Here is a 144179-nt window from a genome sequence, read left to right as displayed (position 1 = left end):
GATATTGTTAAGAAAGAAGAAACTAGAAGAAGAAGTTGAGAACTTAAAGCAATCCCTGACAATGGCTGGAACCGAGAGCTCGAAATCAGAAGAAGTCGAGCTTCCTTAGAGCTTTTTTACCTTTTATTCCATGTATTCTTTTCTTTTCTTGTAGTTTTTTTTTGGCCTTCAAAGGCTTTGTAATGCATACTTTACTGATGAAATAAAAAGAAATTTTCTCATTACCTTGTCTATTCTTGCTTTGAGTTGTTATTTACCGAGCTTCTTTTGTCTTTTGTCTTATTCGATATCGATATTGTTTGAAGGTTTCTGATCATCGTCATGTTGATTCGCCCTTTTTATTCATGATCGAAGGTCTTTTCGAGGCCATTCGAATTTGATGCTTCCTCCCGATGCTCGAGCTTGGGGTCCGAACTTCTCATTACTTTGAGAAAGTCTATTTTCTCCTGTCAGTGTTGGGTTCCCCCTTAGAGACTGAGAATTTTTGATAAGAGTTTTCTTCCTCATTGAGATGAGGTTCCTTATGTCTTAGATGTAGTTCATTTTTTTCTTATCTCTGGTGTAGCTCGTCGCTTTTCCTTTTTCTCTCCTCATTTTTTTTATGTTTGGATGAGGGTTTTTCCTCTGCTCCTAATGGGGTTGTAGGAGTGTAGAGGAGCCATTGAGGAGGCTTTTCCCCTCATCCGATCTTGAACGATCAAGTCTTCATTTGTGTCAGGATGAGGTTCTCCTCCTATTTCCGACACAGTCAATTTCAACTCATGTTAGGATGAGATTTTTTTTCTATTCCTAACAGGGCTGTGGGGGCACATACGGGCCGTTGCGAGGGCCTCTCCCCCCATCCGGTCTCTTACTAACCGGGCCTTCGACTTTGCTCATGTTAGGATGAGATTCTCCTCCTATTCCTAACATGGCTGTGGGGGCACATAAGGGCCGTTGCGAGGGCCTCTCCCCCTATCCGGTCTCTTAATAATCGGGCCTTCGACTTTGCTCATGTTAGGATGAGGTTCTCCTCTTGTTTTTAACATGACTGTGGGGGCACATAAAGGCCGTCCCGAGGGCCTCTCCCCCATCTGGTCTCTTAATAACCGGGCCTTCGACTTTGCTCATGTTAGGATGAGATTTTCCTCCTGTTCCTAACATGACTGTGGGGCCACATAAGGGCCGTTGCAAGGGCCTCTCCCCCCATCTAGTCTCTTAATAATCGGGCCTTCGTTTGTGTCGGGATGAGGTTCTCCTCTTGTTCCTGACACGCTTAGTTTCGATTGTCTGAAGGAGCTACTCCCTGTTGTTATAAGCTCATACCAAAAGAAAAGATATGCAAATATAAAACTTTTATTTAAGGTAAAGTTATCGGTAATACATTCATAAATTTTCTGAATTCCATGGTCACGGAAGGTCCGCTCCTCCGAGCTCTTTTAGATAGTATGTTTCGGGCCGAACTACCTCCCTAACTTCATATGGGCCTTCCCAGTTTGGGACAAGTTTTTCTTGGTTCTGAGGTTGTGAAACAACAGCTCGTCGAAGTACTAAGTCCCCCGCTCTGAAGGCTTTGCTCTTGACCTGAGAGTTGTAGTAGCGGGCTACTTTCTGCTTGTAGGTTGCCATCCGAACTTGAGCTATCTCCTGCTTTTTTTCTAATAAGTCAAGATTGGCCTTGAGATCCTATGAGTTACGCTGCTCGTCAAATGCCACGACTCACACCGACGAAAGCTTGAGTTCGAGCGGGATCATGACTTCTATTTCGAAGGCTAAGGCAAAGGGGGTCTCCTCTGTGGGTAGTCTTTGGGTAGTTCGGTATGCCCATAACACATGATAAAGCTCGTCTGCCCAAGTTTCCTTTGCTTTTTCAAGTCTCGCCTTGATTTCTTGCAACAGAGTCCTGTTAGTCACCTCGACTTTGCCGTTTGCCTGCGGATGGGCTACTAACGTGAAGTTATGGGAGATGTTTAAGTCCTCACAAAATTCAGCAAACCTTGCTCCAGCAAATTATCGCCCATTATCAGTAATGAGAGTTCTGGATAAGCCGAACCTACAGACGATTGACTTTCAGATGAAGTCCTGCACTTTAGCTTCTATGATTTTCACTAAGGGTTCGGCTTCGACCCACTTGATGAAGTAGTCAATTACCATCAGGAGGAACTTTCGCTATCTAGATGCCATGGAAAAAGGTCCTAGGATATCCATCCCCCATTGTGCAAACGGCCATGGGGCACATAAGGGTGTAAGTTCGGAGGCGGGCTGTCTTTGGATATTCGCATATCTCTGATACCGATCACACTTTCTGACATATTCGATGGAGTCGTGGTACATTGTAGGCCAGTAATAACCTTATCGGAGCAGTTTGTGAGATAAAGATCTGACCCCCAGGTGACTTCTGCAGACTCCTTCATGTACCTCCCACAAGGCAAAGTCGGCTTCAGAAGGCCGAAGATATTTCAGAAGGGGCAAAGAGTACGACCTTTTGTACAGCTTACCTTCATAAAGGATATATCGGGAGGCCTGATTTCTAAGCTTCTGAGCTTCTTTTGCATCATGAAGAAGAATCCCATCTTTGAGGTATGCAACCAGTGGGTCAATCCAGCTGGGTTCATGGCTAATCTCCATTACAAGCTGCGGTTCTTCCGTACTTGGATACTTCAGAACTTCGAAGAAGACTTCCTTGGGTAGTTCAGTCAGAGCCAGTGTAGCCAACTTGGAGAGAAGATCGGCCCTGATATTTTCTGCTCTTGGAATCTGCTTGATGCCAAAGCTGCCAAAGGCAGGGATGATCTCTTTTATCTTTTCGAGGTACTTGGCCATACTGACCTCCCGAGCTTCATAGTTTTCGCTAACTTATCCCACCACCAATTGGGGGTCACTGTAGACTTGGAGCCGATCTACTTCTAATTCTTTGGCGATCTTCAATCCTGCAATCAGAGCTTTATATTCCACTCCATTATTTATCGCAGAGAATTCGAAGCGTAGCGCGTACTCCACGATAATTTCTTTCGGATTGAGCAAGATCAGGCCCGTGCCCGCGCCTGACATGTTGGAGAAACCGTCCATGTAGAGGGCCCAAAAGCCATTAGGGAGACCTAATCTTTCCTCGGGGGAGTTTGGCTGGAGCCCCGGATTGCCAGCTTCACCTTGTTCAAGTTCAGCTTCTTCCGAGATGGTGCATTCCACTATGAAGTTTGCTAATATTTGGGTTTTTATAGTTGGTCGAGGTCGATAGTTGATGTCAAATTCTGTGAGCTCGACCGTCCATTTTGCTATCCTCCCGGAAGCATTCGCCCGATGTAGAACTACCTTAATTGGTTGGTCGGTGAGTAGTATTATGGTGTGCCCTTGAAAGTAAGATCGGAGCCTTCGGGCTACAATCAACAGGGCATAAGTTAGTTTCTCTAATTTAGTGTACCTGATTTCGGTGTCTCTCAATACTCGACTTATGTAATAGATCGACCGTTGAAATTTTGCTTCTTCCTTAACCAGTACTGCCACGAGAGCCATAGGGGAGACCGCCAGGTACAGGAACAACTCATCTCCAGGTTCGGGCTTTACCAATAGTGGAGGTGAGCTGAGGTATTTCTTCAATTCTTCGAATATTTGCTGGCATTCAATGGTCCAACAGAAGTTCTTCGGCTGCTTGAGAGTCTGAAAGAAAGGTAGGCACCGTTCGATCGATCTTGAGACGAAGCGATTCAGAGCTGCTACTCTCCCAATAAGATGCTGAACTTCCTTTATTGACTTCGAGGTGATCATTTCCTGGATGGCACGAATCTTTTCTGGATTTGCTTTGATCCTGCACCCTGATATCATAAAGCCCAAGAATTTTTCTGAGGTTACTCTAAAAGTGCACTTGGCTGGGTTCAGCTTCATCTTGTATTTTTGGAGGGCGTTGAAGGTCTCCTCAAGGTCGGCGACGTGGTTCATTGAAGATTTACTTTTTACAAGCATATCGTCTACGTAGACCTCCATGTTGCGATCAATCTGCTCTTTGAAGATCTTATTCATCAGCCATTGATAGGTCACCCCTGCATTTTTTAGACCAAAAGGCATGACCCTGTAACAATAAAGACCACGATTAGTGATAAAAGCAGTTTTTTCTTCATCCTCTGGTGCCATCTTGATTTGATTGTAGTCAAAAAATAAATCCATGAAAGTGAGAAGCTCGTGGCCCGAGGTTGCATCCACTAATTGGTCAATTCTGGATAGAGGATAACTATCCTTCGGGCAGGCTTTGTTCAGCTTTTTGAAGTCTATACACATCCTTCACTTGCCGTTCGCCTTCTTGATGAGAACAACATTGGAGACCAGTTCGGATAGTTGACTTCTCTGATGAACCCAGCTTTCAGAAGTTTATCAACTTCCTCAGCTATTGCTTTCTGCCTTTTCAGTGCATGATCTCAGATTTTTTCCTTCATCGGTCGAGTTTGGGATCAACAACTAGACGGTATTCTATGACTTTCGTATCAATCTCCAGCATGTCTATCGGAACCCAAGCGAAAACATCCGCATTCTTTTGTAGAAAATTGATGAGCCATGTCTGTACTTTTTCTCCCAGGTTGGAGCCGATCTTCACCACATGCTCCTCATTCCCATCGTTCAAAGGAATTGGGACAAGATCTTCAATTGGCTCATCCCGTTCTTCAGCAAGGTCATCGTGGGTGTCTAATTCATCAATCGGACAGGAGTCAGACTGACCATTTCTTTGTAAGGCTAAGCTATAGTAGTGTCTTGCCAGGACTTGATCTCCTCTGACCTCTCTGACCCCTTGGCTTGTAGAAAATTTTAATTTCAAATGGTAGGTCGATACCACAGCTCAGAGGGCGTTGAGGTCAGGTCGGCCGAGTATTGCGTTGTAGGCAGACGGTGCCCTTACTACCAGAAAATCCACTTGTGCTCTAGATTGTTTTGGATACCGACCTGCAACTACGGTCTAAGTTATTACTCCTTCCACTGGCACAGCATCGTCAGTGAACCCTACCAACGGGGAGCTTATCGGCCTTAATCGACCATCCGGAATGGATATTTTTGAGAATGCATCGTAAAATAAAATATCAGTCGAGCTTCCACTATCAAGAAGAATGCAGCGTACATCATAGTCAGTAATATTTAAAAAAACTACAACCGCATCATTATGGGAAAATTGAATTTCTCGGGCATCTTCTTCAGTAAAGGTTATAGATTCTTCAGTCCTCTACCGCTTGGACGGTCCAGCCGATCCACTGGCTGCTCCCCGTCGGGGTCCTCCAGAGATGGTATTGATGATCCCGATTGGAGGTCAATCTTCAGGTTGTTCTTCCCTCTTTGACGGCTTTGGTTGTGGTAGGGCCCTCGGCTAATCTTTTCTACCTTCAGACCGGCATCGGATGAATCTATCGAGCCGACCTCATCTGATGAGCTCCTCGATTTCATCTCGGAGCTGAATACACTCCTTCGTGTCGTGGCCGTGGTCACGATGATAGAGGCAGAACTTGTTAGGATTGCACTTCTCGGAGTGTGTGCGCATCCTTTTCGGCCTTGGCAGCTGCTCCCTGACCTCTATCAGCACTTGAGTTTTTAGAGCATTGAGAGGGGCGTAGCTGTGGAATCTTCCTAGGAGAGAGCTCTGTCAAACTCTATGGTCTGAGCTTCTCTGCCTACGAGCTCAGGGAGGAGTTCGGACACGCTTATGTCTGGGGAGAGTTCGAGAATGTGGTCGAGCTTCACTCAACCCTTTTTTAGTTGCGGGCTTGTTGGAGTCATCCGTTTGCCGCTCCTTCACGGCCTCCTCATCCTTCAGCTTGAAGACTTCCTCTGCTCGGGCATATCCTTCGGCCCAAGCCAGCAAATCAATGAAGTCCCTAGGATACTTCTTTTTCAAGAAGAATAAAAGATCATTCTTTTGGAGACCGCTCTTCAGGACGGCCATTGCAACTGATTGGTCCAAGTTTCGGACCTCCAATGCGGCGGCGTTAAAATGGTTGACATAAGTTCGGATGGATTCTCCCTCTTTTTGCTTGATGTTGATGAGGGACTCTGAACCTCTCCGGGGATGTCAGCTGCTGACGAAATGAGCCACAAACTGATGGCTCATTTGATCAAAGGAGAAGATAGTGTCCGATTTCAGTGTCGAATATCAATTTCTTGCTGCTCCCTTCAAGATAGATGGGAAAGCTCGACACAGGATGGCATCTGACGTGCCATAGAGTAGGATCATTATCCGAAAGGCCTCCAGGTGGTCAATCGAATCCGAAGTCCCATCGTAGCTCTCAAATTGAGGGAGCTTAAAGTTTAACGGGATCAGTTCCTACGTAATCATTTGAGAAAAGGGAGGATAGTACAGATATCCTCACCGTAAGCAGGTGGAGCATGGCGGAGCTCTTCGATTTGTCGGTTCATCTCTTGGAACCTTTGATTCAGGAGATCCTCTCGATCATGAGTCTCGAGGGTCATCTGGCAGAACGGAGGTAGGAACCCTCCGGGGGTGGAATCATGATCAGACAGAGGGCTCTCTGCCCTCTACTTCCCCTTTTCAGAGAATACAGGGCAACTAGCCCAAGTGGGCTGCCCGATCATCGGATTTTGGAACTCTAGCGATGCTCTTTCCAGTCGCACAGATGCCTGCGGCTGCTGCTTCTGCTGCTGCATGGCCTGCACCACTTCGGTGAGGCCCTTGACTTGCTGAACCAGTAGGTCGAACTGCTCCATGCCGATTGCCGTTGCTGGAGGAGGAGCCTGAGAAACTGGAGATGAGGCCAGAGCTTACGGATCTCATTGAGATCTAGCCATGGAGGCCGTAGATCGCTTGGTGGATGCCTTTCAGGGAGGCATCAGGTTGGGATCTGATCAGAGAAGAAGAAGAAGATGTCAAAGAAGATGACCGGAGACAGTCCCATTGAGTACTCCTTTAAGAACAAGGGTCTTGTGAAGACACTGGTCCTTCCTCTAGCGCCAATTCTGTTGGTGCAGAATTCTGTTGATGTCGGAGAAGCTGGAGTCGAGAGGATCATGGCCACCATCGAGACCTGCAAAGAAAGTCTAAACCAGAGTTGGGGGTGCTCCGGCAAGATCCTCTGACGCTCAAGTCAGTACTCTGCCTCAACAGAAATGGAGCACTCGAATGAGATTTTAGCAGAGTTTTGAGAAAGTATTTTGAGCTTAGAGGAGAACGTATCTGGGGGGTCTCTTTTATAGACGGGAGAGCGTAACCAATTGACAGCGACATCCGTAACTGCCTGGTAGTGGGCCGTTTGGGGCCATGTGGAGTTTGTTACGGAGAGTGGAGTGGTGTCCGTTGTCGCGACTTGCCATAGAGTGGTGGGGCCACGTGGAGTTTGTTACAGAGAGTGGAGTGGTGTCCATTGTCGTGACTTGTCGGAGAGTTCGGGCCGGATGGCTGAAGCTCGGTTGAAATGTCTGGTAGAGCAGAATAGCTCTCTGTCTCAGCAATCTAAGAGAAGCTTGGATGTTTTTGAGGTTGCTGACGGGTTAACTGTTGTTGGGTGCCTTAGGCGTTGATGCTGTAGATGGAAGTCATCTGCTGTAGAGTCTCGGACGAAAACTTTCTATTAGAGGAATCTAACTGGAGTCTGATTGCTAGAGAAGTCCGTCTGAAATTTGTTTGATGTAGAAGCTTGTCTGAAGACTGTCTGTTGGAGAGGTTTGGTTGCTTGAGAAATCTGACAGAAGGTTGGTCGATAGAAGAGTTTGGAAGGTGTGGTGGAAGCTCATCCACTAGAGGAGTCTGGAGGACACTGCGGAAGGTCGACCATTGGAGGGGTCCGGAGAGAATTTATCCATTGGAGGGGTCTGGTTGGCACTGTTGGAGTCCGATTGGTGCTGTTGAAGGTTGATGGCTGGAGAGGTATGGAAGATACTGGAGACAGTTGGTCATTGTAGAAATCTGACTGCTGGAGCCCATCCATTGTAGAAGTTCATCTAAAATCCATCCGCTGTAGAAGTTTGGACAGAGTCCGATTCTTGCAGAAGTTCGGAAGGAGGCCGCTTACTATAGAAGCTCGGATGGAGACCAATTACCGTGGAAGCCCGGATGAAGACCGCTTATTGTAGAAGCTCGGCTGAAGTCTGGTTGCCATGGAAGCCTGGATGGAGACCGCTTATTGTGGAAGCTCGGATGGAGACCGCCTGCAATAGAAGTTCGAACAGAATTCACTTACTGTAGAAGCTCGGATGGAACTCGAAAGGCGATCGATCACTGTAGAAACTTAGATGGAGTCTGGTTACTGTAGAAGTCCGACTGCAGGAGAAGCCCGGATATTTGATAAAGTCTGGAAGAAGCTTGGAGTAAAGTCGATCATGACAGGAGGAAGTCTGGAAGAGATTCAGAGAATAGTCGATCACTGTAGAAAATGGGCTGATAGTGAAGCCCAGAGAGCATTTGGAGTAGTCCGACAAACGAATGAAGGAGCTCATTATTGGAGAAGTTCGGATGGCACGATAGGAGTTCGTCCGTTGGAGGAATCTGGAGGACACTATGCAAGGTCGACTGCTGGAGGAGTTCGGACGGTACTGTGGAAGTTCGGACGGTCAGGGGAGTTTAGGAACGTCGCACAAGGTCGGAAGCCGGAAGAGTCCTGAGAGGGTTGGTCTCTCACAAACTTCGGCTGAGGTTATTTTATACCCAACAGAGTTCATTAGAAGATATAACCTTGTGATAAAAAATATCAAATAATTTTTATTATTTATCAATTTATATATATTTATAATTAGCAAATCATCAAATGATTGGCTTTAAGACATAATTCTCAACAACTCCCACTTGGACTAAAGTCAATCAGTATAGTATCATATACCCATCTTCGATTTATCATCTCAGAACTGCTAGATACCGAAGCTTTAGTAAATGAGTTGGTCACGTTGTCCTTTCCGTCCATCTTCTAAAGATTGATGTCACCTTAACAGATTTTCTGAATAAGGTGGTAGCAATTCAGAATGCTTGGTAAGCTAATGGAACTTCGACTCCTTGGCATAAGCTATGGCTCCAGTGCTGTACAATATAGCAAGACCATCATCAAAGGGTGTCACTCCTAGCTTGCTAGTGAACCTGTAAATTGCATAGCTTTCTTGCAAGCATCGAATGCTGCAATGCATTCTGCCTCACAATTTAAATTTGGCTATTTTTTTCTGCTTGGAACATTTCTAGCAGATTGCTCCATTGTTTAAGGTAAGGATGTATTCCGACACATTCTTGCTATTATTATGTCTCACTAAAAATTGAGTCATATTCCATAAGTTTTAAGTCAGATTCTCTATAATCGAGTCATTGATCTTTAGTATTTCTTAAATACTTAAGGATGATCTTTCAGTGATTCTCATCCGGATCTTGTAAGTATCCACTCATTATCCTAGTGAGTATACCATATCCAATCTCATATATGGTATAATGATAGAACAAATTCTATTCATAAACACTCTATGTATGTTGGACTGAAAAAATTCAAGCAGCCTCTTAGATCTATCTCTATAGTCTTCATCACTAGGATGAGAGATACTTTTCTCAAAATTCTTTATGGAGAATAATAATAATAGTGAAACCTTTATTCTCTGTAATGTAAGAAATATTATTTTTAATTAAAAAAAATTTATTCATATACAAGATAAGAAATACACTCATAGAACTATTAACCCATTTGTATTTGCAGGATTTTTCTTCATTCTCAACAAAGCCATGCATTTTAATCACTTATCAAAATGCATATTTCAACTCCAAAATATTTAGCATTGCCATAAGAGAAAATATCTCGTTATGGTCAATACCATAATATTGACAATATCCTTAGGCAATCAGACGAGCTTTATAGATCTCCACCTTCTCATCTGCGCTACTCTGATTCTATTGGAGATCCACTTACACTTTATGGGCATTACCCCTTCAAGTGGATCAACGAGTGTCCATACACTGTTGACCTTCATGGACTCCATTTCAAAACTATGGCTTCAAGTCATTATTCGGAGTCAAACCTCTACATGGCATCTATGTAGGTGATAAAATCCTTGTTGTTCTCATCGAGTTCAACAGGATCACATCCCAGAATTAGATACTGAAGTATCTATCTGATGGACATGGTACTCTACCAGATCTCCTTAATGGTGCCTCTACAATGGGTTTCGAGTTTGATATAATCAAATTCAATTTTATGGGTTCACTAGATTGTGTCGGTTCTTCTACCTATCGAACTTCATAAGTTTCATATTAAAGGCATCAGTACCTTCACCAAGGTACTCTTTTTCTAAAAAGAATGCCGAACAACTCTTGTTCTTTAGCATGGTAGAAGTTATATCTTCTAGATTCTTTGGTTACCCTACAAAATAATATATATAAAACTGAGATCCAAACTAATCAGTCTACAAATGCTCGACATAAAGCAAATACTCTCAAACCTTAATGTAAGAAAGTATCAGCTTATGCCTAGTCCATATCTCATATAGAGTTTTTGTAACTGATTAATTCAGAATCTAGTTTAGAATATAACAAGCAGTCTTAAAAGCATAATCTTAAAACAAAACTGACAGACTTTTAAACTCCATCATGGATCGGACTATGTCCAACAAAATTGATTCCAACGGGAGAGAATCTTATTCTCTTCTAGATATGTCAAAACTTACTTGAAATGCATTCTCCTCTTCGATCTGATCAAAAAATTTTAACACTCTTCCAAGTTTGTTTCTCTACCTTATTATGGACTTATTTGAACATTTCAAATAATCTAAATTTATGGCAAACCTTGTTCGTAGATCCAATACATCAGTATGTATTAGATTTAGAATATCATTGGCTCGTTCACTTTTTTCAATAAAAAGTGACTTGATCATCTTACTAAAGAGATAGAATTGACAGGTTGACAATGTTTCACAATCATTGGCTTCGAGAATTATCTCCTGTTGATCCTATTCTTGTTTAATGATCAAGCCTAAATTGCCAAAGGTAGGCTTTCATGACATTATCTACTTCAAGGAGTTTGTTTGATTGTGTATAATACACTAACAGGTTATGACTATTCACAAATGTCATTTCTTAGTTGTCCATATAATTTTGACATCATTCATAATGAAATCAAAAAAATCATTAGATAATAGTGACAATCACTAAAATGATATTGTTAAAATTGAAAATAAGCTCGAGAATTCTTAAAATCAGGATTGGAATATAACTTCTAACTCTAATATTCAGAAATCTCTTACAGTTTTTAAATTTTCTACTAACCTGAAGTCATTGCAATAATTCGCATGGACTTTCGATATCCAATATCTAGATAGTAGTATCACAGATAGAGAAATCACAAGGTGTTATCATATAAATACCTTGTTCAATAATCCTTTGCTGATTTCTCTTCCTTAGCCTGTTCGGATCAAGAGACTCTACCAGACTAGGTTAATCTTAGACTCTTTTGTCAGTTCGGACCCATTAGCCCAAGCATGACACTCTTGCACTTTCTTTTTCTGTTTCTTTCTCAAAAAATTATTACTATACTGAAGACACATCTTTAGAGGTGCAAGAGAACTCCTTTAATATTTGAAAAAAATTTTCTCACTGAGCATCATCAAATTTACAACTAAATTCGTATTGTTTGCTGCTCTCAAAAAACATCACATGGCGATACTATCATGTGGTCACTTCTGATAAGTGTCTTCGATCACATCACATGTGTTGGATGTAGAAACTTCAAATGCTGGATCCATAATTATATTTAAGATCTATTCATGCTCTAGAATTATTTACAACTTTTGATACCAATTATCGAAGTTGGGTCCTATAAATTAATCACTGTCAAATAGTTAATGGAGCAACAGACATGTAGCTATAACTGAAAGGAAAACACAAGACCTCTATGTTTATGAATTGATTAAGCCTAAAGACTTGGATTTTAGTCTAAAGATTCACGCACTATTTTAGTCAAATCGGTAGCCTCTACCTCCAATCTGAGGAATTACCTTAATTTTTTAGCAGGTACTAGAATCCACATAGACTGCATACAAGCCTGAGGATGGCTCGATCAACCCATATGCATCTATGGATAGGTTCTCAATCAATTATTTTTTTAAATAATTTTTAGTAATTAATTTTATCCCAGACTTTTTTTCAGTAGGCGATGGACCTTCACTGAAAGTTTCAATTAGGTCAAACCATTAACATGAACTTACTCAGTATTTCTAACTAATGAATGATCAAGTCTGAGGATGGCTCGATCAACCCAACCATCATCAGATAGTACAATAGAGTAATCATATGATGAATGATAATTCTATCATTCAGAAAAAATATCAGACGGATAGCACCTACAATATTCATCAAAAATAATAGATCCATTATCATTCACCTTAATGGGAGGCTATGATTTAGTTATCTCCATAACTAGCTCATTTTAAGAACCTCATAATTTAGAAAATTTTAATCAATTTTAATCAAAGACATGGATTTGACCATCTACAACTATTGTATTGGTTCTAGAAAAACTCTAATTTTAATCTAATTCAATATTTGATTAGATTTAATCAATTTATCTAGTTAGTCCATTAACTCTTTGATTCTAACCTTAGGTCTAACCCAATTAAGAGGACCTGATCTAAGCTAACTCATGCCAAATTGTTTTATGCGAATATTATTAGATCTTAAATCACAATTCTAGATCTAACCGATTCTATACTTAATTCTCAATTAAGTTTCGCATCAACATGGTTAAGGTTTTGAAAATAATTTTCACATGTAAATCATAAAATTTTTTAGATCAAATCTAAATTTTTTATGATTTTAAATCAAAATAATTTTGATTAAATAAGATTAGATGTAACTAACTTCTTCGGAACTTGCATCACACACAACAACACCTAGGATTTCAAGATCTAGGATTTTGCAAGAAAGTAAGTTTTTTCCTTTTGCTTTCTTCTTTATGGGATCTAATCACATGACACCCTTACACATCATAAAAGCACCACATCGAATGAGAAGAGAGGGCCTTTAAACCCTTCTTGCTCCTATGATCGAATGGCTTGGTAATCAATCCAATCCAAGTACTTACAAATCGGATCATCTAATCTAATCACATATTATATATGTATGAATTTAGATCTAATCTAAATTATATCAGATCTGATTACAATCTTAGATCATATCTAAATTAGATCATAAATATCACATGTATGATATAAAATCAGATTTTATCAACGATCGCACAAACTAGGACAATCTTTTCACTGTAAGGAGTAAACCCTACAGCAGGACAACCTTATGTCAGTTTGTGCAATCAACCATTAATTAAATTTAGATCAAAATATTATATATCAAATCTAAATAAAATTAAAATTTATATTTAATATGTGCATAAATCATGTCATAATGAACCTAGGCTCTGATACCACTGTTGGGATGCGTAGGTGATTTTATGCATGTACTTCGAAATTTTTTTAAAAAAATTATCGTGAAAGATAACTAGATTAATCAAATTAATCTAATATGTATATGATATAATTATCAAGTCAACCTACTCTAAGATCTATGACATGTAATGTTGCATATAAAATCTAAAATAATCTGAAGATAAAATCAGCATGCATGCATATGAGTAGTAGATCACATCTACTTCTAATCTGAGTTCAGAACTCCATACCTGATCATGGGTTGATGATCTCTACTACTGAGAGATATGATGGAGAGGATTCTTATTTATTGCTTGTAGCCACACACGCATCCGGCCTCTATGAGAAATCTACTCGAAGCCCCGATCTGATCGGTCTTCTCGAAAGTGCTAGCTCGTGCGAAGATCTTCTTCTTGACTGATTTGGATCTTTTTTTTAAATTTCTAAATTTTTTTTAGAGATTGAAGATGAACTTCTAAAGGATATGAAGAGGTGAAAGAAAGATAAAGAAGAAAATAATTTTTTTTTAATTTATTCTCTCTTCCTAAACCCTTAGAACCAAAAATCTGAAATTTAGATTTTTGCGCACACCCCAAGAGAGAGGACCCTCCTCTCTATTTTTCACATCATGAACTATTTCTAAACTTCTACCACGTGAAGAGCTCTCTTCTAATATCTTACACACATAAAAGAAACTACAAAAATTTCTTTTATAGGTATATAAGGAGATGGGGTGAAGAGTCCTAATGATCCTGGACTCTTATAGAATTCTACCTCCTTTCATAATTCCATGTCCCAAAATATGCCAAAAAAAATATGGAATACCCCTTTCCATATTTTTTTATAGTAAATAAATTCTCCAACTGATCTCCTATAAAAGAAATCCTCAAAATGTTACACATATAAGGAGAAAAAAAATTATTGGCGTGGAGAGGTTGATCTGGATGAGAATAGATTCTCCTAATAAAAAATATTTTGAAATTTAATTTTAGAACCTTTCTTTTATCAAAACTAAATTAGATTTAGATGTGAAATAGATAAGAAAAAGGACTATTTGGTGTGAAAAAATACCACACAAAATGATTTTGTGTGTGGAGATATATGGTGTGCAAACTGGGTTGGCGCAAGGAGAAGAGTTTTATTCCAATAAGGACTCTAAGTTTTTTTATTTGAATCCAAATCAAATCACATCTAGTTTAGCCCAAAAAAAAAATATGAAATTCACTCTAATTAGGCTCAAAAAATTTTAATCAAATCTTAATCAAATTAAAAATTGATCGAATCAAAGTTCTGATCAAATCAGAGATAATTCGCCCTTAGTGATTAGGTCATTTCATAACCTAATCGGGTCAAACCTAATTGAATCTAATTCAATTAGATTTTATTTAATTATCTTTACTTAATCAAATTAAGCTAATCAGTAATTTAATTGCTAATTAATCTTTCATTAATTTACTAACATTTGGTGAATTAATTTATTACAACTTTTGCATAAGGTTAATCATCAATCGAATTGATGATTATGTCTTTGAACGATTCTCAATCGTTGATCAGCTACATGATTAGTCAGAAACTTTTTTTGAGTATGACCCTATAGATTCGAACCTAAGTCAGTAGCACAAGAATACCTTCCTGAACCATTCGATGTAACCATCTAGTAATGATGACCCAACATCCAGATAGGTCGAATGATGGCGAAGCAACATTCAAGAACCTATTGACGTATCGTTACCGTATAATTCATCTCTTTGATCCTAATACTCGAAGATGACCTAAGATTTAACTATCAATCCTAAATAAGTCATTCACATTATATTTTAATCTTTTTTAAATCCATCATATAGATTATCCAGGTCCAGATTTTTCTAAATTGAAATACACTAATGCATATCTCCTACTAATTCGGAGGGATCAATTTCATCTTAACTCATGCACCGACTTGATAAGTACTTGACTGCATCCAAAAACTTTCTATTACTGAATTAAAAATTTAGTTAGTCTGATATCAAAGTACAGTGAGTTGCTTGTAAGTCACCGTGGTGATCTCAGGTCGGAGAGAAACTTATACCCATACCCTTCGCAAGCTACCCTTGATAGTAGAGTGCTCCACAGTTGGTTATGTTCAGTGATGATGTACCTCTATATCTCACCTACATACCATATCAGTATCTTCATACCATTTGATTATGAGGATAACCAACGCATATGGCATACAATGATTGGTTGCGAACTAGTTTAAGGACTACACGATAAATCTTCCTTTATCGATTAAAATAGTCCTAAGGACTTCATCACAATATAGAAGTTCATTAAAAGATGTAATCTTGTGATAAAAAATATCAAATAATCTTTATTATTTATCAATTTATATACATTTATAATCAGCACAATCATCAAATGATTGATTTTAGGACACAATTCTCAACAACTATGGCCTTCTTCTTGGTTCTTTTAAATGATTTCTTCAAAGTTGGATAGTGAACCTTGAAGTATCCCGATTTCTTGCATCATAGCACAAGGGTGGTTCCTTCTCTATCTCTTTCTCCCTACTTGACTCTCCCTTGGTCAGATTCCTTCTCTTGAATCTTTGCTTTCTTCTTTCCATAATTTTTTTGAACTTTCTAATTATAAGGGCCATGTCTTTGCCATCATTATTAACTTTGGAGGACTACTTTCATCTTCTTCAATTGTAATGGATTTTAGAGCAATGGTCTTCTTCTTTCGACTTTCATCTTCATTATGCCCCCCCACTGCCAACTCGTGTGTCATCAATGACCCAATTAGCTCCTCGAGAGGCAATTTATTTAAATCTTTGGCCCCCTAAATTATAGTCACTTTGGCTTCTCAAGACCTAGGCAAAGATCTGAGAATCTTTCTCACCAATTCACTGTTAGTATAAACCTTACTGTTGCTCCATGAATTGATTTTGATGCTTACAAAATATTTGAGGGGGTTACTAATGATTTTGGCTTGGAAAAAGATTTATTGTATTTCAAGAGCAAAATCATAATTTTATCAAGTTCTAATTTGAAAGTCTCAAGAGCAAGAACAGAAGATTTATAATTTATTAGAAGTAATTTCATATTTTTTGGATGTATATTTTGAGAAAAAAATCAAGTTTAAAGAAAAGGATCGACCCCTAAGGTCAATCCCTATCAAAAGGGGCTGAACGGCACGTTATTTTTGGCTGGCACACCCAAAGGGGACAATCCTAGGGGTCAACCTCTGTTGTCCGTACAAGTCAAAGATACAGAATAGTGACTTTCTGTTCTGCTCCACGGAGGTCGACTCATAGGGTCGACCCCTGTGCAAGGGTCGACCCTATGAGTCGACCTCTGCGATGGAAAATCTTCATAACGGCTAGTTTTTTAGCTCATTTTTATCTTATTTAATGCTAATTTAATATACTCCAATGACTCTAATCTTGTCCAGATTACTCTCCACCATCTATTGAAGATAAAAAGGCACTTAAAGGAGGAAAAAAGATAGAGATTTCAAGCATTCATTTCAACCCTAAGCAAAAAGCCCTCTTCAAGTTAAAGAAGCTTTTATTTCAAGCTCACCAACCCTTCAAGAGCTCATTCAAGTCTTCAACAACCTTGAAAAAAATCAGAAAAGCTTCTTTCTTATTGTGTAAAGTGTATTTAGAGTTTTATTTGCTCATTAAAAGAGCTAAACTAGTATGTCTATGTGATTAACTCTTATACTCTATTTTTGTCTTAATTTTTAGTTTTGGAAGGGTTCCAAAACTTGAAAAGATTTATCCAAACCTTGAATCAGATTGTATTGGATTGGCTTGTACCTAAAAAATATGTATTCTAGCTTGGGATAGCTAGAGTCAGAGATACCGACATTGTATTCTTGTTGAATATATTCTAGTAGATTTAAATTTTTAAGTAGGAGTTTGGAGAGTAGATGTAGGTGCAAGATTGACATCGAACCACTATAAATCTTGATTGTTTGTGGTGTGCTTACTTGCTCTCTATCTAAATTTTTTATTTTCTTGCATTCTTGCATCTCATTTCTATACTTTGCTTAAATCACTTACTACATAAAACTTGCTTATTATTACTTAATCCTTGTGGTTCTACATTAACTTTAAAATTTTAAAAACCCAATTCACCCCCCCTCTTGGGTTGCATAGCTGGGCAATAAGTGGTATCAGAGTTCGGTGCTCTAGCCCTACTTTGATTTAACCATCAAAGAGCTAAAGATCTATGGCAACTCAAGTTGGTGCTTCACTAGTCGAGGGACAGTCCACAAACCAACCTCCACTTTTCAATGGGTCAAACTACACCTATTGGAAAGCTTGGATAAAAATTTTTATTCAAGTACTTGACTATGATATGTGGAGTATCATAGTTAATGGACCACACACACCCACTAAGATAATTGATGGTGTAGAATCAACCAAACCTGAAAGAGAATGGGATGAGGTTGATAAAAAAAATTGCTCAACTCAATGCTAAAGCCATGAATATTTTATATTGTGCTTTAGATGCTAATGAATTTAATCACATTTCAACATGCATGTCCGCTAAAAAAATATGAGATAGGTTAGAAGTAATACATGAAGGCACTAATCAAGTTAAAAATTAAAAATTAATATGCTTATGCATAAATATGAACTCTTTAAAATGAAGCATGATGAATCAATAACTGAAATATTTATACATTTTATGAATATTATTAATGGTCTAAAAAGTCTTGGTAAGTCTTATTCTGACAGTGATCTTGTGAGCAAGATTCTTAGATCTTTACTAAAGACTTGGGAGGCCAAAGTGACTGCAATTCAAGAAGCCAAAGATCTGAATATCTTACCCTTGGAGGAGCTTCTAGGATCGCTAATGACATACAAGCTAAGTATGAAACAACATCAAGAAGAAGATGTCAAGAAGAAGAGGACAATCATCCTCAAATCCATTGCTCAACTCGATGAGGAATCCGATGAAATAGAAAGTGAAGAGCAAAATAAAGAAATAGCCCTCATTAGTAGAAAATTTAAAAGATTTTTGAAGAAAAGAAAATAAGGGATAAGGAAGAGGCCACCTACAAAAGGAGAGCAGAGCAAGGAGAAGGATAAGGAGCAGCCTCTTTTTTGTTATGAATATAAGAAGTCGGGGCACTTTAGGTCTGAATGTCCACAACTTAAGAAGGACCCCAAGAAGCATAAGAAAAAGGCTATGGTGGCTACATGGAGTGACAGTGATGAGTCAAGCTCCGAAGAAAAAGATTCACATGAACAAACCAACTTGTGCCTTATGGCACATAAAAATGAGGTAAACGCTGAAACTCCTGATGACTTTACTTTTGAAGAATTTCAAGAAGTATTTTATGATCTAGTTGATGATCTAAAGAAGTTAGGGGTAAAGAATAAAGAATTGAAATCAAAGAATCAATCTTTACTAAAAAAAATGAGATTATTTCAAATGAAAAGATGGTCTTAACACAAAAAAATCTAAACTTAAAAAATAAAATTGTTAAGTTAAAATCTATGGTAGAAAAGTTCACTCTTAATTCAACTAAACTTTAAATGATACTTGATAATCAAAAGGCCATTTATGATAAAGCAGGTCTTGGCTACAATCCTTTAAAGAAACAAAAATTTCTGAAAAACATCTATGTGAACTCATCAAGCAACAAGCTTTCAAATATTACTTGCTTTAAATATGGTAAAGTAGGACATAAATTCTATACATATTTCTCTAGCAAATTTAAAAATTTTAATGTGAGAAAAATATGGATTCCAAAAGAAATCATTGTGACTAACCAAAAAGGACCCAAGAAAACTTGAGTACCTAAAGTCAAAACTTGATTTTTGTATGTAAGTGTGTCTTGTATCTCAAGGAACAAATCAAAAATAGTATTTTGATAGCGGGTGCTCAAGACACATGACTGGTGATGAATCCCAATTTATCACACTTGATGTAAAAGATGGAGGGATGGTCACCTTTGGAGATAATAGCAAAGAAAAGATCATCGGTATAGGTAACATTGGTATCACTTCCTCCAAGTATATTGAAAATATTTTATTAGTAGATGGTTTGAAACATAATCTATTCAACATTAGTCAATTTTATGATAAAAGGTACAAAATTATTTTTGAATCTTCATATGCATAGTAACTAGTCTCAATGATGAAGGCATTAAATTTGTTAAGCATAGACATGGTAATATTTATATGATAAATTTGAATAATCTTTTCAAGATAAACATGCAATGCCTAGTAGTTTTGAATGCCAAAATTAATGAGATTAGTTGACTTTGATATCGTAGGCTTGCACATATTAGCATGCATTCACTCTCAAAACTTATTAAAAAGGAATTGGTTACCGATTTACCTAAATTGAATTTTGAAAAGGATAAAATTTGTGATGCATGCCAACTAGGTAAACAAACAAAAGTCTCATTCAAATCTAAAAGCATTATTTCAACTTCTAGGCCATTAGAATTATTACACATAGATTTATTTGGACCCACTAGAACTACTAGTTTAGGTGGAAAACGATATGGCTTTGTAATTATAGATGATTTCTCTCATTTTATATAGATTTTCTTTTTGGCGCATAAGGATGAAACTTTTCATGTATTTTCAAAATTTTATCGAAGAGTTACTAATGAAAAAAATTTTTCAATTCAAAATATTCGAAGTGATCATGGAATCAAATTTGAAAATTAAGATTTTAAAAAATTTTGTGATGAAAAAGGCATTGACCACTACTTTTCAGCATCTAGGATACCCTAACAAAATGGTGTAGTAGAAAGAAAAAATAGAACCTTTGAAGAAATGGCCTGTACCATACTGTGTGAAAGCAACCTTCCAAGATACTTTTGGACGAAAGTAATTAATACGGCATGTTACATCTTAAATCATACTTTAATTAGATCAATTCTAAAGAAAACACCCTATGAGCTTTGGAAAGAAAGAAAATAAAATATTAATTTTTTTCATATTTTTGGTTATCGATGTTTTGTTTTAAACAATGGTAAAGAGAGATTAAAAAAATTTGATGCAAAATTCGATGAAGCTATTTTTCTTGGTTACTCCTCTTCTAGCAAAGCTTTTAGAGTTTTCAACAAAAGAACTTTAGTAGTAGAGGAGTCAATACATGTTATTTTTGATGAGACTAATGATCTTCCTTCAAGAAAGAGTAAAGGTATTGATGATGCCGATCCTCTTATAGAAGGGATGAAGGAGCTTACCCTAAAAGACTCAATAATTCAAAATGAAGAAGAACATGAAAACAAATAAGAGGATGAAGATGAAGAACAACAAGAACAACCTCAATGTACAAATGATCTACCCAAAGAATAAAGATATGATCATAGTCACTCTAAAGAACTAATCATTGGTGATCCTACACATAGAGTAAGAACTCATTCTTCACTTAGAGATGCATACAATCATTTTATATTTGTTTCTCATTTTGAACCTAAAATCATAGATGAAGCTGAAAAAGATTATAATTGGATAAATATTATACAAGAGGAACTTAATCAATTCGAAAGAAATAATGTATGGACTTTAGTATCAAGACTTAAAAAATATCCAATAATTGGCATAAAATGGGTATATAGGAATAAATTAGATGAACATGAAAATATAATTAGGAATAAAGCAAGATTGGTTGCAAAGGGTTATAATCAGAAGAAAAAATTGATTTTCATGAAACTTTTGCACCTGTTGCTAGATTAGAAGCAATTAGGCTTTTACTTGCATATGCATGCTTTATGAATTTTATGTTATTCTAAATGGATGTCAAAAGTATTTTTCTAAATGGTTATATTGCTGAAGAAGTATATGTAGAATAATCTCCCAATTTTGAAAATCATACTTTTTCTTATTATGTTTTTAAATTAATCAAAGCATTATATAGTTTAAAACAAGCACCTAGGGCTTGGTATGAAATGTTAAGTAAATTTTTGCTTAATAATAATTTTTCAAGAGAAAATGTAGATACAACCCTTTTCATTAAAAGAAATTATGATGATATCTTAGTTATACAAATATACGTTGATGACATTATTTTTGGGTCTACTAATGAAACTCTTTGTCAAGATTTTGCTAAGCTCATGCAGGGAGAGTTCGAGATGAGCATGATGGGAGAACTTACATTTTTCCTCGGGCTCCAAATCAAACAAACAAAGGAAAGGATCTCCATCACCCAAAGCAAGTACACAAGAGAACTACTCAAAAGATTTGGAATGGAGGACTCCAAAGCAATTGGTACCCCCATGAGCCCATCATGTAAGCTTGACAAGGATGAAGAAGATAAAAATATAGACTCAAAACTTTATAGAGACATGATTGGTTCTTTATTATATTTAACTGCTAGTAGACCAGATATTATGTTTAGTGTTTGTCTATGTGTTCACTTTCAATCAAATCCAAAAGAATCATATTTAAATACAGTTAAAAAAATTCTTAAATATTTAAAAAGTATATAAATTCTAAGATTATGATATTCTAAAGACTCATCAATTGACTTAATAGGATATTCAGATGTCGATTTTGCTGGATATAGATTAGATAGAAAAAGTACTAATAAAATTTGCCAATTTCTAGGAGTTAACTTAATCTCTTGATTTAGTAAGAAGCAAAATTCAATGGTACTGTCTACGATCGAGACTGAATACATTACAGTCGGAAGTTACTATGCTCAAATCTTATGGATTAAGCAATAACTTGAGGACTTTAGTATCAAACTCAATGAAACTCTCATAAGATGTGATAATACTAGTGCTATTAATCTAACTAAAAATCTAATTCAACATTCTAGATCAAAACATCTTGAAATTAAACATCATTTCATAAGAGAACATATCCAAAATAATAATATAATTTTTGACTATGTTTGTACTAAAAAATAATTGGCTGACATCTTTATCAAGGCCTTAAGTAAAGATAGATTTTATGAAATTAGGAGAGAACTAGGAATCCTTGATCCATCAGCTTAAGTATCCTCCTGATTCCAAGCTCTTTTTGTCAAAAATTTATTGAACTATTTTTTAAGCATAATTCTCATCTCTTTTTTCTTAAAAGTTCAAAACTATCCTTCATATGATCAATCTCTTAAATAGACATCCTTCCCTCAAGTTTCAAATTTTTTTGAAATTTTTTCATTATTTTTTGAAATTTTCTAGCTATGAGTCGATCCCTAGGGTCGATCCTAGGATAAACTTGTAATTTTCATTAAAATTCATCGGATGCTCTATTTTATTGAAAAATCTCCATTTGTAAATGAGCCAACCCTTTGCCTTTCATCTTCCTTTTTTCATTGAACAAAAATCTTCTCCCTCTCCACTCTCTCAACCGCAAAATATCTCATAAAATCCCTCTTTCCACCATGTTTCCCCCTTCAAATCACCCTTTTAGAAACAAAATCTCTTTTTTTTTTCTTCCTCGTTTGGGCGAATCAAGCTTACCTTAGCTTCAAACCCTCGTCTCCAAATCCATGATCTATCCCCCTAAAATCCTTATTTTTTCTCTAAAATTCTTTCCACACTACCTCTCATTAGGTCTTCTAAGTTGTTTACAAGTCTCTCCTATCTAAAATGGCTCCCAAATTGAAGCTATCATAGAAAAAAAAAGTCTGTTCGTGGGTTAGACGAGGATATGTACAGAAAAAGAATGGCAGTCGAGCCCTCTCCTGCTCCAACCCCAGTTCTAAATCCTGCTCCAGCTTCTACACAGTCTCCACTTAGTCCAAGCAAGGTACCTCTCTCCAATTGAAAAGTAGAACCCAGGAAGAACATTAATTTTAAGTTTTTTGAAAAAGAAGGGTTCTCAATTGGATCAAAAATTAAAAATCAAGGATGAAAGTTTTACTATCTTTTGAAGGAAAATACTTATGTTAATTTGGTCAGAGAATTTTATTTGAATTTAAGTTACTATAATAGAATAGTAAAGTCTTCAGTGAAAGGTGTTAACATTGTTCTTAATTCATTACATTTGGGACAAATCCTGCACTTGCCTTGTGAAGGTTATACTTATATGGAGCTCTCAATTAAAGAAGAGGGACTAAGTATTATTTTAAGGAGAATATTTACTAAAAATTTAAATAAATTAGAAGCAAGGATTTTTTTAGTAGAAATGAGACTTTTGCATCACATGGTGACCAAACTTTTTATCCCTAGGAGTGGCAGACATGACCTCTTATCTAGTAGGAATATATGCATCATATACCATGTGATTATCAAGACCCCCTTGAACCTTTCTGCTCTGATGTTTGAGGCCATGAGGGAGACCCTAAATAGATCTAAGGCTCACCTGCCTTATGGTATGGCACTCACCCTGGTCTTTAGGAGATTCGGAGTTAGTTTTAAGGGAGAGGCAGTCACCAGATTATCACATTCTGACACCATCAACCATCACACACTGCACCGCATGGGTTTTTTAAAGACTGATGGTGGTTGGTCGAAGGGTGTTGAGAAGAGAGTAGAGGAGGAGGGACCGTCTTCACCTCCTCGTGATCACAGGTCATCTCCTGATATTCAGTTCATGTCTGTTCATGAGGCTGATCCCTCAGAGTCAGTGAGAAGAAATATTTCTGTACCACAGTCAGGTAGCAGAGTAGATCTTTCAGAGATCAGACTTGCAGACGATTAGATTGAGTTAATATCCTAGTGTGTTGCTTTCATTTTATCTCAGCAGTTTGCCATCATAGGTTTTACTCAGAGGATGACATCTCAGGCTATTTAAGATCAGACTTTGATCTCTCATATCTCTACTGTCTTTTAGATGCTTACAGCTCAGTCCACACGAATTAAAAAGCTTGAGGGATATATTCTAAGATTGATGGGTAGAGTTTTCGATTTGTAGAGACAAGTATTAGCCTTAACCCATCTCCAGCCGTAAGAGGACATCACAAAGGTCTCCAACCTATCTGCAGAGGTGGCTAGGCTTCGAGGTATTTTGGAGAGTGGCTTTGATTTTTAAGGAGAAAGATCAGGGGCTCCAGTGAGGCTGTCGCTACTCAGATTGGTACCTTGATGCAGTTCATGTCGAGAGCCTTGGAATAATTGGACACAATCAGACTTGTTCTCCTAGCAGAGTCCATTTGTCCCCAGGCTTCGGAGCCTTCTCATCCTTCTACTCGTGCCGATACTTCTACCCGTGGCTGAGGCAGACGTGGTCGAGGACGTGCCCGTGGCTTTGATCCTGCATCTTTTCATCATATCTCTGACTCTTCTGATTCTGATACCTCTAGCTATGATATTTATTAGATCTAGCATTGTTAGTCTTTTATGTCTAAGATCTAACTTATGGCCTTTATATTTGTTGGCTGATTGACTCATGGAGAGTTGTATTTTGACTTGACTCTTATGTATTATGGCACTTATGTATCTGATAACTCTTCAGTCATATTTTGGATATATATATATGCTTTTAACTTCTATGAATGTCATTTGGATTGATTTTTATGAATGACATCAATTGAAATATCTTAATTATGTGATGTAAAAAATACCTCATATATGTGCTATGAAATATTATGAATGGTAATATCTTCTATATGAGCAAATTGAAATATCCTTTATGATTGCTATAGTGAGGGAGAGTTTTTTTCATTTTTCTTTAAAAAAGAGGAGTAGTGATCTTAATTGATGTTGTCAAAAAAGAAGAGTAGAGAAATAAAATCGAGCAATAAGTAAATTTATCAAAAGAAAATAATCTTATAAGCTATTTTCAAACTAATCTTCAAACTACTCATGATGTATTTTATTCAAATAATTAGCTATAATATTTAAGTGATGCATCTTCATAAATTTAAAATTCTTAATCAATATTTTATATATGTTATATTTTGCTTTTGCTCAAGTATTTTGTCATCATCAAAAAAGGGGAGATTGTTGCTCTATGAATTGATTTTGATGCTTACAAAATATTTGAGAGGATTACTAATGATTTTGGCTTGAAAAAAAAAATTATTGTATTTTAGGGGCAAAATCATAATTTTATCAAGTTCTGATTTGAAAGTCTTAAGAGTAAGAACAGAAGATTTGTAATCTATTGGAGATAATTTTATATTTTTTGGATGTATATTTTAAGAGAAAATCAAGTTTAAAGAAAAGGGTCGACCTCTAGGGTCGATCCCTGTCAAAAAGGGCTGAACGGCATGCTATTTTTGGCTGGCACACTCAAAGGAGATGACCCTAGGGGTCAACCTCTATTGTCTGTATAAGCCAAAGATACATAATAGTAACTTTCTGTTCTGTGCCACAGAGGTCGACTCGTAGGGTCGACCCCTATGCAAGGGTCGACCCTATGAGTCGACCCCTGCAACGAAAAATCTCTGTAATGGTTAATTTTTCAACTCATTTTGACCTCATTTAATACTCATTTAATGCACTCCAATGGCTCTAATCTTGCCCAGGTTATTCTCCACCATCCATTGAAGATAAAAAGGCACTTAAAGGAGGAAAAAAGAAAGAGATTTCAAGCATTCATTTCAGCCCTGAGCAAAAAGCCCTCTTCAAGTTAAAGAAGCTTTCATTTCAAGCTCACTAACCCCTCAAGAGCTCATTCAAGTCTTCAACAACCTTGAGAAAAATCAGAAAAGCTTCTTCCTTGTTGTGTAAAGTGTATTTGAAGTTTTATTTGCTCATTAGAAGAGCTAAACTTATATTTTCATGTGATTAACTCTTATACTCTATTTTTGTCTTGATTTTTAGTTTTAGAAGGGTTCCAAAACTTGAAAATATTGATCCAAACCTTGAATCAGATTGTATTAGGTTGGCTTGTATCCGAAAAATAAGTATTCTAACTTGGGATAGCTAGAGTCGGAGGTACCGACGTTGTATTCTTGTTGAATACATTTTAGTAGATTTAAATTCTCAAGTAAGAGTTTGGGGAGTGGATATAGGTACAAGATTGGCACCGAACTACTATAAATCTTGATTGTTTGTGGTGTGCTTACTTGCTCTCTATCTAAATTTTTTTATTTTCTTGCATTCTTGCATCTCATTTCTACAGTTTGCTTAAATCACTTACTATATATAACTTGCTTATTATTACTTAATCCTTGTGGTTCTAAATTAACTTTAAAATTTCAAAAATCTAATTCACCCCTCCCTCTTGGGTTGCATAGCTAGGCAACACTTATCTAGGCTTTTAAGCCCATTAATGATATCAGTAAATCATGTAAACATACTGGTGATTGCTTCAATGGGATCCATTTTAAACAATTCATACTGATGCACAAACATGTTGATTTTTGATTCTTTTACTTAATTTGTTCCTTCATGCATTACCTCAAGTCTATCTCAAATTTTCTTTGCTGAATTGTATATGAAAATTTATTTAAACTCATTGGCATCAAAGGCACAATAAAGTATATTCATTGCCTTGACATTTAATTAAGCAAGCTTCTTGTCCTGCTCATCCCAATCCTTTTCAGATTTGAATTTTTTAGTGCCATCTACAATGACTATAGGTATGTAAGATCTATTAATTATGACACTCCACATGTCATAATCAAGGGCTTGTATGAATATGTGCATGCGTGCCTTCCAATAGGTGTAATTAGACCCATTGAAGAATGATGACCTATTAATAGATTGCCCTTCGATAAGTGAACTGCCCACTTGAGTTGTCATGATCTTTTTCTCTTGATTGTGAGATCAACAATTAGTAGAAAACTAAGGCTCTGATACCAATTATTGCCCAATAGGATAACTCAAGAGTGGGGGGGGAGGGTGAATTGGGTTGTTAAAATATTTTCAAATTAAAGATAATGTATGCTGTGCAGAAAGAAAAGTAAACAAAAAATACAGTGATTAAATGAGCTAAAACTAAATACAGAAAGAGAAAGAGATCACAACCACACAAATACAACAAGTTTATAGTAGTTCGGTGTATCTCAAGCACCTACATCCACTCTCCAAGCTATCCTTTAAAAATTTTCACTATAATCAATCAGATTACAGCATGTTTATTTTCATCCTACTCATAAACAAACTCAATTGATTTTAGCTTAGATCAACCAATCAAAATCTTTACAAGCTTGATCCCAAGGCTCCCCAAACTAACCCTAGTTTGGTACAAATTTATCCCTTCAAATTTTAGCCCCAGCTGAAACTGTTACAGTAGATTAGAAATGAAAAATAGAACAATAAAAGAAACACTTAAGGAAGGTCAGATTATTGTTATTGAAGCTCAATGGTTGGGGACTTGAATGCCAGCAGTCAATGCTCTTTATCACTCTTCTTTAATGCTCTAAAAAATCAAAAGGAATGTAGTTGAAAGTTGGTGGATACTCTTGATTAGCTTTGAATGCTGATTTCTTTCTTTTAGCTATGAATAGTTCTTCTTCTTTCTTTCCTTGGCTTTCCTTTATCTCTTGATAATTCCCTCCAACTTTTGAGTGATTTGGACTTAAAACTAGCTATTGGTGACCATTGGAGGTGGAAAATAGCCGTTGGAAGTTTTTTCTAACCAAAAAATCATGTCTAAAAAACTATCCATTGAGGCTGTCAGACATTATTGAGTTGGCTCGAATTAATCTTGAGTTGGCTCGAATAGCACTTTTTAAAATTTCAACATTCTGTTTTACTGAGAGAGCTAGCTCAGATCATTCTTCGAGATGGCTTGATAGCTCCCTCCAAAAATTGATATTTTATTTTTCTGAGAAAGCCGACTCAAATTTGTCCTCGAGCTGGCTCAACTTATATTTCTAAAAAATCATCTTTCTACTGACCTGAGAGAGCTGGCTTGGCTCTAGTTTTGAGCTAGCTCAGCTCGTAGAACTAAGAAAATGATCTTTCTGTCACCCTGAGAGAGTCGGCTTGGATCCACCTCGAGCTAGCTCGACTATATGCCAAGCCAAAACTGTGAAGATGTACCATGCCAGAGCTGGCTTAATTTCTGACAGAGTCGGCTCGATTTTCTCAAAGTGATTTTTTTATGCTAAGGCTCTCCAAACTCGATTTCTCTTGACTTAAATGATCTTTAATTAAATTTAGAGTCTCCAAACAGCCTTTTTCTTTTGCAAAAATATTCTTTGTCATACCTAAAAGAATATTAGTTTTGAAATATGCTCTAATATTTTGTGATCATCAAAATCATTTTCGAAGGCAACAAGGGGTACTCCCACCTATCGATGTGAAGGTCGAAGTGATTTGTTCAAACAACCAACTCACTGGGATGATACCATCAAAGTAGATCTATCTGAATATTCAAATAGTCTACAAATGAAGATATTTCTTGATTGGTTGGATCAAATCGAGCACATCTTTGAGTATAAGGAGGTGCTCGATAATAAAAAGGTGAAGCTTGTCATCCTAAAATTGATGAGATGGGCTTCTACTAGGTGGCAACAGTTGAAGAAGATCAAGAAGCACAGAGGCAAGCCGAAGATCCAGGACTGACCAAAGATGAAGTGTGACATGATCCACTGTGCCAAATGTCGAAAGAGATAGTGACCAATGCTGGATTGTATACCCCTTTGCCAATTCCTAATCATTCATAGGAGGAGGTTAGTATGGACTTTGTGTTGGGACTACCTATGATCCAAAAGCTGTGTGATTTAGTGTTGGTGGTTGTGGATCGATTTTTGAAGATAGCATGCTTCATAACCTATCACAAAATCCTAGATGCCTCTAATGTTGCTCAGCTATTTTCAAGAAGATTGTACATCTCTATGAGTGCTTAAGACCATTACATCCGATCGAGACACGAAGTTCATGAGCTACTATCTCTAGCCGAGGACTCTTTCACCTCATCTCCTTTTAGAAAGATCAAGTGCAATCTCATCGACTTGGGATTTGGCAGCAACAGTTATCAATAATAATGTCATTATAAACTGGTTGGTAGATCCAATTAACAAACCTTTCTCTTTAAGCAAGAAAGCAATATAGAATCATCACCACAATCACTTCTAACTGCACTTTAGAATTGAACATGGTACAGCAAACTACCTAACTGATTTAGTGAAAAATTTTAATAAACCATTCCTGCCTACAAAATGTGTCCATCTCAGCATCATGATACATAGGCACACAATTACCTAAAAAGGATTTACTAGAGATGGAAAACAATTGTTGACAGCATGTTGAACCTTTACCTTCATTATACTAACTAGAAATGAAATCTAAGTTCCTTCAAAATGAAAACTTCATCATCTTCTCTAACTATAAATATTTACATGATCTGGTTTTCTTCAAAAATAATTTAGGATGAGTCATTCATATTCTTTAAGCATATTCATGAGATTGTAGGGATCTATATCATGATTACAAACATCTTATATAGGGTAGATAATAGCTTGGACTAATTTCAAAATCTGGACTTTCAAGATAGTTGAGCGATCTCCAATAGAAGACTTTGAAATTAAAAGTTAAGATTTGTGTCTTAAAGCTAATTGTCTAAATGTAGATGATTGTGCTCTTTGTATTTGAGTTGTATATGAATTATAAATTAATAAAAATTATTTGATAGTTTATCATAAACTGTGCATCTTCTTTTTTAGAACTTTTATATTATGATGAAGTCTTTTGAACTAATCAATCAATAAAGGAGGATTTATCAAATAATTTTTAAACTTGTTCATGACCACATGAAACATTATTAATTGGATAATAATGTTTATCAAATATAGATTATTGTGTGCCATATGGGTTAGTTGTCCTCATAACCAAAGAATATGGAGACACTGATATGGCATACAGATAAAATATAGAAGTACATTTATACCGAACATGATCTAACTGTGGAGCACTCTACTGTCAAGAGTAGCTCACGTAGGATATGGATATAAGAGTTCCTTCAATCTAAAATCATCACGGTAACTTTCAAGCAACTCACTATGCTTTGGTGTCGGACTACCTGTATTTCTAATACGATGATGGAAGATTTTTGGATACAATTAGTGCTTGCGAAGTCTGTATGTGAGTCAAGATGAGATTTATCGCTCTAGGATTTAGGAGATAATACTTCACTATGTTTCAATTAAGCAAAATCCTAATCAGGATAATCCATATAATGAGTCACATAATTTATAAGGTTGAAATACAATACGGATATACTGATTAAGAGTTGACAGTTTAACTCTAAAGTCATCTTGAGCATGAAGATCAAAGGAATGAATTATACGGTAACCATATGCCAAAGATTCTTGAATGTTGCTTTGCAATAATTCGATCTATCTGGATGTTAGATATCATTGCTAGATGGTCACTTCGATTAGTATAAAAATTAATTTCTATACTATCGGCTTAGTGTTCAAACCTATAGGGTCACACACAATAAAGTTTCTATCTGATCAGATGGCTGATTAATGATTATGAATCATTGAACGGTATAATCATCAATAGGATTGATGATTAACCTTATACAAAAATTATAATAAAATAATTTATGAAAAGTTAGTGAATTATAGGAGGACTAATTAGTAATTAGATTGATGATTAACTCAATTTGATGAAGTAATGAGATTCGGATCAAGTCTAATTGAATTATATTCGATTAGATTTGACCTGATTAGATTATAAGATGACATAATCATTAAGGAACATTAATTTCTAATTTGATCAGTACTTGAGTTCAATTAATTTTTAATTGAATTAAGATTTAATTGAAAATATTAGGTGCCTAATTGAATTAGGTTCACTCATCCAAATTGACTCTAACCAAATGAAATTTGGATTGGACCAAATTGAAAAAACCTAGAGTCCAATCGGATTGGACTTTCTCCCCTTGCACCCTACCTTGTCACACAAATTTTAGATTTTGCATGAAGTTTTCCACACCAAAAGAAGTTTGTTGCTCCTTTTCTCAATGCCCAGAGGATTGGATAATGATAAGAAAGTTTAGAGTTTGAATTCAAGTTGAATTTTGAATTCAAGTTTCAAATTTGTTTTGATTTTGAATTTAAGTTCTAATTAATCCTTATCCTTATCCTATCCACTTCCTTGGATGCCCACCTTAAGAAGGGTTCTTGTTGTGTCCCAACTCTAATTTTCCTAAGAGAAACATCTCATTTCTATCATGAAAATTAGTATGGGGCGTGTGGCCTCTTGTGGGTTTCCCATCTTGGCATGAGAAGGGTCTAGGTTTTCCATTTCTAAGGTGTGAGATTTTAGGAAGAGTGAAAAGAGGGAAGAAGATTTCTCCACTTTCTTCTTCCACCTCTTCTTCCTCCTAAACATCCTTCTTCACCTCTTGAAAGAGTCTGAGTGATCTGAAGAAGGAGCTCGATCAGCCGTCAGAAGGAAACTCTGCAAGGGAGCTAGCATCCTGGGGAGTTCGTTGAACCTCTGATTGGATCAAAAGTCTTGTGTGGATACCCATGGAGGTCAGACATCTGTACGGCTAGAAGCAACTGACAAGTCCATGATCATCAGCTATGGTGAATATCGACCCACACTCATGTATTGAGTTTTGAACTCAAATAAATTGTAAATATAATTTACTACATAGATTTGATCTATGATCTTTTAGATTTCAGATTTTGTATGCATATTTGTTAAGTCATCAATCCTTGCATGATAGTTTTTAGATCTGATCTAATGCATGCTAGGTTAATATGATTGATCTAAAGTCTTCCGCTGCATTAAAATTTCAAAAAGTTTTGAAATACATATATGAAACTGCCCAGGATTTCCTTCAAAACCATTTTTCTAATCTATAAGGTTCATCATAATCTTAAATATAATAAGATGTAGCTGAAATAATGAATCATAAAATATCTCATTTCATTTATAAATGAATAATGTCATTACATGAGTTAGAAGTTTATAAAGAAAAGTTTCATCGCATCACTCATGCGATTGGCTTATAGGGTACTATTTTTTAAATCTTCCACTTACACTAAAGTCAATAACCTTTGTATCTCAATTCTATACAATCGAGATGGTGATCAAACAACTATTATAGTAAGGCCTTAGTGAATGGGTTTGCTATATTATTCTCAGTATCAACTCATTCTAAAATAACATCTTCTCTCTCGATAATTTCTTGAACGAAGTGGAAGCGTCTGAGAATATGCTTAGATCTTTGATGAGACCTTAGTTCCTTTGCTTGAATAATGGCTCCAGTATTATCACAATAAAGTAGCATTGGCCATTGTATCTTAAGAACCACATCTAATTTTGTGATGAATTTTTTCATCCAGATAGCTTCCTTGGCAACTTCACTAGCCGCGATGTATTTTACCTGAGTGGTTGAGTCAGCTACAGTCTGCTGTTTGAAACTTTTTTAACTCACTACTTTACTATTCAAGGTAAACATATACCCGATATAGATTTGCTATCATCTAAATCAGATTGAAAACTAGAGTTTGTATATCCTTCAAGTTCCAACTCTGATCCTCCAAATATAAAAAAAAATATCTTTAGTCCTTCTTAGATACTTAAGAATATTTTTCATAATTTTTCAATAATACTTTCCTAGATCAGTCTGAAAGTTGCTAGCTATGCCTAAAGCATAAGCTATATCAGGCCTGGTACATAGCATGGTGTATATGATTGATCCCACAATTGAAAAATAAGGAATTTTGCATATTCTCTTTCTTTCCTCAGGTATCTTGGGACATATTTTCTTAGAGAGATGTATGCCATGACTCACAGGCAAATAACCTCTTTTACTTGCCTCCATATTAAATCTCTTCAACATAAAGTCTATATACCGAGACTGGGATAAGTCTAGCATCCTCTTAGTTCTATCTCTATAGATCTTTATACTCAGTATATACGATACTTCCCCCAAGTCTTTCATGAAATACTTATTTGATAGCCAAGTCTTTGACCGATTGTAACATTGGGATATCATTCTCGATAAATAGTATGTCATCAACATATAGAATTAAGAAGATAATAGCACTCCCACTTATTTTCTTATACACATATGGTTCATCCTCATTTTTGATGAAGTCAAACTCTTTGACTATCACATTAAAATAGATGTTCTAATTCCTCGAAGCTTGCTTTAATCTATAGATTTATTTTTTTTGTTTGTGTACTTGATTTGTCCTTCCACTAGAGATAAATCCTTCTGACTAGGTCATATAGATCTTTTCCTCAAGATTATCATTGAGAAAAGTGATCTAGACATCCATCTACCATATCTCATAGTCATAATATGTAGCTATAGCAACTAGAATCCGAATGGACTTGAGCATAGCCACTAGTGAGAAGATTTCATCATAGTCAATTTTTTTATCTTTGTCTAAAATCCTTCACCATAAACCTAGCCTTACAGGTTTCAACTTGGCCATCTGCTCCGATCTTCTTCTTGAAGATCCACTTGCACCCTATTGGGGTCACACCCCCAGGCACATATACTAAAGTCCACATTTGATTGGTATACATAGAGTCTATCTTGAATTTCATGGCATCTAGCCATCTGTTAGAGTCTCTACTCATGATAGCTTCCGAATAAGTCAGTGGTGTTGGGTTACGGTGGCACTGCGGAAGGTTGGATTTCAAAAATTTTCTTCATGAAACCCAAATTCATCGAAACCCTAGACCCAAGATCCCCTTATTGACATCAATCAAAGATGAATATAAAAGGTAGATTAAGGAAGCATACCAATTTAAATTTGATTTGGTGATGATCAACTTTCACAGGACATATAAGTATATATCCTCCAACGATGATCCACAAAGGATTCGACCAAGGAAGTACTCCCCTTGAAACTTTGCTTGCTAAAATTCTTCTTCAAGAATTTTCTTAGACTTTTCTAGGATCGAACTCTCCTAGACTTTCTTCTCCCTTTTTTTCTCTTTCACTCTAACTAGTTAGTCTTTTCTAATTTTCTTCCTAAGCCCCTGTCTTAAAATGATAGACTTTGTCTTAAAGAAAGACTTTGTCTTGACAAGAGAAGGAAAAGAACTCTCAGATTTTTTGATGTCTTGGACTCTCGATGGGAGTCTTATTTATAGTGAGAGAATAGGCACCACTCCAAACACCATGACCCAAGCCCACGCACCCATCTGAATTTTCTCTATAGGAAAAAAATGGTTCCTTCAAGCAGAAGGACTCCAAGGGGTGTGCTTCACATCTCTTCAAGAAAACATATGGTGTTTCGACATCCAAAAGTCATTTATATGACTTTCCAATCAGATAAGCTATCATTCAAAACTCTTGAGGCCTTGGATCTAATCGAGAAGCACATCAGATAGATGAAAGAGGAGATGAGGAGGCACTAACCAACTTCTTTCAAGCAGAAGGAGTCTTGGCGCCACAAATCTGATTTCTCTTCATGTCTCTTCGCAAAACATCATAGAAAAACCATCTCCATGCCAATCATATGGATAATTTGACTTGATCCAAATATGTGGGCAGGCAAGGGAGAGAGAGAGAGGGTTAGAGACCCCAAGTAGAAGGAATCTAACTCTTTTTCTATGCCAAACAAAATCTGTGCCTATTATTTTTGCACCAACAAATGGGAGGAGTCCTAGTCACCTTGGACTCCTTCATGTGGGCATCTAGATAAGGCTAAGAGGCACCATCTCATGGCTGCCCCTCTTGGCTCAACCTAATCCAAGTTCACCTATAAATTGGTTAGTCAATTAGCAAGATTTTGAGCCAAATCTGATTTAGTTAGGAATTGGGTTAGCTAACATGTGCTAGCATACTAATTAGCAACCCAATTAGGATCCATTGACCCTAATAAAAATAAATAAATTCTTTGATCAATCCCTTATGTGTGTGATCCATTGGGTTCCACATCTAGCTAGTAGTAGGTCTAAGTCCAGGTGCATGTTGACCTAGTTTGATTAGAACCTTTCTAATCGATTTAGATTAAATACATGTTAACCCAAGTTAACCAATTAAAACTCCTTCTAATTAATTTATGAATTAAACTTTTTAATTCATGAGAATATACAAGATAAGATTGACATCTAGTAACATATCATGCTTACCTAAAAGATGAAAAATTTGATAAAAATACTAAATATACCCTTCAGACGTAAGTTATCGTGCAATTCAATCTTTCGATCATCCTGCATCTCGAATATTTTTATCAGTATGGAATTATATCAAACTCAATTACATATTCATATTGATTATCCATCAATCAATGATGACTCTCATAATAAAATATTAATTTTTTTTTAATTTTTATCTTACTTTGATCAAAGACTTTCTCAGTCATCTAGAGATGATAACATATAGGATGACATCTCCTCTTACTAAGAGTGATTGATTTCTTGTTGACCAACTTACAATCTCCATACACAATCTATCATATCAAAAATATTCCATTCATAACTCAATCATGAATGAGTATGAATCAAAATATAGATTCATATGCCCAAGATATCATGGTGGTCTCAAGTCTAAGGATCACTTGTACAACTCCCACTTGAGGACCATCTTTTGATATGTAGTAAGACTCCATAAGATATTTTTCATGTGGATCAATTCAATGAACTCATTTTCTAATGAACACCCATATCCTTGTATTAGTGTCTTAGGGCTAAGCCATCGCTAATGCTACTAGTGATATTTAATTTTATTTTTTTTAAAAAAATTCATAATAATATTTTGTTATTAGTGATGGCTAAAGCCATCACTAATGCCATCGGTAATAGTTAATTTTATTTTTTTAAAAATTATAATAATATTTTTTAAAATCTATTGTAATTAATCACAATCAATTATGATTTCTAACATCTGTTATAATTAAAATCTAAAGATAATATGATAATTATAAATAAAAAATTAATTATATTATATTAAAAATATAAATTATATAATTTTATAAGCAGTATCAAAAAAAATACTATACATCAAAATAAAAGAAAATCAGCCTAGATCCTCCTCGTCATCCTCCTCCTCATCCTCTTGCTCCTCTCTAGTAGCTGGTGGATGAGAACCGAATGTCTGAGCATCTTGAAATAAAAAAAATAAAATATTATTAATAAGTTTTAATACAGAAGCGTATCTTTCGATATGGAGGTATATCTTTCGATACACTCTTTCGATTCTTGAACAGATTATTCCTATATATTTCATTCGATGATATAAAACTATAGTACCCCCAACCCCATCAATTAAATGGTTAGATTAAATTTTTAGCCTCTAGATCTCCTTTCCAACTTAAGCCTAAATATGTGAAGCTTCTAAATATGAAAACTTAAAACAAGTAAAAAAGTTTAGTAATAGAATTACTTGATGTGATGGCTGGGACAATCAGTCCCGCTAGTTGCGTAGCTATGGATCTCAGAGAATCTCTATGATCGTATCACAGACCATATCTTGGAAACTCTGAGATTGTTGGCTGAAAAGCCTTTGCATGACCTCCTACACGTGTGCATCACTCTAAGTCTGGGACGTCGAGGCCTGTGAGGATGTCGAAGAGTATCGAGCCATTGGAGGGTTGAAGCTATGGCCGAATCTTTTTCCTGGGTGTAGACAAAAAGTAGTCTAAGGTCCACTGATATTCTGATGAAAAAGAGTACTAATCTCATGACATGCTGCTAGTGTAATTATCCTAAAATTACAATTAATCATGGCATAATTGAAATAAGTATATACTATTAGTAACAAAATTATCAAACATATAGTCTTAAGTAAAAATAATAGTAGATTCATATCAAATAAAAAATTTATAAAATTTTACTAATCAAGTAAAATAAATTTCAAATAATTATCTTTTATCAAAATTTTTTGACTTTGTATCATGTCTAGGTTTAACTCCTTTACCTTTTCTCTGACCTCTTTTCTTTTCAATTGTAGAACCTATTATCAAGATAAATAACATAAACTAGACAATTAGGCACTATTCATAAGTAAAAGTTAGCATACAAAATAAAATTTTAAGATAAATATTATCATGGCTGCTTGCAACAACTGAAAGCTCAGATTGTGGTGGCTTTAAAATTTAAATCCAGAAGACCTGTAGTGTCTTAGATTCTCATACCAAGCCATATAAGCAATGATGCAACTTTGGATTGTAATCAGGAAGGTTGCATTGAAGCTATATAAATACTATGATTTTGTATTCTTCTTCCCTAAGAACATTAGCATCAGACAGTATGACCTTCAAAATTCAACATATCAAAAACTAGCATAAATAAGAATAGCTTTTTCACCAAATTTAGAAAGATGATATTTGAGAATGAATAGGGATACCTTAACTTTGTACCACATTCATAAAAGAAGACCAACACATTATCATGTATTGCTAGATGAGAATTATATTTCTACTGATATATTATAGATGCTAACTAATAATCTTACATAACATTTGATCTCTCTGATGAAGGATCAACATCAGTTGGCTGGTCTAGGGATAGGTCTGCTGCAGATCAAGGACAATGTTAAAGAAGTTATATATAGGTGGCAATGCAGGATTTAATTATACAATTATGGGTGGCAATGCAAGATTTAAAATAACATATTTTATTGGCCAATAATCCAATGGTCTGTAACTAAATTAATTGAAACTAAAAAACTATTGTAATTGATACGACTCAAGCTTAAACCGGCATGGAAGGATATATTTTAATATACTACTCCGATTCTCGAATAGATTGTTTCTATACATTTCGTTCGATGATACAGAGCTTTAGATACCTCCGCCCCATCTATTGGATGATTAGATTGAATTTTGAATCTTTTGTACCTATCCCTTCTGTCTCAAGTCTAAAACTTAAAAACAATACTTAAATCAGAGAATAAAAAAGTAAACAAGGAAAAGAGAAAAAGAAGAAGGCTCAGATTTGCCATTGAAAAATAAGGCATTGCAAGTTTCTCTGCACCTTTAACTATGTGGTGGCCGCAAACGGCTGACTGTGATGTAACGGACCATCCAAGCTTGCCCTACAACTACAATAACAAGAATAGAAATGCTCACCTCTATCGATCTCTCTCTAAACTCTTTAGGTGCATCTCACACAGACAGTCATCATAGCTTTCCTGAGCCCCCGACCATCTTCTTGAGCCTCCCATCCCTACTTGAGCCCAGCCCGAAAACTAAGAGTAGAAATTTTTTAAAAAAATAAAATAAAAATCTAAAAATAGTACTTAAATCAAAGAATAATAAAGTAAACAAGGGAAAGAGGAAAAGAAGAAGGCTCAGATTTGTCATTGAAAAATAAGGCATTGCAAGTTCCTTTGCATCTTTAACCATGAGGTGGCTACAAGTGGTTATCTACGATGTAGCAGACCATCCAAGCTTACCCTGCAACTACAATAACAAGAACAAAAATGCATCATGTTTATCGATCTCTCTCTAGACTCTTTAGGTGCATCTCGTACAGGCAATCATCATAGCCTCCCCGAGCCCCCGACCGCCTCTCCAAGCCCTCCATCCCCACTTGAGCCCAGCTCGAAAACTAGGAGTAAAAATTTTTTTAAAAAATAAAATTAAAATCTAAAAATAATACTTAAATCAGAGAATAATAAAGTAAACAAGGGAAAGAGGAAAAGAAGAAGGCTCAGATGTGCCATTGAAAAATAAGGCATTGCAGAAATCACCCCGTCGACTACTCGACGATCCATCCAACTATGTCCAGGAGCTAGATGTCATGGATGCCAGCTGGGACCTAAGACCCAAGCGTACAGGGCATGCCCTGGTCCCGTGTTTGCAATGCTGCTTGACACATCCCTCAATCTGAGCGCTCTGCATGTCGAGATCCAAATCCCATACTTCTAATTAATTAACTAATTAATTAATTAATTAATTTTTTAACTAATTAATTAAATTAATATTTAATTAATTAATTTTTAACATATAATTAAATTTAATTAACATAATTTAAATAAAAAAATAACTTTTAGTGACGACATTAGCCATCGCTAATGCCGTCGCTAATACTCATAACAGAAGGTGGGCTGGCTGGTAGGGATTGAGAGATGAGAGGATGTCTAAGGATGGGACGTCGGCTCGAGGGTAGGATGCCGACTCAGGGATGCGGCCATAGAGATTAGGGTGCGGGTTGAGGCTGTGGGGTCAAGCCAGTGGGGCGGGGCTATGGGTTAGGGTTGGCAGGGTAGGGGCCGCGGGGTCGGGCCGACGACGTTGGGGTCAGCAGGGTCGGGGCGACTGTGGGCATGGAGGGACACGGGCTTGGGTCTGTGGGGTTAGGGAGGCCACGGGCATGGAGGGATGTGGGCTTGGGGCTGCGGTGTCAGGCTGACGACATTGGGGCCGACAGTCTCGGGTCTGCGGGCTCGGGTTGGTGGGGTCACGATGACCACAAACATGAAGGGATGGAGGGTCAGGCCAGCGATGTCGAGGATGGTGGGGCTGGGGTGGCCACGGGCATGGAGGGATGCGGGCTTGACACCGCGGGATGTCAGACGGACGGGGCGGGGATGGACGGGGCATTTGGGCATTGGCGAAAGGATGAGTCACCGATAAAAGGACAGGGCATTTGGGTGCCGACGAGAGGAGAGGATGAGGGAAGAGGAGGGAAGGGGGGTTTGGGCACTGACGAGAGGGGGTTGAGGAAGATTTGGGCACCGACGAGAGGAGAGAAGAGGAGAGAGATGAGAAGCGCACAAGAAATTTTTTTTTTTCCACCATTCTTGGATAAATGTGGCAGAGTATTAGCAATGGCAAGTCACCGTTGCTAATGCTGTCGATAAATTTATTAAAGATGGTAAAATCCATCACTAAAAATGGATAGCCATCGCTAATACTTTTATCAAAAAAAAATATTTTTTTCATAATTTTTAAAATATTTTTTTCAAAATTATCAGTGATGATAAATACGTCTGTCGCTAATAACCATCGATAATTAATTAATTTAATTATAATTATAAAATTTTTTAAAATTTTAAATTTATTAAAATTTTTAAATTTTAATTAATTTAATTATAATTATGATCATCTCTAATAGTGATCTTCCATCGCTAATGATGATTATTAGAGATAGCAGAAATACCATTGCTAAAATCATTGCTAATAACTTAAGCATTTTAAAAAACTATTGATATTTTAAAAAATTATTAATTTTAAAATTTAAAGTTTATATTTATTATTTATTATCTAAATAATTATCATTAGAGTATTGTCACAAATGATCGCCTCAATCTGGTAGCCCTAGGTATGTCGATCATTAAAATTTAATTTCAACGATCATGAACGATCGTAAATGATCTGATAGATAGAGATTATCGATGGATCTAAAAATTTACAACAATGATCTCGATGATATTTATAGCATGTTATCAAAATTTTACTTCAATCTGACATCATTATCATGGTCAATTTAGTATATGATGATTTGGATCGTTAAATAAAAAATGAGTGATCAAAAGGCCAAATGACATCCGATTATAAGATAATTTTTTAGATAAATGATCTTTACTACTACTTTGATTATTTATTTGATGATAATCATAAAATTTAAATCACACATATATGAATGATCCAAAACTATATGTCTCTTGATACTTATTTTCAAAATCCTTAAGTAATTATACTTATGCTTTTGTAAGATCTGCTTGATATGGATGGTTTATTTATGCATGATTTAAATTTTATGATCATCACTATATAAATAATTAAAATAGTAATAAAAATTATTTATCTAAAAAATTATTTTAGTCGAACGTCATTTGGCTTTTTGATCATTCATTTTCTATTGAACGGTTGAAATTATTTCATACTAAATTGACCATGATAATGATGTTCGATTGAAGTAAAATTTTAATAGTATGCTACAAATATTATCAAGATCATCATTATAAGTTTTTAGATCTATTAACGATCTCTATCTTTTAGATCATCATGCGATCGTTCGTAGCCATCGAAATCAAATTTTATCGATCAACTAGCTAGGGCTATCGAATTGAGGTAGTCTTTTGTAATGATATTTTAATAATAATTATTTAGATAATGAATGGTGAAGATAATTATTCATCATTGCTAATAAGTTTAATAAATAATTTTTTTTTTATTTTTTACAATGATAATTTTTGTATCTAACAATGTCATCGCTAATGATTATTAGTGACAGCCCATTTTATCGCTAATACTCTTTTCACCGTTGCTAATAAGTTTAATAAATAATTTTTTTTTTATGATGGCTAATTTCATTGCTAATAGTGCCATCGCTAATGATTAGTAGCGACGACAAGTGCCATCTCTAATATATTTTTTACCATCGTTAATAAGTTTAATAAATATTTTTTTTTGTGATGGCTTATTTTTTATCACTATTTATTGTCGATAAAAATTTTTATTAGAGATGGCAAAAATACCATCACTAATATCCATTAGTTAAAAAGATATTAGCAATAGAATTATTGCCATCGGTAATGCCATTGCTAATGCAATTTATTAGCGATGGCTAAAACACCATCACTAATACCTTAATTTCTTATAGTGATATCTTTGACTCAATGATCCCTGACAAAGAATATTTTAGATTAGGATTTAGAATTTTAGGTCTTACTGGCATGATCTCATAATGACCCTAAAATTATTGTCCTAATTTATGAGGTTCATCATAATCTTAAAGATAAATAAGATGCAATAAGTGATGAAACAAAATGCCTCATTTTATTCATAAATACATAATATCATTACATGAGTTGGAAGATAATACAGAAAAATTTCTATCACATCAACTATACGATTGGCTTATAAGGTACTAATCTTTCAATCTCCCACTTATACTAAAGTCAATCACCTTTATATTTAACACCCATACAATAGAGATAGTGATCAAATTGTGACTGAGGTAAGGTCTTAGTGAATAGGTCTACTATATTGTTCTTTATATCTACTCGTTCAATAACCACATCATGTCTCTCGATAATATTTTGAACAAGGTAGAAGCACCTTAGGTTGTGCTTGGATTTATAATGAGACCTTGGTTCCTTTAATTGAGCAACAGTTTTAATGTTATCACAATAAAGTGGTATTGGATTCTCAATTTCAGGGACAACATCCAATTCGATAATGAACTTCTTCATCCAAACAGCTTCCTTAGTGGCTTCACTAATAGTATTCTACGTTAGTGACTGAGTCAGCTACAGTCTGCTGTTTGAAACTCTTTTAACTCACCATGCCTTCATTCAGAGCAAATACATATCCTAATATGGATTTGCTATCATCTGAATCAGATTGAAAGCTAGAATCTATATAGCCTTCTAGTTTCAAATTCGATCTATCATATATTAAAAAAATATTTTTAATCCTTCTCAAGTACTTAAGAATATTTTTCATAACTTTCTAATAATCTTCTCCTAGATCAACCTGAAATCTGCTAGCTATGCCTAAAGTATAAGCTACATTAGGTCTAGTACATAGCATAGCATATATAATAGATCTCACAGCCGAAGCATAAGCGATATAACTCATTCTTTCTCTCTCTTCAGGTGTCTTAGGAGATATTTTCTTAGAGTTGTATGCCTTGACTCATTGGCAAGTAACTTCTTTTACTTTCCTCCATGTTGAATCTCTTTAACACAAGATCTATGTACGTAGACTGAGATAAATCAAACATCCTCTTAGATCTATTTCTATAGATTTTTATACCAAGTATATAGGATGCTTCACCCAAATCTTTTATGAAAAATTTTTTAGATAGCCAAGTTTTGACCAATTGTAACATAGAGAAATCATTCCTAATGTGAAGTATATCATCCACGTACAAGACTAAGAAGATAATGGCACTCCCATTAGTCTTCTTATACATACATGATTTATCTATATTTTTGATAAAGCCAAACTCTTTAACTGTTTCATCAAAATGAAAGTTTCAACTCTTCAAGGCTTGCTTTAAGGATCTCTTAGGCTGGCATACCATATTTGCTCTCCCACTTGAGATAAATTCTTTTGGCTGAGATATATGAACCTCTTCCTCAAGGTAACTATTAAAAAAAATAATTTTAACATCCATCTGTCAGATTTCATAATCATAATATGCAGTTATTGTAAGTAAAATACAAATAGACTTAAGCATTGCTACTGGTAAAAAACTTTTATCATAGTCAATTCTTTATTTTTATCTGAAATCTTTCGCCACTCGCCTAGCCTTGTATGCTTCAATTTGGCCATCTGCTCCAATCTTCTTCTTGAAGATCCACTTGCATTCTATTGGGGTTACACCCTCAAGTGCATCAACTAAAGTCCATACTTGGTTAGAGTACATGGAGTCCATCTTAAATTTTATGATTTCAAGCCATTTGTCAGAGTTTCTACTGTTGATAACTTCCAAATAGGTCAAAGAATCATCATCCTCAATGATATGGGTTTCATTGTCATTTTCAATGACAAACCCATATCTTAAAGGTAGACTTCTCACTCCTGACCTTCAAAGAAAAGGAGTGTGTTGTGGATGTACCTCATCAATGGATACTAATGGTTGAGGATCAATGTGTGAACTATTCATAAGTTGATGAGAATTGATTTGTCAGTCTTGAACTTTATCAAGTTCAATTATCCGCCCACTGCTCCTATCTTAGAATTGATTTGTCGGTCTTGAACTTTTACAAGTTTAATTATCCACCCACTGCCCCTATCTTAGATAATTTTTTTTTCAAGAAAATAGCATGCCCACTAACAAACACCTTTTGTTCAGTAGGATGGTAGTAGTATCCAAAACTCTCTTGAGGATAACCTATAAATCTGTACTTATCTGACCTAGCACTTAGCTTATGTCCAAAAATATTTTTGACATAAGCAGAATAACTCCAGATCTTAAAATACTTAAGATTAGACTTCTTTTCTCTCCATATCTCATATGGAGTGCTAGTAACAGACTTGGAAGGTATCCTGTTTAAAATGTAAGCAGTAGTTTCTAGGACATATTTCCAAAATGAGATAGGAAGGTCCATAAAGTACATCATGGATCGCACCATATCCAATAAAGTATGATTTTTCTTTTCTACTATACCATTCAATTGTAGTGTATAAGGAGGGTTTCATTTAGAGAGATTTTTTTTTTTGGATGATCTAAAAATTTACTAGATAAGTATTCTCCTCCTCGATCAAATCAAAGAATTTTAATACTCTTTTCAGTTTATTTTTCGACCATACATTGATACTCTTTAAATTTATCAAAGATTTTGGATTTATGTTTCATAAGATACACATATCCAAACCTTGATAAATCATCAGTAAAGGTGATAAAATAAGAGTATCCTCCTCTAGCCAAAGTTGTCATTGATCCACATACATCTGAATGTACAAGATCTAACAACTCACTTGCCCTTTCTCCATGTCCAGTGAATGGAGACTTGGTTATTTTTTCCATAAGACATGATTCACAAGTTCCTAATGATTTAAAATCATAAAGATCAAAGAACTCTTCTTTGTATAACTTATTTATCTTTGACTCACTAATATGACTAAGTCGGCAGTGCCAAAGATATATGACCTTCACATCTTCTCTCTTTTTTTTATTATTTGCATCAATAAAAAAGATATTATCATTGAGCGAAAGAATAAAGAGATCATTATCCACATATGCCTTTCTAAAGAACTCATTAGAATGAAAAATAAAGCAACTATTACTCTTTGCCTTTATTTCATATCCATATTGCAATAACAAAGGTATAGAAATAATATTTCTAATGATATTTGATATATAATAACAGTCTTTTAATTCTAATATTTTATCCAAATAACAACAAATAAGTGCCAACAGCTTTTGCCTGAATAGACTCTCTACTCACACCATCAAGCTCGAACTCACCCTTCCTCAAGCTCCTAATTCTCTATAGTCCATGCAATGCTTTGCATACATGAGATCCACAAGCAGTATCCAATACACAAGAATCAGAAGTTAAAGTGCTCAATGATAAATTAGTTTATATCATATACGAACCTTTTGATGTAACACTTGCATCATGCTTCACATTTGCAAGAAAACTCTTGCAATTCATTTTCCAATGTCCCTGCTTGATGCAGTAAAAACAAGTACCATCTGCGAAGAGCTTCTTTGACTTCTTCCTCTTCTTAATGCTACTCTTAAGGTTTATTTTAATCTTAGAACCCTTCTTCCTTATTATATTCTTCTTCTTACTAACTAGAAGAAGAGGAGCCTTTTTCGACATGAAATGACTCTGAACAGTCTTTAACATATTAAGCAGCTTCGACAAAGAAGTATTCAGTTTGTTCATATAATAATTTATGACAAACTGGGAGAAAGAGTTAAAGAGTGATTGCAGGATCAAGTCCTGATTAAGCTCACCATCCATGATAAAACTCAATTGACCTAATCGAGTGATTAAGTCAATAATCTTTAAAACATGAACTTGCACGGATGTGCCTTCACTCATTCTGGTATGAAATAACTACTTCGATATCTCATATCGAGTAGTCTTACTTTGCTCTCCATATAACTCTTTGAGATTGAGTAATATGGATAGAGGTTCTATGTCTTTATGTTGTCTTCATAATTCATTACTCATCGAGGCCAATATAGTACACTTGATAGTCAAGCTGTCATTCTTTCACATTCTAAATGTGGTTCTTTCTTCCTCCATTGCATTCTCTCCGATTGACTCTGGATCAGAAGTGTCAAGGATATAGGAGATTTTTTTTTTTGTGTGAGGATTGTCCTCACATTCCTCAACCAATCTATATAATTGAGATTGATCAATTTATTTGAAATCTAAAATCTCATGCAATGATAATGAGGATGCCATTTAATGCAGTATTAATCTACATATATAAAGAACAACATATAAGCAAACCACTCATGATGACACTCACAATTAGATGAAGATTTATGTCTAATTGTATCTTTCACTATTTTATCGGATACCATAATCCTCTCCTATGGTAAACGAAAAATCCTAATCTGATTTCTTAGTGGGGTTGAGATCTCAATTCCTCACCAAAAGCCTTGTGGTTGCACAACAAATCTTTGAAGAGTTCATAGGTATGAAACTTTTTCCAATTGCATCTCATAAAACTTTCAACAAAATTCTATCTCTAAAACATCTATAGCCTTATGGTTGCATAAGAAACTATAATATTTTAGTTAAGTCTGACCCTTCATTTCCATACAGTCATATTTGAATAATGCTGCCCTTGAGATTGCACAATAAAGCAACACATCCAGACATACCGTAAGCATCTCTATGCACTAAGACAGTATTACATCAATTCTCATAGGAAGCCTTGTGGTTGCACAAATAAACCTATTATAGTTCATGACAAAATATTGGCTTAGCATGAAGGAAAGCTTCAATAGTAATCTCAATACTAAGCATTCCAAATTCAAAACCAATCAACCAAATTGGGTAAATAAGTAGGTGGGAGGCTCTCCATGCTTTCACAATGGTCCTAATTAAGTAACCATCATTGAAACTTTCCAAGACACCAATTGATCAGTCAATCTCAAACTTGGTCGACTATTGCTTTCTGCTATAACAACTTAATATAATTTTTAGAGGGATTTATGATCTCATGCATATCCTAATTTCAGTGTTCATAACACTAAGCAAATATGATTCATCATAAAATAAATAGGATCATTTCCTATTTTAATATCATGCTATTTATACAAAAGAAGCATATTAACATATGATTGCATTCATCATAAATCATAACATCATGATCATATACATATCATCATATGTAACTAACACCTAATCTAATTCATGATCATAATATGATCTTTGATTGAGTCAATTAAAGGTTGCTCTGATACTACTGTTGGGTTATAGTGGCATAGTAAAAAATTGAATTTCAAAAATTTTCTTAATGAAACCCAAATTCACTGAAACCCTAGGCCCAAGATCTCCTTATTGACATCAATCAAAGCTGAATATAAAAGATAGATTAAGGAAGCATACCTATTTAATTCTGATTTGGTGATGATCAACTTCTACAAGACATAGAAGTATATATCCTCCAACGGCGATCCACACAGGATTCGACCAAGAAAGTACTCCCCTTGAAACCTTACCTGCTGAAATTCTTCTTCAAGAATTTTCTTAGCCTTTTCTAGGATTGAACTCTCCTAGACTTTCTTCTCCCTTCTTTCTCTTTCACTCTCACTAATTAGTCTTTCCTAATTTTCTTCCAAAGCTCTTGTCTTAAAATGGTAGACTTTGTCTTAAAGAAAGACTTCATCTTGACAAGAGAAGGAAGAGAACTCTTTGACTTTTCGATGCCTTGGACTCTTGGATGGGAGTCCTATTCATAGTGAGAGAATAGGTGCCACTCCAAACACCATGTCCCAAGCCCATCTGCCCATCTAAGTTTTCTCTATTGGGAAAAAATAGTTCCTTCAGACAGAAGGACTCCAAGAGGTGTGTTTCACATCTCTTCTAAAAAACATATGGCGTTTTGGCATCCAAAAGTCATTTATACAACTTCCCAATCAGATAAGCTATCATCCAAAAATCCTAAGGCCTTGGATCTGATCCAGAAGCACATCAGATGGATGAAAGAAGGGATGAGGTGGTGCCAACCAACTTCTTTCAAGTAGAAGGAGTCTTGGCACCAACAAATTTGATTTCTCTTTGCATCTCTTTGCAAAACATCGTAGAAGAACTATCTCTATGCCAATCCTATAGATAATTTGACCTAATCCAAATATGTGTGCATGCAAGGGAGAGAGAGGGGGTTAGAGACCCCAAATAGAAAGAGTCTAACTCATTTTCTACACCAAATAAAATCTGCACCTATTATTTTTGCACCAACAAATGGGAGGGTTCCTAAGCGCCTTGGACTCCTTCATGTGGGCATCCATATAAGGCTAAGAGGCACCATCTCATGGCTGCCCCTCCTAGCTCAACCTAATCCAAGTCCAACTATATGCTGGTTAGCCAATTAGCAAGGTTTCAAACAAAATCTGATTTACTTAGGAGTTAGGTTAGCTAACATGTGCTAGCATGCTAACTAGCAGCCTAATTAGGATCCATTGATCCTAATAAAAATAAATAAATTTTTTGATCAATCCCTTATGTGTATGATCCATTGGATTCCACATCTAGCCAGTAGTAGGTCCAAGTGCATGTTGATATGGTTTGATTAGAATCTTTCCAATCGATTTAGGTCAAATACATGTCAACCCAAGTTAACCAATTAGAATTCCTTCTAATTAATTCATGAATTAAACTTTTTAATTCATGAGAACCTACAAGAGAAGATTGACATCTAGCAACATGTCATACCTATTCGAAAGAATTTAATAAAAATATCAAATATATCTTTCAGTGGTAAGTTACTGTGCAATTTAATCCTTCGATCATCTCGCATCTTGAATATGTTATGAGTAAAAAATTATGTCAAACTCAATTACATATTTATATCGATTATCCATTAATCAATGATGACTCTAATGATGAAATATTATAAACTCTTTTTAATTTTCATCTTATTTTGATCAAAAACTTTCTGAGTCATCTAAAGATGATAACACATAGGATGACATCTTCTTTTACTAGGAGTGATTGATTTCTTGTTGACCGACTCACAACCTCCATACACAATCCATCATATCTAGATTATCTTGTATATGACTCAATCATGAATGAGTATAAATCAAAACATAGATTCATGTGCATAAAGTACCATGATGGTCTCAGATCTAAAGACCACTTGCACAACTCCCACTTGAGAACTATCTTTTGTCATATAGTAAGACTCCATAAGATATTCTTCAAGTGGATCAATTCAGTGAACTCATTCTCTAATGAGCATTCACTTTTTTGTATTAGTATCTCCACACAAATGACTGTAAGATCAGCCATCCACTCCATCGAGCATACATAAGATGTGCCAGTCTAATTGGAATCATTGATCTCCGACTCAATGATCCAAGGATTAAAAATATTTTAGATTAGAATTGTAGGATTATAGGTCTTACTGGCATGATCTTATTATGGCTCTAAAATTATTATCCTAATCTATGAAGTTCATCATAATCTTGAAGATAAATATGATGCAGCAAATGATAAAATAAAATATCTTATTTTATTTATAAATATATAATGTCATTACATGAGTTAGAAGATAATACAGAAAAGTCTCTATCGCATCAACTATGCGATTAGCTTGCAGGGTACTAAGCTTTCAAGTGGATCATCATCCTCAATGATGCTGATCTTTTTATCATTTTCAATGATAAAATTATATCTTAGAGATGCCTGTCACACTCTATCCGACCTTCAGAGAGGAGGCATGTACTATGAATGTACCTCATCCTTAGATATTTTTGGTTGAGGATCATTTTGTGAATCATCTATTGATATCTCTTGAATGATTTGTAGGTCCTGAACTTCTCCAAATTCAACATTTCTCCCACTACCTCCTTTGTAGATAAATTTTTTTTTCAAGAAAATGGCACACCTACTGACAAATACCTTTTGTTTAGTAGGATGGTAGAAGTAATATCCTTTGATTTTCTTAGGATATCCTACAAACTTGCACTTGTCTGATCTAGCACCTAGCTTATGTCTAAAACTATTTCTGACATAAATAGAAGAACCCCAGATCTTAAGATATTCAAGATTAGGCTTTCTTCCTTTTCATATCTCATATGAAGTACTAGTAACAGACTTCGAAGGCATCCTATTTAATACATATGCAGTAATTTTTAGGGCATGTTGAAAGATTGGTGAAGCACATCATGGATCGCATCATATCCATTAGAGTGCGATTCCTCCTTTCTGCCATACTATTTAACTGTGATGTATAAGAAGAGGTCCATTCAGAAAGAATATCTTTCTCCTTGAGATGATCAAGAAATTTACTAGATAAGTATTCTCCTCCTCGATTGGATCGAAGAATCTTGATATTTTTTTAGTTTGTTTCTCAACCATTGTCTGATACTCCTTGAATTTATCAAAGACTTCGAATTTGTGTTTTATCAAGTACATATATCTAAACCTCGATAGATCATCCGTAAAGGTGATGAAATAGGTGTATTCTCTTCTGACTTGAGTTATCATCGACCCAAATATATCTAAATATACTAGGACTAACATCTCTCTTGCCCTCTCTCCATATCTAGAGAATAAAGTTTTGATCATTTTACCTATGACACAGGATTCACAAGTTCCATATAATTCATTATCATAGGAGTCAAAAAACTTTTCTTTGTATAACTTATTTATTCTTGATTCACTAATATGACCAAGATGACAATGCCAGAGATATATGATATTCATATATGTTTTATTTCTTTTCATATTTCTACCAATATGAAAGATATTTTTATTGAGTGCAAGAATCAGAAGACCATTAACAATATAACCATTGCCATAGAACACATTAGAATGAAAAATGGAGCAACTATTGCCTATTATATTTATTTCATATTCTTGTTTCAGTAACAGAGGTACAGAAATAATATTTTTAGTGATCTTAGGCATATAATAGTATTCTTCCAATTTCAAAATCTTGCCTGATGGTAAGTTCAGTAGGGAGGTTCCTACAGCCTCAGCATGAATAAACTCTCCACTTGTATCGAAAAGCTTGAAGTCATCTTTCTTCAGTCCTCTAATTCTCTGCAATCTTTGTAATAAATTATAGATATATGAACCATAGGCGGTATCCAATATCCAAGAATCACTGGCTGAAGCACTTAATGAAAAGGTATAATATATCATATATATATCTTTCTATGCAACACTTGCACTCTGCTTCAAGCTTACGAGATAACTCTTGCAATTCTTCTTCCAATATCCGATCTTGCCATAATGATAATAGGTGATATCTGTGGAGACATACTTTGCCTCCTTCCTCTTAAAGATGCTACCTTTAGAGTTCAACTTGCAAGTTTTCTTTGAACCCTTCCTACCAGTCTTTTTCTTATCCACTAGAAGAAGCAAACCCTTCTCTCCTTTAATATGGCTTTCTGCTACTTTCAATATATTTAGTAGCTTTGACAGGGTTGCATCCAATTTGTTCATATGATAGTTAAGCACTAACTGAGAGGAGTCTGGGAGAGATTGAAGGATTAGATCCTAACTGAGGTCCCCATCCATTGTAAAGCCTAATTGACCCAACCTGATGATTAAGTCCATTATCTTCAGTACACGAGCTTGCACAAATATGCTCTCAGTCATCCTAACATGGAATAACTACTTAAAAAACTCGTATCTAGCAGTCCAACTTTGTTCTCTATATAACTTCTTAAGATTAAGGAGTATGGAGTAAGGATCTATTTCTTCATGTTGCCTCTACAACTTGTTTCTCATCGAGACCAATATAATATATTTGACAGTCATGCTGTCAGTTTGTCATATCTTATATGTGGCCTTCTCCTCCTCAGAAGTATCTTCACTATCAGACCATGATTTGGAGTATCCAGAATATAGAAGATCTTCTCCTGAGTGAATACTATTTGCAAGTTCCTCAAGCAGTCCATATAGTTCAGACTAGTCAATCTATTTGTATCAAGGATGCCATATAATAAAAGTGAAGATGTCATGATATAGAATTTAATCTACATGAATTGAGAATAATTATATAAACAGATCACTCATGATGACATGCATAACTAGATAAGATTTTTTATCTAGTTATATCTCCCACTATTTTATCAGATATCATAGTCCTTACCTATGGCAAACAAAAAAACCTAATCTAATTTTTTAATGACATTGAGATTCTAATTTTTCAAAGAAGCTTTATGGATAGCACAATAAATTCCTTTGAGTTCAAAGATAGAAAACTCATTTCCAATTGCAACCCATGTAACTCTCAATAAAATTTTACCTCTAAAATACTTATAGCCTTGTGGATAGCATAACAAGCTATAATATTTTAGTTAAATTAGATCCTTTATTTTCATACAGTCATATCTAAATTATGTTGCCCTTATGGATAGCACAATATAGCAATATATCTAAATATGTCGTAAGCATCTCTTATGCACCAAGACAACCCCACATCAACCCCCATAATAAGCTTTGTGGATAATGCAACAAACTTACTGCAGTTTTTAACATGGTATTGGCTTAGCATGAAGAAAGGCTTGTGTAATGATCTTAACACCAAACATCTCAAATTCAGACTAATTAACCCAATTGGTCATGTGTAAGATTGGTGGGAGGCTCTCCATGCTTTTGCAATGATTCTAATTAAGTAACCACTACTTTAGAAAACACTTTCCTTAGATATCAATTGATCAATCAATTCCAAATTTGGTTCATTTTTTGTTTCCATAACTATTAACTTAATATAATTTTTTGAAGGAATTTATGGTCTCAAGCACATCCAATCTTAAACTTTCACAATGATGCATAATCATATAGTAATCAAGATAACATAATTTGAAGTAATGCATCTAAATAGATCTTTAAGATTGACTAGAGTTTGGATATTCAATCAGATTCATCTCTAGCCTGTATTGAACCAAACCGAAAACCCACAATATCTTAAATCAAGACAAGATGCTATCCTTTGATTGTATTCATCAAAGAATGCTCGGATATCACTATAGGATTCTGGTGGCACAGCGGAAGATCCAAGTGTTTCAAAATTTTCTATTAAGAACACCTAGCATGCCGAAATCCTAATGTCTAGAATCCCTTGATAATAGCAATCAAAGTATAAAATAAATAAATAGGATAAAAAGAATAGCTGTATATGCTAATACTTTTTATAGGCACACAAGTGTATGCCCTCCAACAATGATCCACACAGGAAGTGCATCAAGGACAATGCTCCTTCTGGAACCTTGCTTTAAGAGTTCTAGCCCTTAGAACTCGAATAGCCTTCAACTGATCAAACCCTCCTTCAGAACCGAGTCTAAACCTCTCAAAACCTCCATTAAGCTTTGATTTCCTTTTTTAAGACCTCTTAAACCCTTTGTCCTAATAGGAGTAGGCTTAAAAGAACAAAACCTTTATCCTAAGGAACTAGAGTTGTAAGAGAGGAAGAGAGCAAGTGGATTAGACTCTTGTCTGAATCGAATGCCTTAACCCATCTGCCACCTCCCTTAAATAGGATGAGAGGGGGTGCCAGATAAGAAGCCACACCTCATACCAAGAACCTTATCATAATAGCATATTAGAAATTTGAGAGTCTTCAAGTAGAAGAACTCATCAGACTATGATACGTCGTTCCATTCTCCCCCATGCATGCACTAAGAAAAGGGTTGCAATTGGCATCCCTTCTAAATTCAGATAAACCCAAAACTTGCCATGTGGCAAGAAGATTTAAATCTGAGTTCAAATAATCTAATAAGAGGATAAGAGGCACCTCCTTCTATCCAAAGAATAAGGATTCATCATGTGCCTCTTCGCATGATCTGCATATCACCCGCATGCGCCAAGAAGTCTAGGGCACCCCACGCCCATTCAAAAGTCATATCATACTTAAAAAAATGGTGCTAAAGGAGATGGAGGGTTGATTAATATGCCATATGGATCAAAGACCCAAAGTAGAAGGACTTTGGTCTTTCTACACGTCAAAAATCAAATAGAGTGAATGCCCCTCCTCAAATCGGCACCAAGAGTCCCATGCCCTTGGGACTTAATCCAAAATGGTGTGGATTAGGCTTAGGCACCCCAATTTGGGCAGTCTTTAGGTGGGTTGACCTAATCTAAGTTCTCACCAAATTAGATTAGTCAAATAGCAAGGTAACTAATCAAATCTGATCGCTCAAGGAGCTAGGTGTGCCACACATGTTAGCATGCTTACTGGCAATCCAATCGGATCCAAAATTTCAATCAACTATATCAAATAGATTCTTGATCAATTTTTTTATATGTGTAACCCATTGGATCCCACATCTAGCCAGTAGTAGGTCTGAGTGCAAGTTAATCTAATTTGATTAGAACTTTTCTAATCGATTAAGGTCAAACCATACCGATCCGAGTTCAGCAATCAAAACTCTTTCTAATTGATGATTAAATTAAATTTTTTAATTCAATCAAAACTATAAGTCAAGATTGATATCTAGCAATATATCATGACTATCTAGAAGATATAAAATTTGATAAAAATATCAAATATATCCTTTAATAGCAAGTTACCATGTAATTCAATCCTTTGATCATCCCGCATCCTGAATATGTTTATGAGTATGAAATCATGTCAAACTCAAATACATATTCATATTAATTCTCTATTAATTAGTGATGACTCAAATGATAAAGTATTAAAAATTCTATCTAATCTTCATCCAACTTTGGCCATAGACTTCCTAAGTTATCCAGAGATGAGAATGCATAGGGTGACATCTCCTCTTACTAAGAGTGATCGATTCTTTATTGATCAACTCATAATCTCCATATATATTCTATCATATCTAGAACATCCCATACATGACTCAGTCATATCTGGATATGAACCAAAATATAGATTCATATGCATAAGATTTCATGATGGTCTCAAGTTTAAGGATCACTTGCACAACTTTTACTTAGAAAACCATCTTTTGACATATAAATAAGACTCCATAAGACGTTCTCTGTTGGTCAGTCAATCTAGTGAACTCATTCCCTAATGAGCATCCGCATCTTTGCATTATTATCTCATATAAGTAGCTTATGAGATCAGCCACTCTCTCCATCAAGCATACATAGGATATACCAGTCTATCCGAAATATTGATCTCTAACACAATATTCCTATGATCCAGAATATTTTAGATTAAGATTTTAAGATTTTAGATCTCACAAGTATAAATCCATTCATGTCTCCTAAACTATTTTTTCTAATCTATGGGATTCATCATAATCTCAAATATAATAAGATGCAGTAGAAATGATAAATCATAAAATGCCTCATGTCATTTATAAATGAATAATATTATTAGATGAGTTGGAAGTTTATAAAAAAAAATTCTCTCACATCACTCATACGATTGGCTTGTAGGTCACTATTCTTCAATTATATGTGGGCTATTCTAACCAAGGACTAATATCCTATTGATGAAAATAATAAGCTAAGTCAACACAAAATTGATCCTCTCGAGATCATCAAAAAGATCAATGATAATGCTTATCAGTTGAAGCTGCCTAGTCATCTCCGTATCTCCAGTGTATTCAATGTAAGGCACTTGGTTCCCTATATAGGAGATTCTTCAGAGGATGAAGAGGCTTCTAACTCAAGAATGAGTTCTTCATAGCTTGGGGAGGATAATGCAGATGTCATAGTGCATAGATATCTTGATTTGATGAACCAAGTCTGAAAAGATAAGAAATCAGGCTAATTACACCTGATCTTGCTGATTTTGATCCCACTGTACTAGAACCGACATAACTTTCTCATCTAGAGTCAGAATCACTTATAAGATCCTAATTCAGAAAGCTCTTTCTATGCTTTACAATCTTGATCACTTTGCTATCATATCTAATTTTGTAGTCAAATTTTATTGTTTGACAGATCAATGGGAGTAGGAGAATTCTAGATGAATTGATTTTTTTTATTTTATTTCAATTTTTTTTTGCTATTAAGTTAGAACTTTTTCTCTATAAATATGGCCCTTCAGGCCAACCTTGTAATTAATTTATTGTCCATGATATTGAATCAAAAACTTTAGAAGAGAGTTTCTTCTTTTTTTGTTGTTTTCTTGTTTCGTATGTTTTCTTCCTCTTTCCATCAGAACGTGACCTAGGCTGTGTCACACACTCTATCATCTATTCGAGCCATACATTTTTAATTGACCTAACTCGATAGCACACTCATGCATACATCCAAACCTCATCTAGTTAAACTTGGCCAGCCTGAAGTGAAAATGGATAGTTCAAAGCATGTATTTTTAAAATTTTATAGCAGAATAATAAAAGATTAAATATTTTAATCTTCTAAATATATCTTAGATCAGATTTAAACTACCATTAAGGATCTATAACATAAAAAATTTACATATAAAATCTGATATAAAATAAAAAGCTGCATCAATCACATCGATATCCTGAATCTGATCTAACTTTTAGATTATATCGGTAGAGTTCAGAACTCATCATCTTTTCATGGATCGATAATCTCTACTATTGGTAAGTATGGTATGAAGCTCTCGTTGATACTGAGCAGTCGTACAGATCATCCAGCCTCTACAGATCATCCACTCAAAGCTCTGATCGGATCTTCCTTCGCGAGAGTGCTAGCTCGCGTCGAAGGCTCTGGATGGCTGATCCAAGCTCCTTTCTTTGGATCTTTTAGACTCTTCTGGATCAAAAGATGAAGCTTTATGAGGAGGTGGTGGTGTGGAAGATTAGATAAGACTCACTCTTGTATGTTTCTTCTCATAAAACCTAGAGATGAAATCCTAGACCCACAGCTCACACTCGAGAGGAAAAACACTTCCTCTGTTTCACACGCACGAAAGCCCAACCTACTCTCAACTTTTTATGTCCCCTCTCTCAGATTTTTCATGCCAAAAATCACTTCTAATCTCATACAAAACTGATCCCCTTGTAAGGTTGGCGTCCCATGGAAGATAAAGATAAGAATAAGGTAGTTTCAGTTCAAATTCAAGTGTTGGTTGATCCTTATCACCAATTCAAATCAAATTTGAATTAAATTTTGATCTAAACTTTATCCTTATCTTATAAACTCAGAGAAGGGTCGGCCAACATCAAAATGGTATAAAAAATCTCATGCAAAAATACTTTATGCATGGAGAAATGTGGTGGGGTGAAGAGGAGAGTTCAACTCAATTTGGACTGTAGGTTTTCATTCAAATTCAAACCAATTCGAACTCAAATTTAAACCAACTAATTTCTAATTCAAAAAGACTCAGATGAGGATATAGAAAAAGCTTTTGAGAATGAAAAAAATCATATAAAATATTTCTCATGTGAAGAAGAAGAGGGCGCAGATAAAGGAGGTGCAAGGGATTCGAATTCAAATTATTTTTCTCATCTAATTAGATTCTTAACCAAACCAAATTAGGTTAAACCCAATTGGACCATTAAACCCAATCTAATTAGATAGTAAATAGCTTTGATCAAATCTTAATCAAATCAAAAATTAATCGAGCTCAAGTTCTGATCATATCAGGAATCGAACATCCTTAGCGATTAGGTCATCTCATAACCAAATCGGGTCAAACCAAATTGAATCCAATTCAATTAGATTCAATCCAAATCTCAATACTCAATCAAATTGAGTTAATTAAAAATCTAATTACTAATCAATTCTTTCATAATTCATCAATAATTAGCAAATTAATTTATTACAACTTTTACATAAGGTTAATCATCAATCAAATTGACTGTTTTATCCTAGAACGATTCTTAATCATTGATCAGCCATATGATCAGTCAGAAATTTTTTTTGAGTGTGACCCCATAGGTTCAAACCTAAGCTGGTAGTATGAAAATAATCTTTCTATACCAATCAAAGTAACCATCTAGCAATGATACCCGACATCCGGATAGGTCGAAAGATTGCAAAGTATCATTCAAGAACCTATTGGCATATAATTACCATATAATTCATCTCTTTGATCCAAATGCTCAATGTGACCTAGGATTTAACTGCCAACCCTGATATGGTCATCCATATTGTATTTTAATTTTTAAAATCTATCACATAGATGACCCCGATCAAGGTTTTACTGAATTGAAACACACTGATATATTAACTCCTACTTATTCAGAGGGGTCAATTCAATCTTGACTCACAAACCGACTTCGCAAATACTTAACTATGCCCAAAAATCTTTCATCACTGAATTAAAAATTCAGATAGTCTGGTACTAAAGTATAGTGAGTTGCTTGCAAGTCACTGTAGTGATTTCAAGTCGGAGGGACACTTATACCCATATCCTTCATGAGCTACTCTTGACAGCAGAGTGCTCAGTAATTGATCACGTTCAGTGAGATGTACTCCTACATCTCACTTGCATGCCATGCTAGTGTCTCTATACTCTTTGATTAAAAGAACAACCAACGTACATGGCATACAACGACCTATACTTGATATAGCTATTGTTCTAATAATAGTATATCATTTGATCATGAACTTAAGGTTTAAGGACTAAATGATATATCCTCCTATGTCGAATCAAATAGTCCAAAAGACTTCATCACATAACAGGAGTTCAAAATGAGATATACACAGTGATGAGAAAACCAAATAATATTTATTAATTTAATAATTTATATATAATTATAATGATAAGTACAATCATTAACACACTGACGATTGGTTTTGGAACATAATTTCCAACAACTCTCACTTGGACTAAAGCCAATCGATATAGTATCGTATACCCATCTTTGATTTGTAGTCTTTGAACTCCTTGACGTCGAGAGCTTTAGTAAATGGATCAGTCAGGTTCTCTTTTCCATCGATCTTCTGATGCTCGACATCACCTCGATCCACGATCTCTCAGACTAGGTGGTAGCAGCACAGAATGTGCTTGGTCCGCTGATGTGACTTCGATTTCTTCACTTGAGCAATGGCACCAGTACTATCGCAGTACAACAAGGCAGGGCCATCAAGGAATGGTGCCACTTCAAGCTCATTGATAAGCTTTCGTAATCACACAGCTTCCTTCGCAGCATCAGATGCCATGATATATTCCACCTCACAAGTAGATTTGGCCACATTGTACTATTTAAAATTTTTTTAGCAGATTGCTCCACCATTCAAGATATAAATATATCCCGATATGCTCTTGCTGTCATCATGATCTGACTAAAAATTGAAGTCTGTAAATCTCACAAATTTTAAGTCAGATTTTCTATAGATAAGCTACTGATCCTTAGTATTTCTCAAATACTTAAGGATGGTCTTTACGATCTTTCAGTGATTCTCATCTGGATCGGACTAGTATCTGCTCACTACTCCTAATGAGTATGCCACATCCGGTCGCATATATATCATAGCATATATAATAGATCCCACTATCGAAGCATATAAAATTCTACTCATACGCTCTCTCTCTTGAGGAGTTGTCGGACAATCACTCTTTAAAAGAGAAATTTTTTAGCCTATCGAAAGATAATTTTTTTTGAAATTCTCCATGCTGAACCTTTTCATCACAGTATCAATATATGTCGACTGAGATAATCTAAGCAACTTTTTAGATCTATCTCTATAAATCTTTATTTCAAGGATCAAGGATGCTTCTTCCAAGTCTTTCATGGAGAACTATGATGACAATCAAATTTTTATTCCCTGTAATGCAGAGATGTCATTTCTGATTAAGAAAATATTATTGACATACAAAACAAGAAATACTACCACAGAGTTATATGCAGGGTTCCTCTCCATTCTTAATGAAGCCATATGTTCTGATTACTTTATCAAAACGCATGTTCCAACTCTAAGATGCTTGCTTAAGTTCATAGATGGACTTTTGAAACTTGCACACCTTAGACTCATCTGTTGATATGAAACCTTCAGGTTGTATCATATACACCTCTTCTTCTAGCTCTCCATTTAAGAAGGCTATTTTCACATCCATTTACCAGATTTTATAGTCCAGATGTGCTGCTATCGCAAGTATAATTCGAATAAACTTGAGCATTGCCATAGGAGAAAATATCTCGTTATAGTCAATACTATAACATTGACGGTAATTCTTGACAACCAGACGAGCTTTATAGATCTCCACCTTTCCGTCCGCATCCCTCTTCTTTTTGAAGATCCACTTAAACCCTATGGGTTTTACCCCTTCAGGTGGATCAACCAATATCCATACATTATTGATTTTCATAGACTCCATTTCGGATTTCATAACTTTCAGCCACTTATCGGAGTCAGACCTCTGCATCGTATTCATATAGGTGATCGGATCCTCATTGTTCTCATCAAGTTTAACTGGATCCCCATCTCGGACTAAAAAACTGTAGTATCTATCCAGTTGATGTGGTACTCTTTCGGATCTCCTTAAAGATATTTCTACAATAGGTTCTAAATTTGATCTAATCAAATCCGACTTTATGGATTTACTAGATTGTGTCAGTTCTTCTATCGATCAAACTTCATCAAATTCAATCTTTAAGGTATTAGTTTCTTCACCAAGGAACTCCTTTTCTAAAAAGACTGTCCTATTACTGACGAACACCTTCTGTTCATCAGCAAGTTAGAAGTAATATCCCTTGGTCTCTTTCGGGTACCCTACAAATAGATATTTGTCAGACCTAGGTCCAAGCTTATCAGTTTTCAAACGTTTGACATAAGCTAGACATCCTCAAACCCTAAGATAAGAGAGTGCTGGCTTACGTCCTGTCCACATCTCATGTGGTGTTTTACTTACAGACTTACTTAAAACTTTATTTAAAATACGTCAATCCCATCAAGTACGTATCTCCAAAAAGAAATCGACAGACTTGCAAAGCCCATCATAGACCAAACTATGTCTAACAGGATTCGATTCTTCCTTTCTGATACACCATTATGCTGTGGTGTTCCAGGAGGAGTCCATTGTGAGAGAATTTCATTCTCTTCTAACTATGTCAGAAACTCACTGGAGAGGTTTTCTCTTTCTCGATCGGACCGAAGAGTTTTAATACTCTTTCTAGTTTGTTTCTCTACTTCATTATGGAATCATTTGAACATTTCAAATGATTCTGACATATGTGTTATTAAGTAGACGTGCCCATATCTCGATAGGTCATCTGTAAATGTAATGAAATAATAATATCCACCTCTGACACTAGTGTTCATCGATCTATATACATCAGTATGTATCAGGCCTAGAACTTCACTGGCTCGCTCACCTTTTTCAGTAAAAGGTGATTTGATCATTTTTTTTCAAGAAGACAAGACTCATAGGTTGGGAGTGATTCACAATCATTGACTTTGAGGATTTCTTCTTGTGTCAACCATTTATTTTGTTCTTGTTAATATGACCTAACTTACAATGCCAAAGGTAGATATCGAAGACATCACTAATTCTAGGGCATTTGTTGGACATGTATATTACACTAACAGGTTGTGATAATATATAAATATCATTGTTCAACTGTCCATTCATCACATTAACACCATTCATAATGATAGTAAAATTATTTTTTTTATTAAAATTTTATAACCGTATATGGCCAAAAGGCCTATAGAAATAATATTTAATAAAAAAGAAGGATAAAAGTAATATTCACTTAGAATAATTACATTAGACTTGAATACAAGCTTAATAGTCCCTAACACCAGAACTAGAACTGATCTTCCATCTCCAACATTAAGGAACCTTTCACCTTCTTCAAATCTCCTACTGACCTGCAGACCGTGTAATGAATTGTAAATATTAAAAAGACTTTCGGTATCTAATACCTAGATAGTAAAATCATAAATTGAAAAATTACAAGGTGTTATCATATAATTACCTTATCCAGCAACATCTTGCTTCTTTTTTGGCCTGTTTGGATCCAGGGAGATAATGTATTGCGGGCAATTTCTTTTCCAATCCCTTGCTTCTTGCAGTAGAAGCATTTCACCTGACTCTGATCAGACTTGGGTTTCTTGGTCTGACTAGGCTTGGGTGCCCTAGCACTTTGCATCCTTTTCTTGTTCTTCTTTTCTTTCTTAAAGGGTCGATGTCCAGAAGAAGACCCTCTCATAACATTCACCGACTCCTTTTGGAGCTGGTGATCCTTTTCAAAGTTTTGCAGCAACCCCAGCAAATCATGGTGGTTAACTACAGATTTTGTCATTCGAAAATGAGTAAGAAAAAAAAGATAGGACTTGGGCAGAGAGTTTAGAATAGCATCTTTCTTCAACTGCTCATGCAGGAGAAAATCAAGCTTGCTTAGGCACTTAATCATCTCGATCATGTACAATACATGATCAGTACTTGATGCTCTTTCCCTCATTCGAGTGTTGAAGATGGCACAACTAGTCTTGTACCTCTCAACATCGTCGGATGTGCCAAAAGATTTATTCAACATTTGCAACATGTCTTATGACTGAGCATTCTCGAAATGATGGCTAAACTCATCATTCATCGCCGCTAGCATAATACAATGAACCGTAGTCTGATCATTGAGCCACTTTTGATAAGTGTCTCTGATCGAGCTACGTGCGTTTGAAGCTGGCTCCTCGGATGTCGAATCAGTTAACACATACAAGATCCATTCATACTCTAAGATAATTTTGAACTTTTGATACCAGCTATCAAAATTTGATCCTATCAATTTATCACTATCTAATAGTGATCGGAGCGACAATGTGGTGGTCATAACTACAAAAGAAAAATCAGAGCCTAATTAGTATATGAATTAATTAAGCCTAAAGATATAGATTTTAGTCTAAAGATTTTTTTACTATTTTATTCAAATTGATAATCTCTATCTTCAATTCAAGAAATTATACTAATTTCTTAGTGGGTACTAGAATCCACATGGACTGCACTGGGCTCGAGTGTGGCTCGACCAACCCTTGTGTATCCATGGATAGGTTCTTAATCAATTATTTTATCAAATAATTTTTAATATTTAATTTTGCCCCAGACACATCTTTAGTAGGCGTGTGGCACCTCCATTGAAAGTTTTGGTTAGATCCAACCATTAACATGCCAGAATTTAGTATATCTAACAAACAAGTGATCAGGCTCGAGTATGGCTCGGCCAACCTGACCATCATCAGAAAGACAACTAAAACAACATATTATGAATGATAATTCTGACAGTCAGATGAGCATCAGACGTGTGGCACCTCCAATGATCATCTAAATCGTTGGACTCATTATCACCTAACTTAATGAGAGGCTATGATCTAGTTATCGCCATAACTATTTCATTTTTAAGGACCTAACAATTTTAGAAGATTTAATTAGTTGAATTGAGAGATAAGAAAAGACTTAACCAGTTAATCTTAATCTTCTCATTGACTTCACCAAGTCAGATTAAAGAAGATTAGGTAAAATCTGATCGAGCCAACCAGTCATAAATCTTTTCACTGACTTCATCATGTCATAAAGAGAACTCAAGATAAGTTGAACTAAGGGCACCTAAATTATTCACACTGATTTTTTAGTTAGCATGGGTCAACTCCAATCATTAAGTGATCTAATCAAAATATGATTCACCATGTTGGCCAGATAAGTGAGATCGATGGGAGGGATATGTCATTAACTCGATATAAACTCAATCTATGCGAGTAGCTCTCAATTAATGACCACCGATCAAAGCTGCTATACTTTTTTTAGACACTAACTGGTTAGTCATTTTTAATTTAATCAATTTATAGACTTGGATTCGATCATGGAGCTATGATCAAAATCTATATTGGTCTAATCAAAGACATGAACTTAACCAACTACATCTATTGAGATTGAACAAGAGAAGAAATTAACCCAATTAGAATTAACTTTTAATTAGATTTGATCAATTACTAATATAATCCATTATCAATGATTTCTAACTCTAGGTCTAACCCAGTTAAATGGACTTGACTTGAGCTAATCCATTAACCCATGAGTTATGAAATTAATGTCTTAGATCTTTGATTCTTAAATTTAGATCGCTTAATTCTTAATTTAGTTTTGAACTGATATGGGTTTGGATTCGATGTTTGAAAATAGTTTTCAATTTTATAAAATATTTTTACAATCAATCATCTAATGATCAAAACTCTAATTTCAGATCTAATATACATTATTTTAGATCTAAAATAAAATTTTAAAATTTTTTTTATTGTTCATCATCATGGAAAAGACCACACAGCATCCCTACATGCCATAGGAGATCCCATCGAATGGATAAATAGGATAGTAAAATCCTGATTTCTCTTATGACCAGACAGCTATGAGGATCTATCCAATCAGATTACTATACTACTTAGATTCATAATTAACTATTTATATATAATCTAAATAAATAAAATCAGATTATATATAAAAAAAATTATGTCATAAGAAATCTTGCTCTGATACCATTTGAAGAGAAAATGGGTAGTTCAAAGCATATATTTTTAAAATTTTACAGTGAAATAATAAAAGATTAAATATTTTAATCTTCTAAACATGTCTTAGATCAGATCTAACTACCATTAAGGACCTATGATATAAAAAATTTATATATAAAATCTGATATAAAATAAAAAACTGCATCGATCACATCGATACCCTGAATCTGATCTAACTTTTGGATTATATCGGTAGAGTTCAGAACTCATCACCTTTTCATGGATCAATGATCTCTACTACTGGTAAGTATAGTATGAAGATCTCACTAATGTCGAGCAACCACACAGGTCATCTGGCCACTATAGATCGTCTATTCGAAGCTTTGATCGGATCTTCCTTCGTGGGAGTGCTAGCTCGTGTCGAAGGCTCTGGATAGCTGATCCAAGCTCCTTTCTTCAAATCTTCTGGACTCTTCTAGATCAAAAGATGAAGCTTTATGAGGAGGTGGTGGTGTGGAAGATTGGACAAGACTCACTCTTGTATTTTTCTTCTCACAAAATCTAGAGATGAAACCCTAGAACCCATAGCTCACGCCCGAGAGGAAGAACACTTCCTCTGTTTCTCACGCATGAAAGTCCAACCCACTCTCAACATTTTATGTCCCCTCTCTTAAATTTTTTATGCCAAAAATCACTTCTAATCTTGCACAAAACTGATCCCTTTTAAAGGTTGGCATCCCATAGAAGATAAGGATAAAAATAAGATAGTTTTGGTTCAAATTCAAGTGTTGGTTGATCCTTATCATCAATTCAAATCAAATTTGAATTAAATTTTAAATCAAAATTTATTCTTATCTTATAAACTCAGAGAGAAATCGACCAACATCAGAATGGTGCAAAAAATCTCATGCAAAAATACTTTATGCATGGAGAAATGTGGTGGCATGAAGAGGAGAGTCCAACTCAATTTGGACTCTAGGTTTTCATTCAAATTCAAACCAATTTGAACTCAAATTTAAACCAACCAATTTCTAATTTGAAAGGATTCAGATGAAGATATGGGAAAGGCTTCTAAGCATGAGAAAAAATCATGTAAAATATTTTTCACGTGAAGAATAAGAGGGTGCAGATAAAGGAGGTGCAAAGGATTCGAATTCAAATTATTTTTCTCATCCAATTAGATTCTTAATCCAACTAAATTAGGTTAAATCCAATTGGATCATTAAACCTAATCTAATTAGATAGTAAATAGTTTTAATCAAATTTTAATCAAATTAAAAATTAATCGAGCTCAAGTCTTGATCATATCAAGAATCGAACATCTTTAGCGATTAGGTCATCTCATAACCAAATCGGATCAAATCAAATTGAATTAAATTCAATTAAATTTGATCCAAATCTCAATACTTAATTAAATTAAATTAATTAATAATCTAATTACTAATCAATCCTTCCATAATTCATCAATAATTAGTAAATTGATTTATTGCAACTTTTGTATAGGGTTAATCATCAATCGAATTGACTATTTCATCTTAGAACGATTCTTAATCATTGATCAGCCATATGATCAGTTAAAAATTTCTTTTGAGTGTGACCCCACAGATTCAAATCTAAGTCAATAGTATGAAAATAATCTTTCTATACCAATCAAAGTGACCATCTAGCAATGATACCTGACGTCCGGATAGGTCGAAAGATTGTAAAGCATCATTCAAGAATCTATTGGCATATGGTTACTATATAATTCATCTCTTTGACCCAAATGCTCAAGGTGACCTAGGATTAACTGCCAACCCTGATATGATCATCCATATTGTATTTCAATTTTTAAAATCCATCACATGGATTACCCCGATCAAGATTTTACTGAATTGAAACACACTGATTTATTAACTCCTACTTATTCGGAAGGATCAATTCCATCTTGACTCACACACCGACTTTGCAAGTACTTGACTATGCCCAAAAATTTTTCATCACTAAATTAAAAATTCAGATAGTCTGGCATCAAAGCATAGTGAGTTGCTTGCAAGTCACCGTAGTGATCTCAAGTTGGAAGGACACTTATACCCATATCCTTCACGAGTTACTCTTAACAGCAGAGTGTTCAATAATTGATCACATTCAGTGAGATGTACTCCTACATCTCACTTGCATGCCATGCTAGTGTCTCCACACTCTTTGGTTAAGAGGACAACTAACGTACATGGCACACAACGATCTATACTTGATATAGCTATCGTCCTAATAATAGTATATCATTTAGTCATGAACTTAAGATTTAAGGACTAAACGATATATCCTCCTATATCAAATCAAATAGTCCTAAGAACTTCATCACATAATAGGAGTTCAAAATGAGATGTACACAATGATGAGAAAATAAAATAATATTTATTAATTCAATAATTTATATACAATTATAATGATAAGCACAACCGTCAACAGGCTGACGATTGGCTTTGGGACATAATTTCCAACACAGCCATCCTTTACCTCGACAAATTGAGCACCCTAAGGATACTAAGTTTGCTAGCTTGCCCAAAATAGGGCCTTTGCAAAGGGATGACATGATCTAGAATTGATGCTACCATTGTAGATAGCAACAAGGGAAGCAAATTTCATTTATGTCTTATACTTGTCCAACACTCTTAGTTCTAATTGAAATATTGCCCCTTTTAGTTTTGCTTTTTCTTTTGTTAATGATGTATAAGATATATTTTATGCACCATACTAATCTTATAGTATAGTACATCTCTTTCCACTATGCATTTTTCATATACCATACTTTCTTGTAAGTTGCATCAATACTCAAGGTCTACATGTGAGTGGAAGTATTGAAAGAGTAATCCTTATAGGATAATTAAAGTGAAACAAGCCAACATAAAGCTAACTCTTGTAGCATTAGATGTACAATTCACAAGTAGATAATATTCTAAGGAATTTTAAACTTAAAAAAAAAAGGCTTGTTCAAATAGAAAAAAGGGTCACTTAACCAATCCTTTATCATTTTTATGAGAAAGAACATAAGACAAACCTTTTAACATCAATATATTTATCAACATTACCTATCTATGTTTCTTCACTTTCCAAGTTCTATCACTTCTTAGGCTTTATGTATAGAGGTTTTGAGTTCCAAAACCTGACCATCTAGAATATCCTTGATTTGAGGAAGAGGTTTCAAATATTGGTGATGATAGTGATATAGAGCTTGTGTTGTTTTTGTATCTTACTTTGCTCTAAAGTCATTATATATAATTTATTATGATAATTAAGCTTTGCAATATGTGTAATAAATGTCTCTTATTTTTAAACTTTCATGAATCTGGTTAGTCCTTTTTGTGCATATTTGATATTAATATAGTTTATACAACTTATATATTTTACATATTGCATATATGAATTTATGATTATATTTTCTTCTTCCTAAAGCATGCTTCATTCAATATGGCAATAGGAGGTCAACTTAATAGAGAATACTAACTATACCAATCACAACATCATATGCTATACTACTTGATACATTAGGTCGAATGGAGCCTACCACTCTTGGAACCTTAGTAATATTGGTAAGATTATAAATTTAATTATTGCTTGATTGTAATACCTAAAAAGCATATTATCTAAAAAAACAACATATACAAAATATATTATTCAATGGTGTTGTTTTCTTTAAAAGAAAAAAAAATTTGTAAATGTAGGTTCTATTGCTAGCAAGAAAAGTTGTGGAGAAATAAGAAAGATAGGTCTAAAAAAGATGAAAAAAGAAAATAAGAGACAATTGGCCATAAATATTTGTCAGGAGAAGGGTGATTATTAGCATCATGCAATTAGCCAAGCTATCTTCTAATCTTAGAATCATTACTAGAAGCTTCATTCTAGTATCTAATAAGTGAAATGATATCAACCAAGCTGACTTGCATGTTGCTTTACATAGACTTAAAGTGAGAAAGAAGTTATTTAAAACTTTAATAATGTAATTCCTTCTTTTATTAAATAATTAATTGAGTGCTTTCAATTATAATCTTCTTTCATATGCCTTCAATCAATATTTGAGATTAATTTTGATGAAAAGCATGTAAAGAATAATTGTGGGAGATATTGATGTCTAAAAGTAGAAATGAGTAGCATAAACTTCACATGGAATTTAAGAAAGTATTTTGTGAAAGAAGGATGCACAAATAAGCCTAAGAATGTGACTAACTAGTAGCAAAAGCAATCTTTTTGAGATGTGGACTCTCATTGTTAGGTGTAAAATAATTATATTAATAACATCATTTATTGTTTGATATGTGGATAAACATACATGTTCACATATGCATTAAGTATATTGATTGTGAACTTGTGAACTTTATTACAAGCAATATTTGCAACAAACAAATAAGATAGATCTAGATTGAAGATTAATCATATAAATAGATCCAAGGTATTTATGCTTACACGTTATTTGAAATGGTACAAAGTTATGAATATGTGAGTAAATATTAGTTTTGAATTGAAAATTTTCTCATTATTTTTTATAATACATAGCATGGTGCTGAGAGCTGAGATGAGTCTACTAGGATTGAATTCTTTTGATGCAATAAAGAAGGAAAAGGGAATGATATTTGTAGAAGTTAGGTTGAAATATCTATATAATGTATCATAATATTATTGCATCTCTCCTTTTACTTTTAATTTGATATTTATTATTTAATTATTCATTGAAACAAATGAAAGAAGTACAATCACAACAATGCCAGAGGGTGAGGCCCCATTGACTTTGAATGAGATAGCTAATTGTGTACTTGGTATGAAGTTGGGTATTGGATATGGTCCAAAGCCAAGAACTTCGGGATCTATATATTCATCAATCACTATTAAAGTCTCAACAATCATAGATAGAGGCTTAAAATTAAAGATATAATCTTTTCAATTAGAGATCGATGTTTTAAGATCACAACTAAACTACATTAATCAAGTTGAGATACTTTAGGCTTTATGCACGGCTAATCTATTTCATGTTTAGTCATAGATAACTTGCACACTTGTACTTTACTTTGTGATAAGAGATATTTTCTTTGAATGTTTTCACAATATTGTTTATGCTTTATTTACTTACTTATTAAATGAAAGACACATGTAGTGTATGAACTATACAATTAACTAGTTAAACTTATCTTCAATTTCATATAGATTGATGTTGATCATTTATTTTCATAATGATGACAAAGCATTTTGTTTGATTTGGGACCTTTCTTTGTATCTATTTCTTAGGTATTTTTATTGAATGACTTTCAGTTTTATTGTGCAAATATTATATTAGTGAACATTGGCAAAGTGCACAGATAATAGATGCCCTTGAATTATTTTGGAATTGATTTGTTATTTAACAGATTCCATGATTTTAAGTTCAAATATATTATTGGTAGATGATACTTGTAAATGTTTAGTAATTATATATCATGTAAAAAAAATAAAAAGAGGAAAAGTTATATTCATCAACAACAATTTGCAATGTATAATCGAAATATTTCATCTTCAATACCTAATTTTGGATGATGAAATAATAACATCACTGATCAACAATTAACTTTCTACGATGAAGAAAATTTTGTTACCATAATATTTAATGATGAAACTGCTCATTTTGGTAATTAATGGTGAAAGTACTTTCACCATGGAAAAAAATCACTTTCATATGAAAAGGAATGATGCATATTATCCTTAGGGCTAAATTTTTGTGACAAATATAGATGTTTGGGCAATGAAATTTAGGTACTTTGGTTGATGAAATATTTTTCATGAGCCATAGATGTACTAATGATAATATTACATTTGTGACAAAATATTGATTATTTAATAATGAATTGTTGTTTTAATCGTAGAAGACCTTAAGCGATAGAACATAGATTATGAAAATGGCAATAATTATTTGTTCACCAAATATTCTAAGCGACAAAACTTGTCTTTTATGATGAAATTTTTTATAGCTAAATGTATAAATACTTGTAGTGGAACTCCTTTGCCCTCGTCACCATCCTTGTGTGCCTTAGCCTCTCTAGCTGATCATGAAGAGAGGCAGGCTAATAAAGCATTGGATCTGTTTAAATAAAATGCTAGAAAGAGACATCGGTTGTTGAGGCTCGTCGGTGTCACTATTTGCATAGTGTGGTCTTTTCAAAGAGGCATTCATAAATGTTAAAGAGGTGAGATGAATGATGAGGTGAATAGCAAAAGCAAGAATGCCTTGGGTCAAAGTCTGTAGTAGTGGTAAGGGGTGGTTGTTCAAATGATGTCCAAGATTAGGCATATTGAAGAGAGGAAGAGGATGAAGGGATTATCGGAGATTAATTAGAGGTGCAAATGAGCTGAACATGAGCAAGCTAGCTTAGCTCAAGCTCCACCTATTCTATAATCCAATTGAGCTTGAGCCAGCTCATTTAAAATACAATCGAAACTCGAGCTACTCAAGAACTAATTTAAGAGATTAGCTAGAGCTTGTGACTGTGCAAGGCTTACATTTACATAATCAAAGTTCACTATCTAAGATATAAGATATACTGAAATACATTCTATTCTATATAAGATACACTAATTTACATGAAATAAATATGAAAAATAATTCTTAGATAGAAAATAACACTAAAAATATTACAAGTATATAAATTATTCATACGTCTATATTTCAAGCTTAATTGAGCCAAACTTGAACAAGCTATCCCTAGCTTGTTTGCTAATTGAGTAAGCAAAACATGAGTTGGCTCGCAAATTGCTTGTTGGTTTGACAGTCCCAGAAGAGATCAAAAAATTGAAATATCCATTTTGGTCCACTAATTATCATGCAATAATCTACGATTTCATAGGTATCATATAGAGAATATGTTGCATAATATCAAGTATCCATTCAGTCATGGACAATCATAATGATGGGTGATCAAGCATAAATATGAAAATATTTAATTCGTAATTATATATATGTAGTGTCCATGATCCATGCTGATGTATTTGCCCTTGGGTTGACAAGTACAAGAAGCATCATGCTCTAGGCCGACTTGTCTAGCTGATATCATTATATTATCATATTTATTTTCATAATTTAATTTCTCTAATTGTCCATGACTTATTGGATGTTGAGGATATTGCTATTAATCTCGGAACTTCATTGGTTCTTGTATATTCATGGACCTATCCACTTGCCTAACATAGTGTTAGAGCCTATGATCTTTCTTGGCCCCAGATTCTCCAACACTTTCAGTTCTAACCTACATGTTCCCCTTTCAATTTAGTCTGATCTTTTGTTAAGGTTGTAACAGACATATTTTATGCATCAGAATAATCTTATAGTATGGTGCAACACATTCTACTATGTATTTTTCAGATACCATGCTTTCTTTTGTTTTCCATCTCTTGGGCTCTACATGTGAGAGGAAGTATTGAAAGGGTATTGATATCTGATCATTCTTCCATGTACATCATTTGGGATCTTAGAAGAGAATTAAAGTGAAACAAGCCAACATAAGGCTAACTCCTAAATCAATGAATATATAATTCACAAGTTGATAATATCGTAAGGAATTTTAAACTCAAAAAAATAAGCATGTTAACATAGAGAAAAAGGTCAAACAACCAATCCTTTTTCATTTTTCAAGAAAGAATACAAACCTATCAACATCAATAAATTTATCAACATATTATGTTGGTATTTTCTTCGCTTTCGAAGTTCTATCACTTCTTGGGCTCTGTACATGAGGGGTTGAGTTCCTCGTCTAGATTATTCTTGACCTTCAAGATTATCCTTTCCTCTCCCATGCATGAGTATTACTATTCTGCAACCCTTAGATAATTGAGGCAAAAAAGATCAACACAAACCATCTACTCTTGATAGAGTTCAGAAAATTGATAATTTTTTGAATTTTAAAGAGAAATGCCATATAATAACTTAGGAAAAAAATAAGTGATTACTAAGATGTCTCGCAAAAATCACTTTGGTTCATTGAATGGCATACTTCATGGTGTCAATTCAAAGGGTTTTCCACCATGCACTTTGTTTCATCGCACAATGCTCAATATGCCAATTTAGTGGAGCAATGAGAACGGTTTGTTAAAGTTTTAATTTTTTATCTCATACTAAAAAATGCTCATTAATATATCAAGAGAGAGAGAGAGATAAACCTTATTTTTATTAATTTTGGAGAAGAACTTAAGACAAACAAATCAACAGCATAAACAATTTTATCAATGTTGCTTGTTGATCTTTTGTCGATCCTATGTTGCTTAAGCCCAACTATCATCTAAGAGCCTTTAAGGGCCAATAAATCAAGAAGTAAATAAGGCAATAAAGTTATAATACCGAGTCTATCAATCCAGTTAAAACAATGACACAAATCTTAAAGTGGTAGAAAAACAAAAATAGAAAAAATTGAGAGAAGACTTCTCCTGATTGACTCCTAATCAAAGTCAAAATCAATGCCAGGGAGGAGTTGAACTCCTCTTTGGCTGTATTTAAAGGGAAGAGGGCTTCTCTCCTCTTTCCATCAAAAACTGAGGTCTCAAATAGAGGAGATCGCCAGAGTCTTCTTCTTGGAAGCTATCACTATGCTTGCCAGATTTCAACCTACATGTTGTCAAAAAAGTTAGGTAAGAACTTTGGACTTTTAGGTGGATCTTCACTCTAGCTTTTCCAACCATCTGAGCCTTGATTCTCGTTAGCGATCACTAGATTTTTCTTGAAAGAATTCAAGCCTTATTTTTTCTATTTTTTCATTGATTTTTTTTGAATTTCCAGCACCCTTCATCACTGCTGATCACCAAGAAGGAGAGCATTGATTGTGCCGCCAAGGTCCTGATTGTCGGCAGCCATGGCCATCGATGGTGGAATATCTATTGCTCCAGGAAAGTGGGGATTAGCCAAATCCCCTGTTCCACCAAGAGAGAAAGAGGAAGAAGAAAGGAAAAGAAGAGAAAAAGAAGAAAAAGAAAAACAAAAGAGAAAAGGGAAAAGAAAAAAGAGAAGAGAATTTCTCTCTCCTCCTCTCACCTTCCTCTCTCTCCCCACTTTCTCTTTCTCCACTTTCTCTTTTTAGTTTCTCTCTCTACTTTCTCTCTTAAAAATATTTTACTTTCTCTTTCTATAAGTTTCTCTCTCTAAAAGTGTATCTCTCTAGATTATATCTTTCTTCTAAGATCTTCTGATCTTAGAGAGACTCTTTGATAGTCTTGATAGATCCTAGTCATGGGATCTTAACTATTGACTATCAGATAGTTTGCTAGTCCCCACTTTGATCGGACCATGCATCATAAGATATCATTATCGATTACATCCTAGCATCTTAGCATGATCCTTAATTTGTAGTTGATCAATTTGATATCCTAGATTGAATCGATTGAATATTGACCGTTATCACTCAAACAATCTTATGAAAATTATAAAATTTAAGATTTTTATTCTTAAAATAATCATGATTAAATTTTTGTAAAAATATAATTTTGGATATTGGGCTTCAAAAGAGAATTCAAGAAGCTTGTTATTGGTGCAAGATTAAGGTGGCTCCATATCGGATAAAAAGGACTGTACGAAGTATTGTTAAAGAGACATCAAACCAACAGGATATGGTACTCCTTAGAAGGTTAGTGGTATTTCTCCATAGGAAGGAGCTATTGATCCTCCCAAGAATATCTAGATGGAGTAGTAAGAACTAAGTATGATCCAAATAATATAGATCTTAGTCGGCTTAGTACAATCGCAACAATGGTTTGCAGCAACAGTTACTACAACAACAATAAGTGCCATGATAAACACCGCAACCACAAGAACATGAACAACAACCAGAGCAACAAAGTAATATTATAGAATTTAATAAGTTATCTCCACTAGCTTTCAAAGGGAACATCGAATCTTTGAAAATCAACCATTATATTATGGAGATGTAGAAGGTGTTTGCTATCCAAGAGTGTTGCGATGATGAAAAGCTTCAATATACAGCTTTTGTTGCAAGATAAGGCATTCAACTGATAGTAGAGACTGCAACACAAATATGAACAAGATAGGGAGCAATTTACTGAGAGAGATTCCAAAAGAAATTTTATGATCAATATTTTTCTTGGAGTATAAGGATTTAGAAAGAACATGAATTTATTTATCTAAAATAAATAAATATGATAGTTGTAAAATATGAAATAAATTTATGGAGTTTGCCAAATTTGTTCTGAGATTGGTTGAGGATGAGCATGATCGAGTACATAAATTTGAGATAAAACTAAGGATATAAATTAGAAAGCAAATGGTACCATATGAATTCATTACTTATGTAGATATGGTGAATAAAGCATTGCTAATTGAAAAGAAAATAAATGAAGAACATATAAAAAATGAAAAAAGTCAAAATAAAAGAAATAAGTCAAATGAATCTTAAGAACATAATAGTAAAAATACTGAGAGCTCAAAAACATATCAGTAAGTAACAATTCTAGATCGATTGATAACATCAAGTGTTTCAAATATGGTAAAGCTCGTGGTAAAAAAGATTGTCTCTAGAACACTGGTGCATGCTTTGTGTTGCTCCAAGAATTGATTTTGATGATCACAAATCATTTGAGAGAACTACTAATGAGTTTTTTATCTTTAGAGAATATTTTTGTGATGTTTCAGGTAGTCCAAAATATTGGATTTAAAAAGCTCCATCAAGTGTGCCAAAGTTGAAGTTTCTATAAGTTGGAGAAGTTTTTGAAGCCTTTTGGAAGTGTTGAATTGATTTAAAAGTATTTAAAAGTGTTCTGGTGAGTTTTGAATCTTAAATATATAAAAAATTGGGTTGGCACAAAATGGGATGATCCATCTGGGTCATCCCTTTCATTGGGTAGCTGGCACGCACTGTTTTGACTTATGGCATGCAATAAGACGATCCATGTGGGATGACCCACACAGTGGGACGACCCATATGGGATGACCCCGAGATCCTGAGACCAAAACAGAAAGTTTATTTTCTGTCTGGTCAATTGGGGCATCCCATGGGATGTCCCATTGTCAGTGGGGCACCCCATGATACGTCTCATTTTGAGCGAGCTTCGTAACATCTAGTTTTCAATCTATTTTTGGTATATTTAATATGCATTAAACACTCTCTAACGGCTCTAAACTGATACTAAGATATTCTCAAGTGCAAATGATGATTATAAATACCTTTTTGGAGTGAAAAATCATAAGTTTTCAAGTATTTAAAGCTCACATCCGTGAAATTTTAAAAAATTTCTAAAAGAGAGGAAAGAAGTATTCAATCAGCTCACCAACCACTCTTCAGCTGCAATCAAGTGTGCAAATCCATTGAGGGTATTCAGCAAAACTTCTTCTCCTTAAGTATTATATTTCTATTGCATTTATTATGTTCATTTAAAGAGTTGTTGTACTGAAATTTCTGTACATTATTTTTTCTCCTATTGTATTTTGGATTTTGAGTTTTGAGTGGTTTTAAAACTCAGATAGGTTGATCCGAACCTGAAATTGAAGTGTTGAGGATTGGCTTATATCCAGAAAATAAGTATTTTTGCTTGGATAGCAAGAGTCGGGGTTGTCCGACGTGTTGTATTCTTGAAATCTTTTTAGTGGATTAAATTTTCAAGTAGGGACTTAGGGAGTAGATGTAGGTACAAGGTTGGCACCAAACCACTATAAATCTCTTGTGTTTATTGTGCTTGCATCTCTTTTCTTATTTTTTATGCTTTATACTTGATTACCTATCATTTGTGTTTGATTTCATTTTTATATCTAATCAAGTCACTCCACTCAACACTTTAGCACATTACTTGATTGCACTAATCTCAAAAATTTTAAAAAGACCTAATTCACCCCCCTCTTGGGCTCCATATCTGGGCAACAAGTGGTATCAAAGCTCGGTGCTTTAGCTCTTACTTGATTTAACTATCAAGAGCCAAAGATCAACGATAGCCTAATTTGGCACATCTCTAGTCGAGGGGCAATCCATAAACCGACCTATACTTTTCAATGGGTCAAACTATACCTATTGAAAAGCTCAGATAAGAACTTTCATTCAAATACTTGACTATGATATGTAGAGTATCATAGTAAATGGACCCCACATACCCACTAAATTGATTGATGATGTGCCTCTCCCTAAGTCGGTAGGTGAATGGGATGAATTTGATAAGAAAATAACTCAACTCAATGCTAAAGCTATGAATATCTTATATTGTACTTTAGATGCAAATAAATTCAACCGTATATCCACTTGCAATTCAGTTAAAAAAATTTGGGATAGGTTAGAAGTTACACATGAAGGCATAAACCAAGTAAAAGAGTCTAAAATCAATATGCTTGTGCACAACTATGAACTATTTAAAATAGAACCTGAAGAGTCAATAACTCAAATATTCATCTGTTTCACTGACATCATAAACGGTTTGAAAAGTCTTGACAAATGTTATTCTAACAGTGATCTTGTGAGAAAAGTGCTTAGATCTTTACCAAGATCATGGGAGGCAAAAGTCACTACAATTCAAGAAGACAAAAATTTAAATACTCTACCTTTGGAGGAGCTATTTGGATCCCTCATGACCCACGAGCTGACCATGAAGCAACATTCTGAGGAAGAGATTAGAAGAAAGAAGACTATCGCTCTAAAGTCAATAGCTCAAAAAGAAAAAGATACAAAAAATCAGATTATAGTGAAGAAGATGAGGACTTAGCTCTAATCATCAGAAAATTCAGATGTTTCATGAGGAGGAGACAAGGGACCAAGAGAAGACCACCAGCTAAGGGAAAGTCGAGTAAAGAAAAAGAAAAAGAACAGTCCATCATCTGTTATGAGTGCAAGAAGTCAAGCCACTTCAGATTAGAATATCTCTAGCTCAAGAAAGGTCAAAAGAAGTTTAAAAAGAAAAAGCTATAATGGCTACGTAGAGCGACAGTGATGACTCCACCACAGATGAAGAATCTCACAAAGAAACCAATCTGTGCCTTATGGCACATGAAAATGAGGTAAACCCTGAAACTCAAAATAAATTTTCTTATGATGAACTGCAAGAAGCTTTTCATGAACTTTTGGATGATCTAAAAAAATTAAGAATAAAAAATAAAAATATAAAATTAAGAAACCAAGTATTAACTAAAGAAAAAGAAGAAGTTGACAGTAAAAATAAAAAATTAAAAATAAAGAATCAATCTCTATTAAAAGAAAAAGATGAAATTTCAAGTCTAAATGAAACCCTTGTAAAAGAAAATCAAGATCTAAACGAAGAGGTAACCAAGTTGAAACCTATAGTTGATAGATTTACATTAAGTTCAAACAAACTTTAAATGATTATTGATAGTCAAAAAGCTGTATATGATAAAGTCGGATTTGGCTATAACACTCTTAAAAAATAAAATTTTTTGAAAAATATTTTTGTTAATGCATCCATGAGTAAATTACCAAATATTACTTATTTTAAATGTGGTAAAGTAGGACATAAAGCTTATACATGCTTATCAAATAAATTTATTGATAGAAATATTAAGAAAATATGGGTTCCAAAAAGAACCATTGTGACTAACCCCAGAGGACCCAAGTTAGCTTGGGTATCTAAGGTTAAAACTTGACTTCATGTGTACAGGTGTGTCTTACATCCTAAGTAACAAAATAAAAGTGGTATCTTGATAGTGGATGCTCAAGACACATGACCGGTGATGAATCTCAATTCATCATATGGGAAGCTAAAAATGGAGGGATGGTCACCTTTGAAGATAATAACAAAGGAAAGATCATTGATTTTGGTAATATTAGTATCACTCCCTCTATTTGTATTGAAAATATATTATTTGTAGATGGTCTTAAGCATAATCTTTAAGTATTAATCAATTATGTGATAAAGATTATAAAGTAGTTTTTGAATCATCTATGTGCATTGTAACTAGTCCTTTTGATGATAGCACTAGATTCATTAGGCATAGGCATGGAATGTGTACATGGTTGATTTAGATTATCTCTTCATACAAAACATACAATGTCTTGTAGCCATGAATGCTAAAATTAATGAGACTAGTTGGCTTTGGCACTGTAGGTTTGCACATATTAGTATGCACATACTTTCTAAAATTATTAAAAAAATTTAATTTTTGATTTGCCAAAAATTAGTTTTGATAAAGATAAAATTTGTGATGCATGTCAACTAGGTAAACAAACAAGAATTTTCTTTAAATCTAAGAATATTGTTTCAACTTTTAAACCTTTAGAACTCCTACATATGGATTTATTTGGTCCTACAAGAACAACTAGTATAGAAGGTAAAAGATATGATTTTGTAATTATTGATGATTTTTCATGTTTCACTTAGATTTTATTTTTAACATCGAAAGATGAAGCATTTTCAGTGTTTTCTAAGTTTTATCGAAAGATTTCTAATGAAAAAGGTCAATCAATTGTTTCTATTCATAGTGACCATGGCACTGAATTTGAAAATAAAAATTTTAAAAAATTTTATGATGAAAAAGGCATAGATCATAATTTTTCAGTACCTAGAACACCACAACAAAATAAAGTAGTAGAGAGAAAAAATATAACTTTAGAAAAAATGGCCCGTACCATGCTATATGAAAGTAAGCTCACAAAGTATTTTTGGGCAGAGGCAATTAATACAGCATGTTACATCTTAAATTATGCTTTAATAAGATCAATTTTAAAGAAAATATCTTATGAATTATGGAAAGGTAGAAAACCTAATATAGGATATTTTCATATTTTTGGTTGTTGGTGTTTTGTTTTAAATAATGGCAAAGATAGCTTAGATAAATTTGATGCTAAATCTGATGAAGCTATCTTTCTTTGACTATTTCACTTCTAGTAAAGCTTTTACAATATTTAATAAAAGAACACTAGTAGTGGAAGAGTCAATTCATATAGTTTTTGATGAAGCTAATGATCTTCCATCAAAGAAGAGAGAGGGTGCTGATAATGCAGGTATTATAGAAGATGAATTGAAAGAGCTCACCATCAATAACTCAAATGAGCAAAACAAAAAAATAATTGGAAGAAAAATATGAGGATGAAAGCATCAATGATCAAAATATTCAAGAACAACCTCAAGATACAAATAATCTTCTAAGAAAATGGAGGTATGTCCACAATCACCCCAAAGAATTAATCATTGGTGGTCCGGTATAAGGGGTAAGAACTAGATCCTCTCTTAGAAATATATATAATTATGTAGCTTTTGTTTCACATCTAGAACCTAAAATAATAGATGAAGCTGAAAAAGACCATAACTGGATAATTACCATACAAGAAGAGCTAAATCAATTTGAAAAAAATAATGTATGGATTCTTGTTGCTAGACCTAAAAATTATCCAATAATAGGAACAAAATGGGTATATAGGAATAAATTAGATGAAGATAAAAATATAATAAAAAATAAAGAAAGATTAGTTGCTAAAGGATATAATCAATAAGAAAAAATTAATTTTGATGAAATATTTGCTCCTGTTGCTAGACTAGAAGCCATAAGAATGCTACTTGCTTTTGTTTATTTTATAAACTTTAAATTATTTCAAATGGATGTTAAAAGTACTTTTCTAAAGGGTTATATTGCTGAAGAAGTATATGTAGAGTAACCTCCAGATTTTGAAAGTCATAAATTTTCAGATCATGTATTTAAGTTAAACAAAGTATTATATGATTTAAAACAAGTTCCTAGGACTTGGTATAAAAGATTAAGCAAGTTCTTACTAAAAAATAATTTTTTAAGAGAAAAAGTTAATGCAACTCTATTTATAAAAAGAAAAGATGAAGAAATTCTAGTCATACAGATATATGTTGATGATATTATATTTGGATCTACTAATAAAGATTTATGTCAAAAATTTATCGAGCTCATGCAGGAGGAGTTCGAGATGAGCATGATGGGAGAACTCACTTTCTTCCTCGGACTCCAGATCAAGTAAATAAAAGAAGAGATCTCCATCATCCAAAGTAAGTATACAAGAAAACTATTAAAGAAATTTAGAATGAAGAGCTCAAAAATTGTAAGTATACCTATGATCCCTTCCTGTAAATTAGATAAAGATAAACATGACAAAAATATTGATTCAAAGCTCTATAGAGGCATAATAGGCTCTTTATTATATCTTACTGCTAGTAGACCTGATATAATGTTCAATGTATACATGTGTGCTGGATATCAGTCAAATCCTAAGGAATCTCACTTAAATGCTGTTAAAAGAATTTTTAAATACTTAAAAGGAATACAAAATCTAGGACTTTGGTTCTCAAAACAATCTTCAATGGACTTAATAGGTTACTTAGATGCAGACTTTGCTAGATGTAGACTAGATAGGAAAAGTACTAGTGAAACTTATCAATTTCTAGGAGTAAACTTAATCTTTTAGTTTAGCAAGAAGCAAAATTCGATAGCATTGTCTACGGTCGAGATCAAGTACATTGCAGTCGAAAGTTGCTGTGCTCAAATTCTGTGAATTAAGCAATAACTCATAGATTTTGATATTAAACTTAAAAACATCCTCATAAGATGTGATAACACTAGTGCCATTAATTTGATCAAAAATCTAATTCAACACTCTAGATTAAAATATATTGAAATTAGACATCATTTCATAAGAGAACATATAAAAAATAATGATATAACACTTGAATACATAAATACTGAAAAGCAATTAGCTGATATTTTCATCAAAGCACTAAATAAAAATAAATTTTATGAAATTAAGAGGGAATTGGGCATCTTAGATCCTTATGCTTGATCTTCAATTATAATTTTACTCTCAAAATCTTTTCAAAATCTCTTGACATCATCATCTTAATTTTAGGAGGCATCTATCTTTTTTTTAAGATTATTTTAAATCAATTTAAAAATCATAAGTGTTATTCAGATATAATTTTTGATTTTTTTCTGTTGAAATACTCCATTAAAAATTATACCAAAATTTATCTAGACTCTTCATGATCATCTCAAATCGATATAAGTCTTTTCAAAATTTTTTCTTGATTTTTTATTTTTTTTTGAATTATTTTTTCATCGCCAAATATTTTCCTGGATGGGGCATCCCATGGGACGTCCCAATTGATCAGGTGAATGGATTATGTGTAAGCCAATCCGTTTAAATTCTTTTCTTAAAATCTAAGTGGGGTGACTCAATTACTGTGCTATTCCTCTTCTTCTCATCCCAAACCTATGGCTCTCTCTTAGCTCTCCACCGACCTCAAATCCATCCAAAATCTTAGATCTCCATCTCAAATTCTAGAGCAAACTCTCTCTCTCTGCATACCCTCTTGCTCTCCATCAAATCTCAAGCCCTAACTTGCAAAATTCGTGACAATCAATCCAAAACCCTCTTCTCCTCTTTATTTCCATTTATCCCTTATCCCTCTCTATCTTCTTGATCAATTTTGCTACTCTCCTTGAGACAATGGCCCCCAAAATGAGGTTGCCACAGAGAAGAAAGTCAGTGAGATCCTTGGAGGCTGAGGAACGAAGGAAAAAGATAGCTCAAGCACCAGTTCAAGCCTCTCCACTGATCACACCCAGTTAGATCTCTTTATCTATAAGAAAAGTAGCTCTAGGAAGAAATATAGACTTTCGTTTCTTGAAGAGTGATGATTTTTCTATTGGAGAAAAATTGATTAAGCAAGGATGGAGATTTTTCTGCAATTTATCCGAACCCATGTACATTGATCTTGTCAAGGAATTTTACTCTAATTTAGTCTTCACTGATGGAGTTTTGAGGTCAATTGTGAAGGGTATCCAAATCATTCTGAATGCACCTAGACTAGGTAGACTCTTTCAGATACCCTATGAGGGTAGCTGCCTAGATGAGCTTCCCAAAAAAAAAATTGGACTTAGTATTATCCTTGAAAGAGAGGATGTAGAAAGTTTTTTAAAAATTGAAGCCAAGGATCTGAGTATGGAGATGAGGTTGCTCCACCTCATGGTGTCTAGGATTTTCTTTTTCAGAGGAGAAAAATATGATTTGATGACTGATAGGGATATTTGCTTGATATACCATATTGTCTTCGAGACTCCCCTGAATCTGTCTTTCTTGATGATCAATGCCATGAGGAAAGCCTTGAATAGATCCAAGGCTCCCTTACCATATGGTATGGCTCTTACAGTGATTTTTAGGGAGTCTGGAGTGAGCTTTGAGGGAGAGGTCATTTATAGATTATCAAAAATTGATACCTACAATGACCACTCCCTTTGGCGCATGGGGTTTGTCAGAGTGGATGGCCGCTGGGCCAAGGACCGTGCAGCTACAGCCGAGGAGGAGGATGATGAGGAGAAGGAGCATGCTGAGGGGGAGGGTCCACTTTCACCACCTATGCCCAGATAGAGTCCAGTTGATCATCCTGTATTGGAGCTTGAGGCAGGACGTACCCTCAGTCAGTGTACCCCCATCGTCGAGCCGTACCATGCCATCTTTTAGTCTGGAGGAGGATGATATGGGATTGTTGGCTGAGAGAGTGGCAAGTATTATATCTATTTAGCAGCAGCAGTTCCAAGATCAGGTTCTTCAGTAGCTCCATCAGTTTTAGCAGTATCAAGAGCAGATTCTTCAGTAGGTGCAGCAGCAGCAGTATCGCCAACCTCTGTCGAGTTTTTTTTTTTATCTTCTTCAGACTTTTCAGTCATGCCACATATATCCTTATTGATGGAGCTCTTATCTGATCTGAGTACTAGACTAGAGAGTGTGGAGGGTTCCCTACTCAGGTTCAGTGGCAGAATTTTTGACATTGAGAGGGAGATCAGACTGATTTTAGTTTCACTATCAGTAAGAGTGAGCACATCTACCACCTCTTCACCTTAGTTGGATAATTTAGCTCGAGAGATAGAAAGACTTCACAGCTAGCTCATTCTTCACTTGAACTGATCCAAGCAGATATCAGGGATTTCAGAGACTTCATTTCTTCTGACCTAGATGGGCTCTGAATTTTAGTGAGAGTGGTCTTATCCCAGCTAGATGCTATTAGGACTCAGCTCCAGTCTAGGCCCTCCGCATCCAGTGAACCAGATTTTATCTAGCCCATTGCATTTCATTCCCCGACATCTTTCACTCGGACCAGACCCTTCGATCGAGGATGAAGCTGATTATATTTCACTTATCTTGATCTTGAGCTTGATGCCCATTCTCACCGATCTGATCATTTTGTACTAGACTTTTTAGGTTACTTAGTTGTTGTATTTTATTTTAGTAGTTAAATGCATGAGAGCTTTATGCTCATAGATATATATTATGACTCTTGTAACCTCACTTTTTATTATAATTAATGAATGAGGTTATTCTTTATTATCACTTTGTATGGCCCACTGTTTTTGAATGAATGACTGTTACATTTGGATGACTGCACACTATTACTCTAATACCTGATGTACAATCATTAAAAATTTTACTCTCTTTCGTCTATTTTTTTTATGATGTCAAAAAGGGAGAGAAAGAGAAAGTAGTCTACCTTGAATTTTTTATAATTTTTTTTGAATTTTGTTCTGATACAATATAGTATTTTACTCTGATACGCCTATTTTTCACTCTGATACGTCTATCTTTACTTTTATCTTGATACTTTTTAAAAAATATTCTGATAGATCTATTTTTCTTGAGTGCTCTGATATCTTCATTTTTGCTTTGATAGAAAAATATCCTGATACATCTATTTTTGATTTTGCAAAATACTTTAATACCTTCTTTTTTAATTTTTGCTCTAATATTTTCATCTTTGTCTTGATATCAAAATAAGAAAAAGAGAAAGAAAGATTCTTTTTACATATATTGCTCTAATACTAAAAATAAGGAAGAGAAGAAGAAATTTTTTTTATGAACCATCTTTGCTCCAATAAGAAAAATTTTACAATTTGACCACTTTTTACATAAGAAAAGGGGAGATCTTTTTCAAAATGATCAAAAGGATTAATTTTATCTGTTTCATATAAAAAGGGGAAGGATTTTGCTGATTAAAAATAATCTTCAGAAAAACTCTGATACCTTCACAAATAAGTTTCAGCAAAATGAACCAAAATATTACAACTTGCTAAAAATATGTATCTCATGATTTTCTATGCTTAATCTTTGGCATGCTCCAATAAGTGCTTCATAAACTCAATTCTTTAAGCTTTATAAACTTATTTTATGAATACTCAAATATTTTATCATCATCAAAAAGGGAGAGATTGTTGCTCCAAGAATTGATTTTGATGATCACAAACTATTTGAAGAAACTACTAATGAGTTTCTTATCTTTAGAGAATATTTTTGTGATGTTTCAGGTAGTCCAAAATATTAGGTTTGAAAAGCTCCATCAGGTGTGCTAAAGTTGAAGTTTCTACAAGTTGGAGAAGTTTCTGAAATCTTTTGGAAGTATCGAATTGATTTAAAAGTATTTGCAAGTGTTCTGGTGAGTTTCGGACCTTAAATGCATGAAAATTTGGGTTGGCACAAAATAGGATGACCCATCTGTAGGAACCAGATCTAGGGTTTCAGGGTTAGATCTTGAAACTTTTTCAAGATCATACAGCGGAAGACTAAAATAAATCAAAATTTATTTTCTAAAATCAGAAAATCTCTAGATCTAAGATTCTATTACATGATTATTATATAGCATTAAATTAAAAATTAAAATATATAAATATAGCATGAACTACATGTTGATCATATCAACATGTTTCTATACTACATCTAATGTATGTATTAAACAATAGATCAGATCTATTACCTTGCAAGTTAGATGTTCTAACCTTGTTGATCTGGGCTTGAGGATGATATTGCAAGCCGCACACGCATCCGGCCTCTAGGAGTCATCCACACGAGCCCACGAATCTCGATCAGAAGTCCTGCTTCAGGAAATCAGCACAGTATACTAGTACTGCGCTGATCCTTCTTTGATGGTTGATCAGGTGCCTCCTTCTTCTTGATTTGGACTCTTCCAAAGATGAAAAGTAGAAGGAGGAGTTTCAGATCTAAGACACTCTCAGGAAACTCAAGATGGAGGGAGAAAAGATATGAAAACAAAAACCCTAGAAGAAGACCCTCTTCTTCTTCACGTTTTTCTCTCTAGACACCCAAACTTGCATCTTTTATATCTCCATGATCTAAAGGTATTTCTCTCTAATTTTTGGATGGCGCAAAGGTCTCTCAAATATCTGACTTTTCCTAAACTTTCATAAAGAAACTCATCTTATATAGAGAGATATGATAGAATCCTTGTCTAGGTCAAACACCTAGTCAAGGCTTATCCAAACATGGCAAGTTAAGGGATGCCCAACTCTTGAGCACCTCCTTCATATTTTTATGCATGGATCATCAAAAAAGGATGCACAATATATACCCTAAAAGCCATGAAAATTTCAAAAAAAAATTTGGATAAATTTGGTGCAAAATTGAAAGAGTTTTGGATTTCTAAAACTCTATCTCATAGAATTCGAAATCCAAACTTATTCCTTTTAGATTTGATCCAAACCACCTTCCATGTAAGAAAGAAGAGAGGAAATCTTTTGTGAACATGGGAGAGATCTGGGAGAGGGCTTTTGTCACACAAAATAAGTGGAGATTGGCGTTGAATAAGAGAGAGGGCGTGGAGAAGGATTATGTGGCGCAAGGTGGAATCCTAGTCTTACTAGGATTCTGTCTTATGACTTGTTTTAATTTGGTTTTCCAAACCAAATCAAATTAAAATTAGATCAACCCAATTAAAATAGGTCTTAACCCAATTAAGAACCTAATTTAATCAGATTAAATTATATTTAAATCTGATTTAATTTTTTAATCAAATTAGAAATTAGATTGACCCAAGTCCTAGTTGAACTAGGACTAGTTTTTCCTTGCACTTGGCTTATCCAATAAACCAATTGGACTTGATCCAATCAAGCCCAAACTAAATCTAATTAAATCATATTTAATTAGACTTAATCTCAGCCCATTGGCTTAATCAAATTAAGCCAATCAGCAATCGAATTGCTAATAGATCCTCCTGCAACACTTGCACTGGGTTAAATATCAATCGTATTGATCATTTAACCCTAGAATGATTCTTAATCGTTGATCAACCATTTGATCGGATCATGAACTCTAATGTGTGTGACCTCATAGGTCTGAATCTAAGCCGGTAGTATAGGAATAAATTCCTATACCAATCGAAGTGACCATCTAGCAATGGTACCCGACGACCGGATAGGTCGAATATGTAGAACAACATCTTTAGAACCCATGCGGATATAGTTTTCATATAATTCATCTCCTTGACCAAAATGATCATAGGACACCCCAGAGTTTAACTGTCAACTTTGATCAGGTTGTCCACATTGTATTTCAAAATATCAAATCCATCTGATGGATTACCCTGGCCAAGGTTTTGCTAAATTGAAATACAGCGACTCATTCTTCTCCAACTCTTGGAGTGGTCAATCCCATCTCGATCACACTCTAACTTCACAAGTACTTGACTGTACCTAGAAACCTTCCGTCCCTGAATTAGAAATTTAGTTAGTCCAGTACCAAAGCACAGTGAGTTGCTTGCAAGTCACTGAGGCGATCTCAGGTCTAAGGGATACTTATACCTATATCCCATCAGAGACATTCTCGACAGCAGAATACTCTGGAGTTGGTCACGTTCAATGATGATGTACCCTTACATCTCACCTGTATGCCATACCAGTGTCTCCACACTCCTTGGTTAAGAGGACAACCAACCCATATGTCCTACAGCAACCTATGCTCGATAGAAGCTGTCATCCTTATTAACAGTTTATCATTTGGTCGTGAACAGTTTTAAGGACTAATCGATAAATCCTCTCTTTATCGAATCAAAATAGTCCTAAGGACTCATCATAACAATGGAGTTCATTAGAAGATGAAAGCTTATGATGAAAATACCAAATATATTTTATTTATTAACAAATCAATTACAATACTTGGTTGCTCAACCGTCAACAGCTTGACGATTGGCTTTTTGGGACACATTTCCCAACAACTCCCACTTGTCCTAAAGCCACTCGACACAGTATCTAATACCCATCTTTGACTTGTGGTTGTCGAACTCCTTTAATGCCAGGGCTTTAGTGAAGGGGTCGGCTAGGTTCTCCTGTCCGTCGATCTTCTGTAGGTCGACGTCACCTCGATCCACGATCTCTCAGACCAGGTGGAAGCGGCACAAGATGTGCTTCGTCCACTGATGTGCTTTGGGTTCCTTCACCTGAGCTATGGCAACAGTGCTGTCGCAGTAGAGCAGTACCGGACCATCGAGGGAGGGTGCTACTCCGAGCTCGTTGATGAATTTTCTCAGCCACACTGCTTCCTTCGCGACATCCGATGCTGCGATGTACTCTGCTTCACAAACAGAGTCTGCCACAGTATGTTGCTTGAAACTCTTCCAGCAGATGGCTCCATCATTCAGAGTAAAGATATACCCCGACACGCTCCTACTGTCATCATGGTCAGATTGGAAGCTGGAGTCTGTGAACCTCACAAGTTTCAGATCTGACTCGCCATAAACCAACCATTGGTCCTTAGTATTTCTCAAATACTTAAGGATGGCTTTAACCACTTTTCAGTGGTTTTCTCCAGGATCAGATTGATATCTACTCACTACTCCTAGTGAGTATGCCACATCTGGTCTTGTACATGTCATGGCGTACATGATAGATCCCACGACTGAAGCATATGGGACTCTACTCATATGCTCTCTCTCTTCAGGAGTTGTCGGACAATCTTTCTTAGAGAGAGAAATTTCTTGGCCTATCGGTAGATAGCCCTTCTTGAAATTTTCCATGCTGAACCTCTTCAGCACAGTGTCTATGTACATGGACTGGGATAACCCAAGCATCCTTTTAGATCTATCCCTATAGATCTTCATCCCTAGGATGTAGGATGCTTCACCCAAGTCCTTCATGGAGAACTGTGATGACAACCAAACTTTTATTCCCTGTAGTGCGGGGATGTCATTCCCGATTAAGAGAATGTCATCCACGTACAAGATAAGGAATACCATAACTGGATCATTTGCCCATTTATAGATGCAGGGCTCTTCTCCATTCTTAATGAAGCCATACGTTTTGATCACCTTATCAAAATGCATGTTCCAACTCCGAGAAGCTTGCTTAAATTCATAAATGGATCTCTAAAGCTTGCACACCTTGGACTCATCTGTGGATGTAAACCCCTCAGGTTGTATCATATACACCTCTTCGGTCAGCTCTCCATTCAGGAAAGCTGTCTTTACATCCATCTGCCAGATCTCATAATTTAGATGGGCAGCTATTGCAAGCATTATCCGAATAGATTTGAGCATTGCCATAGGGGAAAACATCTCGTCATAGTCAATACCATAACGTTGACGATACCCCTTGACGACCAGACGGGCTTTATAGGTCTCCACCTTTCCGTCTGCGCCCCTCTTCCTTTTGAAGACCCATTTACACCCAATGGGTTTAACCCCTTCAGGTGGGTCAACCAATGTCCATACATCGTTGACCTCCATGGACTCCATTTCGGATTTCATGGCTTCAAGCCATTTCTCAGAATCAGGTCTCTGCATTGCATCCATATAGGTGATCGGATCCTCATTATTCTCATCAAGTTCGATGGGATCACCATCCCGGATCAAGAAACCGTAGTATCTGTCTGGCTAACGTGGTACTCTACCAGATCGTCTTAATGATGCAGGTATATTGGGCTCCAGATCTGATATAATCATATCCGACTCAGGTTCAGCTATTGGTGTCGGTCCTTCTACCTGTTGAACTTCATCATGTTCAACCTTAGAGGCAACGGTTCCTTCACCAAGGAACTCCTTTTCTAAAAAGATTGCCTTAAGGTTGACGAACACCTTTTGTTCATCAGCATGGTAGTAAAATATCCTTTTATCTCTTTGGGGTACCCTATGAATGAGCATTTGTCAGACCTAGGTCCAAGTTTGTCTGTGACTAATCGTTTGACATAGGCCGAGTACTCCCAGACCCTAAGGTGTGAAAGTGCTGGCTTACGTCCCATCCATATCTCATATGGAGTCTTAATTACAGACTTACTTGGAACCCTATTTAACAGATAACAGGTCGATTCGAGTGCATATCCCCAGAAAGATATCGACAAGCTAGCAAAACCCATCATGGATCGGATCATGTCTAACAAAGTTTGAATCCTCCTTTCAAACACACCATTATGCTGTGGTGTTCCTGGAGGAGTCCATTGGGAGAGAATCCCATTCTCTCCTAGATATGTGAGAAATTCACTAGAAAGGTATTCTCCTCCTCGATCAGATCGAAGAGTTTTAATACTCTTCCTAGTTTATTTTTCTACTTCACTTTGGAATCGTTTGAACATTTCAAATGAATCCGACTTATGTTTCATCAGATAGACATATCCATATCGGGATAGGTCATCCGTGAAAGTTATAAAGTAGAAATATCCACCTCTAGCACTGGTGCTCATGGGCCTGCAAACATCAGTATGTACTAGGCCCAAGAGCTCAATAGCTCTCTCATCTTTTCCAATAAAAGGTGACTTGATCATTTTACCAAGAAGACAGGACTCACAGGTTAGAAGTGATTCACAATCACTGACTTCGAGGATTCCCTCTTGAGTCAACCTGTTTATTCTGTTCTTGTTTATATGACCTAGCCTACAGTGCCATAAGTAGATATCTGACACACTATCTAATCTAGGGTGCTTGCCAGTAGAATAGACTCTTATCAGGCTTGATCTTTTTTGTCTGGCTCTGCACAGATGTCCCAGCCTGAACTTGCACCTTCTTGACTTTCTTCTTCTTGTTCTTCTTCCCTTTCTCAAAGGGTCGAGAACCAGAAGACGAACCTCCCACTGAGTTCACCGGCTCCTTGTGAAGTTGGTGATCCTTCTCAAAGTTCTGAAGCAACCCCAGTAACCCGTGATAGTTCTCTTCAGGCTTTATCATTCTATAATGAGTGAGGAATGAGAGATAAGACTTGGGCAGCGAGTTCAGTATTGCATCTTTTCCAAGCTGCTGATGCAAAGGAAAGTCGAGCTTGCTCAATCGTTCCATCAGCTCGATCATGTACAATACATGATCAGTGATAGAGGCATCATCCCGTATTTTGGCGTTGAAGATGGCACAACTAGTCTTGTGCCTCTCCACATCATCGGGTGTGCCAAAGGCATCCTCCAACACTTGAAGCATGTCCTTTGGCTGAGCTGTCTCAAATCTGTGACTGAACTCGTCGCTCATGGCAGCCAGCATGATACAGCGCACCATGGTCTGATCACTGAGCCACTTCTGGTAAGTGTCTCTGACTGTTCCAAGTGCATTGGCAGCTGGCTCCTCAGGTGCAGGATCCATTATCACATATAGGATCCGTTCATGCTCCAGGACTATCTTCAACTTTCGGTACCAGCTATCGAAGTTGGGTCCCACCAACTTATCATTGTCCAACAATGATCGGAGTGATAGGGAAGTGGCGATATTTGCACAAAGGAGAACCATAACCTAATTAATAATTGATTCATTAAACCTAAAAATTTGAACTTTAATCAAAAGGTTTCTCCCACTATTTTATTCGAATTGGTAGCTTCTACCTCCAACTCGAGGAATTACCCTAATTCCTTAATGGGTACTAGAATCCACTTAGACTGCACACAAGCCCAACTTTGGTTGGTCAACCCATGTGCATCTAAGGGTAGGTTCATAACCAATTATTTCTCTAAATAATTTTTAGTAATTTTAATTTAGCCCCAGAAACCTAATCAGTAGGCTTTGGCCTCCACTGTAAGGATCCAGTTAGGTCCAACCATTAACATGATCATACATGGTGTATTTAACCAACGAATGATTAAGCCCAACTTTGGTTGGCTTACCTAACCACCATTAGAGAGACACTTCCAAGTCGTCATATGATGAGTGATAATTTCATTAGTCAACAAGCACCAGGCCTTTGGGTCTGCAATGATTATTGAGTTAATGGACTCATTCTCAAACACCTTAATGGGAGGCTATGATTCAGTTATCTCCATAACTTTATCATTTTAAGGACCTAATAATTTTAGAGGATTTAAATAATATAGAGGATGAAGTCATATGAACCAGCTTATCATGATCCTCCCACTGGCTTCACCAAGTCAGCTTAAGGGAGACCAGGGCTGGTCTAGGAGCACCTAAATCAGTCACACTGATTTACCTAGCTGACATGGGTCAGCTCGAATAGTCAAGTGATCTGATCAAAATATAATTTTACCAAGAGGCCAGATAAGTTCGATCAGTGGGAGGGTCTGCCAAAGCTTGCCTTAGACACCATCAGAAATGGCCAGGTAAGCGAGCTCCCAATTAAAAACCACCGGTCTGGTTTACCTTAGACACCAACTGATTTAATTAGTTTTGATTAGATCAACCTAACAGTTCGTGCTAGACCGCTTAGCCAAGAATCAAGTCCATTTGGTTCTCGTTAAAGACATAGACTTGACCAACTACAACTATTGTAATTGATCTAGAGAATCCTTGACCTAATCTAAGACAACAATTGATTAGATTTAGTCAATTCTCTAATTAAGTCCATCTTCAATCTAACCATAGGTCTAACCCAATTAATGGACCTAATTCCCGCTAACCCATTAACCCAATGTGTTATGGTTTGTGTCTTAGGTTCTTCAATTCACAATCCTAGAACCTATTCAAACAACTTCTTAATTCTTAATTAAGTTTTGGGCTGAGGGTTGGGTTTGGCTTTTCAAAAAATAATTTTTATATTTGTAAAATAATTTTACAATATGATTCTACCAACCATATTGCATGTTTGATTCATAATCAAGATGCAAGTGAAATAAACATGAAACTACTTTAGATCTAATCTAAACAGGTTCATGTAATTGAAACAATTTCAACTTTAAACAATTTCTTTGCACAAAAATTATTAACAAAGAGATTTTATTTCAGATTTAAACATCTTTTAAATCTAATAAATTATAAATTTAATCTAGATCATATCTAACAAATTTATGATTAAAGATAGATCTACACAAACTAGGACAACCTTTGCACTGTAAGGGGTAAACCTTACAGCAGGACAACCTTACAGTTTGTGATTGATCTAAAATTTTAATTTTAGATTTAATAATCAGATTATAAATTAGATCTAATCTAAAAAATAATCTAAGCATATATCAATAATCATGTAATAAAGAACCTTGCTCTGATACCAATTGTAGGAACCAGATCTAGGGTTTCAGGGTTAGATCTTGAAACTTTTTCAAGATCATACAGCGGAAGACTAAAATAAATTAAAATTTATTTTTTAAAATCAAAAAATTCTTAGATCTAAGATCCTATTACATGATTATTACATAGTATTAAATCAGAAATTAAAATATATAAATATAGCATGAACTACATGTTGATCATATCAACATGTTTCTATACTACATCTAATGTATGTATTAAACAATAGATCAGATCTATTATCTTGCAAGTTAGATGTTCTAACCTTGTTGATCTGGGCTTGAGGATGATATTGCAAGCCGCACACACATCCGGCCTCTAGGAGTCATCCACACGATCCCACAAATCTCGATCAGAAGTCCTGCTTCAGGAAATCAGCACAGTATGCTAGTACTGCGCTGATCCTTCTTTGATGGTTGATCAGGTGCCTCCTTCTTCTTGATTTGGACTCTTCCAAAGATGGAAAGTAGAAGGAGGAGTTTCAGATCTGAGACACTCTCAGGAAACTCAAGATAGAGGGAGGAAAGATATGAAAACAAAAATCCTAGAAGAAGACCCTCTTCTTCTTCACGTTTTTCTCTCTAGACACCCAAACTTGCATCTTTTAAATCTCCACGACCCAAAGGTATTTCTCTTTGAGTTTTGGATGGAACAAAGGTCTCTCAAATCTCTGACCTCTCCTAAAATTTTATGAAGAAACTCATCTTATATAGAGAGATATGATAGAGTCCTTGTCTAGGTCAAACACCTAGTCAAGGCTTATCCAAACATGGCAAGTTAAGGGATGCCCAACTCTTGAGCACCTCCTTCATATTTTCATGCATGGATTACTAGAAAAGGATGCACAATGTATACCCTAAAAGCCACAAAAATTCCAAAAAAAAATTTGGATAAATTCGATGCAAAATTGAAAGAGTTTTGGATTTCTAAAACTCTATCTCATAGAATTCAAAATCCAAACTTATTCCTTTTAGATTTGATCCAAACCACCTTCCATGTAAGAAAGAAGAGAGGAGACCTTTTGTGAACGTGGGAGAGATCTGGGAGAGGGCTTTTGTCGCACAAAATAAGTGGAGATTGGCATTGAATAAGAGAGAGGGAGTGGAGAAGGATTATGTGGCGCAAGGTGGAATCTTAGTCTTACTAGGATTCTGTTTTATGACTTGTTTTAATTTGGTTTTCCAAACCAAATCAAATAAAAATTAGATCAATCCAATTAAAATAGGTTTTAACCTAATTAAGAACCTAATTTAATCAGATTAAATTAGATTTAAATCTGATTTAATTTTTTAATCAAATTAGAAATTAGATTGACCCAAGTCCTAGTTGAACTAGGACTAGTTTTTCCTTGCACTTGGCTTATCCAATAAATCAATTGGACTTGATCCAATCAAGTCCAAACCAAATCTAATTATATCATATTTAATTAGACTTAATCTCAGCCCATTGGCTTAATCAAATTAAGCCAATCAGCAATCGAATTGCTAATAGATCCTCCTGCAACACTTGCACTGGGTTAAATATCAATCGTATTGATCATTTAACCCTAGAACGATTCTTAATCATTGATCAACCATCTGATCGGATCATGAACTCTAATGTGTGTGACCTCATAGGTCTGAACCTAAGCCAGTAGCATAGGAACAAATTTCTATACCAATCGAAGTGACCATCTAGCAATGGTACCCGACGATCGGATAGGTCGAATGTGTAGAACAACATCCTTAGAACCCATGCGGATATAGTTTTCATATAATTCATCTCCTTGACCAAAATGATCATAGGACACCCCAGAGTTTAACTGTCAACTCTGATCAGGTTGTCCACATTGTATTTCAAAATATCAAATCTATCTGATGGATTACCCTGGCCAAGATTTTGCTAAATTAAAATACAGCGACTCATTCTTCTCCAACTCTTGGAGTGGTCAATCCCATCTCGATCACACTCTGACTTCGCAAGTACTTGACTGTGCCTAGAAGCCTTCCGTCCCTGAATTAAAAATTCAGTTAGTCCAGTACCAAAGCACAGTGAGTTGCTTGCAAGTCACTGAGGCGATCTCAGGTCTAAGGGACACTTATACCTATATCCCATCAGAGACATTCTCGACAGCAGAATACTCTGGAGTTGGTCACGTTCAATGATGATGTACCCTTATATCTCACCTGTATGCCATACCAGTGTCTCCACACTCCTTGGTTAAGAGGACAACCAACCCATATGGCCTACAGTGACCTATGCTCGATAGAAGCTGTCATCCTTATTAACAGCTTATCATTTGGTCGTGAACAGTTTTAAGGACTAATCGATAAATCCTCTCTTTATCGAATCTAAATAGTCCTAAGGACTTCATCATAACAACGGAGTTCATTAGAAGATGAAAGCTTATGATGAAAATACCAAATATATTTTATTTATTAACAAATCAATTACAATACTTGGTTGCTCAACCGTCAACAGCTTGACAATTGGCTTTTTGGGACACATTTTCCAACACCATCTGGGTCATCCCCTTTCATTGGATAGCCGGCACGTACTGTTTTGGCTTATGGCACACAGTGGGATGACCCATATGGGATGACCCACACGGTGAGATGACTCATGTGGGATGACCTTTGAGACCTTGAGACCAAAACAAAAAATCCATTTTCTGTCTGGCCAATTGGGGCATCCCATGGGATGTCCCATTGCCAGTGGGGTGCCCCATGGGACATCCCATTCTGGGTGAGTTTCGTAACGGCTAGTTTTTAGTCTATTTTTGGTGTATTTAATATGCATTAAACACTCTCCAACGGTTCTAAACTAATACTAAGATATTCTCAAGTACAAATAGTGATTATAAATGCTCTCTTGAAGTAAGAAATCATAAGTTTTCAAGTATTCAAAGCTCACATCCGTGAAAGTTCAAAAAATCTCTAAAAGAGAGGAAAGAAGCATTCAATCAGCTCACCAACCACTCTTCAGCTACAATCAAGTGTGCAAATCCATTGAGAGTATTCAGTAAAAGCTTCTTCCTTTTAAGTATTATATTTCTATTACATTTATTATGTTCATTTAAGGGGTTGTTGTGCTGAAATTTCTGTACCCTATTTTTTCTTCTATTGTATTTTGAGTTTTGAGTTTTGGATGGTTTCAAAACTTTGATAGATTGATCCGAACGTAAAATCAAAGTATTGAGGGTTGGCTTGTACTCAAAAAATAAGTGTTCTTGTTTGGATAGCAAGTGTCGGGGTTATCCGACGTGTTATATTCTTAAAATCCTTTTAGTGGATTGAATTCTCAAGTAGGAACTTGAAAAGTAGATGTAGGTGTAAGGTTAGCACCGAACCACTATAAATCTCTTGTGTTTGTGATGCTTGCATCTCTTTTCTTATTCTTTATGCTTTATACTTGATTACCTATCATTTATGTTTGATGTCATTTTCATATCTAATTAATTTACTCCACTCAATACTTTAGCATATTACTTAATTGTACTAATCTCAAAAATTTTAGAAAGACCCAATTCATCCCCCCCTCTTGGGCTCCATATCTGGGCAACACTTTGGTTGTGGTTAAAAGGGCCACAAAATGGCTAAAGATCCATGAAGAATGGAAAGCCTACCTATTTCAATAATTCAGCATAATAAAGATGGAAACTTGGAATCCTAGTGTAGGGCCCGGATGGCACAGCAGAGGTGCTTAAAATTTTTTTCATTCAAAACATCCTTGTGCATCGAAATCCTAATGCCCAGAATCCCTTAACTATAGCAATCAAAGCACAAAAGTAAATACCAGATAAAAAGCGTATCTTTATTCTATAGTCTCTGAGAGATGATTGCTACATGCACACAAGTGTCTGTCCTCCAACAGTAATCCACACAGGAAGTGCATCAAGGATAATGCTCCTTATGGAACCTTGCTTTAAGAGTTCTAGCCCCTAGAACTCGAATAGCCTCGCACTGGTCAAGTTTCTTCAAGAACTTGACTTCATCCTTTCGAAGATTCTTTCAGACTTTTTAAACCTCTCCTTTAGAACTTTCTTTACCCTTGTCTTGATCTGAATTAGGCTTATCTTAAATAGAAAAGCCTTATCCTAAAACTAGGGAGTTGTATGAGGGAAGGGAGAGACTTGTCTTAGGCTAGGAGGAAACTCTAGAATTGATTTTTGGAATAATCTGAAACCCCAATGCCATGGGGCTTTTATAGGTGAGAAAGAGGCACATGGGAAAGGGTTACAACTCTTCCTTATGCCCTCAGATGGTTGCATATTCTGAGAGAGACGTCCTTTAGATAGAAGGACTATTCTTAAGCAACGCAACTCTTCTCATCTCCCCATGTGTGTGCTATAATCAACTGGCATTTTGGCATCCATCCTCTCTTCAGATAAATTTGATATTTGCCATGTGTGTCTCCATTTGAATCTAAATTGAAATTGCAGAGACATCAACTAGGGGATGCATCTTTTTTCCCATGGCAGAAGGACTCTTCATGCGAAGAGTCGCATGAGATCAATTCTTCAAGTGCACGTGGCTCCTCTTCCAAATGTTCTCTACATCCAATTTAAATTCAAACCTAACATTCTATGTGTTGAGATGAGTGCTAGAGAGTGGAGGGTGATGTAGGTGGCCACATGGGTCTTAAACCCAAGTGTGAAGGACTCTAGCCCTTCTCCACGCACCATAGCACATGCCCAACCTTATCCATGTACCAAGAGTCCTTTCTAGATAGGACTCTAGCTTATGGCACCCCTGAGACTATGTGGTACCATCCAATGGCTACCACAACCTGATCCAAATCTCAATTAGGCCTTGACTCAATTTGATTTGATCAACTAGCAAGTTTCGAACCAAATCGAATCTGATTCAAGGAGCTAGGGTTTGCCACATATGCTAGCATACTTACCAGCAACCTGCTTGGATCCAAAATTTTAATCAACTATATCAAATGGATCCATGGTCAATTCTGTAATGTGTGTGACTTTTTGAGTTCCACATCTATTCAGTAGTAGATCCAGATGCATGTTGATCTAGTCTGATTAGAATCCTTCTAATCAATTAAGATCTAAACCATGCCGACCCAAGTTCCATAATTAGAACTCTTTCTAATTGAGGATCAAATTGAACACTTTAATTTAATCAAATCTATAATTTAAGATTGACATCTAATAATGTATCATGACTATTCAGAAGATGTGAAATTTGATAAAAATATTTAAAATATCCTTCAGCAGTAAGTTACCGTGTAATTTAATCTTTCGAGCATCCCGCATCTCAAATATCTTCATGAATATAGAATCATGCAAAACTTAAACACATATTCATATTGATTTTCTATCAATCAGTGATGACTCCAATGATAAATTATTAGAAACCTTATCTAATCTTCATCTTGCTTTGGCCAAAGACTTCTTGAGTCATCTAGAGATGAGAATGCATAGGATGATTTTTTCTCTTACTAAGAGTGATCAATTTCTTGTTGACCGACTCATAACCTCTATACACACTCCATCATATTCAGAACATCTCATACATATCTAAATCATGCTTGAGTATGAACCAAAATATAGATTCATGTGCATAAGATTTCATAATGATCTCATATATAAGGATCACTTGCACAACTCTCACTTAGAGAATCATCTTTTGATATGCAAGTAAAGCTCTATAAGATATTATCTGTTAGTGAGTCAATTCAGTGAACTCATTTTCTAATGAGTATCCACATCTTTGTATTAGTATCCTACATAAGTGACTTATAAGATCAGCCATCCTCTCCATCAAGCACATATAGGATCTACCAGTCTATCCAAAATATTGATCCTCGACTCAATATTCCTACGATTAAAAATATTTTAGATTCGAGTTTTAGGATATTAGGTCTCATAGGCATGATCCTAAAATCATTGTCCTAATCTATGGGGTTCATCATAATCTTAAATATAATAAGATGAGATTGCAATGATGCATAAAAAATATCTCATTTATAAATAAACAATGTCATTACACAAGTTGGAAGATAATATAGAAAAAAAATCTCATCGCATCCAATATGCAATTGACTTATAGGATGCTAATTATTTCAATCTCCCACTTGCACTAAAATCAATCATCTTTATATCTCAAACCTATACAATTGAGATGGCGATCAAATACTGCTGCATAAGATGTTAGTGAATGGGTTTGCTATATTATTCTTGATATCAACTCATTCTATTACAATATATTATCTCTCGATAATTTCTCAAATAAGGTGGAAGCATCTGAGGATGTACTTGAACTTTTGAAGAGATCTAGATTCTTTAGCTTGAGCAATGGTCCCAGTGTAATCATAATAGAGTGGCACTGATCGTTCTATCTTAGGAATCATATCCAATTCTATGATGAACTTCTTCATCCAGACAGCTTTCTTGGCGGCTTCACTAATAGCAATATATTCTGCTTCTATGGTTGAGTCAACTACAGTCTGCTATTTGAAATTTTTTCAATTCACTACTCCACCATTCAGAGTGAACATATATCCTAATATAGACTTGCTATCATCTGGATCAAATTGAAAACTAGAGTCTATATATCTTTCTAATTTCAACTCTATTCCTCCATATATAAGAAAAACTTCTCTAGTCCTTAAGTACTTAAGAATATTTTTCACAACTTTTCAATGATCCTCTCCTAGATCAATCTGAAACTTGCTAGCTATGCTAAAAGCATAAGCTATATTAGGTTTAATACATAGCATGGCATACATGATTGATCCTACAACCAAAGCATAAGGGGTTTCACTCATTCTCTTTGTTTCCTCAAGTGTCTTAGGACATATTTTCTTGAAGAGATGTATACCATGATTTGTAAGTAGGTAATATTTTTTACTTGTCTTCATGTTGAACCTCTTCAATACAAGATCTATGTACTGAGACTGGGACAAGCCAAGCATCCTCTTAGATATATCTCTATAGATCTTTATACCTAGTATATAGGATACCTCACCGAAGTCTTTCATGAAAAATTTATTTGATAGTCAAATCTTGACTGATTGTAACATTGAGATATCATTTCTAATGTGTAGTATGTTATCGATATACAGAACTAAGAAGATAATAGCACTCCCACTTATCTTTTATACTTACATAGTTCATCCTCATTTTTGATGAAGTCAAACTTTTTGACTGTCACATCAAAATGGATGTTCCAACTCTTCGAAGCTTGTTTCAATCCATAGATTGATTTCTTCAGCCTGCATACTTGATTTGCCCTCTCATTAGAAATAAATCTCCTAACTGAGTCATAGAGATGTCTTTCTCAAGATTACCATTGAAAAAAATGGTCTTGACATCTATCTGCCAAATCTCATAGTCATAGTATGTAGCTATAGCAAGCAGAATCTGAATGGACTTAAGTATAACCACTGGTGAGAAGGTTTCATCATAGTCAATTTTTTTTATCTTTGCCTAAAATATTTCACCACGGACCTAACTTTGTAGGTTTCAACTTGGCCATCTGCTTCAATCTTCTTCTTGAAAATCCACTTGCATCCTATTTTGGTTGCACCCTTAGGTGTATCAACCAAAGTCCACCTTAGTTGGTATATATGGAGTCTCTCAAATTTCATGACTTCTAACCACCTGTTAGAGTCTCTACTCATGATAGCTTTCGAATAGATCATCGAATCATCATCCTCAATGATGTTGATCTCATTGTCATTTTCAATGACAAAATCATATCTTAGAGGCACCTGTCGCACTATATCTAACCTTCAGAAAGGATGTGTGTATCATGGATGTACCTCATCCTTGGATGCTTCTAGTTGAAAATCTCCTTGTGGTCCATCCATAGGTGTTTCTGGAATGGTTTGTAGGTCTTGAACTTTTCTGAGTTTAACATTCCTCCCACTACCTCTTTTTTGGATAATTTTTTTTTCAAGAAAGTGGCATACCTACTAACAAATATCTTTTGTTCAGTAGAATGGTAGAAGTAGTATTTTTTAGTTTTCTTAGGATACCCTACAAACCTATATTTGTCTAATGTAGTACTAAATTTTTATCTAAAAATATTTTTTAATATAAGCAAGATAGCCCCAAATCTTAAGATATTTAAGATTAAGCTTCTATCCTTTCCATGTCTTATAGAGAGTGCTAGCAACAAACTTTGAAGGCATCCTATTTAATACATTTGTGGCAGTTTTTAGGACATATCTCTAGAAAGATATTAGAAGATCGATGAAATATATCATAGATCGTACCATATCTATCAAAGTGCAATTCCTCCTTTCTACCACACTATTTAACTATGATGTATAAGGAGGTGTCTATTCAGAAAGAATATCTTTATTCTTGAGATGATTAAGAAATTTACTAGACAAGTATTCTCTTTCTTGATCAGATCGAAGAACCTTAATATTTTTTTCAAATTATTTCTTACTCAAACTTTAATACTCCTTGAACCTATCAAAAGCTTCAAATTTATGTTTCATCAAGTACATATATCCAAATTTTGATAGATCATCCATAATAATGATGAAGTAGGAGTATCCTCCTCTAACTTGAGTTGTCATTGATCCACTTACATCTAAATATACTAGGGCCAACAACTCACTTTTTCTCTCTCCATGTCTGGTAAATAGAGTCTTGATTATCTTACCCATGAGATAAGATTTATAAGTTCATATGATTTATAATCATAGGGGTCAAAGAACTTTTCTTTATACAACTTATTTATCTTTAACTTACTAATATGACCAAGGTAGCAATGTCAGAGATATGTAATATTCACATCTTCTCTCTTTCTTTTCATATTTCTATAAATATGAAAGATACTTTCGTTGAGTGCAAGAATCAGAAGATTATTAACAATATAGCCACTACCAAAGAACTCATTAGAATGATATATAGAGTAACCATTGCCCATTATTTTTATTTCAAAATCTTGTGTCAGTAATAAAGGTATAGAAATAATATTTCTCATAATCTTAGGCATATAGTAGCATTCTTCCAATTCTAAAATTTTGTCCGACGGTAATTTCAGCAGATAGGTTCCCATAGCCTTGAGGTGAATGGACTTTTTACTTGCATTGAAAAGCTTAAAGTCACCTTTCTTCAGCCCTCAGATTCTCTACTGTCTCTTTCTATGCAACACTTGCACCCTGCTTCAAGCTTGCAAGAAAACTCTCGCAATTCTTCTTCTAATGTCCCATCTTGCTGCAGTAGTAACAAGTGATGTCCATGGGGACATTCTTTACCTTCTTTTTCTTGAAGATGCTACCTTTAGGGTTCAACTTTCAGCTCTTCTTTGAACCCTTCCTGCCAGCTCTTTTCTTGTCCACTAGAAGAAGTGGACCCTTGTTGCTCCTAGATTGATTTTGATGACTACAAAACAGTTTGAAGGGATACAAATAATTTTTATGTGAAAAAGACCTTATGCTCTACAGGGGCAAAATCATAATTTCATCAAAACTCTGATTTGATAGCATCATCGTGTAGAACAAATGATATGTAATCTACTGGTGAAAGTTTCATGGTTTTTGGACTTATATTTTTGGAGTTATGAAGGTTTGAAGTTCATGAGTCGACTCATGAGTCAACTCATGAAACTATGAGCTGATTGGCACGCAAAGATTAGCCATGGCACGCTGGTTTTCTGGCTTGGCACGACCTGTGAGTCGACTCATGAGTCGACCCACAAGGCATGAGTCGACTCATGAGTCGACTTTTGCTGTTTTGGGCCAAGAAAATCCAGAAACCAAATCTCTGGACTTTGCAACAGAGGTCGACTCATGAGTCGACCCCTGAGGCATGAGTCGACTCATGAGTCGACTCATATGACGGGATTTGCCTGTAACGGCTAGTTTTTGGCCAGATTTGGTTGCTTTTTAATGCTGCTTTTTGTGCTCTAACGGCTCTTTTTCTGCCTAGTTTGTTTTTCCTTGTCTCTTAAGGCTATAAAAGGTTTCAAAAGGTGGAAAACAAAAAAAGAGAGATCCAAATATCCAAGAGGCATTCAAGTGATTTGAAAAGAAAAAATCAAGAGCATTCAAGAGGGCATTCAAGTGCATTCAAGAGAAGGTTTTTCAAGCCAACTACTCAACATCATACAAGAGCTCATTTAAAAGCCTTCAAGAAGCCATCAATCAAGCTCACCAACTCCTCAAGCATTTACTTCATCTCTCATCCACTTTGAGGAAATCCAAGAGGGGCTTCTTCATTTGAGTAAAGCATATTTATTGTTATATTCGCTCACTTAAGGAGCTATTCTTGTACTTATTTGTGCTCTAAACTGATTTTATCTTGTGAGTAATTATTTTTGTTTTGGAGGGTTTCCAAAACAAGGAAAGGTTGATCCGAACCTGAAATCGGAGTGTATTGGGTCGGCTTGTACCCGAGAAACAAGTGGACTAGCTTGGGATAGCTAGTGTCGGAGTTTCCGACGGTTGTATTCGGGTTGAATACAAAGTATAGTGGATTGGAATTCCCAAGTAGGAGCTTGGGGAGTGGATGTAGGTGCAAGGTTGGCACCGAACCACTATAAATCATTGTGTTTGTGGCATGCTTTATTGTTTCTCTTTAATTCTCCATTATATCCTTGCATTCTTGTTTTAAGTAATTAATCTCAAACTAAAGTCTCTCTCCTCATTCATCAAGCTTTTGATATATAATTTTTACAAGTAATTAGTTAAGCCTAAAATTTTTAAAACCCAATTCACCCCCCCCTCTTGGGTTGCATAGCTGGGCAACAAGTGGTATCAGAGCCCGGTGCTCTAGCCCTTCTTTGATCTAACAATCAAAGAGCCAAAGATCTATGGCAACCCACGTCAGCACTTCTCTAACCGAGGGGCAATCTACCAACCGACCTCCACTTTTCAATGGGTCTAATTACACCTATTGGAAAGCTCGGATGAAGATTTTCATACAAGCACTAGACTATGATATGTGGAGTATCATAGTGAATGGTCCACACACACCCACCAAGATAATAGATGGTGAGGAGTCAACCAAACCCGAAAGAGAATGGGATGAGGTTGATAAGAAATTGGCACAGTTAAATGCTAAAGCTATGAATGTTCTTTATTGTTCACTTGATGCAAATGAATTTAATCGCATTTCTACCTGTGCATCTGCTAAAGAAATATGGGATAGGTTAGAAGTAACCCATGAGGGAACAAATCAAGTAAAGGAGTCTAAAATAAATATGCTTGTACATAAATATGAGTTATTTAAAATGGAGCATGATGAGTCCATAACTGCTATGTTTACTCGCTTTACTGACATAATTAATGGTTTGAAGAGTCTTGGCAAATCTTATACTAACAGTGAGCTTGTAAGGAAGATTCTCAGGTCATTGCCAAGAACCTGGGAAGCCAAGGTGACTGCTATCCAAGAAGCAAAGGACTTGAACACTCTACCTCTAGAAGAGCTTCTTGGATCCTTGATGACTCACGAGCTTAGCATGAAGCAACATCAAGAGGATGAAGTCAAAAAGAAGAGAACCATTGCCCTCAAATCCACAGCCTCTCCTGATGAAGAAACTGACGACACAGAAGATGAAGAACAGGATGAAGAAATGGCACTCATCACCCGAAGATTCAAGAAGTTCCTAAGAAAGAGGAAACATGGGATGAGAAAGAGACCTTTCACAAAAGGAGAACAAAGCAAAGAGAAAGAAAAAGATCAACCCCTTATATGCTATGAGTGCAAGAAGCCGGGGCATTTCAAATCCGAATGTCCACAATTGAAGAAAGGTCCCAAAAAGTTCAAAAAGAAGGCAATGATGGCCACATGGAGTGCGAGCGACGACTCAAGCTCCGATGAGGAGACCTCAACAGAACAAGCCAACCTGTGCCTTATGGCACACGATAATGAGGCAATTTCTGAAACCCCTAGTGAATTTACTTTTGAAGAATTGCATGAAGCCTTCAATGATTTAATTGATGAATTGAAGAAACTAGGAATGAAAAACAAAGAACTAAAATTAAAAAATCAGTCTTTAGTAAAACAAGCAGAAAATCTTTCAATTGAAAAATCTACTTTGCTTCAAGAGAACCAAAGCCTAAAGAATGATATTAATAAGCTGAAACCTATAGTAGATAAATTCACCTTAAGTTCAAACAAACTAAATATGATTCTTGAAAATCAAAAGGCCGTATATGATAAGGCCGGACTTGGCTATAACCCCTTAAAGAAACAAAAATTTCTGAAAAATATTTATGTAAATTATTCAAGTAACAAGCCTACCAATACTACTTGTTTTAAATGTGGTAGAATAGGACATAAATCTTACACTTGTGCAAACATAACTGTAAAGAAAATATGGGTTCCAAAAGGAACCATCTTGACTAACCAAAAAGGACCCAAGAAAGCTTGGGTACCTAAAACAAAAACTTGATATTTGTTTGCAGGTGTGTCTAGCATCCCATGGAGAAAACAGGAAATGGTATCTGGACAGTGGATGCTCGAGACACATGACTGGTGATGAATCACAATTCATCACGCTTGATGCTAAGGATGGAGGGATGGTCACCTTTGGAGATAATGGCAAAGGAAAGATCATCAGGATAGGTAACATTGGTATCACTCCCTCCAAATATATTGAAAATGTTTTGTTAGTTAAAGGTTTAAAGCATAACTTACTTAGCATTAGTCAATTTTGTGATAAAGGGTATAAAGTAGTTTTTGAATCATCTGTTTGTATTGTGACTAGTCCTATTAATGATGGCATCAAATTTATAGGACATAGACATGGCAATGTTTATATGGTAGATCTAAATGATTTAGCCAAATTAGACATGCAATGCCTAGTATCCTTAAATGCTAAAGTTAATGAGACTAGTTAGCTTTGGCATCGTAGACTTGCTCACATTAGCATGCATTCTCTTTCAAAATTAATTAAGAAAGAATTAGTTCATGGCTTGCCTAAACTGAATTTTGAAAAAGATAGGATTTGTGATGCATGTCAACTAGGTAAGCAAACTAGAGTTTCATTTAAATCCAAAAACATTGTTTCAACTTCTAGACCATTAGAGCTTTTGCATATGGATTTATTTGGACCAACTAGAACCACAAGTCTAGGAGGAAAATGATATGGTTTTGTAATAATAGATGATTATTCACGTTTTACTTGGGTTTTCTTTTTGGCACACAAAGATGAAACTTTTCATATTTTCACTAAATTTCATCGAAAAGTCACTAATGAAAAAGGATTTTCAATTCAAAATATTAGAAGTGACCATGGAACTGAATTTGAAAATCAAGACTTTGAAAAATTTTGTGATGAGAATGGAATCGGCCATAACTTCTCTGCTCCTAGAACACCCCAACAAAATGGGGTAGTTGAAAGGAAAAACAGAACCTTAGAAGAAATGGCCCGTACCATGCTTTGTGAAAGCAACCTTCCAAGATATTTTTGGGCGGAAGCTATTAACACAGCATGTTACATTTTAAATCGTGCTTTGATCAGACAATTTTTAAAGAAAACCCCCTATGAACTTTGGAAAGGAAGAAAACCAAATATTGCATATTTTCATATTTTTGGCTGCCGATGTTTTGTATTAAATAATAGCAAGGAAAGACTTGGTAAATTTGATGCAAAATCAGATGAAGCAATCTTTCTGGGTTACTCCTCTACTAGTAAAGCTTTTAGAGTTTTTAATAAAAGAACTTTAGTAGTTGAGGAGTCTATTCATGTTGTCTTTGATGAATCTAACGATCTTCCTTCAAGGAAGAATGAGGGTGTTGATGATGCAGATCCATTAATAGAAGGTATGAAGGAGATCACTCTGAAAGATTCAGCCACTCCAGAGGACAAGAAACAAGAAGACAAACAAGATGAGATAGGTGAGGAAATTCAAGAACAACCTCAAGGTACAAATGACCTACCCAAGGAATGGAGGTATGTTCACAACCACCCTAAGGAGTTAATTATTGGTGATCCTATGCATGGTGTAAAAACTCGCTCTTCACTTAGAGATGTGTTTAATCATTGTGCTTTTGTATCTCATTTTGAACCTAAAACTATTGAAGAAGCTGAAAAAGATCATAATTGGATTAATGCAATGCAAGAGGAACTTAATCAATTTGAAAGAAATAATGTTTGGACTTTGGTTTCAAGACCTAAAAACTGTTCAATAATTGGCACAAAATGGGTCTTTAGAAACAAATTAGATGAGCATGGTAATGTAATTAGAAATAAAGCAAGATTGGTTGCTAAAGGATATAATCAAGAAGAAGGGATTGATTTTGATGAAACCTTTGCACCAGTAGCTAGATTAGAAGCCATTAGACTTCTACTTGCATATGCTTGCTTTATGAAATTCAAATTGTTTCAAATGGATGTTAAAAGTGCATTTTTAAATGGATTTATTGCTGAAGAAGTTTATGTAGAACAACCCCCTGGATTTGAAAATCATGCCTTTCCTAATCATGTTTTTAAATTAAATAAGGCTTTATATGGATTAAAACAAGCACCTAGAGCATGGTATGATAGACTAAGCAAATTTTTACTAAATAATAATTTTTCAAGAGGTAATGTAGATACAACCCTCTTTATCAAAAGAAATCAAAATGATATGTTAGTTATACAAATTTATGTTGATGACATAATTTTTGGGTCTACTAATGAATCCCTTTGTCAAGACTTTGCTAAGCTTATGCAGGGAGAGTTCGAGATGAGCATGATGGGAGAACTCACCTTCTTCCTCGGACTCCAGATCAAACAATCAAAAGAGAGAATCTCTATCACCCAAAGCAAGTACACCAAGGAACTACTCAAAAGATTTGGAATGGAGAACTCCAAACCCATTGGCACACCAATGAGTCCCTCATGTAAGCTTGACAAGGACGATGAAGGTAAATGTGTAGACTTAAAATACTATAGAGGTATGATTGGATCATTATTATATTTAACTGCAAGTAGGCCTGATATCATGTTTAGTGTTTGTTTATGTGCTAGATATCAATCTAATCCTAAAGAATCTCATTTGAATGCTGTTAAAAGAATCCTTAGATACTTAAATGGTACTCAAACTTTAGGGTTATGGTACTCTAAGGACTCACAAATAGATTTATTAGGATATTCTGATGCTGACTTTGCTGGATGTAAACTAGATAGAAAAAGCACAAGTAGAACTTGTCAATTTCTTGGAGTTAACCTAATCTCATGGTTTAGCAAGAAACAAAATTCGGTAGCACTGTCTACGGCTGAGGCCGAATACATTGCAGCCGAAAGTTGTTGTGCTCAAATCTTGTGGATTAAGCAACAACTCGAAGACTTTGGAATTAAACTTAATGAAACACCAATAAGATGTGACAACACAAGTGCCATAAATCTATCTAAAAATCCTATTCAACACTCAAGATCCAAACATATTGAAATAAGACATCACTTCATAAGAGAACATGTTCAAAACAAAAATATAATTCTTGAATATGTTTGCACCGAAAATCAATTAGCTGATATCTTTACAAAGGCCCTTAGTGAGGATAGATTCTGTGAAATTAGGAGAAATCTAGGAATTCTTGATCCATTTGCCTGAATTAATTTTCAAATTCCAATTATTTATGGTCAAAATTTCCTAAGAGCTCAATTTCCAACACCTTTCTTGGTCCCAAAAGCTCAAGTTTTTCATTTTAAAAACTCATCTTAGAGCTAAACTCCTTCTCCCCAAATTTCAAATTTTTCTGGAATTTATTCACATTTTTCCTGATTTTCTGAACTTCATGAGTCGACCCCCATGAGTCGACTCAATGGCAAACTTGTAATTCCCAGCAACTTCCAACGGGCTGAAGGGTTTATATTTTGAATTACTGTTCGTGAGCCGACCCTCACGCTCATCTTCCTCCTTTCGAAATCCATTCTCCCTTCTTCCATTTGCTCCATTTCCAAGGCTTAAGCTTGTGGAACTCCTCCCGCCTCCTCTCCACCGCAAATAGCCACTCGGGGAAAGGTTCTTTTGTGACCTCTTCCCTTGTTCTTCATGGTTGGAGCGTGCCCTAGCACTCCACCGTCCCTCTCAAATCCACTCATTCTCTCCTCCAAAACCTCAAATCACTCTCTTGTGATCCTTCCTCCACTCTCTCACTTGCTCCTCAAGTCTCCTCGCCTGCTATTGAAGAGGGTATGGCACCAAAAATGAAACTTCCCCAAAGGAGAAAGTCTGTCCGGGAACTTGAAGAAAGTGTCAGAAGGAAAAGGCAAGCGGCACAGTCCTCCTCTGCTCCCGCTCCAGCTTCAGTTCAAGGTCCTTCACAGTCCTCTCAAACTCCCAGTAAGAACCCTCTCTCAGATAGAAAAGTAGAAACCGGAAAAAACATTGACTTCCGGTTCTTTGAAAGTGAGAGATTTTCTTTAGCAAATAAGATCAAAAATCAGGGATGGAGCTTTTACTGTTCACTCAAAGAAGTCACCTTTGTTGACCTTGTTAGGGAGTTTTATCAGAATCTTATTTATGGAAATGGGTCAGTAACTTCAACTGTGAAAGGGATTGATATCTGTCTGGATCCTGTCATTTTAGGGGAGATTTTACACTTACCTAGTGAAGGTTATGCATACATGGACTCCCCGTGAAAGAAGAAGGTATAAGTGTTATACTTAGAGGAACCTACCAAGGGAATTTGAATAAACTAGAGGCCAAGATTTTACCTATAGAAATGAGAATCTTACATCAAATGGTCACAAAACTTTTCTTCCCTAGGAGCGGTAGGCACGATCTTCTGTCAGGCAGGGACATATGCATTATGTTTCACATTATCACAGAAACCCCCCTAAACCTCCCAGCACTTATGATAGAGGCCATGAGAGAGACTCTGAACAGATCTAAGGCACATTTGCCTTATGGTATGGCCCTGACTAGAGTTTTCAGGAGGTTTGGAGTTAGTTGTGAGGGGGAGGCTCCCACCAAACTGTCTCATATTGATACCTTCAACCTACACACCTTGCATCGAATGGGGTTCACAAAAAGTGGTGGTGGTTGGATCAGGGGAGCTGAGGAAAGAACAGAAGAAAGAGCAGAAGAGAGAGCAGAAGAAAGAGCTGAGGATACAGCAGGAGTCAGAGCTGAAGAAGAAGAAGGTCCATCATCTCCTGTTCATGACTTCAGGGCAGCTTCACCAGATATACAGTTCTTTCCGGATCCAGAGGCTGGCCCTTCTGAGTTTACCAGGATATCCACACCTGTGCATCAGCCAGAGGCAGAGCACCTTCGCCAGAGTTCACACTGTCCGATTATCAGATTGAGCGGATTGCACAGCGTATGGTCTCTTTGATGTCGAGTCAGATGAGCAGTACTTCATTTGTACCAGGGGCTACTTCTACTGATCAGACTTTGACTCCCCACATCTCCACAGTATATCAGATGATGGCAGATCAGTCCATGAGGATTCAGCAGCTTGAGGACACTGTACTGAGACTGACTGGCAGAGTTCTCGAGTTACAGGGGCAGGTCTTCGATTTGGCACAGCCTCAGCCTCAGGAGTCTACGATTGAGGTCACTGATCTCACTGTAGAGGCCGGCAGACTCAGAGGAGCTCTTGAGGGCGGTTATGAGTTACTGAGGAAGGAGATCAGAGGATCAAGTGAGCAAGCTACTACTCAGTTCACTGCACTTCTCTAGGCTGTCTCCAGGGCACTGACTGTACTTGACTCCATCAGACTTACCCTTTCAGTTCAGTCCCTAGCTTCTCAGCGTTCTCAGCCACCCAGTTCCTCCCGTTCGCCTGCTCGTGCCAGTTCTTCCACTCGTGCCAGAGGCAGACGGGGTCGAGGACGCACTTCTGATTCAGATCCATCTGCTCCTCATCACATTTCTGATGATTCCGATCATTGACTTATCTTGATCATTTCTAGATCCTAGGTGTTAGTGTTTTGTCCTTTCTAGGATCTGTATTTTTGGGGCCATGTATTGACATGAGCTAGTTGACTTTGTATGTTACTTTTTATGTTACAATCTATGTACTGAAACAATTATGGCTTTACCTTTGGAATGATGATTATCTTACTTTGGTTATATATTCTCTTTTGTGAAATATTGTCTTCTCTTTATGGTATTATCATTTTATGATTGCTGTTAATAGTTGCTTCATTAAGGGGGAGCAAACCCTACAAGAGGAGAAATTAAAGAATGCTTCAGAAAAAGGACTTAACCTTGTTTGATGATGTCAAAAAGGGGGAGAAATTAAACACAAAGAAATCCATCAAAAGCAAACACTACAAATTATGAGAAATTAATACATTGATAATTTTAAGTACAAATGCTAAATATACTGCAAATAAGTACCTTTTAAAATTACTCATACTCTGATTTGCTGTAAACCATTGAATATGCTTTGATAGGCTTTCAAATTCCAAACCCACTCTGATATATTGAATACATTGCTCTAATACTTTGACAATTTTTTTTACTACTCTGATGCATTACTCAATTTTACTCTGATACATTGAAAAACTGTTTTTATTACTCTGATACTTTGCAAAATTTTTCTCTGATACTTTGTAAAATTGTTTTCCCTACACTAATACATTGCAGGATTTTCATTTCTCTTGCTCTGATACATCTTAAACTTAAATGATCTAATACTCTTTCCAAATCAACTATTCAATATGCTTTGGCACACATGACTAGTTTTGAGAATTGAAAAAAATTTTCAAAATACAGTTTGCTCTGATAATAAAATCAAATTTTCTGCTCTAACACCAAAACAATTATCCAATGAGCATATCTTCCAATCTTTAAGCAAATGGACAAACTATTTATGCATATAACCATTTGTATCACATGCCAAAAGAATCATACTCTTTTCAAGCATATGCACCTAAAATACAATCTGTTGAAATTCATGATTCAGAAAAATGCTTTTGTTCAAATGTTTTGTCATCATCAAAAAGGGGGAGATTGTTGCTCCTAGATTGATTTTGATGACTACAAAACAGTTTGAAGGGATACAAATAATTTTTATGTGAAAAAGACCTTATGCTCTACAGGGACAAAATTGTAATTTCATCAAAACTCTGATTTGATAGCATCATCGTGTAGAACAAATGATATGTAATCTACTGGTGAAAGTTTCATGGTTTTTGGACTTATATTTTTGGAGTTATGAAGGTTTGAAGTTCATGAGTCGACTCATGAGTCAACTCATGAAACTATGAGCTGATTGGCACGCAAAGATTAGCCATGGCACGCTGGTTTTCTGGCTTGGCACGACCTGTGAGTCGACTCATGAGTCGACCCATAAGGCATGAGTCGACTCATGAGTCGACTTCTGCTGTTTTGGGCCAAGAAAATCCAGAAACCAAATCTCTGGACTTTGCAACAGAGGTCGACTCATGAGTCGACCCCTGAGGCATGAGTCGACTCATGAGTCGACTCATATGACGGGATTTGCCTGTAACGGCTAGTTTTTGGCCAGATTTGGTTGCTTTTTAATGCTACTTTTTGTGCTCTAACGGCTCTTTTTCTGCCTAGTTTGTTTTTCCTTGTCTCTTAAGGCTATAAAAGGTTTCAAAAGGTGGAAAACAAAAAAAGAGAGATCCAAATATCCAAGAGGCATTCAAGTGATTTGAAAAGAGAAAATCAAGAGCATTCAAGAGGGCATTCAAGTGCATTCAAGAGAAGGTTTTTCAAGCCAACTACTCAACATCATACAAGAGCTCATTTAAAAGCCTTCAAGAAGCCATCAATCAAGCTCACCAACTCCTCAAGCATTTACTTCATCTCTCATCCACTTTGAGGAAATCCAAGAGGGGCTTCTTCATTTGAGTAAAACGTATTTATTGTTATATTCGCTCACTTAAGGAGCTATTCTTGTACTTATTTGTGCTCTAAACTGATTTTATCTTGTGAGTAATTATTTTTGTTTTGGAGGGTTTCCAAAACAAGGAAAGGTTGATCCGAACCTGAAATCGGAGTGTATTGGGTCGGCTTGTACCCGAGAAACAAGTGGACTAGCTTGGGATAGCTAGTGTCGGAGTTTCCGACGGTTGTATTCGGGTTGAATACAAAGTATAGTGGATTGGAATTCCCAAGTAGGAGCTTGGGGAGTGGATGTAGGTGCAAGGTTGGCACCGAACCACTATAAATCATTGTGTTTGTGGCATGCTTTATTGTTTCTCTTTAATTCTCCATTATATCTTTGCATTCTTGTTTTAAGTAATTAATCTCAAACTAAAGTCTCTCTCCTCATTCATCAAGCTTTTGATATATAATTTTTACAAGTAATTAGTTAAGCCTAAAATTTTTAAAACCCAATTCACCCCCCCCTCTTGGGTTGCATAGCTGGGCAACAACCCTTCTCTCCCTTAATATAGCTTTCTGCTACTTTCAACATATTCAGTAGCTCTACAGGGTTATATCCAGTTTGTTCATATAGTAGTTAATCACAAACTGAGAGAAGAAGTCTAGGAAGGACTGAAGGATTAGATTCTAACTGAGTTTCGCATCCATTGCAAAGCCCAATTGACCTAATCTAGTGACCAAGTCAATTATCTTCAGTATGTGGGCTTGTATAGATGTGCCCTCAGTCATCCTAGCTCGAAACAACTACTTAAATAACTCGTATCTAGCAGTCCAGTTCTATTCTCTATATAACTCCTTGAGATTAAGGAGTATGGAGCGTGGATCCATTTTCTCATGTTGCCTCTACAACTTGTTGCTAATAGAGACCAACATTATACATTTGATATTCATGCGATTAGTATGTCACATCTTGTATATGGCCTTCTCCTCCTCGATAGCATCTTCACTAACTGGACCAGGGTTAGAAGTATCCAAAATATAGAAGATCTTCTCTTGTGCAAATATGATCTATAAATTTCTCAATCAATCTACATAGCTCAGATCGATCAACTTATTTGCATCAAGTATGCCACGTAATGAGAGTGAAGATGCCACGATGTAGAAATTTAATCTACATAAATTAAGAATGATTGAATATGCAGATCACTCATGATGACATGCATAACTAGATGAGATCTTCTGTGTAGTTATGTTTTTCATTATTTTATCAGATACCATAGCCCTCACCTATGGTAAGTGAGAAATTCTAATTTGGTATCTTAATGGGGTTGAGATCTTAATTCCTCAAAGAAGCCTTGTAGATAGCACAATAAATCCCAATGAGTTCAAAGGTAGAAAACTCTTTTCCAGTTGCATCTCATGCAATTCTCAACAAAATCTTTGTGTCTCTAAAATATTTATAGCCGTATGGATAGCACAATAAGCTATAATATTTTAGTTAAGTCTGACCTTTTATTCCTGTATGGTCATACTTGAACAATGCTGCCCTTATGTGTCGACCCAAGGAATGATTTTGATGATTACATAACATTGAAATATAAAAGGGGACTAATATATTTGAAGCTTGGTTTAAAATATTTTTATAGAAAGCAAACCCTTGTAATATGCTTTGAAATCATTTAGAAATACTTGGAAAGTTTTGGAATCAAGAAAAATCAAGTTTGGATGAAAATTGAATGAGAAAGGCTGAATAGAAGAGTTCGAGTCGACTCCAGCATGTTTCGAGTTGACTCTGACACAAACAGATTGTGGCATGCAGGATCGACACGCTTTTGAGCCAACTCCAAAATATTTTGAACTGATTCAATTCACAGGATAGAAAACTATTTTCTGCACACTGAGACCAAGTTGACTCTAAAATATTTCGAGTCGACTCGTGCTGAATCTAAGCTAACTCATGGACTAATCAAGTCAACTCAACTGTTTCTAACAGCCATAATAGAATATACAGAATCTGTTGGAGAAGCATCCAAAAGTCATTCAAACAATTGAAATCCATCCTCCACATCCATAAATGATTAATTTTTGAATTCAAATTACTTTAAATGGAAAGGAGAGTTATTTTAATAAAGAAGAAGCTTAATTAAATATCAAGAATAGTCTATTGAAGGAAAATAGCCTATTTTCAGCCTCTAGTATCTTGAATAATATTTTTCACCTTCAAACTTGAGAGTTTTTTAATCTTTGAGAGGCTAATCATCAAGAGAAGAGAGAGTATTCTCGTGCCAAGTATTCAAACAATCTTCAAGCTACATTCAAAGTATTTTATTTACTCTTTTGAGGCACTTTGTGTGTTGTAATTTTTGTTCTTGCGGAAATCTATTATAACAAGTTTCAAAGGGTTGAAACTTGGAGAGTAGATGTAATCAAAGTCTGAAAATTAGATTGTGAGCCTAGAAAAAAGCTTCTAAAGTTGTGATTGGTGAGTTCAAAAAATTAATTAAATTTATTTGTGATCCCAGCTAAAATAAACTCACTGTAATCAGTAGATTATAGTGAAAATTCTGAAGTGGAGCTTGAAGAGTGGATGTAGGTGCTTAGAGTGCATCGAACCACTATAAAATCTCTTATGTTTGTGTGGCTTGTTTATCTTTACTTGCTTTACTTATTGTTTAGTATTTACTAATTTATTTTTATTATTATTTATTATATTTGTTGTACATTCACTACATCTTTTTAGATTGTTTTGAAAAACCAATATGTACTTGCTTATATCTTTGAAAATCCAATTCACCCCCCCCCCTCCTTGGATTGTCTAACTAGATAATAAGTAGTATCAGAGCTTGGTTCTCTATTAATTTTGATTTAAAAATTAAGGATAATTCATTTGGGGGTTTCACTTATCGAGGAGAAATCCACTAGTAGACTATCTCTTGTCAATAAGTCTAACTATACCTATTGGAAAGCATGCATGCACATCTTTATCCAAGTACTTGATTATGATCTATGGAGCATCACAATCAATGGCCCTCACACACCCACAATCATTGTCAATGGTATTGCTTCTTCCAAGCCGGAGAGTGATCATAATGAAGTGGATAAAAAATTGATCCAATTAAATACCAAGATAATAAATGTCTTGTATTGTGCTTTGGATATGAATGAATTTAACCACATCTCTACTTACAACTCAACAAAAGAGATATAGGATAGACTCAAAATAATGTATAAAGGTACAAGTCAAGTCAAAGAATCCAAAATTAACATATTTGTGTACAAATATGAGTTATTTAAAATGAAATCGAATGAATTTATTATGGATATGTTTACTCATTTTATGGATATTATAAATAGTCTCAAAAATCTTGAAAAATTATATTCTAACAATGAACTTGTGAGAAAAATACTTAGGTATTTGTCAAGATCATGGGAAGCAAGATGACCACCATCCGAGAAGCAAAAGACCTCAACGTCCTAACCCTAGAAGAGCTACTTGGATCATTGATGACTCATGAGCTTGCAATGAAGCAATACAATGATGATAAAGTCAAAAAAAAGAGAAATATTATTCTCAAATCTGTGATAGAAGAAGAGGAGGATGATGACTCATCGAAAGAAGATGTTGGTGATAAGAATATGGCATTAATTACTAGAAAATTCAAAAAGTTTTTGAGGAGAAAAAAGCAAAACTATAAGAAGAAACCAATGGCCAAGGGAGAATCAAGCAAGGACAAGGACAAAGAAAAATAGAATCAGCCCATTTGTTATGAATGTAAGAAAATTAGATATTTCAAAGCCAATTATCCAAACCTTAAGAAGAACCCCAAGAAGATAAAGAAGAAAGCTATGGTTGCAACATGGATTGATAGTGATGACTCTAGCACCGATGATGAAAATTAAAATTTTGCTAACTTGCGTCTTATGATACAAGAGAATGAGGTACAATCTGAACATGTACTGGACTTTATTTTTGATGAACTTCAAGATGTATTTTATGAGTTGCTTGATAAAGAAAGTTTGAAAAATAGAGATTTAAAATTGAAAAACAGAGATTTAAAATTGAAAAATCTAGCTTTGTTAAAAGAAAAAGAAAAGATTTTACAAAACAACAAGACTTTAGTAGAAGAAAATGAATCACTAAAAAAAGAATTAGAAAATGTTAAACCTTTGGTTGAAAAGTTTACTTGTAGTTCTAAAAAATTTCATATGATTTTAAGTAATTAAAAAGAAATTTTTGTTAGAGTTGATCTTGGTTTTAATCCAAACAACAAATAGAAATTTTTGAAAAGTTTCTTTACAAGTTCATCTTCAAATGCTACTACAAATGTTACATGTTTTTGTTGTGGTAGAGTTAAACGTAAAGCTTATTTCTATAATTTTAGAAAATTGAATGGTAGACTTGTTAGAAAAGTTTAGGGTCCAAAGAAAATCTTGGTTATTAACCCCAAAGGATCCAAGAAAGCTTCGATACCTAAAATGCTATTTGACTATTTTGTAGAAGTGTCTTGCAGTCTATGGATTGAAAAGAAGATGATATCTCGATAATGACTATTCAAGATATATGACAGATGATAAAAATTAGTTTATCACTCTTGAAAGAAAAGAAAAAGTAGTAACATTTGACAATGATGGAAAAGAAAAGATTATTGGTATTGATAAAATATATATTACCCCTTTTACATTTATTGATAATATTTTATTAATTGATGGATTGAAACATAATTTACTTAGCATAAGTCAATTATGTGACAAAAGATTTAAAGTTACTTTTGAATCTTTTTTATGCATTGTTTCTAGTTCTTTTGATGATGGTGCAAAATTCATTTGACATAGGCATAGCAACATCTACATGGTTGATCTTGATGAGACTGTCATGAAGAATGGTCAATGTCTTGTAGCATGGATACCAATATGAAAGTATTTAGTTGGTTGTGGCATCATAGACTAGGACATGTAAGCATGAATACTATTTCAAAATTGATTGTAAAAGATTACGTTAAAGGTTTGCTAAAACTAAATTTTAAAAAAGATCGAATTTGTGATGCATGTCAATATGAAAAACAAACCAGGGAATTTATCAAATCCAAAAATATGGTTTCATCTTCTAGAACCTTAGAATTGATTTACATGAACTTATTTGGACTTATTAGGACTACAAGCCTAGGAGGAAAAAGATATGGACTTGCGATTGTAGATAATTTTTCATGATTTATATGAGTTCTATTTTTAGCATGTAAAGATGAAGCTTTTTCTACACTTTCAAAATTTTATCAAAATATTTTGAATGAAAAAAATTTAATAATTATTTGTATTCGAAGTGATCATAGTATCGAATTTAAAAATCAAAGTTTTAAAAATTTCTGTAATGAAAATAGAATTGAACATAATTTTTCTGCATCAAGAATACCTCAACAAAATGGAGTTGTTGAAAAAAAATTGAACTTTAGAAGAAATGACCTGTACCATACTGTGTGAAGGGAGTCTTCTAAAGTACTTTTGTGTTGAAGCCATTAACACTGCATGTTACATTTTAAACCAAGTTTTAATTCGATCGATTTTAAAGAAAACCTCCTATGAGCTTTGGAAAGATAGAAAATTTAATATTAGTTGCTTTTATATTTTTTGTTGTCGATGTTTTATCTTAAATAATAGTAAAAATAACTTAGGCAAATGTGATGCTAAATTAGATGAAAGTATTTTTTTATGATATTTTTTATCTAGCAAATCTTATAGAGTCTTCAACAAATATACTTTGATTGTTGAAGAATCTATACACATTGTATTTGATGAAACAAATGATCTATCTTCGAGAAAAAAAGATTTTAGTGATGATGATGCAAGTATTACAGAAAAAGAGATGAAGAAACTTAACTTGAGAGATAATACAAATCAAAATAGAGAAGATAAAGTTAAAAATGATGATCGAGAGAATAACCTTGAAGAAATATCAACAAAGAGCATGATGACTTGCCCAAGGAGTGGAAGTTCATACGTAATCATCCAAAGGATCTTATCATAGGTGAACCTTCACAAGGGATAAGAACAAGATCTACTTTTAAAAATATTCACGATCATCTTACTTTTGTTTCTCAAATTGAACCCAAATGCATAGAGGAAGCTAAAAATGATGTAAATTGGATGCTTGCTATGCAAGAAGAGTTGAATCAATTTGAGAGAAACAAAATTTGGATCTTAATTAGTAGGCCAATTGACCATCCAATAATAAGAACAAAATATATATTTAGAAATAAATTAGATAAAAATGATAATATAATTAAAAATAAAATCAGATTAGTTATAAAAAGATATAATCAAAAAGAAAGAATAGATTTTGATGAAACTTATCCTCCTGTAGTTAGATTAGAAACTATAAGATTATTACTTATATTTGCTTGCTACATCGATTTCAAATTATATCAAATAGATGTTAAAAGTACTTTCTTAAATAGCTATATTACTGGAAAGATTTTTGTAGAACAACCACCTAGTTTTGAAAATCATATTTTTTCAAATTATATTTTCAAACTTAACAAAGCTTTATATGATTTAAAACAAGTATGAAGAGCATAGCATGATAGATTAAGTAAATTTTTGCTTAAAAATAATTTTATTAGAGATAGTGTAGATACTACTTTATTTTTTTTAAAAAAAATTGATTTACTAATTGTTTAAATATATATGGATGATATTATTTTTAGAGCTACTAATGAAACTCTTTGTCAAAAATTTGCTAAGCTAATGCTAAGAGAATTTGAAATGAGCATGATGGTAGAGCTGAATTTCTTCTTCGATCTTCAAATCAAAAAATAAAGAAAGAAATATTCATTAACCAAGCTAAGTACATCAAGGAGATACTCCAAAAATTTATGATGGAGAGTGTAAAAGTAATTGGAACACCCATGAGCCCTACATGCAAACTTGATAAAGATGAAAATGGTAAAAATATAGATCAAAAGTTTTATAGAGGTATAATTGGATCTTTACTTTATCTTACAGTAAATAGGCCAAATATAATATTTAGTATATGCATATATGCTAGATTGCACTCTAATCCTAAAGAGTCTTATATGCTTGCTATTAAAAGAATTCTTAAAATATTTAATGGATACTCAAAATTTAGACTTATGGTATTCTAAGCATTTTTCTATTGATTTAATTAGTTATTTTGATGCTGATTATGGTGGATGTAAAATTGATAGAAAGAGTACAAGTGGTACATACCAATTTTTTGGGTTGAACTTAATCTCTTGGTTTAGCAAAAAGCAAAGTTTAGTAGTATTGTCCACGGCGGAAGTCAAGTATGTTACAGTCGAAAATTATTATGCTCAAGTTCTTTGAATTAAGCAACAACTTAAAGATTATGGTATTGAGCAAAACAAAATTTCTATAAGATGTGATAATACAAGTACTATAAAGTTAATTAAAAATCCAATTCAGTACTTAAGAACTAAGCATATTGGTATAAGATAATATTTTATTAGAGTTCATGTACAAAATAATGATATTATGCTTGATTTTGTTTAAACTGATAATGAATTAGTGGATATTTTCACTAAACATTAAATTAGGATAGATTTTTATGATTAGAGGAGAATTAAGAATATGTGATCCTTTTTAAATCTTTTGGTATCATTTGCATGCTTACTTATGATTATCCCTATTGCATTTATAATGATATAATTTTGTGGTATCACTTTTATTATTTATGTTTTTGTGGTATCCTTGTTTAACTCTTTTTGTTGATGACAAACAGGGGGAGAGAAGCATTGAGCAAGAAAAATTTGAGCAATAAATTGAGGGGGAGCAACTTGTTTTTGTATCTTGTATAATTAGAAGTTTCCACATTGCATTAAAGGGGAGATTAATCTATTTTGAATTTTTTATAAAATGAGAGAGAAAATTATTAAAGAGATGTTAGTTTTCTTGAATGTTATACAATATCTAATATTTGAATCTCAAATATTTGAATTAGGGATGACAATCAGGTCAGATTGGGTATAAATGGGTCGGGTCAGATACAGGTTGACTCAAAAAACTCTAAACCTGAATCCGACCTGTTTATCTAAATAGATCAGGTTTCAAAATTCAAACCCGACCTACTTAATAAATAGATCACCCGACCCAACCTATTTACAATCCATTTATAATAATTCATTAAAAAAAATCAACTGAACCAACTCAGTAACCCATTTAAAAGAAAAATTAAAAATCTGAGAGGGCTCTGCCCTATTGGATCTCCACCCGACTGCCCTCCTCCCGCTCCACCTGATCGCCACACTATTGACTGCCTCCATCTTCGCTCGACCACCATGCTGTCAATGGTCGACCGCCTCCATCTCCACTCGACCATCGTGTTGTCAATGCCCGACCACCTCCAGCTCCACCTAACCACCGTGCTGTCGATGGCTGACCACCTCTGGCTCCACCTTACTATCGTGCTAACCCTAGATCCCTGTCCCCTCCCCCAATGCCACTATCGAAACCCTAACCCTAGATTCCTCTACCTTCCGATCGTCTCTGTCACTCCCTCACACTCCTCAACTGGTCCTTCCTTCACCGTCGCCTCCCTCTCTGGATCCCCGCCTCCTTCACCTCCCCTTCCACTACCCTCTCGACTGATCCCTCCCCTTTCTCATGCTGGCTTGATGTCTGTGCAGCCGTTCCCCACATGAGGCACCCCATCACGCTGGCCTCCATGGTCTTCATCTCCGGCAAGGGGAAGAGAAAAGGAAAATGGGTATAAAAAAATAGGTAGCATGGGATGGGAATAGGAAAAATGGAAAATGGACAGCATGGCGTGTTATCAACGGGATGGGATGTGATGCAGTCCGATTTCCAGACAGGCGGGCAGATGAAATTTGAGAAAAAGGAGCATGGAGGTTAAACATTACATGGGTTAAACAAGTTATGTTACAACCTGATCCGACCTAATCTTACCCAACCTATTTATTAAATGGGTTAAACGGGTTAAACAGGTCAGTTGTTTGAAATCTGAATCCGATCCGATTATTAAATAGGTTAAACAGGTCAATCTGTTTATGACTCGAACTCGTTTAATCCAAATTCAAATTTGTTTAAGATGGGTCGAATGTGGATCGGCTTGCCGGGTCGGATCAATTTTTGCCACCCCTAATTTGAATTTTCTATCTTAAGATACTCTTATGATTTGCTGTAATTAAAAGTGGCATATTATATTAGCTTGAGCTTTTACTTATTTACTTTTATGCTCAATATTGCTCAATATTTTGTCATCATCAAAAAGGAGGAGATTGTTGATCCAAGAAATGATTTTGATGATTGTATAACATTAAAACATAAAACGGGACTAATATCTTTGAAGCTTGGTTAAGAATGTTTTTGTAGGAAGCAAACCCTTGTGATATGCTTTGAAGTCATTTAGAAATACTTGAGAAGCTTTGGAATCAAGAAAAATCAAATTTGTATGGAAATTGAATGAGAAAGGCTGAATTAAGGAGTTCGAGTCAACTCTAGTATATTTCGAGTCGACTCTGGCACAAATAGGTTGTGACACGCAGGGCCGATATGCTTTCTAGCCGACTCCAAAATATTTTGAGCTGACTTGATTCATAGGATAGAGAGCTATTTTTTGCAGACTGTGATCGAGCTGACCCCAAAATATTTTGAGTTTACTCATGCTGAATCCGAGTCAACTCGTAGATTGTTCGAGTCGACTCGACTATTTCTGACAACCATAACAGAATACGTAGAATCTATGGGAGAAGCATTCAAAAGTCATTTAAACAGCTGGAATCCATCCCCAACATCCAAAAATGGCTAGTTTTTGAATTCAAATTATTTTAAATAGAAACAGAAGTTATTTTAATAAAGAAGAAGCCTAATTGATTATCAAGAATAGCCTATTGAAGGGAAATAGCCTATTTTCAGCCTCTAGTGTCTTGAAGAGTGTTTTCTATCTCCAAATCTGAGAGTTTTTGAATCTTTGAGAGGCTAATCATCAAGAGAAGAGAGAGCATTCTCATGCCAAGCATTCAAGCGATCTTCAAGCTGCATTCAAAATGTTTTATTTGCTCTTTTGAGGAGCTTTGTGTGTTGTAATACTTGTTCTTGCTGAAATCTGCTGTAACAAGCTTCGAAGGGTTGAAACTTAGAGAATATGTGTAATCCAAGCCTAAAAATTGGATTATGAGCCTAGAAAAAAACTTGTAAAGTTTTGGTTGATGAGTCTAAAAAATCAACTAGGTTTGTTTATGATCTCGGCTAAATCTAACATACTGTAATCAATGGATTATAGTGAAAAATTTTAAGTGGAGCTTGGGAAGTGAATGTAGGTACTTGGAATGCATCGAATCACTATAAAATCACTTGTGTTTGTATGGCTTGCTTATCTTTTCTTACTTTACTTATTGTTTAGCATTTATTAATTTATTTTCATTGCTATTCACTGCATTTGCTGCACATTTACTGCATCTTCTTAGGTTGTTTTGAAAAACTAGCATGTACTTGCCTAAATATTTGAAAACCCATTTCATCGCCCCCACTTGGGTTGTCTAACTAGGCAACATTATGGATAGCACAATAAAACAACACTACCAAGCATGCCATATGCATCAAAATGTACTAAGACAACCCCACATCAATCCTCATGTATAACTTATAGATAGCATAACAAACCTACTACAGTTTTTGACATGGTATTGGCTTAGCATGAAGAAAGGCTTGGGTAGTGATCTTAATACTAAGCACCCTAAATTTAAAACTACTTAACCCAATTGACCAGATAAGCATAAGATTGGTGGGAAGCTCCCTATGCTTTTACAACGGTCCTAATTAAGTAACCACCACTCTAGAACTATTTTCCTTAAACACCAATTAATCAATCAATTTCAAACTCAGTTAGCTTTTGGTTTTCTCCACTATAACTTAATGTAATTTTTAGGAAGGATTTATGGTCTCATGCACATCCTATCTTAACTTTTCACAATAGTGCATTATCATACAGTGCTAGGTGTGAACCATAATTTGAAGTGGTGCATCTAAATAGACCTCTCAGATTGACTAGTATTTGGATGTTCAATCGGACTCATCTCTTGGCCTGTATTGAACCTATACGAAACCCTAGGTGATCTCAATCAAGACTACAGCTATCCTTTGATTGTATTAATCAAGAATTGTTTGATACTACTGTAGGGTTCTGGATGGCACAGTGAAAGAATTGATTTTAAAATTTTTTCATTCAAAACACTCAAGTGCATCGAAACCCTAATGCCCAGAATCCCTTGATTAGCAATCAAAGCACAAAAGTAAATACTAGGTAAAAGGCATACTTTTATTTTGTAGTCTCCGAGAGATGATTTCTACAGGCATACAAGTGTCTGCCCTTCAACAATAATCCACACAAAAAGTATACCAAGGATAATGCTCCTTATCGAATCTTGCTTCAAGAGTTCTAGCCCCTAGAACTCGAATAGCCTCGCACTAGTCAAGTTTCTTCAAGAACATGACTTCATCCTTTCGAAAACTCTTCCAAACTTCTTAAACCTCTCCTTTAGAACCTCCTTTATCCTTGTCTTGACCTGAATTAGGCTTATCTTAAATAGAAAAGCCTTGTCCTAAAACTAGGGAGTTGTCAGAGGGAAGGGAGAGACTTGTCTTAGGCTAGGAGGGAACTCTGGAATTGATTTTTGTAATAATCTAAAAACCCAATGTGGTAGGGCTTTCATACATGAAAAAGAGGCATGTGGGGAAGGGTAACAACTCTTCCTCACACCCTCAGATGGTTGCATTCCTGAGAGAGACATCCTTCAGATAGAAGGACTCTTCTCAAGCAATGCAACTCTTCTCATGTCCCCATGTGTGCGCTGTAATCAATTGGTATTTTGACATCCATTCTCTCTTCAAATAAATCTGATATTTGCCACATGTGTCCCCATTTGAATTTGAATTCATATGGCAGGGACATCAGCTAGGGGCCTGTTGGGGATGTCTGATCAGGACACCACCACCACCACAAGATTTTTTCGATATCACTCGCATTACAACAGAAAGAAAGAAGAAATAAAATAGGAAATACACAATCAGGTATGCAGAGGTAGTACTTTTATTTGAAATCAAATTAAAAAAATAGTACTTTGATTTGAAATAATACTTAAAGAAATAGTACTTTGATTTGAAATCTTTGATTTAAAAAAAAAATAAAATTTTGAAGAAAATAATTTAAGTCAAAAAATAAAAATTAAAAGTGTAAAAAATAAATAGGATACTAAAATCTACTATTTAGATTCTAGCTTTTACTTACAATAAAAATAAATAATAAAAATTTAAAGTGTATAAAAATAAATTGGTATTAAGATCTACTAACTAGATCCTAGCATCTACTTACAATAAAAATAAAAGATAAGAATTTAAAGTATAAAAAAATAAATTTTATGTTAATTAAAATTAAAATTTAATTATAAAAAATTTAAAAAATAATAATAAAATAAAATAAAATAAAAATATAGTAAAGATCTAAAGTTGATCGATGCAGCCTCATCGGGAAGATAGATGATGATCTCTCCTTCTTTCTTCCTCCTCCGTGGAGTGAACTGACTTTTCTTCTTCTTCTTCTTGAATCTCTAAATTTTTTAAATTTTTTTTTAATTTTTTACTAATTTTTTTATTTTTTTTATTTTCAGATCTTCTTATTTATAAGTGAATTTTTTATCTTTTTTTAGTAGCAAAAAGAGTCCTAAAACCCCTCAAAATCATATTAAATCTGTGTCCATTAATTTTGGCCATTGGATCTTGTTTGGACCATCCAAATCGCATCAAAAATCATCATTTATATCCTTATCACAATCGAAAATGCTGTCGATCATATCATGCAGTTGATTGAATTTCGATCGTTGATCAGTGCACAGATCTTCCTATTCTCAGTCAAAAAGAATACCAACCGTTGGATTAGCTTTAGATTGGTTTTGGATCGTTGGATGGTGCAAAGAATCCTTCTTCATTTAGTTCTCAGTCGGCAACCAACTGCAGTCGTTGGATCTCGCTCAAGATGGATTTGGGCCATCGGATCGTGCACTAGAAGTGGGCCACTATCACTGGATATGGTAAAGCACATTCTAAACCATCCTATCGCATGTTTGGATTGATCTCAGCCATCTGATCATGCAAAAATGAGCCACCACCTGTGAACCGCATCGTGCACCATGAACTATTCTTGTGGACCATGACCTTGATTCTATGGACCAAGCAGCCGATCCACCATGCATCGAAGGCTAAAAAAAATATTTTTTTGAGATATTTTGGCTAGATTTTGCTCAAATTTTATCTAAAAAATAAAAAAAAATATGAATTAAATTACTCATTAATTCTTCATTATTTTAGTACTTAAATTGCTCAATTAATTTGATATCTATTTTTTATAAATATGTACTAATTTTATATTTTTTTTAAAATTATTTATTTTTGTAAGAAAATCTAATTTATTTATGAAATTAGATTTTTAGAAGATGTTAGCACCATTAATTATTAAAAATATCTAAATTAAATATAAAAATATATGACTTATCACACCCCCCAACTTGAACTTTTTTTATCCTCGAGTAAAGAAAAGATTTAGAATTAAGTACCATTTAACTTAGAGTTTTGAATTTTATCAGGCAATTTTAAAAATGGCCACTGATATTTAGTAAAGCGTGAGTGAGGTATATCATTAAGATATTAATACTAATCAATATGAAAGTTAAGCCAAGAATACTAAATCTTTTCTGAATTTTTTTTAAATTATCTCTACTTTTATCTCTAAATCATTAACCTTCGTATGGACAAGTATATTGTTACTTCCATCCTTCATTTATTGATTTTTTTTTTAACGTTGTACTGCTATTAAGTGTCTTAATCCCTTAAGCTTTCTATTTAATCTATGTAGTCAGTTTTCAACCAATGACTCCTGAACTAGATAGCTTTAGGATATTAGATATAAAATACCTCTTAAACTTGCTTGCTCGAATCAAATAGGCTACGATTTAAAACTAACTTTACAACAAAACTTCTTTATCCTTCATACCTTTTGATGCGAAACTCAATGCTTGCTTAGGTAAAGAGATCTAGTTACTCAGTATGAAGTACTTAAAAAAAAAAATTTATATATTTTTTATATGAAGAAATATATAGTTATCCTACACAAGCCCATAGGAAGTAAACTCTTCTTTGATGCTGGTAAGAATATTTAGAAATACTCAAGAAAAACTATTTAAGTTCTAAACTTAACTCTTTATTGAGTTTTCTTAATACTTGATTCCTCAATATCTCACAAACTCTCTGGTCTGTACATTAATTTTCTTTTAAAAATACTTAGTTTAACTCGATTCTTAAGTATAATCAGGTGCTTAAATGCTAAATACTAACTTACTTAAGAATTTTAATTTTTTTTATTATTATTCTCTCTCCAACTTAATCGATATTATCCTTAATGGAGTAAGAAAAATAAAAGATATATACAAAGAGAAAGAAAAAGGAGAGATTATCTGATCCAAAAAAATTTTCAAAATTGATTCTCCTCCCAACTTAGCCAATATTATCTTCAAATCTCTACAAAAGATATGAAGCAAGACTCGATTAACCTAAACAAAATATAAAAGATATTAAAAAATAAAAGCTGGGTTGCCTCTCAGAAAGTGTTAAGTTTACAGTCTTTAGCTAGACCATGTCGATTCTTTCACCTACCCTATGTCGAATATCGGATTGATAAATTCTCATGGGTAAGGTGAGTGAGATGAATCAAACAAGGCATTCACCTTCTGGACTTGAATTTCTTCAATGGACTCATCCAAAAAATCATCTTTTATTAATTTTAAGAAGGAATCAGATTCAACTATTTCATCTATTATTTTAACTATCGAACAATTTTTCTCTTTCTGAGTGTACTTTGAGGTATTAAAAATATTAATTCTCACCTTTTGATCTCCAATAAAAATATCCATGGCTCCTATTTTATGATTGATATTAGCATTGGCAGTGGCTAAGAATTGACACCCTAAAATTATGAGATTTTGATTCAGCTCTTGGGATGGTTCCATATCAAGTATGAGAAAATCTATTAAAAAATAGTATGTGTTTACTTTGACTATGACATCCTCGATCAGACCATATGGCATCTTTACAGATCTATCAGCTAGTTGCAAAATAACCGATGTTGGTTTCAGTTCTCCTATCCCAAATTTTTTGTAGATCGAGGTTGGAAGTAGATTGACACTAGCTTCTAAGTCTAACAAAGTTCGATCAAAGGTGATGCCTCTTATAACATATGAAATCAAAGGAGCACCAGGATCTTTCATTTTCTGAAATAATAGATTCAACAGGATTGCACTAACATCCTCAGACAGCATAATTCTTTTTGTGGTTCGTGACTCATACTTTTGAGTGCAAAATTTTTTAAAAAATTTAGTGTAAGTCAGGATATGTTGAATCACATCGAGGAGGGGTAGATTAATGTGAACTTGCTTGAACAACTCCATTGGTTTCTTGTTGCGTGCTCCTTACTTTTTGTAGGAAGAACTGGCTTCTAGGGCTGAAAGGAATGGGACTCTTAGTTTATATATCTTGGATAACTCATCTGTTCTCTTCTTTTCTTTATCTTTCTCACTCAGATCAGTACCAGTTTCGGGCTTAGATTCTTTTATTGGGTTAGTCTCAGTACTAACCTCTTCTTTTAAGTTCTCATTTTGGCTAGCATCAGTACTAGCCTCTCTCACCTGATCTTGATATGGATCCTTAAGAATCCTACCACTTTTAAGTTTATTAATTGCATTGATATTCTTAAATTAAGGATTCTTAGGAGGGACATTGAATTGATGATTAGATCCAGATGGTTGGTGGACAGTGGATGGGTTGTTCCTAGGATTTAGTATCGGTTGGCTTGGTAATTGATCTGGTTCTTTTCTCATTGAAGACTCAGCTAACTATCCTATTTATGCTTCTAGCCTAGCAATAGATTACTGTTGGATCATAATCAATTATTGGAGTTGATTAATCTATCATTGACTAGATTGGTTTGTTGAGGAGATGGGTATGACAGCTGATTATGATATGGTAGCTGGGTAGGCTGACTAGGCTGACCTCTATTATAAGCATAATTTTGGTATTAGGGCCTATTTTGAAAATTTTGCATAGAAAGAATTTAGGTCTGAGCCTGAGTCTGTTGGGGTCTCCAAGAAAAATTAAGATGGTTCTTCGAACCTGAATTATATGCATTTAAGAATAGATCATTGACAGGCTTGGAATAACCTTGAGCAGCTTGAACTTATTTTTGGATGAAAGATGAAAACTGTACAGTTGTGGGATATTCACTCACATGATGGACTGGGCTAGCACAGATAGAATAAATCTTTTGATAATTGGGAGGCGGTGTGTATTATGCAGGAGATTGTTGACCAAAGGTTAGGAACTGATCTAACTTCTGGGCAAGAAGATCGATTTTATCTAATTTTTGAGATACTAAATTCAAGTCAGCCTTAGAACTAGAGTCTATTTGTTTGATCTCAAAAATTTTTATGCTTTTGGTGAGGGATTGATCTTTCATAGAAAGATAATGAAGCATGGTTGATCGAGTTTTCACTCAAGATTTCAAACAAAGTATAGGCTTCATCCTTTCTCTTACTCATGAATGTACCTCCACAAGATGCATCGACCATCTGTCTACACTGGTCACCTAAACCCTCGTAGAAAGCTTGAACAATTTGCCACTTAGATAGACCATGGTGTCGGCATTCTCTAAGAAGTTTCTTAAGTCTCTCCCATGACTCGTGAATTTGTTCTCCTGGAAGCTGAGTAAATTCAGTGATGGCTCGCCTCATTGTGTTGGTTCGACCTATGGAATAAAATTTTTTAAGAAACTCATACTGCATTTCAGCTCAAATTTGGATTCATCTCCCTATTGTGCCAAGCTAGTACTTGACTTTGTCCTTAAGTGAGAAGGAGAATAGGGTCAGTCTAAGTGCATCATCAGTAAAATTTTGAGTCTTCATTGTATAACAGATTTCTAAGAACTCATCTAGATACTTGTAAGGATCTTCATTGGTGTTTTTATAGAAAGATGGGAGCATTTGGATTGTGGTCAACTTGATCTCATAATGGCTTGGAGGGATATCAAGTACATGGATACAAGTCGATCGATTATAGGTGGAAGAAATAAAATATTCCTTCATCTGCCTAGGTGGTTCTCTAAGGTTTTCAGCTATTTGATTTTCAAATTTAACGTAAATTGGCCATTCAATTTCAAGATTAGATTCAATTAGGTTAGGGTAAAGAGATCTCCTACCGTGCTTGTACCAGTGCAAACCCTAATGTGCATGGTTCAATTCATTTTTTTTTAAGAAGAAGGAGAAAGAAAAAAGAAAGGAAAGAAAGAGAGAGGTTCTAAAGGTGAAAACCTTAAGAAAACCCTAGACCTAAAGATGATAGATGAGAAGAATTAGTTGTGGTTAAGTGTTAATTGCAATCAAATTAGCAACTAATTAAACCTAGACATCTATGGATTTTTTAGACCTAATAATTCGATGTAGAGTGGCTGGGTCTAGATGCAAGTTGGGTCTGTTCTCACTTCTTTCAACTAGCCAAGTAAGAGATGGGGTCATGGGGGTCTCCCTATTGCTTGCTTTAGACACCAATTAGATTGGCCAAGTAAGCTAACGGAACCAATTAAATAACTACGAGCCCACTTAGGCTTAACTTTTGTAACCTGTTGATTTAGACACCAGTTTCAGGGGTGAGTCCAAACTTTCTTTGCATTTGACTTCACCACAATGCTCAAACTGAACTCAATTGATCCTAGGGGCCAATGTCTACTTAATTTTAATCAAGTTTTGGTTAATAAGGGATGCTGGTTGGTTGTTTTTGGGCTAAAAAAGGATGATGAAATCTCCATCTTATCTTGTTAATGGGTGTTGTCCTTAAGTTGATTTGAGATGAATATGCACAACCAATTTTAAATAAGGAGTTCTATGCAACTAAATTATATGTATGAAATTAATCAAACTTAAAAGCTTACCTTATCTCCAGCGAGCACCAAAAGTAAATCTAAGATGATGAATGATTTTAAATAATTAAGTTTCTACTCTTGTCATGCAATTTTTATTAGGTTTATACGGGTAAATTTTATGTTAATTTGAAAAAAAAATAGCAGCAATTAATACTAAAAAATAATTAATACTAAAAAAATATAGTTTAGAGTTAGGGTTAGGATTGATCTCACTAAATTGAAGTGTTTCACCCTTCTTTTCTTCTCTCTTTTCTCTGCAAAAAGATTGAAAAAGATTAAAAAAGTTACTAAGCTATATTCACAAGAAAATCAAAGAAATCAAACATTAAAATTGGTGCCTTCTTCGGCAACGGCGTCAAAAATTGATAGTTTCGTGATGTTATCATTAGGACACCATGATTATCAAATTAATTTTGACTTCAATAAAAATTAAAAATATATAGAAAGTAGCGAGTTAGATCAAATCCACAGAGAAGACAGTACTTTGATTTGAAATCTTTGATTTTAGAAAAAAATAAAATTTTGAAAAAAATAATTTATGTCAAAAAATAAAAATTAAAAATATTAAAAATAAATTAGATATTAAGATCTACTATTTAGATCCTAGCTTCTACTTGTAATAAAAATAAATAATAAGAATTTAAAGTGCATAAAAATAAAATGGTACTAAGATCTACTAACTAGATCCTAGCATTTACTTACAATAAAAATAAAAGACAAAAAATTAAAGTGCAAAAAAATAAATTTTATATTAATTACAATTAAATTTTAATTATAAAAAATTTTAATAAAATAATAATAAAATAAAATTATAATAAAGATCTGAAGTTGATCGATGCAGTCTCGTCGGAAAAGATGGTTGATGATCTCTTCTTCTTCTTTCATACTCCATGAAACGATCTAGCTTATCTTCTTCTTCTCCTTGGATCTCTAAACTTCTCTAATTTTTTTTAATTTTTTTACTAATTTTTTCTATTTTTTTTCTTATTCTCGGACCTCCTTATTTAGAGATGAATTATTCATCTTTTTCTGATAGCAAAAGGAGTCCTAAAACCTCTCAAAATCATGTTAAACCCGTGTCCATTAATTCTAGCCATTGGATCTTGTTTGGACTATCCAGATCATATCAAAAATCACCATTTATATCCTTATCACAGTCGGGAACGCTGTCGATCATTGGATCGCATGATTGATTGAATTTCGACCGTTGATCAGCACACAGATCTTCCTATTCTCAATCGAAAAGAATACAAGCCGTTGGATTAGCTTTAGATCGGTTTTGGATTGTTGGATGGTGCAAAGAATCCTTCTTTGTTTAGTTTTCAACCGACAACCAACCACAACCATTGGATCTCACTCAGAATGGATTTGGGCTATCGGATCGTGCACTGGAATGGGCCACCACTACTGGATATGGTAAAACATGTTCAGGACCGTCCAATCGTGTGTTTGGATTGATCTCAGCCATCCGATCATGAAAAAATGAGCCACCATCTGTGAACCATGTCATGCATCGCGAACTGTTCTTGTGGACCACACCCTTGATTCTGTGGACCGAGCGACCGGTCCACTATACACCAAAGGCTAAAAAAATAAATTTTTGAGGTATTTTGGCTTGATTTTGCTCTAATTTTATGCCTGAAATATAAAAAAATATAAATTAAATTACTCATTAATTCTTTATTATTTTGATACTTAAATTGCTTAATTAATTTGATATCTATTTTTCATAAATATGTTCTAATTTTATATTTTTTAAAATTATTTATTTTTGTAAGAAAAATTAATTTATTTATGAAATTAGATTTTTAGAAAATGTTAGCACCATTAATTACCAAAAATATCTAAAATAAATATAAAAATATATGACTTATCATGAGCCCGGACTCAATTTGATTTGATCAATTAGTAAGATTCAAAGCAAATCAAATCCGACTCAAGGAGCTAGGATTTGCCACATGTGCTAGCATGTTTACCGGCAATCCGATTGAATTCAAAATTTTAATTAACCATATCAAATAGGTCCTTGGTTAATTTTTTAATGTGTGTGATCCATTGGATTCCATATCTAGCCAGTAATAGGTTGGGATGCATGTTGACTTAGTCTAATTAGGATCCTTCTAATCGATTAAGATCCAAACCATACTGATCCGAATTCAGTAATTAGAACTCTTTCTAATTGAGGATCAAATTAAATATTTTAATTCAATTAAATCTATAAGTCAAGATTGATGTCTAGCAATATATCATGACTATCTAGAAGATTTAAAATTTGATAGAAATATCAAATATATACTTCAGCAACAAGTTACTGTGCAATTCAATCCTTCGAACATCCCACATCCTGAATACATTCATGAGTATAGAATCATGTCAAACTCAAATACATATTTATAATGATTCTCCATTAATCAGTGATGACTTAATGATGAAGTAATAGAAATTCTATCTAATTTTTATCCTTCTTTAGCTAAAGACTTTCTGAGCCATCTAAAGATGAGAATGCATCAGATGACATCTCCTCTTACTAGGAGTGATCAATTTCTTATTGACCGACTCATAATCTCTATACACACTCTATCATATCCAGAATATTCCATACATGTCTAAGACATGTCTGGGTATGAATCAAAATATGAATTTATGTGCATAAGATTCTATAGTAGTCTCAGGTCTAAGGATCACTTGCACAACTCCTACTTAAAGAATCATTTTTGGACATGCAAGTAAGGCTTCATAAGATGTTTTCTATTAGTAAGTCAATTTAGTGAATTCATTCTTTAATAAGCATCCACATTCTTGTATTAGTATCTCATATAGGTGGTTTGTGAGATCAGCCATCCTCTCCATCAAGCACACATAGGATGTACCAATTTATCCAGAATATTGATCTCCGACTCAATATTTCTATGATCAGGAATGTTTTAAATTAGAATTTCAAAATTTTAGGTCTCATAGGCATGAACTCTTCATGGTCTTAAAATTATTGTCCTAATCTATGGGGTTCATCATGATCTTAAATACAATAAGATGCAGCTGCAATGATGAATAAAAAAATATTTTATTTATAAATAAATAATATCATTACATGAGTTGAAAAATAATACAAAAAAAAATTCCATCGCATTCAATAAGCGATTGGCTTGTAGGACACTTATTGTTTCACCTAAACCCAAGAAAGGGTCTATGCTCTCATACAGTGAGATGCACAAGTTTTCAATGTAGTGTGCAGTGGTGATGAGTTCTGAGAGAGATTCTTAAAATTAATTTGATAAATTTATTAGTTTCACTTGTAAGATAAATAATGTTACACTTTTTCTAGATATATCAATAAATTATAAAAAATATTATATATTAGATAATTCATGATTTATGAATCTAATACATGCATTTTGGATTAACAAATTATTCTTTTTTCAAAATATTAAGTGATTAATGATCGAATGTAGAATTTGATATGAATCATATTGATTGATTTTGATGTGGCATGGCTTTATGAATTATTCAATTTAGAATATGAAATATGTTCTTGAAGAAAGCATATTGATTTGAGATGAATTTTGACTTACAATTTGACTATGTATCGAAGTCCGCTATACTATAAAAAAATAGAGTATTAGCGATGGCCATTAGAGACAGTGAAGAAGCCATCACTAATAACAAGTATTAGCAACGGCATTTGAGTCAGAAAATTTGTCATCTCTAATAATGGTTTTTATCGACAACTTTTGACGATGGATGTTTAGCCATCACTAATAGTTATTAGCGATGGTAGTAGAGATGGCAAAGCCATCGCTATACTTATTAGTGATAGTAACTTTGCCATCGCTAATACTAACCCTAATTCTATCCCCTACCCAATTTTCAACTTTTTCACTTTCCCTCTTTCTCCTGCTACCCCCGTCTTTCCCCCACCTCCGATCCCCCCGTCACCCCCCTTTCTCACCTACCTTCGATCCTGCGATCCCCATTTTCTCCTACCACACCATTAGATCCAACCTCCCCAAACCCTCGGCCACCTCCCCAAGTCTTTGGCCACCTCCCCGAGCCCCCGACCCACCTCCCCCTGGCCACCGCCCTGATCCCCCGGCCTACCTCCCATCATTCTTCTTCCCCTTAGCTCCCCCTCCCTCTTCTTCTCCTACCATGCAGTGCCACCTCCGTGTCGTAGCACCACCTCTGTGCTAAAGCGCTCCTAGTTGATCTAGTGAGTATTAGCAACAACAACGATGACGACTCCATAGCGATCGTCAAAAACCATTATTTCAAATTATTTAATATTTTTAAATTAATATTTATTAGATTTAGTTAAATTAGATTTAATATTTATATTTAATTAATAATATTTAATTAAATTTAGTTAAATCAATTTTAAATTAATAATATTTAATTAATTTAAATTAATAATATTATTAATTTAAAAAGTATTATTAACTTAAATAATATTAAGCTCTCCAATGAGAGTAGTCTTGCTGCCTTCAATAGTAGGGGTTCGAGATCAAGCCACTATTGAACCGGCTCTGGTCTGCTCATCTACTCCAATGGCAGTCGGAGCAGCTCGGTGATTGGATTCTAGGCCCTAGACCTGGCCCGAAGTTCAAAAAAATTTTCGGGCTGAACTCAAGGAGGGGTGTGGTCTGGCCTAGTCCGACCCATTTTCAGTCTTATTTGTAATGTCGCTCGATACTTTGTGTTGAAAAAAATATGCGGTAGTGCAGTACATGCAATTTAAAAATTTTATGCAGCAAAAGTAAAAGATTAAATGATTCAATCCTAATTACATGCATAAGATCCTATCTTAGACTACCACATCATGATCTTTGATATAAAAATATGCACTTTAGATCTGAAAATAAAAATTGCATCGATCTCATCGATGCTGAAATTCTAGATCTAACTATTAGATCTACCACAGGAATCAAAATAAGTTAGAGATCATTACCAAACAAATTTGATCTTGATCTCTTCTGATCCAACATTTAGAGAATGTGTTCCTCAGGTCTCTCATAGCCACACAGAGTCATTTGGTCTCTACAAGAAGATCTATGCGAAGACAGGCGCAGATCAGGGACTTGGAGGTGCTAGCCTGCAAGCAACTTCGATAGCTGATTTGTTTCTCCTTCTTCAAGTACCTTGGAAACTCCAAAGCAAGAGAGGATCAAAAGGAGGAATAGAGGAGGAGGAGAAGAGGCTCTAAAAATAAAAATCAATAAGGGATTGATCATGGGATGTCCAAGAGAGAGGACCCCTTTTTATAGACTAGGAATTAGGGTTTTCCAAGGAAGGGCACCAAGAGTCAATGCCAAAACCTCCTTTTGGCATCCCAAAAAATTTTAAAAAAATTATTAAGATGTGGAGAAGGATTCTCAAGTCTCACATACTAAAGGATTATCCAAGAAAAATAATAAAAAAATTAATATGGTACCAATAATATTTTATATACAAAAAATCTCTTTCCTAGTTTACCTTTTATCTCTAATTTGGATCGCATTCAAATTAGGCAAGAGATAATATTATGATCCATCAGCTATTGCTGCCCATTCTTATTGGACCCTCTATCATAACACCAAAAATCACAACCCAAATCCAATTAGACGTAGAGAAATTGGTATGGGTTCTGGAGTGGCGCAGGAGATAAGGATAGAGTTCTAGTTTGACTTAAACTCTTCATTTTTAATTCAATTCTAATCTAAATTAAATTTGGATTGAACCCACTAATAGAAATGAACCTAATATAATTATAAATTTAAATATCTCATCAAATTTTTAATCCAATTAGAAATTAACCGAGTCAAAACCCTGATCGAATCAGGATTAATTTTTCTTGTAATCGGTTTGATCATATCACACCCAATCAGAGTCAAACTGAATCTAATTCAATTAGACTTGATCCAAAGCTCTTTGCTCAATCAAATTATATTAATTAGTAATCTAATTACTAATTAATTCTCTAAAAATAGTAGTGTTTCAGTCTCAGTGGGACTCTCCCTCAAAGTCTCAGTCCAAGTAGGACTCTTTATCAGAGTCACAATCCAATTAGACTCTTCTGCCATCAGATCTGATCAAATCTTCTAATACGTATGACCCTATAGGTTCAAACCTAAGCCAGTAGCATAGGAATAACTTTCTATACTGATCGATGTAATCATCTAGTAATGATGACCCAATGACTGGATAGATCGAAGTATTGCAAAGCAACCTTCTAGAACCTACTAGCGTATAGTTATCGTATAATTAATCCCTTTGACCTAAATGCTCAAGGCGGCCTAGGGTTTAACCATCAACCCTAATTTAGTCGACCACATTGTATTTCAATCTTTCAAATCCATCTCATGGATTATCCTAATCAAGATTTTACTGAATTGAAATACACTGATGCATTTCTCCTACTAATTCAGAGGGGTCAATTCCATCTTGACTCACACGCCAACTTGATAAGCACTTAACTGCACCTAGTAGCCTTCCATCACTAAATTAAAAACTCAAATGGTCTGATACTAAAGTACAGTGAGTTGCTTACAAGTCACTGTGGTGGTCTTAGATCAGAGGGATACTTATACCCATACCCTTCATGAGCTACTCTTGACAACAGAGTGCTTAGCTCATGATCACATTCGATGCAAATGTACTCCTACATTCCATCTACATGCCATAATAGTATCTTCACACTCCTTGATTAAGAAGATAACCAACTCATATGGTATGCAATGACCTATACTCGATAATGCTATCATCCTATTAATAGCATATCATTTGATCATGAATATTTTTAAGAATTTAATGATAAATTCTCCTTTATCGATTAATTATAGTCCTAAGGACTTCATTACAATACAGGAGTTCAAAGATGGATAATTTGTAACAAAAATATTAAATAATTTTTATTAATAAAAATTTTTATATAATTTACAAGATGAGTACAATCATCTAACGATTGATTTTGGAACATATTTTCCAATAACTCTCACTTGGACTAAAGCCAATCAGTACAATATCGAATATCCATCTTTGATTTGTGATCATCAAACTCTTTGATTCTGAGAGTTTTAGTAAATGGATCAATCAGGTTCTCCTTTCTGTCAATCTTTTGAAGGTTGATGACACCTCAATCCACGATCTCCTGGATAAGATGATAGCGGTGCAGAATATGCTTGGTGCGCTAATGGGACCTTGACTCCTTGGCTTGAGCAATGACTCTAGTATTATCGTAGTATAAGAAGACAGGGCCATCAACGGAGGATGCCACTCCGAGCTCGTCGATGAACTTTCACAACCATATAGCTTCCTTCGCAACATCAGATGTCACGATATACTCCGCTTCACAAACAGAGTCTGCCACAGTGTGCTGCTTGAAATTTTTTCAGTAGATCGCTCCATCATTTAGGATAAAAATATAATCTGACGTACTCTTACTATCGTCATAGTTTGACTGAAAGTTAGAGTCAGTGAACCCCACTAGTTTGAAGTTAGTTTCACCATACACAAGCTATTGGTCAGTATTTCTCAAATACTTAAGAATGGTCTTTACGATCTTTTAGTAGTTCTCTCCTAGATCAGACTAATATCTTCTCACTATCTCTAGTGAGTATGCTGAAAAAATAGTGCCCTACAAGCCAATCGCATGGGGATGCGAAGAGATTTTTTTTTATTTTTTTTCTACTCATTTGCATGACATTAGTTATGTTTATTTATGAGGTATTGTGTTTTATCATTTGCTGTATCATATTTTTATGATTATGATAAATCCCACAGATTAGGACAATAATTTTAAGGCCATGATGAGATTATGCCAGTGAGACCTAAAATCTTGATAGCCCCAATCTAAAATATTTCTAATTATTGGATCATCAAATCAGAGATCGATGATACTGGTAAGACTAGTACATCCTATGTATGCTCTATGAAGAGGGTGGTTGATCTCACAATCACTTATGTGGTGACACTACTACAAGGATGTAGGTACTCATTAGAGAATATATTCATTGAACTGATCCGTAGAAAAAATATCTGATGGAGTCTTACAGTATGTCAATAGATGGTTCTTCAGTGAGAGTGATGCATGTGATCCTTTGACCTGAGATCATCATGGTACCTTGTGTACATGGACCCTTATTTTGGTTTATTCCCTAGTACACCACTTTTAGATATGTGTGGAATATTTTGGGTATGGCGAAGTATGCATAAAGATTGTGAGTGATCAATAAGGAATCGATCACTCCTTGTAGGAGGAGAGAACATCCTATATGATCTCATAGAATGATGACTCTGAAAGTCTCTGGCCAGAGCAGGGATGAACAGAAAAAAAATTTTCTATTGATTCATCAATTGAGTCATCATCATCAGATTGAGATACATATGGATAGATATTTGGGTTTGATATATTTCTATACCCATGGCCTTTCAGGGATGTTGTGTGATCGAAGGATAGAATTGTACGGTAACTCATCATAGAAGGATAATTTTGATATTTTTATCAAATTTCAAATCTTTCAGATAGTCATGACACATTGCTAGACATCAATCTTGACTTGTGGACTCATCAAAATTAAAAGAGTTTAATTCAAGAATCAATTAGAAAGAGTCCTAGTTGATTAGGACTCTTAAGCTGACCTAATCTAATCAGATTAGGATTATGTCATGAGTCTTGATCCACTGCTAGCTAGATTTGGAGCTCAATGGGTCACACACAATAGAGATTTGGTCTTGGTCCAATCTATTTTGATTTATTATAAATCCAATGGGTTAATTGAATTGCTAAGATATGAATTAACTCAAGTTCTCAATTGGATTCAGTGCAAAGGTGCTTATGCTAACCTAAACTTGTTGTCTTGACCTAATGTGATTGAGTTTGAACCATCTAATTTATTAGATGGTTTATCTGATTTTTATGAAAGTGTTCCATATAGATTAAACCTTCTCCATGCCAAAACCACACATCAATTTATTTGTCACACCCCATTTAATTTGGGCGTTTAAGGAGATGAGTCCTTCTCCTTTACTTATCTTAATTTCCTTACATGTTCCATACGTCCCTTAATTTTGTGCACCATTAGATGGCACCTTGGGACATGTGGGCATGGAAGAGGATAATGAGTCCTTCTCTAAGAAGGAACTCCATGCCAAAATAAATTGGGACACCCACTTTTTGTGCGATGAAATGGAAGAGTCCATTTCATGTCAAACTCTTAATTCCTTCCTTTTTTTCTCCATGCATTTCTTAATTCCTCGTGACATGAGATGGCTCTTGGGATTATAGGCATAAAAGAGGAGGAAGAGTCCTTCCCTGGCAAGGAGTTTGAATGCCAAATTATTTGGGACGCCATATTTATGTGTTGGTGTATATGGAAGAGTCTTAATTATTAAGGACTCTTGGTATCTCATGCTAATTCCTTTTCCACATGCCAAGAGTTGGTGTTATAATTTTTTTAGGTAGAAGAAGAGTCCTTCTACTGGTTAACCTCTTCTAATTCTACACTATCCTTTTGAATTCCATGAAAAAAATTAATGAATATCGTGTAAGAGTTAAGGGACACCAAGAGTTGGCGTCCCATGGTATTCCCCCTTCTTTCCTATTTAAAGGGGGTGCTACACCAAGGTTCAATGTGACAATTTGGGCTATAGTTAGGCATGTAAATGAGAAGAAAATGATTAAAAAAATTTGGGATAAAGATAAGAAAAAGAGAGAAAGAAAAATGGAAAGGAAGGAATGAGATAAAAAGGAAAGTATGAGATGCTTGTCCTAAAATCAGATTGTTCAAGTGTTGAACATCTGATTTGATTTTTGTGTGGTGTGATCTTTTAGAAAATGATTCTTAGAGAGGTCCTAGTAGAGGTCATGAAGGCATACAAGTGATGGTGTAATTTGTTCTTGCGAAGGACAATCGGCAGCGCACTTGGAAAGAAAGCTGCAGCACCATGTCGAATTAGGAAGGGCCCTGATCAGTCCCATGTGGATCACCATTGGAGGGCTTCTACTTTGAAGTCTCATGGAGGTCTCAAGATTACCAACTCATGGTCTTCATGATGGTATATAACTTCTGATCTTCTCTTATTATGCATGCTTATGATATTTGATTGCAATCATCAAGGTGTTCCTAGGGCTTTTGTATTTCGGAAGTTTAGTTTAAATATTAAACTTGTTTTCAATTGTTGAATGTAAGTAAAAATTTTTGAAATTTATATTTTATTGTATCATAAGAATCCAACAATAGTATTAGAGCCACCCTTGATCGATTCAATCAAATTTCATGTTATTTTTGTGATATGGATTAGATCCAGTCAAACTATGTCAAAATCAAATTTTCTGATTAATGTTTACTTGATGTTCTTAATGCATTTTTATTTATGATAAAGTATTATCAATCCATATTCAAACCTTAGATATGAAATTCTATGATCTTTTGACTTGTGAGATAAGTTTAAGACTAGATCTCATAATCTAATTTTCGATGGAATTAAAATCCAGTGCATGTGATGCGTGGAGCTTTGGAATGCTATATATAGATGTACATTGCCAAGACTTAGGGTTCTTACATTTGATGCATCTAAATAAGATTCAAGGGCTGACCACCATGTTATTAGGCACTCTCCATTGTGGGTCGACCATTTTGGTTGTTGTCCGAGGTATGTGTGGAATCAAAAAAAATTTGATCATGAAAAGGAAGCATCAAACATGAATTAGGATTTTTTTTGCTAATGGATTTATTTAACTATAATTCATTATTCTAATATGATTAAAATTAATGATTATAGATTAAATCAAATTCATGGTTCTATTTTAGAAATCATGTTTAATTTAGGTTGATCTAATTATCATTTAGCTAATTGGATTAGGTTTTGAGTCATGGTTGTCCGAATCTATGCTAACTTAATTGGATTAGGCTTAACCTAAGATTTGGTCAACTCAACTCAAATGAATGACAAATAGATTGACTTAAAATTAAAATTGGATAAAGTGTTGAACCCGAATCAAAAATCCTAGTTGGGTCCTATGCCCATATATTTAAACATCTCCATTGATATGTGTATAAATGATATCGTAATAAAAATAACATGAGTAGTTTGTTATTATGTTTTATAATTATTATAAAATATATATTAAGTGGTTATGGACTATGGAACATCCATGTGATGAATGTATGCATAAATACTTTCCTATTGATTGATTATATAAATGTATCTACAAAGGTTACAATAGAGGCTAGGTGCTCCTGATGCATTGTATTATCAGCTGAACCTTTTCTTTTGTATGTTTCCAACTGTTGATTAAAATTTTTATATGTTGATGTAAAATTATAGAAAAAAATTATTTAAAAATAGATAAAACTTATTTCTTTCTATTTTCAAATAAAGATCAAGTATTCATAGTAGACTTCATAGAAATGAAGACTGGACTAACAGTCATTTATAGAGCAAAGGCACATTAAGATTGATTATGAGATGGTTCAATCAATGATGTACCTAGGATTAGACCCAAAGATCATCCTGTGGCTCGAATGATTTTTTCAAAAGTCCAAAACCATTAGTCTTCCTTTATATGCTCTTACATGCTGGTAGTTATAATTAAAATTTAAATAGCATATGATGCATGTATATGTTTAGAATGTGCATGAGACCTAAGTCCCTTATATAAATTATATTAAGTCATAATGATGAAATGTTAAGAATACTACCCATACCTTCCTTCATGCCAAGCCAGTATTATGTCAAGAACTATAGTAGACTTATTGTGCTATCCACAAAGTTTGTTGTGGGGACTGATTTGATATTGTCTTGGTGCATAATGAAGTTAATGGTAATTAGCTCATACTAAGTCAATAAAGTATATCAAAAACTGTAGTGAATTTGTTGTACTATCCATAAGGCTTGCTATAGTGATTGGTATGATGTTGACTTAGTGATGCTTATAACATATTCTGGTAGTGCTGTCATATTGTGCTATCCACAAGAGCAGTATTATTCAGATATGACTATATAGGATTGAAGGGTATGACTTAACTAAAATACTATAGTTTGTTATACTATTCACAAGGCTATAAGTATTTTAGAGATAAAAATTATATTGAGAGTTGCATGAGATGCAATTAGTAAAGAGTTACTTACTCTTGAACTCAAAGGAGCTTGTTGTGCTATCCACAAGATTTTTTATGAGAAATTGAGATCTCAGCCCCACTAAGAAACTAGATGATATATTTTTTCAATTTCATACTTGAGGGCTATAAAATTCGTTAAAATAGTGAGAGACACAATTAGATAAAAATATCATCTAACTTGTGCATGTCATCATGAGTAGTCTTTTTTATATTCTTATATACACATATGCATCTTTACTATTACTGCATAGTATATTTTTTAAATTGATCAAACTCCATAAAATGGTTGAGAAAATGAAGGTGAAGAATGTCTTCACTAAGGATATCTAATTTCATTATAGTAAAAATGAGCATTCGAGATAAATTGCAAGAGTTATCTTACAAATATGAAGCAGTAGCAAGATGCAAAAATTGCATCTACTAATATTTTGTATGTGATATAAACTAATAAATCATTGAGTGATTTAGCTTTAAAATTTTGGGTATGTGATACCTTATATAGTTCCACTTATGTAAAGTATTGCTAGACCTATAAAGCTGAAGTGAGGTGACTACTTGTCTTTTGGCACTGATGGATAGTCCATTCATGTTGAGGCTGTAGAAACCTATATAACCTTCTAGCATGGTTTAGAAACTTGTAGACCGTTGTTACATACCTAAATTTATCAGAAATATTATTTCAATTCCTATGTTATTGTAACATGAATTTGAATTTAATATAAAGAGTAAAAGTTACTCTCATTTCGATAAATTTTAGGACTATAGTCTCATGTTTCTATTACTCAATGATATTGTTCTTCATATTGATGGGAACAAGTAATGAATATGTGATGGTCATATATCTCTGGTATTGCCAAGTTAGCCATTTTTGTAAGTCAAAAATAAACAAGTAATACAAAGAAGAGTTCTTTGTCTATATGATTTTGAAATATATAGAACTTGTAAATCTTATCTCATGGATAAAAATGATCAAGATCTCATTTACTTGACATGAGAAAAGGTGTGAGTAAATTATTAGGTCTTGAACATATGGATGTTCGAAGATTAATAATATCTTGACCCAGAGATAGACACTTCATATAAGATATGGTGTGTTCCTTAAATTTGCTTCACAAACCTTATTATCTCATTCTAGAGAGATATCCTAGAAATTGTTGTATATGTTTTGAATTAGATACTAACAAAATCTGTTACTAGCACTCTATATGAGATATAGAGAAAGGATAAAAGACAGGTTGCCTAATTTATGTGACAAGAGTTGATGTACATAAGATTGTACTAGATCAAGTTTTGCATAAGTTTATAGGATATCCTAAAGAGTAGTATGTGATACTATTTCTTCCATCCTACTGAATAAAAGGTATTTTGTCAGTAGGTATGCCATTTTTTAGGAAAAAAAATTTCTAAAAAAGGGATAATGGGAGGATAATTGAACTTGATAAGTTCAAGACCTATAAACTATCCCATCATAACCTGTGGAGTATCCATAAGTTGATCCACGACCAAATATGCTCATTGATGAGGCACAACCATGAAACACACCTCCTACCGAAGGTCAATCCGAGTGTGTAATGTACCATTCTAATATGGATTTGTCATTGAGAATGATAATACACCATACATCATTGAGAATGGTGTTTTCTTGATCTATTCAAAAATTATCATGAGTAGAGACTCTGACAGTTGGTTTGAAACCATGATATCTGAAATGAACTCCATGTATATCAATCAAGTATGGACTATAGTTGAAGCACCTATAGGTATGACCCAACAAGTTGCTATCAGGGATGTCAAATCTGAATTTTTGCTATTGCCACACACCATCTAGAGAATTAGTCTCTAGTGAGAGGGCAAATGCATTTATAGATTCAAGTAGGTATTGAGGTAAAGGTACTTCTATTTTTTATGAGATAGTCTGTTGCTCCAAGAATTGATTTTGATGATCACAAACTATTTGAGGAGACTACTAATAAGTTTCTTATCTTTGAAGAATATTTTTATGATATTTCAGATAGTCCAAAATATTAGATTTGAAAAGGTTCATCAAGTATGCCAAAGTTGAAGTTTCTGCAAGTTAGAGAAGTTTTTGAAGCTTTTTGAAAATGTTAAATTGATTTGAAAGTATTTGAAAATGTTCTAGTGAGTTTTAAACCTTAAATGCATGAAAAATTGGATTGGCACAAAATGGGGCGACCCATCTGGGTCATCTCCTTTCATTGAATAGCCGGCACGCACTATTTTGGCTTGTGGCACGCAGTGGGATGACCCA

Source organism: Elaeis guineensis, chromosome 4 (assembly GCF_000442705.2).
Source record: "Elaeis guineensis isolate ETL-2024a chromosome 4, EG11, whole genome shotgun sequence".
NCBI lineage: Eukaryota > Viridiplantae > Streptophyta > Magnoliopsida > Arecales > Arecaceae > Elaeis > Elaeis guineensis.
This window is presented reverse-complemented; position numbering follows the sequence as displayed.